This window comes from Marmota flaviventris, chromosome 3 (genome assembly GCF_047511675.1).
Source record: "Marmota flaviventris isolate mMarFla1 chromosome 3, mMarFla1.hap1, whole genome shotgun sequence".
Classification (NCBI taxonomy): Eukaryota; Metazoa; Chordata; class Mammalia; order Rodentia; family Sciuridae; genus Marmota; species Marmota flaviventris.
This window is the reverse complement of record NC_092500.1, coordinates 94,857,726-95,001,904: the sequence shown is the minus strand read 5'-3', so window position 1 is coordinate 95,001,904 and position 144,179 is coordinate 94,857,726. Positions and strand designations below refer to the sequence as shown.

The window sequence follows — 144,179 nt, the reverse complement described above, 5'->3', positions numbered from 1 at the left end:
AAAGGCTACATTCCACATGTTCTCTGTTGAAATTGTAATTCGCTTGTTAATATGGGAGATAATCATTTCTGAGATCTTCTGGTGCCATCCCCAAGTCTGAATTACTTTGATCCTGTGGTGGTATGCTCAAAGACAGATAATTCTGCCTAGGATGGGGAAGAAAGGTAGTCCTGTTTCCCCCCGAGATTAGGCAGGGGAAGAGATATGGGAGGAAGAGAGAGAGAGAGAGAGAGAGAGAGAGAGAGAGAGAAACATTTTCATTTTGAAAATAAGTTGCAGTGGCATAGCATCGAGGGCTATACCCAAAGCATAAAGTAGACCACTGTTACATCATAATTGGTATATTAGCTACACATAGGTGTGTTTAATAGAGCCCTGGGATCTTGAAACCAGAACAAAAGGAGTTAGCAGCTTTCTGGTTCAGACAAGGATCTGAGCAACAGAGGCTCAATTTCCTGCTGTGATTCTTCAAAAATCTCAATCTATATGATTTTAGAAGCTTCAGAATTCTCATTATTGTGGTTAACTGAAAGATGAGATCTGAAATCAAGGGTAGGTCTTAGGCTAATAAGCATCTAATGAGAATACGTTCTGGAATAGATACAAGTAATACTTGCTGAGGCAGCTAAGACCGTGTTAAGTCATCTGGGGAAAGAAATTAGCGTGAGAATATGCAACTGCCAAAATGCTAACGCAGCACATGCTGTGGAGGCGGGATAACTCTGGAGGTTTGAGAGCTAGTTTCATTAAGATAAATTAAGAGTATTATGTATGTTATTCATTTGTGTAAAATAGTCCCATGTATATACATAGGAAAAGCTATGAAATTGTATACAAAATATCCAGTGGTTTTTCCTCTTAAGGAGAGCACAGGTGTTTCTGATTTTTTTTTCTTTTCTCTCTCTCTCTCTCTCTCTCTCTTTAACTGGGGATTGAACCCCAGCAGTGCTTAATCACTGAGCTACATCCCCACCACTGAGCTACATCCCCAGCCCTTTTTATATTTTACTTAGAGACAGGGTCTTGCTAAATTGCTTAGGGCCTTGCTAAATTGCTGAGGCTGGCTTTGAACTCTCAATTCTCCTGCCTCAGCCTGCCGAGCTGCTGGGATTACAGTAGTGAGCCACTGCACCTGGCCTGATTTTTTTTTGCTCCATCTGTGACTTCAAATTTTAATGTAATTAAGATGTGCCAGTTATATAATTAAGATAAAGTTAGGGAAAATTAACATCAGAGGAAAAAAGTCTAAATGCTACCCACATTCACTAGTATAATAATAAACTATTATCAATTTAGTCTGAATGATTGTTGGACATGAAAAGTTAAGATTGGTAGGAAATAGCAGACGAAGGGACAGTTTAGGGGAGTATAGGAAGAGCAAAAATACTTTACAAAAAAATTTATTTTCAGTTTGTACTTAAAATAGGAAGAAGCTATTTTTAATAGTTTAAATGCCCCTCCCTTTGCTATTGCCAGCCTTGGAAATATTTATACTAGAAAAATCTTTATGAAAATTGAGCATGTTCTAGGTTATAAATGATATCTACTACTCCAGAGATCGACTACATGTAGATCATAATGCGATTAAATCAGAATAAATAGCAAAAATGTAACTAATTCCTCCCCCAAACATTTTAAAATAAAAAGTCTGCACATCTAAATAATTCATAGATGATAGAAGAAATCAAAAGCAAACTTAACATACTTAGAACTCAGTGATACTGAAAATACTGCTTCTCAAATACTTACAGAATTTGGCCATTGTCTATCCATAAGAATTTGGCCATTGTCTATCCATAAGTTTCCCTCAGGGAAGTTGTACAGAGGATCTGCCAAGGTGTGTTTATTTTATTTAGACCGTATCATTTGTATTTTCTACATTATTTATAGAAATATATAATAGTATGCACTATTATAATTTTGTTAAATGAAAAATGAAGTTGCATTGGCTAATTAAAGAAAGATAGTTTTGAATTTCTGTAGAAGTTCTATAACAATTGTGTGACTAATAGGTTTTCATTGGATCACAGAATGAGATAAATGAATCCTGTCTTAGGACTCACTTTTTTTTTGGTGGGTGTGGGGGGTAACTGGAGGTTAAACTCGACCAGTGAACCACATTCTTCCCAGCCCTATTTTGTATTTTATTTAGAGACAGGGTCTCCTTGAATTGCTTAGCATCTCGCTTTTGCTGAGGCTGGCTTTGAACTCCTGATCCTCCTTCCTCAGCCTCTGGGATTATAGGCATGCACCACCATGCCAGGCCAGGACTCACTTTTAATGAGTTTAAAAGTTGCTATGGTTCAAATATTTTTGTCTCTTCCAATACTTGTGAACTTAATCCCTAAAGCAACAGTGTTGGGAGATGGGGTTTTTTAAGTCTTCAACTCCTTAAATGAATTAATGCCACTATAAAAGGGGCTTGTAGGATTTATTCCACTGTCAGGGAGTGAATTCTCTTTCTTCTATTTTTCTGCCATGTAAGGAGAAAGAATAGTATTTCTCCACTCTGGAAAATGCAGCATTTAGGCCATATTGGAAGCAGAGATCTGTCCATTATCAAACACCAAAACCTGCCAATACCTTGATCTTGTTTTTTTTTTTTTCAGCCTCCAGGACTATGAGAAATAAATTTCTGTTCTTTATAATTATTACTCAGTTTCAGCCAGGCACGGTGATCCCAGTGCCTAGGGAGGCTGAGGCAGGAGGATCATGAGTTCAAAGCAAGCCTCAGCTTCAGTAACTTAGCAGGATCATAAGCAACTCAGTGAGACCCTGTCTCTAAATAAAATGCAAAAAGGGCTGGGGATGTGGCTTGATGGTTAAGTGCCCCTAGGTTCAACCCCCAGTACAAAAATAAATAAATAAATAAATAACTCGGTTTCTGGTATTCTGTTATAGCAGCATAAGATGGACTAAGACAGAAATCTATCTAGTAGGAGTAAGGCTTGTGTCCTGGATATATTCCAGTCTTTCTTAACTAGGTTTCTTGCTGGGTTTCTGTTTGCAACTAAAAGGCTCAGGGGTTACTCCAGTTGAACTGGGCTGACTGGGCTGCGAAAAATAACCACACAAAAGAGACACAAATACCTTTTTCTTTGGGGTCGCTGTGATGGCTCCTATGACCTTAAGGGTCCGCAGAAAGAGAGAGAGCAAGAGTACACTGACCCCTTTTATTGAGGAGAAGCTATTCAAATGAGGCAAGGGGTCAGGTTTCAGGGGGCTGAGTCTATCTTCATGATGTCCACTGTCAGCAGGTTGACGCCACACCCAAGGGTACAGTAAGAGAAGGGGACACACACAAGGCACTTCCATGGAAGATTCTATCCTAACAGGGCAAGGGGTTATATTACAAAGGAACAGGTGAGTATAGCTTCACCCATGGGGCTGTAGGAAGACACAGCCATGCACAAGACACCGACCCTCGAACCCAATAAGGATGGGGAAAGCTCTGCCATATTTCTGTGCCTGAGCGCCTCAGCACCCAGCCGGGGAGTGTGACTCAGTCACGTGTAAGGTTGGTCTCCCACAGTTTCTTATGAAGATTACACTCCAATGCCTCAAAGCATCCTTTCTATGTAATGAGTTCTCTTTCATTCATCAAAAACGGGTTAGATGGGGAGTTTGAGAAAATAGTCACTCAAATAATTTGCTGCATTCTGTGGTTTAGATGAGGCACCCAAGTTTTAAAAAGTTGTGAGACACTCCCTGACAGTGGAATAGATCCTGTGCAGACCCTTCTGGGTCCCATATCTGAGCTCAGCCCAAAGGGATCCTTATCTCTGTAAAGTAGGTGACCATGTGATCAGGAACAGAACTATGTGAGAAGCCCAGCTTCTGGGCTGATGGGGCATGTGCTTGAGAGACACAGCCTTACGTGCATGTATTAGTTCTAAATCTACATTAAGAGTCTTGATATCATTTCTATCTGTCAAACACTTTTGTGTGTGTATTCAACCATTGCTAATTCATTTATTCATCCTTCAAAAAATATTTAACAAAACTTTGGTTTCCTACCATGTGATCAGGGTACCACATGATACCAAAAAGCTTCTTCCAAAAGCTCATAGTCATGTTCAATGTCATCTCTGCAGAGGTAGTTCCACTCGTGACTTCTCTGTTCCACTAGGTGTATCACATTCTTTCACTTATGTAAATGCAAAACCTTTGAGTTTTATTTGACTTTACCCATTTCCTTATACCCTAGTTATAGTCAGTCACTAAATTCTATTTCCTATTTGGATTTTCAAATATACATTGCTGCCATAATACGTTTGAAGCTTCTCATACCTGGCTTCCTTCTAATTGGTGTTAAAATGAGAAGAAACTTTTATTCTCTAACCATTTTATTTGAATGCTGTTTTCAGATTATCTTCCTAAATGACAGACTTCAGTGTGTGACTTGGATTAAGACCTATCATGACTTCATAATAAACAGACCAAATCCATGAATCTGGAATTGAAGACCTCCCCAAATTTGACCTCAACTTTCCCTTTCATTATCAAGCGCCACTATGCACCTCTATTCATTCCGTCCCAGTTTCCAACCTGCTCCTTCTTCAGTCTTCCTCATAGTAAATGGTAGCTCCTTTGGTCCAGCTGTCTGAGCCAAATACCTGAGGGTAGTCTTGGCATCTTTCATGTCCACATCTTAACTGTCAGGTCTAATCAATCTGCCTTCAAAACACCCAGAATCTGACCACTGTTATCACAATAATGGGCTGACACTGGGCTAAATCCCAATGGCTCTCGCTTGAATCACTGTTAAGAGTGTCCTAAGTGATGTCACACTCTCTGCTCTCGTCTGCCACACAATCTGTATTTAAGTATCCTTAAATAAGAAAACAAATTAGATAATATCAGTTTTATATTCTTTATTTTTCTACTATAGTCATAAAGGTCTTCACTCCTCTACTTTTGGCTTATTGCTTTAAATACAAATTCAATCATAACTGGCAGCTCAGCTCTTTCCCAGCTCAGCTGAGCTTCTAACGAATCTCAGTTCACACTAACTGAGAGGATAGTTTAAAAAAATCAATTAAACCATAGTCTCATTTAAATAAACATATGTGAAGTGTCTACTATATTTTACTCACCTTTCTAGCTCAGTTTGATATAGAGATGAGTGAATTATAGTTCCTGTCTTTGAGAAGTTCAGGGTCTGGAGGGGCCTAAAGGTAAATAGCTCATTTCAACATGCATGGCCCTGCTAATAGAGATAAGTGAGCTTGCTTTAGGGATTGGGGGTCACAGGGGATGGACCCTAAGCATAGATGGGAAATGAGAGGTCATAGAAGTCCTGCAAGAAGAGATGATGAGTGAGCTGAATCTCAAAATGTAAGAAGGAACACGGGAGCAAGTCTGTAGCATAAGAAGAGCCACCGTCAGTATCAGAATCAGAATTATCAACCTATATTATGACATGAGATGCAGGGTTATTATTATTATTGGTTTGGGTTTGGTTTTTCCTTTCTTTCTTTTAGAACTATATGGCTTCTTTCTTCCCTGGGAACTCAGACTACTTGGTGGCATATGGCATGAACACACAAAAACATGCTTCAACGGATGGTTGGCAAGATAAGTGCCCAATGAGTGGTTCACAACAATAAGAAAGGTGCCCCAGGAGTCAGGGGAGGAAGACATCAGTTTCAGTCTAGAGAGGCTCTTAGAGGAAGTGGAATCTACACTGAACCCCAAACAGGGACCATCCATATAGTTGGGAGGAAGGGAGGGAGGCATAGGAGTATGCACAAAATAGTTCAAACCAAAAGAGGAATGTGCTGGAGATGCAAGAGGGGCATCACCCTGCTCAACCCCCACCTTGGCCTAGGACTCTAGCATGTCCCAGTCCATCCCAGGTACGCAGTCTCTAGCTTCTCACCAATGCTGTATGACAGCAGTAGGTTCCAAACAGTGGCCTCCACAATCTTTAGGCATGGGACCAGGCAAGAACCCAACAGCAGAGCAGAGCCTCCAGGTTCGATAGTCCAGCCACCGTGCTGGCACTGGTGTTAAGCCATCTCAAAGAAATCTTCCCCTCTCCCCACCTGCCCTGGCAACAACCTGCAGACAGCATCTTACTAGTTGCAAGGTATTAGGATAGGTGTTTTAGTCAGCTTTTTCACCACTGTGATGAAAGAATAGGGAGGAAAAGTTTAGGCACTCATGGTTTCAAAGGTCTCAGTCCCTAGATGGCCAACTCCATTGCTCTGGGCCTTAGGTGAGGCAGAACATCAAGGTAGAAAGGTGGCAGAGGAAAACAGCTCAGGGCATAGCAAGGAGGAAGAAGGAGACATAGGGGGAGAGAGAGAAGGAGGAAGCAGGAAGAGGGAGGGAGGGAGAAAGGAAAAAAGAGAATGTGTGTGCATTCTATTCAGCAGGGACAAAATATAAGCCCCTAGTGACCTGCCTCCTCCAGCCACACCCTACCTACCTACAGCTACCACCCAGTTAATCCATTCAAGTGGATTAATGCAATGATTGGATTAAGAATCCGATAACCCGATTGTTTCTCCTCTGAACTCTCTCGCATATATAAGCCATAACAATAGGGTTCTGAGTTCCATGTTTATCAACCTAGAGATGACGTTGTTTTCCTTCCTTGGTTTCCTGCCATCCTTCTCAACCTGTCCCTTCTTATATTCAAGCCCCTTGAGAGAAAATACTTTCATATCTCATTGATGCTTTCCTCCCAAGAGGATTTTAAAATAGAATTTCTTTGCAGGGTGGGGGTAGGGGCAGGTAAGATAGCATATTGTGAAGAGGCAGTCATGTTTGGGCATGGGGCTGAAACATTTGGTTCTTCCAGGACAAATTTCTGGCATACAGACCCTAATGACATAGATGTCAAGCAGTGGCCACTGTGGTGTTTGCTGAAAAGTTTACTGTTATGAATACATACTGTTTGTGGATTGGGCTGCCTTTGTGAGAATAAGCATTTGGAAATTTTTATGGAAGTCGGGAATTGCTACAATATCCAAGCATATGATTTTCTGGTTTATAAAAATATCATTCTCGATTTGAAATGGGTAGGGGTGGGGCAAGGAGAAGAAAGGTCCCTTCCTCAGAGTTTGAGAACCACTGCTCCACACTGTTCTTGTTCCTGAGCTGTGTAAGTGATGGGGTCGTCTGGGTTCTCTGGAGAAGCTGCAGGAGGCTCTGGTGCAATTCCCACTTTTATGTCTGTACTTCTATAAGCCACAAGATATTATTAATAGAGAAATGAAGAACTGAAAGGGATAGCTTATGGTTTTTGTAGCAAAAGGAAACAGCAAGTCACAAGTGTGTCTAAACAGTAAACACATCTGAGTCAGGACACTGATTTCTTCATCATGAACTCCATCTACCCTAGAGTTGGGTTAATATGTTACATGACCCGACATTGGCATAATCTACACAGTGGCCAACTGCTATTGTTTAAAGGTGAAAGATAAAATGTTTTTAAAACTGGAGTTAGATTGTGTGGTATCTGTGTATATGTAAGAACCTGCATATTTTATAAAAGAACAGAAAAAAGATAACAGCATTTTTAGCAAACATGAAAACATTAATGCTATTGCTACAAACAAATACAAAACCATTCTCAAGGAGAATTCTCTACTGGAAAATATTCATCACCACTTAATTCATCACCACTATGAGAACAAGGACGTTTTCAGAACACATCACTCAAAAGTAGGCCTGCCATGTGCTGGTCGAATAAAAATGCATGGGACTGAGGCACAAAAAGAACAACTCCCTCGTCACTTTTGTCATTGTTGTTCTTTTTTTAGTCACAAAAATAAAACCTGTATGATCATTGAAAAGATGCTGCCAGGAAGACAGGAATACTTCACTTGTGCAATAGGTAGAGTTCTGAAAAAAAATTATATGATTTAGTTTTTATTTCTATAATTATTTTGTACACATAGGAAATATTTAATATTTAAAGATTTTTTTTTACTTGGACATTTTACAAAATACAGTCATCACTAACTTTATGGAAAATCTATTTTATTTTTTCTGTAATAATAAGCTGCATAATAAATGCATCTGGTAAAAAAAATATACAATTAGCATTTATAATGAGAAGCAAGTCACCTGACCTAATCACTTCTCTTTCCCATTCCTCTGGGGTGGTCCCTTTCTTTTATTCATGCTTTGAGTGCTTTGCCATGAATTGAAACAATATGCTTCTATTATTTTTTCTTGTTGTATCGGCATAGAAATTATCTGACCTATTTTCTGCTATTAGATGAAGAGTAAGCTCACTTGCAATACATTCCATCTTATTCTCTCTCCTCTTCCATTATGCATGGTATCCCTGCTATTTAATGAAGAATGAGTGTACGCGTAAATAAAAAGTGGTTCTCTCTTTTCTTTTTTTTTTTGGTATTGGGAATTGAACCCAATAGTGCTCTATGACCAGCCTTTTTAGTTTTTGAAACAGAGTCTCACTAAGTTGCTAAGGCTGGTATCAATACATCCCATTTTATTCTCTTTCCTCTTCCATTATCAATGGTATCAGTCCTTCCTTTTGTCATTTCCATAACTTCAAACACATTTCATTTCTTACTCCTATCTTCTCAGCAAGTGGTGTGTGCACACAAAAAGGTTTTTCTCTCTTTCTCAAAAATCAACATGATTCATAGTGATATTTCTGATCTCATCCAGTTTTATAGTTAATTCCAGCATTCCCTCTTTGCTTATTTATAACTGTTTCTCTTTAATAATAAATCTGTTGCTTATATCTAAAATATATTTACTTTATCAACCTGTAATTTCAGAATTTTAAACTCATGCTTTTCTGTGGAACATTAGATTAGAGCTTGTACTATGCTTTTTTCTTTTTCTTTTTTGGTACTGGGGATTGAATCCAATGGTGTTCTACCACCAGCCTTTGTAGTTTTTGAGACAGAGTTTCACTAAATTGCTAAGGCTGGTATCAAGCTTGTGATTCTCCTGCCTCGGCCTCCTGAGTTGCTGGGATTACAGGTGTATACCACCATACCCCGCTTGTACATGTTTTTTTTTTTTAAATAAACAAATAAACAAAACCTTATAATACCCAAATATTATTTTGGAATAATATTATTTTGGAAAATATTATTTTCCAAAGTTAGTCAGCTCCTTTTTCCATCACTTTCTTCATATAATAAAGCTACATTCATTCACCACAGTCTGCATTCCATCTTATGTTCCATCCACATTTGGTTGTTTTTCGCTTACAGTAAAAGTCTTCCTTTGTGGTATATACTTTGAAGGGAGAGACTTTTGTAACCCTTTACACAGATCAGATTCTAGAAGATAAGGATAATTTCTCCTAGCCACAAAACCTGAAAAATGATTAAGAATCCAGTTAGAACTGGCCACCCTGGGCCAACGTTATATAGAGTTGTCATGTCAGTGAGGACTTGAAAATATGATGTCACCTTTCTGTCAGTCAAAAGTCAAGAGGTAGACCTGGGAGGGACTCTCCGGAAACTTCTCTGGGGTCCCCAGTAAAATTGAAGGTGGGGCTGGAGATGTAGCTCAGTTGGTAGGGTGCTTGCCTCACATGCAAAAGGCCTGGGGTTCAATATCCAGCACTGGGCACTCGCACACGCGCACACACACACACATATACACACACACACACACACACACACACCAAAAAAAAAAAAAAAAGATTGGCATGCAGGAGAGGCACATTGTTCCTCTCTCCTCTGAGGGGACCCACTCTCTCCCTTGATATATTGTCCCCTTTCCCTTTTCCTATCCCTTCAATAAACTCATTCCTGACATGTCTCTAAAATCTTTCAGACTTGATTGCAAGAATTGGGGTTTGAAGGGGCAAGGGCTTTTCAGAAGGCCCCAGCTTTGAAACACATTCACCCGTTAAAAAAATCTCAGTTGTTTACAGTTTTGGTTCTTATTTTTATTTTATTTTTTTTATTGTTGGTTGTTCAAAACATTACAAATTTCTTGATATATCATATTTCACACTTTGATTCAAGTGGGTTATGAACTCCCATTTTTACCCCATATACAGATTGCAGAATTACATCTGTTACACATCCATTGATTTACATATTGCCATACTAGTGTCTGTTGTGTTCTGCTGCCTTTCCTATCCTCTACTATCCCCCCTCCCCTCCCCTCCCCTCCCCTCTTCTCTCTCTACCCCCTCTACTGTCATTCATTTCTCCCCCTTGTATTATTTTCCCCTTTCCCCTCACTTCCTCTTGTATGTACTTTTGTATAACCCTGAGGGTCTCCTTCCATTTCCATGCAATTTCCCCTTCTCTCTCCCTTTCCCTCCCACCTCTCATCCCTGTTTAATGTTAATCTTCTTCTCCTGCTCTTCGTCCCTACTCTGTTCTTAGTTACTCTCCTTATATCAAAGAAGACATTTGGCATTTGTTTTTTAGGGATTGGCTAGCTTCACTTAGCATAATCTGCTCTAATGCCATCCATTTCCCTGCAAATTCTATGATTTTGTCATTTTTTAATGCAGAGTAATACTCCATTGTGTATAAATGCCACATTTTTTTATCCATTCGTCTATTGAAGGGCATCTAGGTTGGTTCCACAGTCTTGCTATTGTGAATTGTGCTGCTATGAACATCAATGTAGCAGTGTCCCTATAGCATGCTCTTTTTATGTCTTTAGGGAACAGACCAAGAAGGGGAATAGCTGCGTCAAATGGTGGCTCCATTCCCAGCTTTCCAAGAAATCTCCATACTGCTTTCCAAATTGGCTGCACCAATTTGCAGTCCCACCAGCAATGTACAAGTGTACCCTTTTCCCCACATCCTCGCCAGCACTTGTTGTTGTTTGACTTCATAATGGCTGCCAATCTTACTGGAGTGAGATGGTATCTTAGGGTGGTTTTGATTTGCATTTCTCTGACTGCTAGAGATGGTGAGCATTTTTTCATGTACTTGTTGATTGACTGTATGTCCTCCTCTGAGAAGTGTCTGTTCAGGTCCTTGGCCCATTTGTTGATTGGGTTGTTTGTTTTCTTATTGTCTAATTTTTTGAGTTCTTTGTATACTCTGAATATTAGGGCTCTATCTGAAGTGTGAGGAGTAAAGATTTGTTCCCATGGTGTAGGCTCCCTATTTACCGCTCTTATTATTTCTTTTGCTGAGAAAAAACTTTTTAGTTTGAGTAAGTCCCATTTGTTGATTCTAGTTATTAACTTTTGTGCTATGGGTGTCCTATTGAGGAATTTGGAGCCCGACCCCACCGTATGTAGATCGTAGCCAACTTTTTCTTCTATCAGACGGCATGTCTCTGATTTGATATCAAGCTCCTTGATCCATTTTGAATTAACTTTTGTGCATGGTGAGAGAAAGGGATTCAGTTTCATTTTGTTGCATATGGATTTCCAGTTTTCCCAGCACCATTTGTTGAAGATGCTGTCCTTCCTCCATTGCATGCTTTTAGCCCCTTTATCAAATATAAGATAGTTGTAGTTTTGTGGATTGGTTTCTGTGTCCTCTATTCTGTACCATTGGTCCACCCGCCTGTTTTGGTACGAGTACCATGCTGTTTTTGTTACTATTGCTCTGTAGTATAGTTTGAAGTCTGGTATTGCTATACCGCCTGATTCACACTTCCTGCTTAGCATTGTTTTTGCTATTCTGGGTCTTTTATTTTTCCATATGAATTTCATGATTGCTTTCTCTATTTCTACAAGAAATGCCGTTGGGATTTTGATTGGCATTGCATTAAACCTATAGAGAAATTTTGGTAATATCGCCATTTTGATGATGTTAGTTCTGCCTATCCATGAACAGGGTATATTTTTCCATCTTCTAAGATCTTCCTCTATTTCTCTCTTTAGGGTTCTGTAGTTTTCATTGTATAAGTCTTTCACCTCTTTTGTTAGGTTGATTCCCAAGTATTTTATTTTTTTTGAAGATATTGTGAATGGAGTGGTTGTCCTCATTTCCATTTCAGAGGATTTGTCGCTGATATACAGGAATGCCTTTGATTTATGCGTGTTGATTTTATATCCTGCCACTTTGCTGAATTCATTTATTAGCTCTAATAGTTTCTTTGTAGACCCTTTTGGGTCTTCTAGGTATAGAATCATGTCATCTACAAATAGTGATAATTTAAGTTCTTCTTTTTCTATTTTTATGCCTTTAATTTCTTTCGTCTGTCTAATTGCTCTGGCCAGTGTTTCGAGAACTATGTTGAACAGAAGTGGTGAGAGAGGGCATCCCTGTCTTGTTCCAGATTATAGAGGGAATGCCTTCAATTTTTCTCCATTCAGAATGATGCTAGCCTGAGGCTTAGCATAGATTGCTTTTACAATATTGAGGTATGTTTCTGTTATCCCCAGTGTTTCTAGAGTTTTGAACATAAAGGGATGCTGTACTTTGTAAATGCTTTTTCCACATCTATCGAGATGATCATATGGTTCTTATTTTTAAGTCTATTGATGTGGTGAATAACATTTATTGATTTCCGTATATTGAAGCAGCCTTGCATCCCAGGGATGAATCCTACTTGATCATGGTGCACAATTTTTTTGATATGTTTTGTATCCGATTCGCCAGAATTTTATTGAGGATTTTTGCATCTAGGTTCATTAGAGATATTGGTCTGTAGTTTTCTTTCTTTGAAGTGTCTTTGTCTGGTTTAGGTATCAGGGTGATGTTGGCCTCGTAGAATGAATTTGGAAGTTCTCCCTCTTTTTCTATTTCCTGAAGTAGCTTGAAAAGTATTGGTATTAGTTCCTCTTTAAAGGTTTTGTAAAACTCTGCTGTATACCCATCCGGTCCTGGGCTTTTCTTAGTTGGTAGTCTTTTGATGGTTTCTTCTATTTCCTCAATTGATATTGGTCTGTTTAGGTTGTCTATATCCTCCTGACTCAATCTGGGCAGATCATATGACTTAAGAAATTTATCGATGCCTTCACTATCTTCTAATTTATTGGAGTATAAGGATTCAAAATAATTTTTGATTATCTTCTGTATTTCTGAAGTGTCTGTTGTGATATTGCCTTTTTCATCCCGTATGCTAGTAATTTGAGTTCTCTCTCTTCTTCTCTTCGCTAGCATGGCTAAGGGTCTGTCGATTTTGTTTATTTTTTCAAAGAACCAACTTTTAGTTTTGTCAATTTTTTCAATTGTTTCTTTTGTTTCGATTTCATTAATTTCAGCTCTGATTTTAATGATTTCTTGCCTTCTACTTCTTTTGCTGTTGTTTTGCTCTTCTTTTTCTAGGATTTTGAGATGAAGTATGAGATCATTTATTTGTTGGTTTTTTCTTTTTTTAAGGAATGAACTCCAAGCAATGAATTTTCCTCTTAGAACTGCTTTCAATGTGTCCCATAGATTCCGATATGTTGTGTCTGTGTTTTCATTTATCTCTAAGAATTTTTTAATTTCCTCCTTGATGTCTTCTATAACCCATTGATCATTCAGTAACCTATTGTTCATTCTCCAAGTGATGTATGCTTTTTCCTTCCTTATTTTATCGTTGATTTTCAGTTCCATTCCATTATGATCAGATAAGATGCATGGTATTATCTCTACTCCTTTATATATTCTAAGAGTTGCCCTGTGACATAATATATGATCTATTTTTGAGAAGGATCCATGTGCTGCTGAGAAAAAAGTGTAACTGCTTGATGTTGGGTGGTATATTCTATATATGTCAATTAAGTCTAGGTTATTAATTGTGTTATTGAGTTCTATAGTTTCCTTATTCAACTTTTGTTTGGAAGATCTGTCCAGTGGCGAGAGAGGTGTGTTGAAGTCTCCCATGATTATTGTATGGTGGTCTATCAGACTCTTGAACTTGAGAAGAGTTTGTTTGATGAACATAGCTGCACCATGGTTTGGGGCATATATATTTATGACTGTTATGTCTTGTTGGTGTATGGTTCCCTTAAGCAGTATGTAGTGTCCCTCTTTATCCCTTTTGATTAACTTTGGCTTGAAATCTATTTTATTTGATATGAGTATGGACACTCCTGCTTGTTTCCGAAGCCCATATGTGTGATATGATTTTTCCCAACCTTTCACCTTCAGCCTATGTATGTCTTTTCCTATCAAATGCGTCTCCTGTAGGCAGCATATTGTTGGGTCTTGTTTTGTGATCCATTCTACTAGCCTGTGTCTCTTAATTGGTGAGTTTAAGCCATTAACATTTAGGGTTATTATTGAGATATGGGTTGTTCTTCCAGCCATATTTGTTTATTTATGTTACTAAACATGGTTTGTTTTCCTCTTTGATTATTTTTCCCCCCTTTACTGTCCTACCTCCCACTGTTGGTTTTCATTGTTATTTTCCATTTCCTCTTCCTGTAATGTTTTGCCGAGGATGTTTTGAAGAGATGGTTTTCTAGCTGCAAATTCTTTTAACTTTTTTTTATCGTGGAAGGTTTTAATTTCATCTTCCATCCTGAAGCTCAATTTCGCTGGAAACACAATTCTTGGTTGGAACCCATTTTCTTTCAGTGTTTGAAATATGTTATTCCAGGATCTTCTAGCTTTCAGAGTCTGTGTTGAAAGATCAGCTGTTATCCTGATTGGCTTACCCCTAAATGTGATCTGCTTCCTTTCTCTTGTAGCTTTTAAAATTCTCTCCTTATTCTGTATGTTGCGCATCTTCATTATAACGTGTCTAGGTGTGGATCTCTTATGATTTTGCACATTCGGCGTCCTGTAGGCTTCTAGGATTTGGGATTCTGTCTCATTCTTCAAGTCTGGGAAGTTTTCTCGTATTATTTCATTGAATAGATTGCTCATTCCTTTGGTTTGGAGTTCTGTACCTTCCTGTATCCCAATGACTCTTAAGTTTGGTCTCTAATGTTATCCCATATTTCTTGGATGTTCTGCTCATGGTTTCTTAACAGTCTTGCTGAGCTGTCTATGTTCTTTTCAAGTTGAAATACTTTGTCTTCATTGTCTGATGTTCTATCTTCTAAGTGTTCTACTCTGCTGGTAGTATTCTCCATTGAGTTTTTAAGTTGGTTTATTGCTTCCTGCATTTCTAGGATTTCTGTTTGTTTGTTTTTTATAACCTCTATCTCCCTGTATAGTTGATCCTTTGCTTCCTGGATTTGTTTGTGTAAATCATTGTCGAAGTGATCTTTCATTGTCTGATTTTGCTGTCTAATGTCTTCCTTGATACTCCAGATCATCTGAAGCATGTATATCCTGAATTCTTTATCTGACATTCCATCTGCTGCAGCTGTTACCTCTTCTAAAGTTGAGTTGACCTGCATTGCTTGTGGTCCTTTCTTTCCTTGTCTTTTCATACTGCTTGCGTTTCTTTCTGCTTGGTGAAACTGTTGTGTTTTTGAAATGTTTTTTTCCCCTATATATTTATATTGCTCTTGTATAGTTGAAAAGTCTCCCTTGCAGGGTCGGGCGGCGGTCTGCCTACCTTGCATGCGCGGGCGGCGGCTCTGCTCTCTCCTTACTCCAATTGGAGTGTCGTGACTACCACGCCGGCAGGTCACTGGGCCTGTTCCGGGCGCGGGCGGCAGCTCTGTTCTGCCCCTACTCCAATTGGGGTGACGAGTGTACCACGCCGGCAGGCCACCGGGCCTGATCTGCTGGTCGGTTGCAGGTCTGCCTACCCTGCAGGCGCGGACGGCGGCTCTGCTCTGCCCCCCCTCCAATTGGTGTGACTTGTCTACCACACCCGCGGACCGCTGAGCCTGTTCCGGGCACGGGCGAAGGCTCTGTTCTGTTCCTACTCCAATTGGTGTGACGTGCCTACCACCCCTGCCGGCCACTGGGTGTGTTCCACCGGTCGGTCGCAGATCTGCCTACCTTGCGGGCATGGGTGGCGGCTCTGCTCTGCCCCTACTCCAAATGGGGTGACATGTCTGTCGCACCGGCAGGCCACTGGGCCTGTCCCGCTGGTTGGTCTCAGGTCTGCCCACCTTTCGGGCATGGGTGGCGGCTCTGCTCTGCCCCTACTCCAATTGGGGTGACATGTGTACCACGCCGGTAGGCTCCTGGGCCTGATCCACCGGTCTGTCGCAGGTCTGCCTACGTTGCAGGCGCGGGCGGCGGCTCTGCCCTGCCCCTCCTACCACGCCTACGGACCGCTGGGCCTGATCTGCAGGTTGGTCGCAGGTCTGCTCACCCTGCGGGCACGGGTGGTGGTTCCGCTCCGCCCCCACTCCAATTGGGGTCACGTGACCACCACACCGACGGGGCCTGATCCGGGCGCGGGCGGCGGCTCTGTTCTGCCCCTACTTCAGTTGGGATGACGTGTGTACCACGCTGGCAGGCCGCTGGGCCTGACCCGCCAGTCTGTCGCAGGTCTGCTTACCTTGCAGGCACGGGCGGCGGCTCTGCCCTGCCCCTCCTACCACGCCCGTGTACCACTGGGTCGCAGGTCTGCCCACCTTGTGGGCGCGGGTGGTGGCTCCGCTCCGCCCCCTCTCCAATTGGGGTCACGCGGTCACCACGCCGGCGAGCCGCTGGGCCTGCTCCGAGCGCGGGCGGCGGCCCGGCTCCTCCCCTCTGGCTCGACGACAAATCGAGAGAGACTCGGGTGTCTGTGCCTCACCCTCCCTACCAGGAGACCAACTTTTTCTGTCACCGCTGGTATTGATGAAGTTCTCTCCTCCGCCGCTTTCTGATGACATCAGATCTCTGCCATGTTGGTATCCTATGTGAATGGCAGCATTTAGTTCCCTTTGCCGGGTAACCAAAGCAACGGGAGATTCCTGACCGGTCCTCAGCAGGACCCGGACCGAGAAGCAGTTTCCGCGGGCTCCTTAGCCCTGGGCCAGGGCAGCTCCAGGAGCCGGAACTCGGCCGCTCCGTGCTCGGTGTATGCTCTGATAAGAGCAGGCTCCAAGAAGCACTCAGGCACTGAGCCTGAGTAATCTGTCTGCAAGCCGCAGGCGAATGGCAGCCTGAAATTACCTGTTCTATGGCTGAATGAGCTGTGGTCAGTCGAAAACAGGGATGGTGACGTCAGCTCTCCAAGATGGTGTCCGCTGGCCTCCTCTGTGGTCTGACCGGTGTGGAGAACCGAAATGGACCGCTTCCTTCCCCCGTCTCGAACCCAGAATTCAGCACTGAGTACGGTGCTTGCACGGCTGGCAGAAACTGCAGAGCTGTATCCCTGCGCCGCTATGTCCTCGTTTCCCAGCGCATGCTGCAGACTCTAGCCGCGGGGCGATTTGCTGAATAAGCAGTGTTACCCTCCGTGCAACAAATCTCTTGCGTTTGAGTCCCCGTAGCCGATCCTCGTGCGATGGAAATCCTTCCTCCAGGTTCCGGAGCACCCCACTATTGCTGGAAATTCCTAACAAGATAGCCTTTAGCAGTCCTGACTCGTCATACTCCCACACAGTGACGCGGCAATGCACTCCCCTCGCCGCCATCTTCAGTTTTGGTTCTTATGAATGAAGATGATATAAACATTCAAGAACATGAATTATATTTGTATAACCATAGTTTCCAACTTACTTGGTAATTAGATAGGAGTGATCTTATTGGGTCCTGTGGCAACCGTATGTTTAACTTACTATTTTTAATCCTGCCAAACTAGTTTCCAAAGTTTTTGTAGCATTTTAAATGCCTGTCAACAATCTATGCTCTGTATCCTTATCAGCACTTGATACTGTTAATTTTGTATTGTACCTCTTTTAAGAAATGTGCATTGTTATCTCATTGTGACTTTCTTTAACAATATCTTACTACTGACTGATGGTATTGAATGTTTTTACCTAAGCCGGTTTGCATTTATGTATCTCCTTTGGTGAAGCATCAAAAAACAAAAATAAAAATTTATGGTTTCTAAGTCTGTACTATTCAATAGATAATCCAAATCAAGGAGGTAAACCCAGAAGTAATTTTAGAATAGATGTTTGTTTTACCTTTACACATTCTCATTTCTTTGTATAGATCCAGGTTTCTGTCTAGTATTAAATTCCTTCTGCCTGAAGATCATCATTTAACATTTATTGTACAGTAGATCCACTAGCAATAAATTCTCACTTCTTTTTTTTTCTTCATTTTGAAATATATGTTTTGCTGGGCATAGAATTCCAAGTCCTCCTGCCTCAGCTCCAGAGTAGCTGGGATCACAGGTATGCACCGCCATACCCATGGATTCTCAATATTTGTTCTTCATGTACAATGTGTCTTTTCATCAACCTCTGACTGCTTTCATAACTTTTTCTTTGTTTTATTCCCCCAGCACTTTGAATATAATGTGCTTGACAGTGGTTTTGTGTACTTATCCTGCCTGGAGTTCTCTGAGGTTCTTGGGTCTGTGGTTCGGCATCATTACATTAGGCAAATTATCAGCCATTATTTCTTCAAATATTTTTTTCTGCATTGTTCTGTCTTCTGGGATTCTGACTACATACATGTGACACCTTTTGATATTGTCCCACAGCCCTCAGCAGCCTTGCTTGGCTTTATTCACTTTTTTATCTCTTGTTAGCTTGCATAATTTCTTTAGTCTTATCTTCATGTGCATTGATCCTTTCATTAACTGTGTGAAGTCTGCTGATAAGCCTATTAAAATTATCCTTCATCTCTGGTTAGTATGTTTTTATTTGTAGGAATTTCATTTGTTTTTTTTTTCCTATTGTTTTCAATTCTATGCTAAAATTGCCCATTTTAACTTGTACAATGTTTACTTTTTTCTTTACAGCTTTTGACAATAGTTATCTAAAATTTGCTATCAGATAATTTCGATATTCATGTTTTATCTGTGTCTGGTTTGAGAGTGTAAATAGGGGGCTGGAGTTGTAGCTCAGTGGTAGAGGGTTTGCCTAGCCTGTGTGAGACACTGGGTTTGATCCTTAGCACCACATAAAAATAAATAAATAAAATAAAGGCATTGTGTCCATCTACTATATATATATATATGAAAAATTTTTAAATAGATCCTCTTACTTTCTCACTCAATCCATAGTTTTCTTTTCCTTCCCTGAAAAAGGAGTGTTTCCCAATTTGGGGGCAGAGCTCTAGAGCAGAGCTGTCCAATAATTAGTCATGACTAGTGATAAGTGACCTCAAGCACTTTTAATGTGGCTAGTTTGAATTAAGTGTAAAATATACACTGCTTTTAAAGACACCATAAAAAGAATAATGGTATCTAATTAATAATTCTATACCGAGATGATAATATTTTAAACACACTGGTTTAATGAGATACCTTATTAGAATAATTTACCTATTTATTTTGACTTTTTAAAAGTACGAGAGTTAACATTTGAATCACACATGTGTAAGAAAACCTGAACAAATGGTGAGACATACCATGCTCATGGACTGGATGACTCAGCATAGAGATGCCAGTTCTCTCCACACTGATACATTGGTTTGATACAAATGGTATCAATCTCCTAGCAATTTATTATAGCCATAGACAAGCTTATTCTAAAAATTTATATAGAAAGAAAACGAAACTCTACTAGCTAAAAATTTTGGGAAAAGAAACAATAATATGGGGAAAAGCACTCCACCTAATTTTAAGATTTATTATAGAGCAACAAGTAATTAAAATTATGTGGCATTAGAGAAGACATAGACATGTAAGTCAATGGCATAAAAAGTATCATCACTGTTGTAGGGCCAACTGATTTTGATAAAGTTCCCAAAATGATTCATTCTGTGGATTTGTTGGACATCATGCAGGTTTCCCTTCTTTTGCTGGGTGGAACAAAGTGAAACCCTCTGTTGTAATGTTGTGCCAGTCTGGAGTCCCTAACCAGTTTGCCTTCCTCTCCACCTTTTTGAATTCTACCTTGATTGTTTCTACATTTCATCACGGGTCTCTAGTTGTAGTTAGAGGGGAAGAGAAGGGAGAAATTAATGTACATCATCTCATCTGGACCAGAAACTTTTCATCTTTCTATAAATGTATTAGCCTTCCAGAATTATAAGATAAGAAATGGTTCACATTATTTTTCCAGTGGACTACACTGAATGGCTCCACTGAATGGTTAATGTAACTCATAGCTGAGCCCTTTAAAATGCAGTATCTCTGTTGCTATGGTGACCACAGCCTTCTCACCCTTCCTTTCTTTGCTTTATGCTGGCATCTCCTTCCAGTAGAATGTTATGTTGTAGACCTAAAAATGATATGTCATCATAGTTTTTCTTCTGCATGGCCTAGATCTGGTCACCTCAATTCAGAGATTAACAGACAAACCTTTCAGAATAATTAACTTTTGAAGGATTTTTTTTTTTTTTTTGCTCTGAGGTCTGGGGAGGTAATAGCGGATCTGAGGTTCCTCTCTTGTTTTATTCCAAAGGTCAGTTTTTGAACAGGTATGCATTAGATTTTATAGTTGAAATTCCTGAGTATTTTTTGGTGGTTATTTCTTTGGAGTTTTCTCTTTTATAGTTTGTTATTTCCAATGATTTTCAAAGTATTACAAGGAAGGAAAATAGGACAAAACTTATTTTTCTCATTTTGTTTCCAGGTTAGTGGTTCTTTTAGCTCTTGCAGGACAGAAATCAAACATGGTTAACAAAGAGAGGGTTGATGAGAATTATTTACTGCACTGATTAATATAGCATGATGGCAATCCCGTAGTCAGAGAACCAAGGAGATAAGGGGTAAACAACATATAAATGTTTGGGGGTTATAAAATAATATATTCATAAACTATGTTGCATTTTGTCATTGTGCCTGTGCTAATTTGCACACAAAAATGTGTCTAAAATTATGTTAAGTCTTCCCGCTGGGCATTGTGAGAAACATGCTTACCTGTCCAAACCCAAAAAATAGACTAAGAGGTGTGGAAAAAGCGAGGACTTTTACTTTAATGACGGTCTTGTAAGAGCATGTGTCTAGGGGAGCAGGCACCCTCATATGGGGTACAACCAACATGCTATCCTCTAGAGCATAAGATCCTTCCCCTGTATCCTCATTGACTGAGTACTATGAGGTGTACAGTCTTCCTGAATGAATGTCTCCTAAGTTGTACTGTTTCCTATCTGGTTAAAGTTGTCCCCAACTCTCTTTGTTCTCTTGGGGCAGGGGAGTCCCCTGGGATCGATTGCTTTTGGATTGAGTGCCTTTGGGCACATATACAATTTATTTCTGTTGGTCAGGTTGGTCCTCTTCCTTCACAGTCAAGGGGATGTGAATTTTTACACCCTGTGTTAACTGCTTGTAACTTTTCATTCTGTTCTCCCCTCCAGCTGTCTTTTTAACATCCCAAGTCATTTTACATTTAAAGCTAAATATTGCATTTTGAAAATACACAGCATGTCTTTTAGCATTTAAATGCGTTTCAATGAACATCAGTTGCTTTGGGGTAAATGGCTGTGGTTGTTGTTAGATCTGCTTAGTCAGGGACTGGGGTTGTGGCTCAGCAGTAGAGCACTCGCCCGTGTGATGCTCTGGGTTCCATCCTAGCCCCACATAAAAATAAATAAATAAAATAAAGATATTGTGTCCAATTACAATTAGAAAATAAATATTTTTTTTAAAAACCTGCTTAGGCAGTTTCCGTGCTTTCCCTTCTTTTGTCCTAAACAATAGCTGTAGTTGGGGAAGGACTTCCTGCCACTTATCTCAAGCACAGAGCATGCCATTTTTTTTTTTTTTTTTAGCAGTCACCAACTTAAACTTTAACCCTTTACTCCTGTCTCAATATACACTCTTTATTTACTTTTTTGATACTGGATATCTGGCATTAAACAAATGAAACACATGTCTAATTGATTTAGTATCATTATTACTTTAATATTTTAAAGTCAGACCTTGCATGTTTTTAAGAATAGCATATATAACCAAATATACGAAGATTGATTGTAGTATTCATGCCTTCCTCTTGAATTAATTTCTTGTATTCACAGAGTACTTCTTTTACTCTTCTTTCTTTTTTTGCAATTTTTTAAAAATATATTTTTAAAAGATGGGAACCCTTTTTTTAATACATTTATTTATTTTTATGCAGTGCTGAAAATCAAACCCAGGGCCTCACACATGCTAGGTAAGTGCTCTTACCACTGAGCTACAACCCCAGCCCTTCTTCTTCTTTCAGGTAGAGTTTATGCATGATAAACTTTCTGAGCTCTTGCATATGTGAAGAGAATTCTGAATTAGTAACTATGTTTCTTCAGAAATATGAAGCTATTGATCAATTTTCTTTTAACATCTAGTATTCTTGCTGAAACATCTAGTGCTGATCTAATTCTTATTGCTTTGAAATATTTTTCTTTGTCTAGAAACCCTTAGGATCTTCTGTAGTTTCTCCATAAGTACTTATGTCTGTTTTGTTTTTAAATCCACCTCTAGGTGGTGTATTTTTTTTTCACTTCTGAGCATTTTCCCCCTATAATTTGTCCATTCCTTCTGTTTATAATCTCTGCTTTCCCTCCTAGAACTCCAGGTATTCAACACTGAAACATCCTGATCTACCTTACATATCTTATAACTAAAACACACACACACACACACATACACTCATCATGCCTCACTTAATGAAGGGATTACATTTTGAAAAACATCAGGTGCTTCAGAGATTATTACTTTTTTTTTTTTTTTTTTTAGAAAAAAGCAGTGTAGGAATTGGACCCCTGCCTGGGTGCCGTTCTTAGGTCACTGGCATTACTTGTATTACATGTCCATGTTGCTAAATGGGACAACCCAAGGCAAGGTCTCTGTTTAAAGGTTAAAATCCCCTTGAATGCAGCAGGTGAAACTTCCCTGGCAGGTTTTCACCCTTGAGCAACAGCTAGCTTTGTCATGCTTCATTGAGGGAGCATTTAGTCAGTTTTCAGCAAGCAGAAGATAATAGGTGGTACGTTCCAGGAAAACAGGTAGAAACCCATACCTAGACTCAGGAACTTCAAACTTTTATTCTTACCTAACATCTAGCATATTTTCTGCAAAAATTTTGAGATAAGGGGATTAAATGGAGATAAGATATCTAAATGGAGATGAGATAGCTCAAATGTAGTTGGGACCAGTTTTAAAAATCCACAAACAAAACAATAAAACAAACATGAAATACATAAAATAAGAACAAAATCTCAAGTTTTAGATAGTATATGTCTTCCTCTTTTCCAGATGGATGCTCCTTGGAACAACTGTTGGGATAAGTCCAGAGTAAAATGCAGTGATTTCACTGAGAGCACACATCTGATTCATGGAAGAAAGTCTATGCTCCAGCCAGGACCAGGCTAAGTATTTTCAGTGTCACTGAGGTCTCAGGAAAATGCAAGCCTCAGGACACTCGAGGCTGCTGCCTAAGTGCAGCTGGATTTGGTGTGTGTAAGTCCTTAAACTTTCATTGGTCTAAAAATAGGTGTTCTCCTGGTCCGTGGTGTTCAGTTGCAGGTATTCCAGAGTGCCTTTCTTATAGCTGGCTACCCGTGTTGGTTTTCGGCTTTTTATTCCTGCAGCCTGTCTTTTCTGTAAAGAGTTGAGGATCATGTCTGAAAATTCTTCTTGCAAACGCTGTTGATTCTCCCTGGAAAGAGGGTGGGGAGAGAAAAATGAAACATCTTAGCAATTCACAGAGAATATTCCCCAGCTCCAGAATCATCAGTTCAGTTCCCCAATTACTCCGTGAATGTCTATTCTGTGCCAGATGTAGAAAGCTCCAAGAATGCAGAATGATCCTTACCTTTAGTGAGCTTGAAGGACTGCCATCCCTGCAATGCTTATAGAATAAGCAGAATATATTCTACAGCAGGCAGGGTATTCTACTGCAATTTCAAAATGAATCAACAAGCTGCTAGAATTTGGAAGAATAGTCAGAAGATCTAGGTTTTCAAATACCACTGTATGCTACTGAGGAAGGGGAAAGGAGGCCACCCAACCCTCAAAATACATTGGTCCCACATATACCTGTGGATATGGGTATTGTTTGGGGAGAGCTCAGGATGGTAGAGGGCTTCAAGAATGGACCTGGGGCGCTGCTAGTAAGGAACCAGGTTTCCTATGTTCTGGGGAAGATCTGGGTTATCTTGGTATCTCTAGCCATGCACCATCTCTCTGATGGCATCTAGACATCTGCAAGACAGGGATTATTCTCTGCTCTAGCAAAAGCCATGGCAATAACCACACGACGGATTGCTGCAATGTCTACCAATATGCAACTGAACTTGAATCACCTTTTAGAGAACTGAAACCTGCTATTTAGACCTTTGGCTTTGTCATCTCAGGGTGAACACAGACTCCATGTGAAGATGCAGAACCATGGTTGTGGGGCAGAGGAAGGTCCTGTTTTCATCAGATGACTAGCAGAAAGATGAGACAGGAGGAGAAATGCTGAGAGCTTCTTGTCTCCAGCATGTTCTACTCTTGTAAGAGCCAGACATGCATGAAGTGAGCTCCAAACTGCTTTTTGTTCTTTCAAGCAAGTCTGGAACACAGCACTAGCTTTGCCATACCTCATGGCAGGGACATTTAGTCAATTTTTCAGCAAGCATGAAATGATGGCTGGCACATTTCAGGAAAATGATGTAATAGGTAGAAACACATACCCATACTAAAGAAACTTCTATTTTTTATTCTTACCTAATATATGGCATGTTTTCTGCAAATATTATGAGCTGAGTATACTCTAATGGGGACAGGTATTTAAAATACAATTGGGACAGTTAAAAAAAAAAAACAAAAAACCTCTCATTTGTACAGAAGGAAAAAAGAGCCAGTAAACAAAATCTCAAGTTTTAGATAGTACATCCCTTCCTCCTCTTTTCCAGGTGGACACTCCCTGGAACAACTGTTGGGATAAGTCCAGAGTAAAATGCAGTGATTTCACTGAGAATACACATCTGATTCATGGAAGAAAGCCTATGCTCCAGCCAGGGCAGCCAGGCTAAGTATTTTTCAGTGTTGTTGAGGTCTCAGGAAAATGCAGGTCTCAGGACACTCAGTTCTAGAAGCTGGAGAAGGGAGGGTTCTCATGTGTATAGCCCCCTGCCTCATACTCAACACATCATTGCCACTTGCTAGGCACTTGCCCCAACTTACTTGAATGGCTGTAAGGAGCATAGCTTACAAGGCCAAAACCTCCAACTCCCCTATCCCTCCCGGTCACACCCAGAAACTTACACAGTTGGTGGGGTTGGCAGGTTGTATTTATGGTCCTTCATCCCAGTCAGCCAGTAGGTGATCTCTGTTCCTTTTCCCTAGGGAGACAGAAGAGGTGAGTCCAATGGATGCCAATGAGACAGTTCTGCTCTAGCCCACTGTTCTACAGGGATCTGTTTCCAAGAGGCATCTCACCTCCACATTTCTCATCAATGCCTATATTTAAGCGCATAGCACATGCCTTTATGATTTGTGTTATCTCTAGATAAATTTTTATTTCCAAATTCCTTTAAAAAAATAAATCTCTGACTAAATAGGTTTTTTCCCATAAGATATTTGAAAATATCACTATAGCTACATTTCAACAACTCTAATTTTAAAAAAATCATCTGTAATTCTGCTGCACCAACAAACCCAACCAGTTTTCATTGCCTACATTTTCTTCTTTTCCTTTTTTTTTTTGGGGGGGGGGGACGTGCTGGAGATTGAACCCAGTGGTGCTCTACCTCTGAGTTTCAGCCCTTTTTATTTTGAGATAGGGTTTCACTAAGTTACTGAGGCTAGCCTCAAACTTAAAATCTCATGCCTGAGCCTCCCAAGTAGCTGGGATTACAAGCATATGCCACCATGCCCAGCTGTCTACATTTTTATTTTAGCACCTTTTGCAACAAAATTTTGTCACAAGACTTTTGTTACTTTACCTACATTAAATGTGTAAATTATCAACACATATTCACCATAATAAGCACTCCTTGAGTGACATTTGTTTGGCTCATCTGGGGACTATGAAATAAACATAACTGTATCAGAAACTGTTTTTGCTAAAGCTTATACTTAAAAAGGAGATTAGATGGCTGTGTGTGTGTGTGTGTGTGTGTTCACTTTTAAAAATAGTGGCTGGTTGACTGTGTTTAGACTGCAGTAATCTATAATTTATAAGTCACTTCTATTTTCAGAGGAATGCTCTTATGTAGAAAATATATTGTCCATTTATGGGCTGGAAATGTAGCCAAGTAGCAAATGCCAAGCATTTGCAAGGCCATGGGTTCAATTCTCCACACCAAAAAACAAAACAAAAAACCTGTAAAATGTGTTTATGGAGGACTCAAAAACTGAGTGTGATGTTAGGACACCTTTACATACAAGGAGGCTTTTCTAAGTGAAGCCTGGAGATCAGGGCATTATGGCTACTGGAGACAGAAAACTGTTGATAGCTGGCTTTAGACCAGTTGTGAAAAGACTGTAATTTTCAAAGAGCAGACTGAGAGCCAGTTGGAGACAGTTGGTGGCTTTGGAGGGCAGCTGTTTTGTTTGTTTTTTTTTTTTTGTTTTGTTTTTGGTAGCAAGGATTGAACTCAGGGGCACTCAGCTGCAGAGCTACATCTCTAACCCTATTTTGTATTTTATTTAGAGACAGGGTCTCACTGAGTTGCTTAGCGTCTGGCTTTTGCTGAGGCTGGCTTTGAACTCGTGATCCTCCATGCTCATCCCCTCCCCCCCAGCCTCTGGGATTACTGGGGTGCACCACCGCACTGGCAAGGGTAGCTGTTTTTGATGTGAGGAACAGCATGGGGAATTTAAAGCTGTAATTGTCAAACTTCAGTGTGATCACAAACATTTGCAATACTTGTTAGTAAGATTTCTGATCTATACCATGGAGTCTCAGTAGGCCTGGTGGGTGTACAAGTCGGGAGTAATGGGCCATACTTTTCAATCTGTTGGTCCAGAGTTTCAGAATAATAAAAGCAACTGACAAGAGGGGTGACCTGAGACATAGCATCTTGCCATTAGAGTAGGAAATTGGGGCTTTTGACTTAAACAAGTCTTGAACAGAACAAGCTCTTGTGTTTGGAGGAATAACTGAGGACAAACCTTGTACATATATAGAGGAAATCGCGGTGTTGTACAACATATTGGTCATAGACCTAAGGGCCTTCCTGAACAAAGGGAAGTTCTGATGCTCACATGTAGGTTCCTCCTACAGGGATGGTGGAAGATCTTTGTGAGGCATATAGAAAAGGAGTCTTCATCCCTGTGCTTCTTGACTTTCTTGGCTAAGTCTCCAGGAGATGGCCCAGATGTGTGTGACAAATTGTCTCTGTGGATTCCTTACCTTTAAGTAGGTCTCTCCTCTTACTTCATACAGGAACTGACAATCGGTTCTCTTCAAGGTGGCTATAGTGGAGCCACTCATGTGAATCCTATAGGCTGGAAATGCAAAAGAGACAAATGAAAGCTCCTCGGTTTTGACAGCTATGATATGCCACATTTGTTTCCCCTTGATTTATGCTATCACAAACACCTGAAGCAAATATCCTAAATTGAGGAGAAACAAATATAGCTTTTTAAATGAAAGTACCCTTAAAAATAACGCCAGTGAGCTGGGCACTTATAATCCCAGCTGCTCAGAAGCATGGGCTCAGGAGTTTCACATGTTCAAGCCAGGTAAGCAATTTAGTGAGGCCCTAAGGCAACCAGCAAGACACTGTCTCAAAGTAAAATGTAAAAAGTGATCGGGGTGTGGCTTAAGCACCCTGGGTTCAATCCCTGGTACCAATAAATAAATAAATAACATCAGTGAGATAAGAAATATTATCACACATGATAAGGAAAAAAGGGTTCTGGTTTTCAGGATCCTGAGTGATGGCACTCCTTGGGTTTTGTCCTCTGATCCTGGCTCAGGGTGGTAGCCTCTAGGACCAGGTTTTGGATCAGACTTTCAGTGCCAAGCTTAGGAGTTAGAATTTGCTTTGGGTTCCTGTGAAAAAATTCTAACGCACAGCTAAAGGGCTGGTGGCAAGATGAAAATCCAGAGTCTTGATTTTCTCAAATTTTCTTCTTCTGTACAACAGTTATCCTCTGAAAAACAAGCAGGGGGCACTCCGTGCTCCATTATTGACTACGGTCTTTCTCACTATGGTGCCTAACAGCCACACCACAAACAGTGTCAGTAGGAAGAATGATGGAAAGCCCGGGTGTACACCTACCACAGGCCAGAGCACTACTAAATGCTTAACATACATCATTCCGAGTTCTCCCAGCAAGGTTAGGGTATTATCCTCAATTTACATCTTCATCTTTCAGAGTCCTAGAAAGATCGGGTACATTTACCTCCAACTTACTCTAATAGTAATTAGCATAGTTATGATTTTAACCCAAGTCTGTATGACTCTTATTCTTTTCTTTATACTCTTGATTTTTCCAGCATATACTAGTATCAGATTGTCAGTTGACTACCAAACTACTATCCTGCCTCCTGTGTTTTTGTCAGCTCTTATCTACCAGTGCTTTTTTCTTCTACTATATATTTCCATTATTATCATTATCTCCAATATTATTGAGCAACTACAGCATGCAGCACCCTGTGCCTTTATCTTGGCAGGGCAAATATAATATATATCTTTGCATATAACAAACACCAATACTCTTTCCTTTACTAAAATGAATTCCTAGAAAAACCAGATAAAAGAGAAATGGGAATTTGAAGCAGTGTGTATAGTCCATATATAGCCCATAGGAGTTTTTTTTTAACTTCCATAGATCTATGATAAATTTCATGACTATTCCAGGTAGAGCATGGTTGAATTAATTGAAGGTGGATGAAAAATATAGAAAATTAAAAACTGAGCAATAATAGAAGAATAAGATAATTATCAGTAAATGACAACAACAAAAGCAAATACAGCAAGGACCAGATTGACACAGGCTCACATTCTGCTGCTGTGCAGCATCATCCTGCATCTCCCCGGTACTTTGTGTCTGCTTATTGTGCATGTAATCCCACAATTGCCCTCCTCTGCAAGAAAGCATCTTTGTCCTCTAAGAAAAACAATCTCCATCCTTACGAAGGCCAGTGGATTCCATCCTAGAGGCTGTGTTGACGGTGTCCCCGAACAGGCAATAACGAGGCATCTTGATTCCCACAACTCCAGCGGCACAAGGACCTGAAAGGAAGAACAGGAAGCTAGAGGTGGAGGCAATGGAAACTGCAGAGTGGAGTTGAGATGAAGGAGCCTCTTTTCAGGGTCACAATGTCAAACACATCATGTTGTGGGGAAATGGCAGAGAGTGTGATGTGCTTGGTGATTTTTGCTTTAAATGGATACACCCAGCAAGGACATGCTTTCAGAAAATATTTTGCTCTGTGAAGAATGTTGCATTGACTCAGAACAAGAAGGCACCCAGAGATCCAGGTCACAAAAGCGGCAAGTCTTTCTTAATATTTTAAATAGAAGAGTGAGGGTGATCCCATGGCTTGCTTACTGTGCCAAACCACTCACTCAATCCTGCACCCTGGACTGCTGGAGGGCACTGTGGACTTGGTGGTTCAATGGCCCAAGTTAGTTTTATTTTTATTTTAGGGTGGTATTTCTGGGATTGGAGGTATAGTGATGGAAGACCAGAAGACAAGGATTGGGAATAATTTTCCCTAAGTAATTCAGGTTTGATGCAAAACAAAACAAAAACCAATTTAAAAAAAACAAAACAAAACAATAATGGAAAATGTACAGCAGGAAAGATTTATGATCTGGCCGATGCCCAGGAGTTCCCTCATATAAATATGGAAACATGATATTTGGCTCTGGTCATGATGGGGAAACCACAGCTATATTCCTGAATACCACTGGATAGGGGAAGCCTGTGGAGGAAGGACACTAACAAGCAGAACAAAAGCCAAGGCAAGGCAGCGTTGAGGCATATTAATCATGTATTTGTGTGGGCTGCCTGAAAGCAAGGAGTTAAAGACTTTAGAAGCTAAAGATTAACTTGAAAACTGCAAAGCTGGGTTTTTGGTAGAGGTAATCATTAATTTTCTAGTTGACAGTAGTTTTTGATCTATTTGAGTTTCCTTATAGATTTATTTTACCCCTGTGTTTATGAACACAGAAAGAAAGAAAGACAGAAAGACAGAAAGAAAGAAAGAGAGAGAGAAAGAAAGACAGAAAGAAAAAGAAAGAAGAAGAAAAATCCTCAAAATACCACATCTTCCCCAGGATCCTTAGCCTTCACTGTCAGGTTTGATGTAAAACAAAAGAAAAACCGATTAAAAAAAAAAATAACGAAAAATGTGTGGCAAGAAAGGTTTAGCAGAGGCAGTTTTTGATCAGATCTCTGAGTTCCCCAGCCGCACCAGGCTGTGCACTAGGACTGGTAGGTCTATTTGCAAGTGACTTCTTACTTCAACAACAGACTGATAAGGCTGTGGAAGGCCTAAAATAGCAAAATTCCTGCTGATACTGTTTCTTATTCTCAGTTATTAATACTTAACTTTGCAACTGTTCAATTTCCTGAGCCTAAACCCTTCCAGGCATATGTGCCTAATAGCTACTCTCATGCCAGCCCAGTATGGCAGTACCCCGGTGTTTAGCTCAGACATGGAGCAGGTCACAGGTAAGGCCTCCACCCTCCTTGATGTCAATAAATCAAGCCTGCTGCTAACCCCTCCTCCAGGTTTGACTATTTGTGATGGGACAGAAAGGAGATAGTTCACTCACTGCCTGGGTGGTCTGGCAGATGCCAGGAGTTCCCTCATATAAATATGGAAACATGACATTTGGCTCTGGACATGATTGGGGAAACCACAGCTATATTCCTGGCTGTCAAAGATTTGGCAGCAGTTTTTAAGTTCTATTTACTGTCACTTTGAGAAAATCATTCATTCATATCAACAAATATTTACTGTCAGGCTCTATAGATATAAGAGGACTTCAGGAAATGCAGTTGTTTGGTCCTTGCCACAAAGCCTAGGGGCATCTTTTAAGTTTTCTGTACTCTGGGTCTCCTGTAAGCCTTGGACCAGGAGCAATGCCAGGAAATTTATAGAGATGTGATTTAACATGAGGAAAAACTGTCTTAATAATTAACCATTTCAACAGTGGAGTGAGTTGGAAAACTATGAGTTTTCAAGGAGTCTTGGGGTTATTCTAAATGTGCCATACTATTATTGATCTTGGGACCTATAAAGACAATTGTACCTTGCAAAGGATTAATCCAGATGACTTTTGAGTTCCTTTCCAACTATGTTTTTCTGTATCCATAACTCATCTTCTCAAATCATTATGTTCAAGACTGTTAAATAAAACTAAATTTAGCCTGAGGCTGCTTCCTACCTGGCATGCCTATGGAACAAGCACAACCTCCTTACAAATTGAAAGCCTAATTTAGAAAGATACTTTTGGAATAAATGGCTAAATCTCAGGTAATCACAGCAGCTGAGAGTCAGCCAATCACAGGCTGCTAACTGATCATATCAGGCCTACAAATGGCAAACATGGAGCTGTAAAACCAAGTGGTTTCTGTACCTTACTTCTATTTTCTGTCTGTATAGACTGCCAGCCCGTATTACCCACTGGAGCTCTCTAAACCTCCTCTGGTTCTGATGGTCACGGTTTGTCAGTTGTTCTTTCTTAATTAAGTTCTGTTGAATTTGCCTAAAGTGTTTCTTTTCAACACAGCTATGAAGTTTTTCATGGTCTTTTAAGTGACCTATGTAATTTCAGTACAACTGCAGGGGAGCGGGGTATACCTGTTACAGGAATTTGACCAGTTATTTTTTCCCCTGTAGATAATCAAATCCACTTAGGTACTATTATATTTTAATGGGAAAATGTACAGAAGTTGAGATTGAGAAGAAGGAAGGGATGAGGAGGAGATAAGTGCAATAGTAGATACAGTGACTTAAATGGGAAGTCCTTCTTGTTTTCATATGTGGTTGGTGTTATCCATCCAAGAGTGAAAACTGCTGTCAAATGTGTTGTTCCAATCACTCTCTATAGACTGGGTCTAAATATGTCAGGATGTGTAATGGTATATTTGATCCACAGAATTCAACAGTAAATCTCTTGTGAAAATCAATCATGTTTGAGGTCCCTCTATTTTTTCTGATATAGTTGGTTAACAGAGGTACAAATGGTCTTAAGAAGCTTATCTCCATACCAGAGTGAACTCCAATGCGAATCCATACTGGGAGGCCGGGAAGATGCTCCAGTTCAAAGGTCCCTATGAAGCTGAGGATATCTAAGGCCATCTTGGAAATATCTACTGCATGCCGATTGCCATTTCTCTTAGGCAAACCACTAGCCACCACGTAGGCATCACCAATGGTTTCTACCTGTGGAAATACTTTCTCATCAGTGGCTCTGTTCCTTCAAAAGGCACAGATTTTAAACAGAAGCAGTTAATCACAAAACAAACACAAAAGGTTTTTTGGGAACTCAGAGGCACATCCTATACACTTTTTCTGGGCCAGTTCAACACCAGTTTTATGCTAATTTCTTCAGAGTAATTTTTTTTTTTTTGGTACCAGGGATTAAACTCAGGGGCACTCAACCCACTGAACCACATCCCCAGTCCTATTTTGTATTTTATTTAGAGACAGGATTTCACGGAGTTGCTTAGCACCTTGCCATTGCTGAGGTGGCTTTAAACTCGTGATTCTCCTGCCTCAGCCTCCCCAGCCACTGGGATTACAGGTGAGCACCACCGTACCCAGCTTTTTCAGAGTTTTTATAGTCTAGTTAAATGAATGATAAAACAAAGTGTTTTATCTAAAAGTGTTTCATAATTACATAAATTGTACAGATGCGGTGACAATTCTTAAAATGTTTAAATAATCTGATTGGGTTTAAGTCATTTTAGGAATACTCTTAATTTCCAGAAAAGTAATCTATAGTTGTCTTTGTCATTTTCTACATGCAATTTGAGCAAAAATAATTGTAGTTTCCTCTAAGTTATAAGATATATTCTATTTATTTAAACTCTAGTGTATTCTCTGCTTCATTTGCACTCAATCTAAATATCATCCATTTTTTGAAGGTAATTTGAGAGGGATGACATTTTCTCTAAATTTAGTTTCCAAAATTCATTCCTGTGGAAATTTTCTTCTTTTGTGCTATTTCTTAAAAGTTAAATGGTAATTTTGATATGTCACCCTTCCAATTCTTCCACTTCTCTTCCCTATTAGCTCAGTTTCAACCATCAATTCATTAAAGGTTAAATTACAGAGGACAAGAGAAATAATAGGAAGAGCCATGTCAGGCTTTGATGCCCTTGGTCTGTTCAAGCATGAGGGAAGCAGTTACCTTGTAGACATCATGGTGATCCACGATTTGGTCAAAACTCTTATAGATGTCATTAAGCATGTCCACCACTTCCATGGGGGTGCTGTATTTGCAGATAGTAGTGAAACCTACAATGTCGCTGAAGTAGATTGTAACTTCCTCAAATAGTTCTGGCTCCACAATGCCTTTCTCCTTCAGTGACTTTACCACTAGCCTAGATGATGAAGGGAAAATCATGCCTTCAACTTCAGTAAATTTTTCTTGTCTAACATAAACATTTAAGATAGTAGTAATTGTTTACCAAGAACTTAAGAATTCTAGATTTCTGGTGAATGATTATCTAGGAAGCAAAGTTAGCTTGTATCCATTGTATATATAAACACATCACACACACACACACACACACACACACACACAATGTGTGTATTAGAACCCAGATGAATCTATGCAGGTTAAACATTCACTTAATTTTAGGGTCCGTAAACAAGTCAAGATGGCACCTGGCATTTTGCCAGAGGGAGTGGTTTGAGAAGTAACGCCAGCGAGCCATTAAGATGATAGATTCCTTAATGACTGACTGCTGTGTCTAGATTATGTCAATTAAATTAAGCTGTGTGTAATCATTAAGATGATGATTCCTTATTGGTTGACTGCTATACCTAGTTTATGTTAATTAAGTTAAGCTGTGTATTCAGTTATGTATATATACCCCTACTGTCCTACAATACACGGCTCCCACTGCATCAATCTTCACAAGTTCCTCGTCACCGCCCCCCGCCCCCCGTTAGTTTGCTGCAGCCAGACTGCAGCAACTTAGTATTTGATTATTAACCATAAAACACATACATACATAACCTTAATAGCTATTTACCCTTAAGGCATATAAGTCCTTGCCCACTTTTTACTTCTGTACTGATAATCAATTTCTTACAGACATAGTTCTTTATCCAGAAGCAGAGATGGCAAATGTTATAGATATAAGAGCTTGACTCACCATAGTTATCATCTGACTCTCTCATCAAAGTTGATTGTTTTATTTCCCTGCCATATTTAAAATGATGTTGTTTAATATCATTATGAAGGAATAATGCATTTAACATTAATTTTGATATATTCTAAACCAGAGTTCATTTGGTATATTTTGAACTGGATTTGAGTCAATCACTATGTAAACAAGTTAAAACTATGGTAGATTAGCAGAAGTCAAAGAGAAACAACATAGAATAGCTTTGAAGAAACATAACCAGCTGCATTTCAGACCAAGAATTGAAAGAGAAGAAGTACAAGAATGGACTCCATATTTTCTTCATGTACCCAGTGGCTTTCCACTGAACAGAAGGGATGGGGGCTGACATGATAAATGCTGTCTGACCTTGGGATCACTTTGGAGTGGATCCAAGTATAGAACTACCAGAATTAGAATCTGGAAGTTGGGAGGTACCACAGAAGTCATTGAAAATAAACCCCTTATGTTTATAGACGAGAAAGTGAAGACCTGAAAAGGAAGTATGAATTTCATACAATCCCAGAGTCCATTAAGGACAGAGCTGGTATTAGGACTTGGCAACATTTTGTCTTTCAGTCTTATTAATGTACCACGATTCTTCCACCATTCAGTCCTTGGATATTTGGGGAGATGGGGAAGATTGGGAGGTGTGCTGATTATGTAGCAAAGGAAGGATGCCCATGTCTCTCCCAGAAAACAAATCAACCATAAGCATTTGTAGTACTCATTTGGAGAAAATTCAATGCACTGAGGGAAGTCTTTTTAACTGGTGCAGTGACACAACTTGGGACCTTTGAAAAACACCCCATTGTGTGGCTGGGCAGGCTCTCAGAGGTACTCCTGGGCTGGTTACTCTAGGCATGCCAGATATAAAGGGCAGAGCATTTTGGAGGTTACATAGATATAATGATTACATAAAATTTTCTGCCATTGTTGCCCTTCTTTCTACTGCTTATAAAAAGTCACTTGAGCTTGGAAAATAGTGTATTATCCAGAAAAAGAAACTACTCTGTTGGTAGAAAAATAAAGGAAGGAAAGTAACTTAGCTTTGATAATAGGGTGTTATTGATGCAATTAGTATGCAGACTAGATGTCTTAGAAAGGCTTCCTACAAGAAGAAAAACATCTATTCTGTTTCAAAACCCCAAGGGGTAATATTCAAAGAAGTGTTTAAATGCTTTTTGGTTCCTACATAGAGTCTTAAATGTATTTACCCTTTTTATATAAATATTTCTTCTTAATTCTTCTAGCAATCATTCATGCATGATTTAATTTTACTTTTCAAATATGAAGAATTTTTGCTGCAGTCATGGTGTACTGTAGCTTCAACATATCCGAATAGATGTGTTGCATGACTTTGGCAATCTGATGAAAACATCTACCACCTAGTGGTCAAAGTTGCATACTGAGCCAGGGCTTGGAAAAAGGCTGAGGTGGTCAGCCAGCTGTTCCAAACCATTTGGTTGACATTATTGGTTAAAATAACCAATAATAAAACCTAAAAAGGTAGCCATATAATCAGGATATTGTTTTGTCAACTAGGCATTAAAGGCCAGGCAAGGAACTATGCATTATATAATTAAATTTTATAGAGCTCCAACAGAAACTGCCATCCCTGAGATAAGCGTGGAGGGTACTATTCCTAGCCTTCTCCTACGTGCTCTGAGGGCGGGTAGGTTCTGTATTAAATTCTCTTCAGGCCTAGAGACCAGACAGAGCATGCATGCGACTCCTAACTCTTCTCATAGCACTCAGGCTTGTAGAAGAGATGCTGTTTTTTAATTGAGAAAACAGCTAATTTGATCTTGAAATCTTTCCTTTACCTGTGTGGAGCTGATATTCTAAATGAAGCAGGTGTTCAAATTAAATAATATGACTAATATAGAAAAGTCATAGTTGCCATATGTATGATATGCTAATTATTTCTATCCTGCACATGATCTCAGGGAACTCAGAGCCAACCTGGAATGTGGATGGGAGACTGGGGCTTGAAGCATTTGAACACCTGCCCAAGATTGCTCATCAGCAGTGGTTGATGGAACCATGTGTTGAAATCAGGCCCAGCTGACCTCAAGTTCCATGATTTTACCTAAAACTGGACTGGCTCATTCATCCTTCATCTGATGGAACAGTTGGTTACACCTGAAGAATGCTACGTCTCACTGAAGCACAGTGGCAGGCCAAACCTATTTCCTCACTCTTCACATTTCAATTCCCTGCTTAACATCCTACCTGACTGTCAACACTTAGGAAACTTTAAGCTGTTTGGGAATTTCATTCTTCTGTCATGGCTGTCATGTTGCTTCACAAGACAGAGGTCAGCCTGTACATGCCTCTGATACACCCAATGCATTTCCCCTGCCCTCTCTACCAGGGATGGCTCCTAGTTCTTGTAAGTTGGATTCTACTTGCAGTCAGAAGAAATCAAAGAAAAAACTAAGAGTGCCTGGAAGCATCCTATAGTTTCTATATTCTGCAGGCAAATTTTAATTTCCATTTTGCAGTTGAGAGATTAGGCAATTTGTCTTAAGTGGTAGACTTAATAAAAGTGGCAAAGAGGTGCTGACACCCAGGTGTCTGCACAGTGCATGCTACTCCTGTGTCACCATGCATATGTTGGAAAGTAATCTCTCTCTTTTAGGTATTTAAAGAATGTATGGTACATGCATTTTTAAGCCCTATAATCTGTTGAAGAATATGCAAAAGGAAACAATCCTGTATAGATCTGGGAAAACAAAAGAAAAGCATCAGCAATGCTAGTCAGATATGCCAAAGGTTTCAGCCACAGGCTGTGAGGCTTGGCTGTGGAATCAGGGAACTATGTCAGCAGGAGGGCTGCCTCACCTGGGGAGCAGCATGAAGTTCAGTCTGTCCGCCCTGTCCCTCTCTGCCTTGTACAGCTGCGTCCTTTCCTCTACCAGATGTTCCAAGTTCCGAGAATATAGCTGCAGGCGTCGAATCAAGGTGTCCATATAAGTTTCATTTTTTTGATCATGAAAAAGTCTGTAGGTAGTAGTAGATAAAGAGATCTTACCCATTAATTAAGAAAACACTCAGTAAAACAATGGAAAACCACATGGAATAGGAAATTAAAGAAAAATAAAAAGGGCCAACAACAACAAAAAATTTAACCTGAAAAGAAACCAAAGAAAGAAAAAGGAAAAACAAAATCATGAATGTTTAAAATTATCTACAAAGAAAGCCACAGAATTATTTATAATAGCAAAAACTGGAAAATAATCTAAATATATACCAAAAACATAGTCTAAATATTGTGTGTAATGGAATACCAATGTACCATAAAATAGAAATTAGAATAATTAAAGACAACATAAAGAAGAACCCTTTATCACTAAGTGAAAAAAGTCAGTTTATAAAATAGTAAAACTATAATCTCAATTTTACTGGAGAATAGGTGCTTTTACTTTCTTGCTGGCTTATTCCTCTTTCCTAAAATTTTAATAATACACGATTTATAATAAAGGAGAATCATTTTAAAAATGGCCTAGAAGTGATCAATGGAAGCATAAGAGAAAGACCAAGAAAGTCCACTCCAAGCCACAGAGCATCTCCTCAGGATAATATTCTAATTCTGGATTATGTTGTTAGACCAAGAAGGCACAAGATGAGAGGCCAGCTTTCTGTGACATTGGGACACATGATACCCGGTGCAGAACTCAGGGAAGAGACACATTGAGTTCTTGTGGTGTCATGTATCAGAGATGACGCTCCTAACACAGGAAAGCACCGTGGGTGGTGCTGAATAAATCACGGCCACTTGGTCACTACAACTATGACAAACACAGGCCACCACTTCTGCTCTCAGGAGGAGATGGCCTACATCATGATCCCCTGGGGTGAGGAGGGATGTTTGTTAAAAAGTCAATATATTTCTGAATCCTACCCCAGACCTCTGTAAGTAAAACTGCTAGGCTTGCAGCAGAATTTTTTTTTAACAAGCTCTCAAGGGACTCTTACTTGCCCCACTTAGAGACTAGCTGGGTAGAATGGGTGAGGGAGCAGGTATAAGGGACAAAGATGGATTGTTTTATTCCACCATTAATTAATTCAATTAACATAGTTTTCCCAGCCTTGACTGCATATCTTAATCACCCGGGGAGCTATTAACACTTCTGATGCCAGCCTGCACCCCAGACCAATTACGTTAGACTCTCTGGGGCAGGACCCAGGCATCAGCAGTTCTGAAAGCTGCTCAGGTGACTCCAATGTGCAGCCAACTTTGAGAACCACCACTGAAGGCTACAGTCTTCACAAGTCTACATGTTATCTGTCATTGTACAATCTCAATTGCTCTCAGTAACAGGCCTATGAAAGAGTGAAAAGGTGGCAAGAATTAAATCCCTTATTACTTTCGGCTCCATTCTAACAGCTGACAGCTTAGTTCTACCTATCAAGGGCCACACACTCATTAACTTCACTGCACCTCATCTCCAGCCCTGGGCTTTTAGCCTCCTTAATTATCTGAATCTTTTGACCTAATGAGAACTGCAGAAAGTTAGAGCTGGGAGGGATTGAAGAAATTATCTTGTCCAATCCAATTTTACTAACAAGACAACTGACACCCGGTAAGGGTGAGAATTTTGTCCTACGTCTCATAGCAAATAATATCAGATCCTAGCATGGAAACTGGATCTCCCAACTCTTCATTCAATGTTTTTTTTAATATTTTTTTCTCATCTGTAATGTATTAGCTGAAAACATGGGTCATCTAGAATTCAATCTCACTGGATAAATGTGTGCTGCTGTTTTTTCTTTGTTGTTCAATTGTACCTGATTCATAAGACAAATCTTAAGTACCTAGGGCCAGAAATGGTGATTTTAACATTTAAGAAACTTGCTGATCTTAAGAATTATCAAGAGGCTTTGCAGATTCTCAAGACCTATGTCTTAATTACCTGCACAAGGATCTGGTACTATATTTTTAACAGAAAATGCTATGATCAGTTAGAAGTTGTTTTCAACCAGACAATTTGTCTGACATTTTTAAATTTTCAAGTGAGTGTGTCCCTGAGAAAATGGCCTGTTAGTCTTCATATCATTTTAATTTTTATGAGACAGGTGTTTGCAGTCTGGGATTTTTTTCACTGGAATAGGCAGACTCATTCTTGGATACCACTGAATGTCAGCTGTCACTGAAAAACCCAAAATTTGTGAAAAGTAAACATTTCATCAGTACCCAAATATCTTGGCCAGTGTGTTTTCAATTTTCTTGAAATCTGGTCTCTTTTCTGGATCTTCCTCCCAGCAGCTTTTTACAAGTAAATACACCTGGAAGAAGGAAGTGGGGTGAATTAGTTCAGACGATGGTACATTCAGACAAGGTCGCCTCCTCTTCTCCTCTTTGATGGGAGTAATTAAGAAGACATATTTCTCCCTCACCGTCCCCCAAAAAGCCAAACCTCACCTCTGACATTGAGGATAAAGCTAGTTCTGCATTTTCCATCTCGGGTATTACCACCTAAACTACCTTACCCAGTAGTTCCTGTGGGTGAAATTAATGAAAAACGTGATACCAGTTTGGATGAGACCGGGTTGATGCGAGAAACTAAATGCTTTACTGTAGTTTGCAGGGTTTGTGCTGGTGAGGGCAAAAATTAATGGGACTTGATGAGTAAGTGGCTCTAAATAAGAATAAGAGCTGGACGACGATTCAGTGGTTTTCCATTGGGGCTAAAAGAATTGCCTGGGGAGCATGTATATTTCTTATAGCCAGGCCCCACCTCAAAAGCTTTGGGTGTAACTGTAAGATAAACAATGACTAATTCATTAGAATAAGTATGTCCCCAATTTTGCATGAGGAAAGGACAGTTTTATATTTTTTTTAAAGTTCCTCATGTAATCCTAATACACAGTTGCACTAGAACAGCAACATAGAGAAAAGGAGAGGTGAGGAGGAAGAGGGGAGGCAGAAGGAGCCCATGGAATCTTTATTTTATGAAAAAGAGAGGTGAAAAACTTTTTTTTAAAAAATTTGTTTTTCACTCTGACTAAAAACAGGCAATATTAAATCCCTGTTCTTGTACTTTGCTTGGGAAGGAAATGGAGCCCTGGTGTAGCCTCTGGCTGTCTATAACTCACCATGAGATGATGTCCTTGCTTGATAAATGGCCTGCTGACTACCTTATAGGAGATTGGATAGAAACAACTAGAAATGTTCTGGAACAGCACCACAAAGGAAAATCCTGAGTAGCTTTTGGCATCGCTCAGTGATCAGACCTGTATTCCATTGGAACCAGCTACTAGATATGAAATCTCATTCCTTATTTTCAATTCCAGAACCATCCAACTATGCACAAATGAATTGAGGATGAAAATGCTTTGGTGAAAAAGGTTTTAATCTGAATATACTCTTGGCCCTCTGTATCCCTATCTGCTTCTGCATCCATGGATTCAATCAATAGCAGATTTAAAAAAAAAAAATCAGGTCTGTACTGAACACATATAGATTTTTTTCCTCATCTATATTCCCTAAGCAATATAGTATAAGAAGTATTTACATAGCATTTACACTATATTTAGATATCATAAATAACCTGGAGATGACTTATAATACATGGGAAGATGGGTATAGACTATATGCAAATGCTATGCCATTTTATATGAGGGACTTGAGCAGACAAGGAATCAATTTCCTGCAGATCCTGAGGATAACTATGCTCAGGTGAGAGAGTTTGAGAAGGGATGGGTGATATGTGGGGAGGTATAGAAAGCAGAGGAAAAGAAGGAACAAGGAGCAGTTGTACCTCAGAACCCTGGGCTACAACATGCCTGTGCTATTGAAAAGGAGCAGACGAAAAGGAGAGGGAAGAGTGGCCCATTTTTCCTGGGTGGATTCTGGCTAGAAAACTCCTCTGGCATGGACTTGTAAACGGAAGGACAACATTTCTGCTTTTATCCCACAAGGAACAAAAAGTATATATGTGTGTGTAAAGCACCAGAAAGGTTTTTAAAATACTTGACTATCTCTTGTATTAAGGTTCAGGTAAAATTCTTAAAAAAAAAAAAAAAAAGTAGAATTTTTATCCCCAGCAGTAAAGCCTTTTCTGAAGGATTGTTAGAAAAATAAATAAATAAATAAGCAAATATGGAGAGAAAAACTCCATTTCTTCCTGGGGAAGAGTAAAAATACACTTAAGTTTTTCTAGATATTGGAATATTTCTTTTTAAATCATTAGATAATACTCTATAAATATAGGGTATATATTTTTATAAGGTTAACAAGGATATCACATTGACATCTTGTTCTTTTAGCTGATAAAAACTGAGAAGGTGATGTGTGTTTTAGGAGCCAGCTGGTGTTTTCTGATTTGGCAGCAGAGGAGGGCATGTGGAATAGCTCATCCCTAGAATGTGTGAGTATTACCTTTCTGTAGTCCACCTTTATCTGCGGGGGATAATTTTAAGATTCCCAGTGAATAACTATGGGGTGCACTGAACCCTGTACATACCCATGATAAAGTTTAATTTATAAATTAGGCATAGTAAGAGAATAACAACAATAACTATGATAAAACAATTACAATAACATACTGGAATAAAATTTCCAGCTTCATTACCTTTGCATTTGGGGGCCATTATTAAGCAAAATAAGAATTACTTAAATAAAAGCACTTTATCCCTCAACAGTCAATCTGATAACCTAGGTGGCTACTGAATGAACAGTGGGAGGGTAGTATATACCACATGGATATGTGAGCAAAGGAATGATTGATATCTCAGGTGGGACAGAGTAAGATCTTGTCACACTACTTAGGATACACACTGTCAGGTGTCACACTATCTCTGATACACAACACCACCTGAACTCAATGTGTCACACTACTCAGAACAATATGCAATTTATAACTTATGAATTGTTTATTTATGGAAATTTCCATATAGTAGTTTCAGACTACAATTGACCATGGATAACTGAAACCACAAAAAGCAAAACTGCTGATAAGGGAACCATTATATTTGGAGAAAGAGTCTTTGCAGATGTAGGTAAGTTAAAAATCTTGAGGTGAGGCCATTATGCTGGAATTGGGTGGGTCCAAATGCAGTGACATGTGTCCTAATAGGAAGAAGATTGAGGGAAAACAGACAGAAAAGGAGGAGAGAATGTGACCAAGAGACAGAGGTTGGAATGTGGGCCCACAAGCCAAGGAATGTCAACAGCTACCAGAAGCTTCTGGAAAAGGCAAGGAATGAATCATCCCCTTAGAGCTTGTGGAGGGAGTGCAGCCTTGTCAACAACTTGATTTTAGAACTGTAACTGAATAAGTCTTTGTTGTTTTCACCACCACATTTGTGGTGAATTTTTAGAGCCAGCCAAAGAAATGAATATAGGGGAAGATGTACTCACTTCCAGCTCTTTTTCATCTGCTGTTTCCAGGAAGAGATCTGGGCGGAAGGGTTTCATTCCATTGGAATTTTCCACTCTGAAAATCTTCTCTGATTGGTGAAAATAGTCAAGTTAGAAGAAAGAATACAGCACCATCACCTTCAGAAGGCTTCTTGTGTCCAATACTTTGGCCCCACCCTCCCTAAATCCCTTAGTTATCTTACTTCCCTAGATAGTTCAGAGTTGGCACATAATAAATGCTCAGTAAAGACTGAATGGATGTTTAGAACATAATAAAAAATAGCATGCTATCCTGATTCATGGATTTGTACTCACTACAGTGACAGTGTTCACCTTTTGAGTAAAAATAAGTTGTGTATGTAAAAAAAAAAAATTGGAGAATGGAATGAAATATTTTCCTCTGAGAGGATGTGACAAAAAAACTGTAGCTCTTCTCATAGTAAAAACTGAAATATTTGTGTTATCTTGCTAGAGTGATCAGCTCTTTCAGAATCAGAAGGAAAAGTGGAAATTGTAAGGGAAGATTCTATGACCACAACACTGACAGCAGTGACGCCTGGCAGGGCACGTTATCCTGTGCTTTTCGGGGACTCTAACTCTTAATCCTTCCAATAACCTTGTAAAATGTGTAGTGCAGATGCGCAATCACTACTTTTGCAGATGAGATATGGTTACAAGGAGATTAGGGCCTCACTGAGCCCAGAATGCAGGTTGGCTGGCTCCCAGCTGGGGCAGGTGAGGGGGTTCAGACTTACCTTTCTGGTCCCGGCAGCTCAAGGTGTAGAAGGTTTCTCTCCGCAGGATGATCTCCTGGGCGATGATTCCAAAGCTGTACACATCTCCCTTCTGAGAGATGTTGGCTTGGCGGAGGTGCTCTGGAGAGGTCCACAGGTCTGTGCATTCAGATATTGAGAGTGCAAAGTTGGGGTGAGCAGCCTCTGGGTCTCCAACCTGCTTTTGCTTTTTAAGTTCTATGCCATCCACCCAGAATACTGTTGGTTTTGGAATGGTGTGGTCCCAAACTTTTAAGGAGTGTAGGTTCATACCAGTGATAGAAGGTAGAATAACACACTTAGCTTTAAAGCTGACTTTGAAAAGTCAGAATTTGGGTGAGCTCATATGGGTTCTCTAAAACAGCTAGGATAATAGTTCTGAAAACCCTTGAAGTCTACCCAGAACAGGGTCTGGTGTGTAGTAAGTGCTCAGTAAATATGTTGAATGAATGCAATAGAATATGAGAGGCTGAGGGATTTAATAACTTATGGTACATATGGAATGAATTTTTGAAAACTTTTATAAGCAAATAAATAAAAATTTATATATTTAAACATTTTATTATTTAAATTATTAGAATTTACTCTCTCTCTCTCTCTCTCTATATATATATATATATATATATATTTTTTTTTTTTTTTTTTTTTCTGATACTGAGGATTGAACCCAGGGCATTTAACCATTGAGCCACATTTTTTTTTTCTTTTCTGATACTGAGGATTGAACCCAGGGCATTTAACCATTGAGCCACATCCCAGCCCTTTTAATTTTTGAGGCAGGCTATCACTGAGTTGCTTAGGGCCTTGCTAAGTTGCTGAGGCTGGCTTTGAACTTGCGATTCTCCTGCCTCAGCTTCCTGAGCTGCTGGGATTACAGGCGTGCGCCATTGCGACTGGCTTTATATTATATATATATTTAAATATGTAGTTACTGAAAGAAGATAAAAATATTTTCCAAGCATAATATACTGGTGGCCTCCAAGCCAGTTCATGCCCACAGAGGCAGTTTCTTTAGTGTTCCCACAGTATTCTTAAAAAATATGATGTATGTAATTTAATCACATTTTATTATGTTCACACCACTGTAATAATTTACATAGAGTCCATTTCACATGAATAAAATGCCTGTGTCTTAGCACCTAGAGACACCTGTGTTCTGGACACACATTATGTATCTGATTTAGCAATGACAGGAGCATAGAATTAATTCATTTTTCTTCAGCACTCTCTGGAAAGTTTTTGAAATCACCCCACTTCTTATAAATGCTTTGAGATTTTGATATTCAGTAGTTTTAATAAAAACAATACATAGATTCATGTTGCTGGGCACAGTGATGTATTTATGTATTGTTTTAGATTCATGTTTCTGGGCACAGTGATGTATTTATGATGTATTTCCTCATTTGGTTCTCCGACCAAAGTTACATCACCTTTTCGAATTCCAGTCTTATAAATATTTGTGACTTGTGATTCACTCACAGTGGATTCTAAAGGTTTGAGGTTGTTGAAAAGGTATGTAATCTACTAATACTGACACTGCAGTCATCTGATGAAGGAGATTTGCTCCATTACATCATGAGCCATGTTTGGCACACAGTAGGGCTTCAACAAGAATTTACCGGATTGAGTCCAATATCATTTTATACTTGACAAGACTGTGGAAGTCAGGGAAGAACTGTATTTTTTACTAAGGAAAAACTAAAGAATTGTGAAATTAGAATTAGACACAGAGTTAATTTTTGGATTTAGTAGTAATTTTAGGCAACATGAATACTAAATTTCTAAGGCTGCTTAACTATGAGTTATAGTAAAGAAAGGATAAATATTTAACATGAAAAACCCCTCACACTCTACAAATCAAGTTACCTTTTTTGACCCACCACATTCTGAAAATGATGAGAATATATTTCATTGAGAAGAGGTTTTTTTTTCTTATGCTTATTACCATAGAAGAATGAAAGATGTGTAGCTTTGAAAATGCTTTATATTTTATCTTCTAGGGAAATCTTGTAACTTCTCTGAGTCTCAATTCTGATTTTTTTTAAAAGAAGAGGATTAAACCAGATAATTTCTAAGGTTTCTGCCTGCACTAAACTTCTATATTTTTTCATCCTATTTTGTTTCACAAATCAATAAATTCTTCATGATCTCTCACTGATATCAGGGGACACTCAGCTGAGCATTGAGGATAAGGTCCATAAAGAATATTTGTTTAACTCAGATGGAGAATGAGCCTCTGGTCGCTCCAAGTGTTTGTTTTCTGATCAATATCACTGTTTTCTAACCACTTTATCTGGGCTTGAGAGAAAAAAAAATTTAAAGTAAGAAGAGAGAAAAAGAAATGCCAAATGGGAAGCTAGTGAAAAATTTCATTCATTACAAACCTTTCTTTGGAAGTAAAATGGAATTGCAGCCGAAATCGGTGATCTTCACCACCATTCGACTGTCCACTACGCAGTTGGTGGATTTCAGACGACCATGGACCTCTATTTTACTGGAGTGCAGATATGACATCCCCTGCAATTTTTCGGATGACAGGAAAACAAAGAGATGAGACACACTTCAGCTGCTTGATTATTTTAAAGGAAGAAGTGACATTTTGACACTATTTCAGCATAAAAGATAGTCACACTGTCAGATTTTAAATTTAGTACCATTACTTTTGGTTTATACATTTTATTAAAACCTTAATATTTTCCTACATATTCTATATCATTTTGAAGTCTATTTAGGCTACAGAGTAGATAACAGAGTAAAAGACCATTGTGTAAAAACTCTGGTTAAGTAATTTTGTAGGAGGCACATGGTTGAGATAAATATAAATGTGTGTTAATATATGATTTAATTGTTTTACTTGCCCGTGATTTGGTTTGTGACCCTGTGTATGTCTCTGGTTCTTTGCTACCTCAATTTTTCAAATATGAATTATAAGTCCTTGTTTTTTGAAGGGGAGGAGCTGGCCTGGATTATTCCTTAAAATTGAATTGGTTTCATTCTATTTTGAAACAGAAGCGTTTCATTCCTTCTGTTTGAAAGGGGAAGTACAATTTTAGCTCTTGTACCACCCTCTGGTGGCCAGAGGTGTCATAGCCAGAACTGGTTTTCAACCTTTGTAGGAGTGAAATTGTACAAGCAAAAAGGTCATGGTGACATTTTTTGGAACCATACAAAACGGTTTACTCTTGGGACAACTTCATTCTCGAATAAGGCCATGGTTACTGTGTCCGCTTCCTTTTTCATGTCATGTCTGGAAATAGTCATGTCCAAATTTATTATTGCTTCATGTAAGACAGCTGCTTGTACTTCGTGTTTTTTCTTAGAAAGTTGAAAAACTTCAGTGGTCTTCCGTGAAGTTTAATATGATTTTGATTTCTGACAAATCTATTAAAATTTATGCCCCACGCCCAGAATACCAAAAAAAAATACGACAACAAAAATAATGTAACCAATGTATATGGAATATTTATTTGTACTGGGCCTTGTGGTAAGCATGTGCATGATTTCATATTTTATATTTCATATATGACATAGCTACCATTATCATTCTACAAATGAAGAAATCAATGCACGCTGAGGTTGAATATAGCCAAATCTGTTTTATATTTAATTTTCATAAATGTTTCTTATTTTCATAGGTCTCTTACCTTAGCAATGTCATACAAGACAGAGATCTTAAACTCCCAATCCATGAATGTGCCATCAGGGTAGGAAATTGTGTCATTCAAAACTTCCTGAATAGGAGAAAAGAAAAGAAAGAAAGAAGGTGAGCTATTGTATGGAAGAATGGTTTGGAGAGACTATTATGAGCCAAACAATAATCTCCTAATCATGAGAGCTTGGGATCATGATTGAGTGAGGGTACTTACACAAACATAGAGGGTTTAGCTTAGTACCCACATAGGCAATGCGGTATGTATTTTACATGGTACAGTCTATTGCTCCTATAGGGCCATGATGATTAAGAGGGAACAGACAGATGTGAGGTGTGGGAATATGAGGTTAAGGGAATAATAATTCTATAAACTGGGCCCACTGTGCTGACTCCCACTTGCTTTTTTCTTTTAAAAAACAATTTACCTGCAGCCCTACCTGTCTGAAGCCAACCAGGATATATGACATTCCTCAGCAAACTACCTATTATCTTCAAATGAAATGCAGGCCCCAAATGCTGATAAGAACTTACCCTGAAGTAGGGGTCGGGAACTTTTGTGATCCTCACATAGACCAGATTCCAGAACTCAATGAGATAAAGATAATTCCCCCTAACCATAAAACCTGTAAGAACAGGTTCCAATGAGAACCTGTTGGCCAGCATGGGCCAAAGTGACCTAGAGCTGTCATGCACAGTGGGGACTTGGAAGTCTGATGTTATCATGCTGTTGGTCAAAAGTTAAGAGGTAAACCTGGGTGGGACTCTCTGGAAACTTCCCTGAGACCCCCACTAAAACTAGAGGCAGGAGAGAAGACACCGTGTACCCTCTCCTTTCTGAGAGGACCCATTGTGTCCCTGGAGAGTGTCATCTTTTCCCATTTCCTGTCCCTTTTAATAAGCTTATGCCTGTTACTCTGAGTAACATCTGAAATCTTTCTGGCATGATTGCAAGAACTGGGATGAAGGGGGTGCCTCAGCTATACGGTGGGTCTCTGCCCTGTAACAATGATCAAAACAACAACAGTAAATACAGCACAAGATGGAATGATGTCATGAAGAGCGCGGGAAACACGACGTTTAAGGGGCAGCTGCCTGCACAACACCACACATTGTCTACAGTACGACTTCTTTTAAAAGGAGTACACTCTAAAATAGTGATTAAAAAACATACTGTGGTGATACCTAAATCAATCACATGATCATTTATTATCATCTTCAAATATTATGTACTGTATATAATTCTGTGTGCCCTCTGACTGGCAGCACAGTAGGTTTGGTGACACCAGCATCACTACAAACCCATGAGGGGTGCACTGGGCTGTGCTCTTACAGTGGCTACAATGCCACTGGGTGATAGAAGTTTTTCAGCTCTGTTACGGGACAGCTGTCAGATCTAGGGCCAATGCATGGCTGAGCAAAGTGTCATTAGTACATGACTATTTCTTTCCTTCAATGAGAAGCATTGAGTGGCTTTCACCATTAGGGGCCAAGAAATGGGCACACCCCACCTGGAAGGAGAGCTGGGAGCTTGATTAAAACATGATTGCCCTGCATGCTCCATCTTTCAAAAGTTGGATCAGTACTTTTCTCAATAGCTTAATAGTGCTAAGTTTTTTCTTAGGTTTGCTAAGCCCTCTGTCAAAAAGAGAGTTCTTGGATTTTTGTGTGAATTGTAAGAGCTAGACTTTTGACCTATATTAACACGATGGAGGCTCTATCAAGACACATCTTTGTGTGTGTGTGTGTGTGTGTGTGTGTGTGTGTATGTGCACACGCTCCTGCTTGCACCAGGGGTTGAACCCAGGGGCACTTAACCACTGAGTCACATCCCCAGACCATTTTATATTTTATTTTGAGACAAAGTCTCACTAAGTTGCTTAGGGTCTTGCTAAGTTTCTGAGGCTAGCTTTGAACCCACAATCCTCCTGCCTCAGCCTCTTAAGCTGCTGGGATTACAAGTGTGCACCCCTGCATCTAGCAAGACACATCTTTTTAATAAAGTCAATAAGTAATTGTCATTCACAGTATATACAGGATCCTAAGTGATAACCTAACAATACTTTCTTATTTTAGGAAAAAGCTCAATTTGACCTTTAGTTTTAATTTAGGCACTGTAGCCATAATTTCTAAGAAAGTGTCTGAAGTCATTGACCATTTCAGATGAGACCGGCTGAACTGTGGGTACCAGGGAGTTAAGAGAGGAGAGCCATGAGCACACAGCTCTCTACAGTAATTATTTCCCTTTCTATCCATTCTTTACCTTTATCTCACCATTCACCCATCCTATCTTGCTCTCATCGGACAAATTATAAAAAGTGTATTATTCTGTTTGACTATGAAGGGAATATATACATAGTATAGAAAATATGAACAAAATTTACAAAGTATAAAAAAGGAGAAAATAAGAATCACAGCTAGTTGCATCATCTAACTTGTTCTCATTCTGGTATTTCCTTCTATTCCTCTCAATGTGCATTTACATAAGGTATATGTACTATGTCTTACAAAATTGGGACCATAATATATATGTAGGTTTATGTGCTGTTTTCTCATCAATTTTATTAGGTGATCTACTTATTTCCTTAGAGATAATTGAGTGTATACAGCAGGCCCTGAGTTTGGTGCTAAGATTACAGTGGGCCCTCTTAGAGCATTCATGATCTGGTGGGGGAAACTGACACTCGTAAAATAACTGTAATAAATGTGAAATTATAAATATGATAAGTACTATAAAAAGGGGCTACAAATCTGAGGATTGACCCCAACACTCTGGGAATTTGTTATGTAAGTCAAAGATGTTTCCTTCAGAAAGTGTGAGTAAAGCTGAGATCTGGACACAGTAGGGAAGCAAGTTCTATGGAGAGAGAACCGCTCGGGCAAAGTCTCTCATGTGGATGAGAGATGAAAAGTCTGAGGGTCCTATTAGCTCAGCACCATTTACTAAATTACCCTTTCACCAAACTTGACAATATACTAATGCTATTTTTGGACCATGTATTTTTCTTCCATAAATCATGTCTTTATTCATGAGCTATTGCTAGACTGCTTTTATTATAACTTTCTGGCAAGTAGCCTCTCATTATTCTTCTTTGTTAAAATGTTTTGTTTATTATTGCTCTTTTATATTTTTTCCTGATGATCTTTGTTAACTAAAAAACAAAAAGGAAAAAAAAAGTCTGCCTTTGATTGGAAATTCTTTGTTTTTAGAATTTATATATTTCCATATAAATTACAATCTGTGGTAGGCGAATAAACTGGCTCTATGAAAATAGCCCTGATTTAAGTACTTGCAGACTCTATGGTGAAATGCTCCCATTTGAAATATTTTCAGCCACCAAGAATTCAACACTGACTAGTTAACAAATTCCTAAATATTTAACAATCAGCTTTGAGCTAGCACATGTTGAATGTCTCTTATGTGAAATGCTTGGGACCAGATGTGTTTCATATTGTGGATTTTTTCCCCCAATTTTAGAACATTTGTATATACATAATGAAATATCTTGGGCATAGAACCAGCTTGCTATGTAAATTTATTTATCTTCCATGTATATCTAACACCAAAGCAGCAATGTTCAGAGGTGAGTCTTTTGAGAAGCGATGGGATCTTGGGGGCTCTGACCTTATCAATGGATTAATCCTCACTAGTGGATTACTTGGAGTTGGTGGAAACTGGAGTGGGGGGGGCATGACTGGAAGAAGTAGGTTACGGGGGTCATGCTCTAGAAGGGTATTTCTTGTCCCTACCCCATTCCTTACTTTCTTTTTGCTTCCTGGCTGCCATGAGGTGAGCACCTTTGCTCTGCCACACCAGTGATTCCACCATGATATCTGCCCTTACCACAGGCCGAAAGCAATGGAGCCAGCGACCATGGACTGCTACCTCTGAGATCATGAATCAAAATAAATCTTCCCTCTTTAAATTGATTTTCTCAGATATTCTGTCTCAGTGATGAAAAGCTAACATGGTGAGCCTCTTCACCACTTCAAGATAGGGACTAATTGCTGGAAAGAATCAGCTACATGATTACAGGGTGGATATTTTGGCCCTGTCCCTCCCCTTTCACTAACAGGGAGGGGAAAGGGCTGGAAATAGAGTTAACTGTCAATGGTGGATGGTTTAATCAATTGTGGCTAAGTGATGGAACTTCCCCCAAGTCCCCTGAGTGAAGGGGTTTGAAAGCTTCCAAGTAGGTCAACACATCTACAGTCCAGGAGGGTGGCACAACCCAAGTCTCTAGGGACAGAAGTGCCTGTGCTTGGGATCTTTGGGAAGTTGCCCTAGGTATTTCTTATGAGAAATTGCTGTGACTCCATTTTTGAGAAACCGGCCTCTACCTCAGAGCAAAGCCTGTCCAAGGAAGGGGGCGTGACCCTTGTCCTTGGAAAAACCCACAGAGCACTCCTAGGCACATACCCACCCTGCTGAGTTGTTTGTCTGCAAATAACAGAAGAGATCTGTGGCGCCAGGTGTCCCTGACTCAGTTAGGCTAGGGGAGGACCCGTAGCAACCCCCTAACAACCTCCAATCAGCATGAGACAGGGAAAATACCTGGGATGCCGGATGATCCCCAGTAGTTTATGGTGGTTGATAACATGTTGGGAAACCATGAAGTTTAGCACATATACCCCTCATGGCCTAAACCAATCAGTTCAAAGGAATCCCTCTCTTGTACTAACCAATCACCCCTACCCAACTTGTTCCTGCCAGTGAATGTGCTAATCAATGTTAAAAGTTGTTGTTTGAGTTTCTCTCAGTGTGGAATGATTTTCTGTGTGATGTTGTGACACATAGAGTATCCCCCCAAAACCTATAAAATCTCACTGAACAAAGGACCAGGACTCACTCCCTGGGACCCGCTGCGTTGGGAACGGTTGTGAGTCCAGGTTCCAGCTTGCAATAAAGACTCTTGTGTGATTGCATCGGATTCGGTTCCTAGAGGTCTATTGGGGTCCCATGAATCTGGCATTACACTTCATCTGGCTGCTTGTCTGTGGTCTTTATAATATACTTTATAATAAACCAGTAATAGTAAATAACTATGAGTTCTGAGTCATTCTAGCAAATTATCAAACTCAAGAAGGGAGTCATAGGAATGCCTAATTTTCAGCTGGTTGGTCAGAGTACAAGAGGCCTGGGACTTGCAACTGGGGTCTGAGATAGGGACAGTTGTGGGACTGAGCCCTTAACCTGTAGAGTTTGATGCTAACTCCAGGAGTTCATTGAAGAAAACTGAACTGAACACCTAGTTAGCATCCAAAGAGTAGAAGAACTAAGTGGCTTTTAGGATGAAAAAACTTTATGTATCTTATGTCAGAAGTGTAAGTGAAACTGGTTCAGAATTGGCCTACTTAAAATTTTACTTTTTGAGTCAGATCTTCATGATTTTATTACTTCTGAAGTTTTTATTTTCAAAGATATTATAATTTAGTAGCAAAGAAGTGTTTTCCACAATTATAAGCATGTTTTCACTGCTTTTATTATTCCTACTTTTAGGTATTTGTATGTTTGTTTTTAAAACCACAATTAGAAGTAAGAGGCTTGTGTGTTTTCATAGTTTAAAAAAAAAAAAACTCAGTGCATTTTTGAATTTTATTTTGTTTTATAATGATTGATATTGATATTGATATTCTTCCCCTTAGGCCATAGTTGTTAGAATCTAAGTTTTGAATAACTACATTATTTACTATTGTTTAAGAAAGAGTCACATTTAGAGTTACAGTTTTTTTCTTTGAGGATAGATTTTGGTTTATGCCACATATTTGGAAAGCTAGTGTTCTTGCTTTTTTGTTTTGTTTTTTGTCTTGTTTTGTTTAAGTGAAGCCCATTAAAAAATTCATAATTTCCAAATTATTAGTTTTGACAAAAAATTATTTTTTAATTTCATTGAGTTATGAATATCTGGACCTCTTTGAAGTTACCAAAGCTTCTTAGGAATTTGGCTTAGGAATTTAGCTTTGTTATGAGGACATGAGGTTCCTAAGAGGTACTGAATATAATCCAAAGGCAGGGCTACCCACACATCTTGATTTTCTTGGTCCAGTTACACTTTGTGTCTGTTATTCCAGGATCATTATTATAACACCCCTTCACTGTCAAAGTATCCTGATAAATCATTGGGTCACCCTACCTTTGGGCCCTCATGGCACATGCCCATAGACCGTTCAGTCTGGTTCAGGTGTATCAGTGTCCCTTGAAGTCATTGTCCCACAGTCCTTCCTGCTCTTGCCCCTTTCAATCCCTGTTTCTGTTTGACACCTGACTCTTGTGTTTTGCAAATCAACTGTGCTTGCCCTTCAGAACTATGTGATGATTTGACACTCTTTGCTTAGTGCTTGGTTCTTCCTATGAACTTTACTCAGTCCTGTCGTATTCTTCTTTTTGCTTTGGACCCGCTCAGCCAGAATACCTGACCAAGGCAACTCCTGGTTATCTTCAGTCCCCTCACAAGGAAGAGCAGGTAGGAATTTAGACCAGAGCAGACCAGGACTTATGAACAAGTCCTCTTGTGCTTATTTGGTACTCTGATAACAACTATCCATTGATCTTTCAATACAAAAACAAGTGTAAAATATAATGTATTTGAGTAAAATTCAAGTAAAATATAATGTATTTGATCCAGGTGTGATAGCACACACCTGTAATCCCAGCTACTCAGGAGGCTAAGGCAGGAGAATCAAAAGTTCAAGACCAGCCTCAGCAACTTAGCAAGACCCTGTATCAAAATAAAAATTAAAAGGGCTGGAGATATAGCTCAGTGATAGAACACCTCTGGGCTCAGTCCCCAGTAACTGCCCAACCTGCCCAACACACACCACAAATTGTATTTTGAAGTAACCACTCACTTTCCTACTTCTGTTCTCTGTTCCTTTTTCTCCCATCTACATTTCTTTTCCAAATATCTTTTGGCTTCTTTGTAAAGAGATTATAGGATTGATTGATAAAATCTGAGGAATCTAGTTTGAAAAGTATGTGGGTCTACCAACTTTTCCTGATAACTCTACAGTATTATCCCCCTGGGAAAATATTTTTTTAAAGATCTGCTGATTTTTTTTTTAATATGGTTGACTTCTTAGGAAATTGAAAATGATGCTGGTTTCTTACCCGGAGGGATCCTCTCTCACAGTATTCGATCACCCCAAAGATCCTGGAGTCAAGCTTCACTGTGCCATAGAACTTGGTCAGGTTGTAATAGTCAGTCTGAAGAAGCTAGGAGAATATGTGTGTTTATAAAGCATATCAACCAGAAAACGGAACCAGAGAAAATATTCATATGCTAGCAAAATGTGTTTCTTTTGGGAAGATGCATTGCTCTTAATAAATTGAATGTCAGTACCCGTTTGTTACTACATATTGTGTTACATCTTATTCAGCAGTCTTTCCTTTGCTAGCAAGGTGACTTGAATACAAATGTCACTACTTTCAAATAATATTAAGGATGTATTTTAGAACATACCAGCATATTTCCAGAATTTTTACAATGTAAAATCTCACCCTCCAACATCTCTAGGCAGAGTTTTCAAAAAGTAGCTAAGTCATTCATTTCTTTCTCATAAGACATTTCTCCACAGGGGACCTCTGTGTTCAGGGAAAATGGAATGAGGTTAATTCTCAAGGGGTTGAAGTATAGGACACATACCTTGTTCAGGTCTATCTTCTGTTTCTCATTGAAATTGCCATCACTGTGCTTGAGATCTTTGAGGATCACTCGCTGCAAAGATCAATTGAATTAAGGAGTTACTATTGCAATGTAATTCCTCATATAAATGGGTATTATAATAATTTGTTCCTATGTCCTATTAGACTGTAAGTTTTTTTGAGCAGTGACATTTGATTGTTGTTTGTATCCCTGGTGTTTAGGACCTGGTGTTTAGGTTTGTTTGTTTCTTGCAAAATGACTAGGGGAAACATGAAGATGGGAGGAAGACGGGCAAGAAGATACAAAACTCCCAGATGGGATTCTCAAGAATGAGCCAAAATACAATATTAGGGTTGCCCTCAGTGCTCTGAATCTATTTCATATTTATGTTTCCCTCCAAATAGTTAACTTATCCTTTGGCTCCCCCAGGATGTTGAGTTTTGTAACCTTCAAGCAGAACCCTGCCTATCCTATGAAGCTCTACAAACGGCCCTTTGAAGCAACCTGGGAAACATCCCCCCCAAACCCCTCACCCACTATCCCCCTAGCAAAGTCAGGGCTGGGACAGTGATGACTCAGAACCTACTCCCAGTTAGAGTTCAGAGAAGTGGGGGAGACTGGAGTCACCTTTTTGTCATACTTGCATTGTCGAAGTCTCTGGATTGTATCTCGTCTCTTGTCGTCATCAATCTGGCACAAGAAAAGGCTAATTATTCCAGAACTTCTTATTTGTCCCATTCACTGCCAGTCAAAGGCTGAGAGGCTCTTCCAGCTGGGCTGTATCTGCTGTTTGCTCAACAGCTTGCTGGGCAGGATCCCAGAAACACTGTGGTAACTGACTTGTCTTTCCCTCCCACTACTCACTCCGACCTCTTCTTCCCAGTATTGATTATATCCTCCTTAACACTGGGTTCTCCTGGCTTTCTCTCCTCAGCCATGGATTTTCTTTATTCCTTCTTCCCTTACCCTCCTCCTACGGTGAATTATTGCCCATAGTATAGACAAATGCTCTTAGGGAATGGTGCTAAAGGAAGATGCTATGCATTTATTTCAGTTGCAAATTAATGCTTGAAAGTCCAAGTAGCAGTGCGCATGAGGCACATGGGCCAGGTGTGTCTAAAGAGATGCAGTCCCAACAATTCTGGGTTCTGCGCAGAATTGTCAGATCATCTGATTTGTCAAAAGAAGCTGGATTTTTACATGCTATACCATGATATTTATATGCTGGCAATTGATTTTTAAAATGTTAAATACTGAACAACACACATACAAACACTGATACCTGTGGGCTAGATATGGCTGTTGGCTTGCCAGTTAAAGATTTCCAGTCTCAAGACAGAGGAAAGGTTGGGAACGAGTGAATATTTTAGTTTGGTTCTTAAATCTGGTATGTATGTTTATCTTTGTTAAAATTTACCTTACAAGGACATCTTGAAACTTGAGTGAAATATATCAAGGTCCAGTCATGATTCCTAACACCGTGCAGATGAATAAATATTGAATCTGCTAAGGCCTAGACATGCCCAGACTAGGGATTGAACCCAGGGCTTCATGCATGCTAGGCAAACACTTTCCCACTGAGCTACACCCCAGCACAAACTTTTTAAATAACAAAGTTCTTAATTGTCTTTTAGGCAGTCTCTGGAATCCACTGAAGGACAGTTTGAAACCAGCTTTTCAAGAATGCACTGGTGCAGAAGTAGCCAGCTCATCAGGTCAATGACCTCAAAATCCCCCACAGAATGTGATAATCACCCCCCCCAAAGAAATACATGGCCTGTGAAGAGGCAGGTTGACTGTTTTGTTTATAGCTGCCAAGACTCTCTCTTCTCAGCAGCTCTCTCCTCTCTCTTCTTAAAAATTGTCCTGTTACTCATAAAGATCTGGGAGGCAGATCTGAGCTGATATCTCCTGGTCGCCCTGTCAGTCTGCAGCAGAATAAAGCCTTTTACTTTTGCATATACCCAGTGCCTTCTTATTTGGTTTCTTTGCGTATTGGGCAGCAAGCCTGTGCTAGGTGCCAACATCAGTTGTTGTTATTTTTTATTTTACAAATGAGGCATAGAAGGGTTAAATGACATTAAATGCTACATTAGAAGACCAGCAGAGGCTAGGCTGCTTGTCTTCTTGTCTAGTGTTCTTTTTACTGTTTCTGACCTCAATGAGGTCATTTAAACTACTTGAACTTCATTTCCTAACTCTGCAATCCTTATTCAGAAGGGTACTTGGTGATCAAATTAGACATCATTGGTGAAATTTTTCTTGCAAGCTAGAGGATCCCAACTCCTCTTTCACTGGGGATTGAATCCAGGGGCACTTAACCACTGAGCCACCCCCAGCCTCTTTTTATTTTGAGAGAGGGGTTCACTAAGTTGCTAAGGCTGGCTTTGAACTTGTGATCTTCCTGCCTCAGCCTCCCAAACCACTGGGATTACAGGTTATGGGCATGTGCCTCTATGCCCAGTAAGGATTTCTCTTTTTATTCTAAAATGAGATATCATCATCTTTATCATTCTTTTCTTTTTTTTTTTTTTTAATCATTCTTTTTCTGTTTTTCCTGACTTCTCTTTGTCTGATTCTCTGGTCTGGCTTTCTATGTTAGTACTGGGATATTTGACTATTATCTCATCCTTTAGACTGACTTCCTTTTTACTGTCTTCAGAGAGTATCCCAAACTTGAACTATTACCTGTCTGGTTGTATTTTCCTCTCATGCTGACCTTGAGTTTTCTCCCTGTTCTGTCTGATTCACAGCATCTGATGAACTCTCTATATAGCCCTTTCCCAGTCTTCCTTCTCCCTAGGCTATCTAAACTCAGGGCAAGAATGATACCTCCATGCTAGGAACCATTTCTGACTTCCCTCCTTTGAATTTACTGTCCCAAAATTTTATTGGGTATTCCTGTGAGTGACTAACCTGATAAATTAACTATTAAATATTCTGTACTCAAAAATTCTGCAAGAAACTGGCAATGGATGATGCCTTCTACTGCTGGAAATGTTTAGATTTTAAGAAAACACACAAAGATACAGTGTTTAAAGGTTAAACCAAAGGATCAAAGTGGGGTTTTGAGGCAGTAGAGATTGTTTCCTAGGTAGGGTTTTGCAGAGGTGGAACATGCAGGAGCCTATCCAGGTGTCATCTCAGAAACAGGAGCACTCACTTAAAAATCTCCTCACCTACTCCTAGTGTTAAACAAAATAAGCAGGAGGTAATTGACCTGAGGCTGCCTGAGCATTTTGAGTTCCTATGTAACAAACCACAATCTAACTTACATCATCATACATAAATAAACAGAAACCTTATTTAAGAAAACGTTTTGGTAACAAGTAGCTGAGTTTCAGCCAATCACAGGCAGCCAACTGATCAGACCATGCTCAGATCAGGCAAACTTCTAGCAATAACCAATGAATTTATTTCTTTGTATAACCTGTGAAAGCTCACTGCCCACACTGCAGAGTGCTCTCTGACTTTCTTTTGGTTTTGAGTGTTTCCCAATTGATGAATCATTTTTTGCTCAAATAATAATCTGCAAAATTGAATCTGGCTAAAATGTTTCTTCTACCAGCAGGTACTTCTAGTCAGTCATTTCTGTCAGCAAATTCTCTCTTTGGAAGTCAATTAGTCTTGTGGTTCTTTGCACCTTACTGTGAATTACTGCAAGCTTGATTCCTCCATGACACTTGTATGAGATACTTGGTCCTTGGGAACACAGTGTTTAGGAGTGAGGTTCAGAATGCAGCAGAAGGGTCACTTTGGAGCAAGGAGCATTTCTGAAGGAAGGAAGACCTCATCCATGTTCAGTTGTGAGGGGATATGAGCTCTTAGAAGGCCAAGTGCAGTACTTGGGGTAGGGTGTCAGGGGCTGGTAGAAAGGGGTCAAAGATAAACCTGGCTGAACTTGCTGCTTCAAGTTCTCCTCTGCTGATTTTGGGCAGGGAGGCATTTCAAATAGCACTACCTTATCAGGTTGGTCCTACTATGAGAAAGTCTACAAATGCCCTTATGTGAAGGTCCTGGGTCTCCATTCCTTCTTAGTATACTTTGATATAAAGACCCTTGTAATTGCAGTATATAGGTGTTAGGATCTTAGACTTCACAGACACACTGGGTTCAAACTGTAATTGTTTCTGAAATTCCATCTGTTACCTCAAGGGCTCAGGGAAGATGGGTTAAAGTATCTGCAATGTAATAGTGTTCAGTTAAGTGTTAGCTATCATTATTTGTAGTAATCTTACTCACTCGCTATAGGTGACCCTGCACTGTTTCTTAATACTTTGGTCTTCAATTTCCTTATCAGCAAAGTTATGATTATAAAGCTCAACTCACTGGTTCATTGTGAGGAGAAGATGAGAAACACAGGTCTAGCATCAACTGCAGTAAATGGGGTGAGTTGTTAATAATGGCTACTGATTATACTTCCTGGTTGGGGACGAATTTGAACAAATATCAACAGAGGTCTCTTTCTTCAGCAATGAGCAAGGTAAGTGATAGGTCCTTAGTAGAAGTAGATTAGGTTTGGGGGAATTCAAATGCCTTTCCCATTCCTATACCCCTTCCATGACAAATTCCCAGCAAGTGCATGTCTTGTTTCTCGTGGGTCAGATGCAAAAACCCAATAACACTCTGTAACTCAGCCTCCACTGAAGTGTTCACTGGACGACATTAGATCAATGAAGAACAAGAGAAATGGGAGGTGGAAAAGTAGAAAGCATCTAACTTTTAGATTCTAGCACAAACTAAGATTGGACCATTTCCTACCATGCTGCCAAAGTCTTGTCAAACACCTGGCAAACTGCACCATTGTCCAACAGGTAAGGCAGGCCTTACCTTCAGGCTGATTTGGTTGGTTTCATTGTTTTCCAGAGGAAAGATATTTTCAGAAGGAATGTGGGACCATTTTTTCTGACGAAGTTGATTATCTCTTTTATATTTTCTGTGGAAGGAACAGAATCAGTTGATAGGTTTTATTAGTGTCCATGCTGTTCAGTTTCTGAACACCAGGAGAAATTTAGGACCCTGGTTTTCTCAGGCAGACATGTGTTGAGGAAGACTAGCTCAGTGGTGAGACTCTCCATGCCCCAAACTGGCCAGTGCTGGCCATTAGTGGACCCAGAGGAGGTTTCATGGACTTCTATGTTCTTTTGTGTTTGTTTCATTTTACTTTCCTTGATCCTTCACTATAATAAGGGGTCTGAACCGATGACATGGAAACATGAGGGAACAAAACAGAAAAAAAAAATCAAAACTGATAGCCTTACATGGCAGAAATGTTCATTTTTAAACCACCAATGAAACACACCAGATTCTAAGTAAGCCAGTTCCTTTTACACATCTGTGCCTGATGTTTAGAGAAAATGGAAGAGCACAGAGACAATGCAACAACATGTGTCCTAATTTATAAAATGTTAGAATCTTGTCTGCACATGAGGAAGAATTCTTGAGTTTTGAGGAAGGCTCACTTTCAGCTTTACAGATATTGCCAAATTGTTTCCCACAGTGGTAGCACCAATTTACCTTCCCATGTTGTTAAGAATATTTAGTATTGTTAATTTTTCCCCTTCTCTTTATGATGTATGTTAATGGTGTGTTAGTTTTGCTTTAGTTTGCATTTCCTTGATTACTAGAGAGATAATCTTTTCTAGTATTTGCTACATATTTTATAGAATATATAGAATTATAGAATTATGTAGAATCATTTACTTATAATTTCTCTAATATTTTTTATTGTGCAATTTTTTCTTTTCTTTTTCTTACTAACTTTTGTGAGTTCTTTATGTCTTCTGAAAAACAAGAAAATACCTTCTCACAGTTTATTTTTTTAACATTGCTTTATGGAAAATTTTTATTTTACTAGGGCCATATTTGTAGAGTTTTCTTCTTCGACTTTTTTTTAATCTATGACTGAATCACACTTTCCCAACCTGACTTCATAAAGTCATTTCCTAAATTTCTTCTATGTTCTGAAATTATTTTTTCACATGCAGATCTTTTTTTCTTTTAGTTTTGCTACCAGGGATTAAACACAGGGGTGCTGAACCACTGAGCCACATCCCCAGCCCTTTTTTTACTGTTTATCTTGAGACAAGTTCTCACGAAGTTGCTTAGGGCCTTGCTAAATTGCTGAGGCTGGCTCTGAACTCATGATCCTCTTGCTTCAGCGTCCCAAGTCACTGGGATTACAGGCGTGCACCACCACACCCAACCTATTTTATGTAGTTTTAATTTCATTTTTTACTTGTGGGATGCCTACTGTAATATTTCCTCTGTAATATAAGCAAGTCCCTATACTTGCTTGAGTCTCTGTAATCAATCGTCTTTTCCATTGACCTATTTGTCCCTGAATACCTTTTTGTTTTTTAGTCATTTGACAAACTGCACCTCATCTTTTCAAGTTCATTTATAATGCCTTTCTCATACTTTCCTAAGCAGAAATCATTATTTTCCTCCTACTTCCATCCAATTCTATTAAATACACATAAATAGCATAATATTAACCAATTATTTTTACAGTAAGACTGGGAGCATGGAGAATGACTCTTGAGACATCAAAGGCAGCCAGGCTTCCATCTCTGCACCCATGGAGACTCTTGGAGCTCAACGAGCTAACTGTCATTCATATTGAATTAGGGATTCTATAGGCCATTTACTACTTTTCTTGTTATATTGGAAGAATACATGAATGACAACCATTTGCCTGGTCTCCTAGAGGAGACTCTGGCCATGAGGAAGTCTTCTTTCTGCCTCCCATGCTTAGAAACAATGGGAATTACTTGTTACTTTTGTCTTGCAATTTGCTCCTCTCTTAAGCTGACTCTCATTTGGACTTGGTTTCTGAAGGAAATTTTGGCTTCTGCTCATTCTTGATTAAATGGTCACACTGTCTATTGTGTATATTTCTAAGCAATACGGTTACAGGAGCCCAGCTCTGCCTCTGGATTGAAGAAAACAGCCCACTTCCTTCCTGCTAAAATAGGAAATTTGGAATAGATGATTTCTAAATCCTCTAGCAACCTAAATATCATGTAGTACAATGATTTTAAAATCTCCCACAATATGCCAATAAAACAGTGAGAATAGCTAGTTTCATTTACATAATGCTTATTATATTGCACTCTGTATACATGACCCATTTCTAATTCTCATGGCAGCTCAGAGAAAGAACCTGAAGCAAAGTAACTTGTTTAAGTTGTTAAGTAATGTGCTTGAGACCTCATAATTGGTAAATCACAGAACTGGGTCTGAGTTCAGGCATTTGACTCCAGAGCTCTAATCTGCCCCCCAGGTAATATTCTGTCCTTATGTAGTCTTTGATGCAGAATGCCTTCATGATCTTAGGTCTGTCTAGAGATCTCCTTGTGAGCATGTGTGAACAGCAGAGTCAGATCTCTGCCTCCTTCCTCCTCTGAATGAGAAGCATTCTGTGGCAAGGAGGGGAGATACCTCAGCACCAGGAGAGCAATGATCAGGACCAGCACCACTGTCCCTGTGAGCGTGAAGACAGCAATCATCAGGATCTGAGGGCCTATGGCAGGAAAGAGTAGAAAATGCATTAGCAGGATCTTTGAGAAGAGAATGAAAACATTTCAAAGATTCTAGTTGGGGAAGGGACAGAGAAAGCCCTTTTGAAAAACATTATTTTTTTATTAATTGTTTCTTTTTTTAAAAAAAATTTTTATTGTTGGTTGTTCAAAACATTACATAGTTCTTGATATATCATATTTCACACTTTGATTCAAGTGGGTTATGAGCTCCCATTTTTACCCCATATACAGATTGCAGAATCACATCAGTTACACATCCATTGATTTATATATTGCCATACTAGTGTCTGTTGTGTTCTGCTGCCTTGCCTATCCTCTACTATCCCCCTCCCCTCCCCTCCCCTCCCCTCCCCTCTTCTCTCTCTGCCCCCTCTACTGACATTCATTTGTCCCCCTTGTATTATTTTTCCCTTTCCCCTCACTTCCTCTTGTATGTTCTTTTGTATAACTCTGAGGGTCTCCTTCCATTTCCATGCAATTTCCCTTCTCTCTCCCTTTCCCTCCCACCTCTCATCCCTGTTTAATGTTAATCTTCTTCTCCTGCTCTTCGACCCTACTCTGTTCTTAGTTACTCTCCTTATATCAAAGAAGACATTTGGCATTTGTTTTTTAGGGATTGGCTAGCTTCACTTAGCATAATCTGCTCTAATGCCATCCATTTCCCTGTAAATTCTATGATTTTGTCATTTTTTAATGCAGAGTAATACTCCATTGTGTATAAATGCCACATTTTTTTATCCATTCATCTATTGAAGGGCATCTAGGTTGGTTCCACAGTCTTGCTATTGTGAATTGTGCTGCTATGAACATCGATGTAGCAGTGTCCCTGTAGCATGCTCTTTTTAGGTCTTTAAGGAATAGACCGAGAAGGGGAATAGCTGGGTCAAATGGTGGCTCCATTCCCAGCTTTCCAAGAAATCTCCATACTGCTTTCCAAATTGGCTGCACCAATTTGCAGTCCCACCAGCAATGTACAAGTGTACCCTTTTCCCCACATCCTCGCCAGCACTTGTTGTTGTTTGACTTCATAATGGCTGCCAATCTAACTGGAGTGAGATGGTATCTTAGGGTGGTTTTGATTTGCATTTCTCTGACTGCTAGAGATGGTGAGCATTTTTTCATGTACTTGTTGATTGACTGTATGTCCTCCTCTGAGAAGTGTCTGTTCAGGTCCTTGGCCCATTTGTTGATTGGGTTGTTTGTTCTCTTATTGTCTAATTTTTTGAGTTCTTTGTATACTCTGGATATTAGGGCTCTATCTGAAGTGTGAGGAGTAAAGATTTGTTCCCAGGATGTAGGCTCTCTACTTACCTCTCTTATTGTTTCTTTTGCTGAGAAAAAACTTTTTAGTTTGAGTAAGTCCCATTTGTTGATTCTAGTTATTAACTTTTGTGCTATGGGTGTCCTATTGAGGAATTTGGAGCCCGACCCCACAGTATGTAGATCGTAGCCAACTTTTTCTTCTATCAGACGGCGTGTCTCTGATTTGATATCAAGCTCCTTGATCCATTTTGAATTAACTTTTGTGCATGGCGAGAGAAAGGGATTCAGTTTCATTTTGTTGCATATGGATTTCCAGTTTTCCCAGCACCATTTGTTGAAGATGCTATCCTTCCTCCATTGCATGCTTTTAGCCCCTTTATCAAATATAAGATAGTTGTAGTTTTGTGGATTGGTTTCTGTGTCCTCTATTCTGTACCATTGGTCCACCCACCTGTTTTGGTACGAGTACCATGCTGTTTTTGTTACTATTGCTCTGTAGTATAGTTTGAAGTCTGGTATCGCTATACCGCCTGATTCACATTTCCTGCTTAGCATTGTTTTTGCTATTCTGGGTCGTTTATTTTTCCATATGAATTTCATGATTGCTTTCTCTATTTCTACAAGAAATGCCATTGGGATTTTGATTGGCATTGCATTAAACCTATAGAGAACTTTTGGTAATATCGCCATTTTGATGATGTTAGTTCTGCCTATCCATGAACAGGGTATATTTTTCCATCTTCTAAGATCTTCTTCTATTTCTCTCTTTAGGGTTCTGTAGTTTTCATTGTATAAGTCTTTCACCTCTTTTGTTAGGTTGATTCCCAAGTATTTTATTTTTTTTGAAGATATTGTGAATGGAGTGGTTGTCCTCATTTCCATTTCAGAGGATTTGTCGCTGATATACAGGAATGCCTTTGATTTATGCGTGTTGATTTTATATCCTGCCACTTTGCTGAATTCATTTATTAGCTCTAATAGTTTCTTTGTAGACCCTTTTGGGTCTGCTAGGTATAGAATCATGTCATCTGCAAATAGTGATAATTTAAGTTCTTCTTTTCTTATTTTGATGCCTTTAATTTCTTTCGTCTGTCTAATGCTCTGGCCAGTGTTTCGAGAACTATGTTGAACAGAAGTGGTGAGAGAGGGCATCCCTGTCTTGTTCCAGATTTTAGAGGGAATGCCTTCAATTTTTCTCCATTCAGAATGATGCTAGCCTGAGGCTTAGCATAGATTGCTTTTACAATATTGAGGTATGTTCCTGTTATCCCTAGTTTTTCTAGAGTTTTGAACATAAAGGGATGCTGTACTTTGTTGAATGCTTTTTCCGCATCTATCGAGATGATCATATGGTTCTTATTTTTAAGTCTATTGATGTGGTGAATAACATTTATTGATTTCCGTATATTGAACCAGCCTTGCATCCCAGGGATCAATCCTACTTGATCATGGTGCACAATTTTTTGATATGTTTTTGTATCCGATTCGCCAGAATTTTATTGAGGATTTTTGCATCTAGGTTCATTAGAGATATTGGTCTGTAGTTTTCTTTCTTTGAAGTGTCTTTGTCTGGTTTAGGTATCAGGGTGATGTTGGCCTCGTAGAATGAATTTGGAAGTTCTCCCTCTTTTTCTATTTCCTGAAGTAGCTTGAAAAGTATTGGTATTAGTTCCTCTTTAAAGGTTTTGTAAAACTCTGCTGTATACCCATCCGGTACTGGGCTTTTCTTAGTTGGTAGTCTTTTGATGGTTTCTTCTATTTCCTCAATTGATATTGGTCTGTTTAGGTTGTCTATATCCTCCTGACTCAATCTGGGCAGATCATATGACTTAAGAAATTTATCTATGCCTTCACTATCTTCTAATTTATTGGAGTATAAGGATTCAAAATAATTTTTGATTATCTTCTGTATATCTGAAGTGTCTGTTGTGATATTGCCTTTTTCATCCCGTATGCTAGTAATTTGAGTTCTCTCTCTTCTTCTCTTTGCTAGCATGGCTAAGGGTCTGTCGATTTTGTTTATTTTTTCAAAGAACCAACTTTTAGTTTTGTCAATTTTTTCAATTGTTTCTTTTGTTTCGATTTCATTAATTTCAGCTCTGATTTTAATGATTTCTTGCCTTCTACTTCTTTTGCTGTTGTTTTGCTCTTCTTTTTCTAGGATTTTGAGATGAAGTATGAGATCATTTATTTGTTGCTTTTTTCTTTTTTTAAGGAATGAACTCCAAGCAATGAATTTTCCTCTTAGAACTGCTTTCAATGTGTCCCATAGATTCCGATATGATGTGTCTGTGTTTTCATTAATCTCTAAGAATTTTTTAATTTCCTCCTTGATGTCTTCTATAACCCATTGATCATTCAGTAACCTATTGTTCATTCTCCAAGTGATGTATGCTTTTTCCTTCCTTCTTTTATCGTTGATTTTCAGTTCCATTCCATTATGATCAGATAGGATGCATGGTATTATCTCTACTCCTTTATATTGTCTAAGAGTTGCCCTGTGACATAATATATGATCTATTTTTGAGAAGGATCCATGTGCTGCTGAGAAAAAAGTGTAACTGCTTGATGTTGGGTGGTATATTCTATATATGTCAATTAAGTCTAGGTTATTAATTGTGTTATTGAGTTCTATAGTTTCCTTATTCAACTTTTGTTTGGAAGATCTGTCCAGTGGTGAGAGAGGTGTGTTGAAGTCTCCCATGATTATTGTATGGTGGTCTATCAGACTCTTGAACTTGAGAAGAGTTTGTTTGATGAACATAGCTGCACCATTGTTTGGGGCATATATATTTATGATTGTTATGTCTTGTTGGTGTATGGTTCCCTTAAGCAGTATGTAGTGTCCCTCTTTATCCCTTTTGATTAACTTTTGCTTGAAATCTATTTTATTTGATATGAGTATGGACACTCCTGCTTGTTTCCGAAGTCCATATGAGTGATATGATTTTTCCCAACCTTTCACCTTCAGCCTATGTATGTCTTTTCCTATCAAATGCGTCTCCTGTAGGCAGCATATTGTTGGGTCTTGTTTTGTGATCCATTCTACTAGCCTGTGTCTCTTAATTGGTGAGTTTAAGCCATTAACATTTAGGGTTATTATTGAAATATGGGTTGTTCTTCCAGCCATATTTGTTTATTTATGTTACTAAACATGGTTTGTTTTCCTCTTTGATTATTTTTCCCCCCTTTACTGTCCTACCTCCCACTGTTGGTTTTCATTGTTATTTTCCATTTCCTCTTCCTGTAATGTTTTGCCGAGGATGTTTTGAAGAGATGGTTTTCTAGCTGCAAATTCTTTTAACTTTTTTTTATCGTGGAAGGTTTTAATTTCATCTTCCATCCTGAAGCTTAATTTCGCTGGGTACACAATTCTTGGTTGGAACCCATTTTCTTTCAGTGTTTGAAATATGTTATTCCAGGATCTTCTAGCTTTCAGAGTCTGTGTTGAAAGATCAGCTGTTATCCTGATTGGCTTACCCCTAAATGTGATCTGCTTCCTTTCTCTTGTAGCTTTTAAAATTCTCTCCTTTTTCTGTATGTTGGGCATCTTCATTATAATGTGTCTAGGTGTGGGTCTCTTATTATTTTGCACATTCGGCGTCCTGTAGGCTTCTAGGATTTGGAATTCTGTCTCATTCTTCAAGTCTGGGAAGTTTTCTCGTATTATTTCATTGAATAGATTGCTCATTCCTTTGGTTTGAAACTCTGTCCCTTCCTGTATCCCAATGACTCTTAAATTTGGTCTCTTGATGTTATCCCATATTTCTTGGATGTTCTGCTCATGGTTTCTTAACAGTCTTGCTGAGCTTTCTATGTTCTTTTCAAGTTGAAATACTTTATCTTCATTGTCTGATGTTCTATCTTCTAAGTGTTCTACTCTGCTGGTAGTATTCTCCATTGAGTTTTTAAGTTGGTTTATTGCTTCCTGCATTTCTAGGATTTCTGTTTGTTTGTTTTTTATAACCTCTATCTCCCTGTATAGTTGATCTTTTGCTTCTTGGATTTGTTTATGTAATTCATTGTTGAAGTGATCTTTCATTGTCTGATTTTGCTGTCTGATGTCTTCCTTGAGACTCCAGATCATCTGAAGCATGTATATCCTGAATTCTTTATCTGACATTCCATCTGCTGCAGCTATTACCTCTTCTAACGTTGAGTTGACCTGCATTGCTTGTGGTCCTTTCTTTCCTTGTCTCTTCATACTGTTCGCGTTCCTTTCTACTTGGTGAAACTGTTGTGCTATTGAATTTTCCCCCTATATATTTATATTGGTCTTGTATAGTTGCAGAGTGTCCCTTGCAGGCGCGGGCGGCGGCTCTGCCCCTCCTCCAATTGGGGCAATGTGCCTACCACGCCGGCAGGCCGCTGGGCCTGCTCTGCCGGTCGGTAGCAGGTCCGCCTACCTTGCAGGCGCGGGCGGCGGCTCTGTCCCTCTGCGGGCCGCTAGGCTTGTTCTGTTGGTGGTCGCAGTTCTGCCTACTTTGCAGGCGCAGGCAGCGGCACTGCCCCTCTGCAGGCCTCTGGGGCTGTTCTGCCTGTGGGTCGCAGGTCCGCCTACCTTGCAGGCGTGGGGGGGTGCGGCTCTACCCTTCCTCAGGCCACTGGGCCTGTTCTGTCTGTCGGTTGCAGGTCTGGCCTGTTCTGTTGGTGGTCACAGTTCTGTCTACCTTGCCGGCGCAGGGGGAGGGGGCGGCTCTGCCTCTCAGCAGGCCGCTGCTCCTCTTCTGCCGGTGGGTCGCAAGCCCGCCTACCTTGCAGGAGTGATTGGAAGCTCTGCCCCTCTGCGGGCCACTGGGCCTTTTCTGTCGGTGGTCACAGTTCCGCCTACCTGGCAGGCGCGGGGGGTGGGGGGCGGCTCTGTCCCTCAGCAGGCCGCTGGGCCTGCTCTGTGGGTGGTCACAGTTCCGTCTACCTTGCCGGCGCCGGGGGAGGGGGCGGCTCTATTAATTGTTTCTTGGTAATATATGTCCTGTGTTCCAGTCCTGAAAAAAGCAGTCTGGCATGTGTCCAGGGAAAGCAGTTTAATTTCAGCTCTCATTGAAGTCTATATTTCTCTTTTATCTCTAACAGGAATCACCAAATGGTTATAAGAACATAAAGTGGTTTCCAGCACACAAATAATTGTGGGAGTAGAAGCCTACCTGCTATCCTTGAAACCAATATACCCCAGGAGGTTTCACAGAGAAGAAACAGACAGTTATTTTTTAAATTCAGAACACATGTTGGAAGAAGAGTCAGTGTAGACTGTTAAATGACAGCATTGCATGCTGGTTCTTTCCAACCTCTCTGGGTTATTGAGGTAGTCAGTGAGGAATGTGATTTTTGTTATTAGAACACTAGTGTATGGGTGGATGTATTGTATTAAGTAGATGGAGTTAAGTTGAGAGATTCTCAGAAAAGTTAGTGGGAAAATGTGGCTCCAACCCCAGGAAGCATTGAAGCAGAGTCTGAGAATGTGAAGGCCTATGCCTGGGAGGAGAAGGCCCACCATCATAAAACCATACAGAGAAATCATGGCTCACACAGCCCACAGTGATTCCTGTTGGGAAAGGAAATCCGTGGGTTCAAAATGGAATGGATTCCAAGAAATAGAATGTGTAAGAAGCTAAAAAACAATAGAAATATGGTTAAGACACAATTCTTTCTACATAAAGAGAGAGAAAAATGAAGGGAAGAAGGAAAGAAAGGAGGGAGAGAAGGGGTGCCCCAAAGAGAAACTCTCAGGGAAAAATGTTCAAGAAAGGCATAATCCAAAAATGAAACAAAGTAAAATGAGGCCTGATTTTGTGTATTTTAAAAAGGAGAGACAATTCTTTTTCTTTTGTGTGGTATAAAAGAGAAGCTTTGGAATCATATATAAAGAAATGTTATCACAGCATAATATTTAGCTTTGTATAAATATTTACATCATGATAATGATGAAAATGTTTACTTACTTCAATTTATAGAATCAACTTATAGGTAAAGACTAAAGAACTATGATATGATTGCCAAATAAATATTAACAATCTTGATAAATTAAAGAAAAATAAAGGAGAGAATGGGAGATGGAAAGAGGGTAGAAGGAATGATTGGGGAACTTTTAGCTTCATCTCACGAAATAGGGGAGCAAGAAATTTTTATAAACAGTTGATTGAACAACACTAGAAGCTCATGTATATTAGTTAAATACCTAATAAATATATTGACAAAAAAAGGTGATATTGAGAAGTAAGGAGGACTAGTGAAGAACTAAATCTTAATTCATAACACAAAAGATAGATAACATCTAGAGCTTTTAAATCAAGAAACATTACTTAGAAATATACTGAAGAGATTGAGAGTCTGGGGACACACAGAGGTGGGACCAGGCATGCTCACCTTCCATTGTGAACATTTCTACTACTGGACTGAAAAATCACATATAAGAATTTTTCTTTGCTAAAAATATAATTAATGAAGGTTCCCTGAAGAGGAAACACCAAGATCTCTCTATTAAAGTAGCGCCCTTCTTTCCTATCTTCCCTGTCATGGCACCATGACACCGAATCCTTGAGACTATGGTCCATGATCTACTTGTTTGTTCCTGTACCTTTAGCACATATCAGGCCTGAGACCTGGTAAAATATCAATTGAAAATGACTAAATGAAAAAAAAAAAAAGAAGAAAGAAAATGACTGAATGAAAAAATAATTGAATAAAAGTTTGGCCTTGCTCATCTTACTAACTGAAAGAGGCTAGGGAAAGGAATCCAAATATTAAGACACATAAATTCATGTCAAAAACTGGTATGCCGTTAGACTTAGGTTACACATTACATGCATTTTAGAATAATTTTTGTGTCATCACATCATATTCTAATGAAGTAATCCTTTTTTTTTTTCTGAAGTGGGGTGCTTTTTGTGGGGTTAAATGTTGCAGCACTCTTTTAAGGGTGTATGGTACATTTGAAAGTTTAAGCTTTGCAACCATACAGCTGCCTCTAACTACCTGTTTTGTGCTAAAAGGAAATTTTCAACAGTGAAAATGTGAGTTGTGGATTTATCTCATCTGGGCAGAAATAAATTCATACCTTGGAGATGAGGTAACATTGTGGGCATGTTTGTCTTTGGTGATGGCCGGCCGTATGTCACTACAATCACCACTTCCATCATTACTATTACTACTCCCACTTCTATCACACCAGACAAATAACAAGAGTGAGAACAAGAAGTGCAGTTTCAACAGTGCAGATGATTGCACTCAACGGCCTACTAAAATTGCACATTCCCTGGACTAGCACAAGAATTAGAGAATGTGGTAGTCTCAGCCCATCTCAAGCCCCATCTGCCTCTTGCAGTATACACATCTCACTGTGCTAGGTGTAATTATGACATTTACACATAGTATTTACATATGCCATGTACAATTTAATATAGTTTTAAATTCAACATGCTTTTTAGTTCTGCTTGTTAGGTTGTCTGGGTCACAGTAGTTCTAAGGCTAAGCTTTGGCTGCCTCCTGGTGGTCACTGTGATTATTACATCCTATTTATCTCTTCCCAAGGAATGCAGAATGACCTTATAACTGCAAGGTCATATGACACTATGATTAAAAGGAACCCTAAGTCTCCTGTTGTAGCAGAGGAAGAAACTCACACTCAGAGAAAAGAAGGAAAATGACTAAAATTAACACAGTGTAAATTAGTGCTGGAGTTCAGTGTAGAAATACAGTTATCGCATGTCATCATTCATTGATTTCAAGGCATATGTTGAGGGGTGGAGAGGATAGGAATAAATAATGGACTGTACCTTTAAAAATATAAAAAGACATGTAAACAAATATAAATGCTAGGAGTCAGGTAGGGTAAGAGCAAGATAAATAAGATTAATAACCTCCTGGGTTGTTAAAATAAGTTAGGACAAATGAAATAAAGTTAAATCTTGAAATGAGTGTATGTTTGCAAGTTGAATGGGGGAGGGTAATAAATTCTAGACAGAGGGAGTAGCATGAACAAGGACACAGGGGCACAAATTTGTATGCCCTTCCTTTAAAGAGGTAGGAGGAAGTTGAGAGTGGGGAAGGGATTTTTCAAGAGAAAAGATATGGCTGGAAAAATAGGAAGGTCATGAGCATATTGTACTCTATTCAGTCATTTGGACTTTGTTCTGCAGGTAGAGAGAGCTGCCAGTAGAAGTGTTGGCAACAGTGTGGTGATGTGAGGGGTTGCCTTGGAGGTGGGAGCACTGGAGCAGGAAGGCTGCTGGATGTTGCTATAATCCAGGAAGCAGATGATGAGGGCTCTGAGGAGGATACAACCAGATCTGCATTATCCACATTGTTGTATCCCAGATGCTTAGCACATCTTGGGGCACTAACTCACTCTTCCTTAAATGAATGAATAGACAGTGAGGGTGTGATAGCCAGATGAAATATTCTGATTAGTTAGCAAGTGTGTACACAGAAAAAAAAAGGCCAAGCATGCATTCCTTATTTCTATACTATTAGATTATTTGTATACTTTACTTGTAAAGTATAAAACTATAGTAACAGGGAAGTAATGGAAAGTTCTGGCTCAGTTTTGTAGTTAACTGAAAATGGGGTGAAGTTGCCCAGGATAATATAATGCCTCTGTGCTACAAAATATAAATATTTCATGTGATATCTTTTAAGTAAATAATGAGAGTGCTCAAAAATTACTTTTTGAGAAGTTTAGCACTTTAAAAATCACAGCCTTCTATTAAGTAACGAAAAACTTAAACACTGATAAAAACCATACTAAAATTACAAACAACATTGTCACTGAGAGCTGTAATTAGGAGAAAGAAAATAATATTTTAATTCAAGAAGTTACAAAAAGAAGAAGTAGAGAGTTTCAGAAGCCCATGGTAAAAGAAAGAGCTATTTAGAAAGTCAGGTTTGGTTTAGAACTAGGAAGCTTGAAGTTCATTCTAGGGATAATAAAGAAAGCTGATTAAAGAAAAACCAACTTCCAAAAGGAATGCCAACAGTTCCAAATTGCTTGTTGTTTAAAAGACTATGATCCCCAGCCCCACCTCCTTTTGTGCTTTAGTTAACTGCTAATGTCTTTTGAATAAAAGCACGGGAATAATTTTGAACCAAAAGTGACTGATGCAGTGAAAGAGAACTAGGACATTACAGCTTTGGCACAAGCAAGCCCACTAAAGCAGAAATGTGCCCCCTAAGGCACATCAAAATTCCAGAATTTCTGGCTGCAGAGCAGGGCTGGGTTAGAAATATTTTTAGCTTATAATTTTTAAATGCTTTTTAAAAGTGATAAACAAATATAATCAGTAGAAAATATTGAAAATTCTGAAATATACTAATAAAGAAAAATGTATATCTTCCAGAATTATTCTACTCAGTAGCTACCACTGTTAAAATTTTAGCCTGTTTCTTTAGAATCTTCCTTCTTTCTTTCTTTCTTTGTACCTGGGATTGAAAGCAGGGGCAGTTAACCAATGAGCCAAAAATCCCCAGCCCTTTTTTTTTTTTTTTTTTAGGTGCAGATAGACACAACACAATGCCTAGACGAGCACTCCACTGCTGAGCCACAATCCCAGGCCCTTCATGTTTTATTTTGAGACAGGGTCTCACTAAGTTGCTTAAAGCCTCGCTAAATTGCTGAGGCTGGCTTTGAACTTGAGATCCTCCTGCCTCAGACTTCCAAGTCACTGGGATCACAGGTGTGAGCCACCACACCTAGTTTACAATCTTATTTCTGCACAATGTTTAACGAAGTTAGCATCCCAGCATCTTAAGTTTCCTATCATTTAAAATTCTCTGCAAATAATTATTTTAATTGGTTGCATGATGCTCCACTTAAGAATGTCTCATAATTTTCTTTAAAAATGTATTAATGGTATTTACATTTTTTTTTTTTTTGCATCTTTGGGTGTATTTGTCCAAATGTAAAATTTTTTCCCTAAAGACAGTTTAACAATATGGAATTACTGATCATCATTTTAAGTCCTGGCCAAAGCCAGTCATGGATGGAATATTCTAACACTTTATGGCTGAGGAGATACCTGTTCTGCCCAACCTGCTGATGATCAATGTCACAGAGTTGCCTCGCATCTTGCCTGGGTGACAACCTAGCCATGTTGGGCTTTTTATGATGGAGAGACTCTCATCTGATTTGGGTGGGAAACCTTCACTGTAACTGAAATATATGTCCGAGGAAGGAATGGGGGACATGATAGGGGAACATAATCACCAGCCACACCTCAGCTTGATAAAGCATGTATTCATTGCTGAAATAGGTGTCCTTTGAACTTTTCCCAGTAAAATATAAATGGAGAAAAAGTACATGTCTCCCTCTCATTTTTGTCAGTTGCCAAACTTTAGACTTCTATGGAATAATTTATGTCCAAGGGTACAACACATTTTTTAAAGATGGGTCTGGCAAAATTAGAATAGGGGTATTTTCCGTGTTTAATCAGAACTTTAATGTAATTCATGGTTCAGGGAAATAAAGTCCACATTTACAAACCTGGAAAATTTAGTTGGAGGACCAAACCAAACAATAATAATCATAAATTAACTTCATAAACCATATAGTTTACTCTTCTTACCAGAAAAACAATTTTAGGGAAAGGAAATTCACTCAGAATATCTTACCCCGGCCTGGGATATCATTAGGAAGTTTACGGTTCCTCCAGACGAATGTGGGGTACATGTCCTCTGTAGTGGTACTATTTGTGTGGGTGTCATAAGTCAAAAGAATCTTGTACTGTGTCAGGGCACAAAAAAGAAATGGATGAACAGGTGAGGTCTCCTGTCTTGCCCAGTGATATTTGCATTTAAATAACACTTCTCACTGGAACAAGGTAATTGTAAAAAAGCTTGGAACTAGTTAGGATCTGTTTATTGGTTCATGGCATGAACATGGATTTATTTTTTTTCTTGTGAACAAAATTTTTATTTACACACTGTATCTAGGAGCACATAAACTCTTAAACAATTAATTTCCAAAAATGTGCAAGAAATTACTATAATTTGTTTACAAACCAAAACACATATTAAAATCAATGGACTTTAGATAGTGCGTTCTGTGGTGTACGAACATGGATTTAATTTCCATGTGGGCCAATTAGTTTTATATATCTTTATGGCCATGTACAATACCATTAGTCTCTGCCCAACACAGTTACTTTAATTCTTTAGAGAACTAGTCCACGTCGTTCATTTTTACCAATGTTAAAACAGAGTCCAAGAAAAATTTAAAAGCCAACTCCAATTCTCGCCATACATGGTCACCAGTGTTTTCCACAATATTAAGCTGCTTTTGGAAACCATCATGAGTAAAGATATCACAGGTAAAATCCATTATAACATTTTTTTAATACATGCCAAGGGATCCTGAGATAATTCTACATTCCTTAAATTCTATCAATTTCATAATTTTCTAATCTCTTCTATCCCATTAGGTCCCTACACATGACACTAATTAGTTACTACAATAAAAGATTTATTTTTCAAGTAATCTGCTAAAGGAAACATAAAAGGTATATTCTTAAATTATTATTGCAAATATTGAGACATTTTCTAAGAGACATTGGAAAAATAACCATCCTTCTAAATTTACCACCATTTCTTCAATATACTCTGGACAGATAGTTAACATTTTCAAAATTTTACACTTAAGAACAGAATATATAATTGCATACATTGAGGATAGGAAATATCTTATGTATTAGGACATGGCATATTGAATCTCTACTGAAAACTACCTTGGATATGGACTACCATCTCTGTAGCTGTCTTGAGAAGTAATCTCTGGTTTTCCCAAATATACATAATACAATTGATAGCATTAGATTATTGAAAAATTCAACCAAATTTGCTTTTAGAGCGGATAAATGCAGAGAGCAAAGTTTTTCACTTTGAGGAGTTGTCTGAGGCTGAGATAAGATATCATACATGTCTGCCTCTCTCCATGGGACATGAGGGCATCATCCGAGGAGCAAATACTTGGAGGAGGGTGTAGGTATATTTGTAGTTCCTATTAGTGGTTGAAACATTGAGGAGATCCAATTTTAAGGTATTCCCATGGATTTTATTCCAAAAATAGCATTATATTAAAGGTTCATTATAGTAACTAAAAACTATAGATTACTTCTCTGAGATGTTGCCCCCAAATTTCCAGTGTACCTTTCCAAACTGCACATCTTTTCTCTAGTTTTTCACATTTGTCATTGTGGATGTCTTTTGCAAAGCTAGGTCAATATATATATATATACACTCAATATAAGGCAGGTCATAACATTCACTCTGGAAAATGAAAAAATGCATGACTTTTTCTCTTAGATTCCCCAGATATATCAGAATCTGATCTGTTGAAGGAAAAAGCATTTTATTGACCATTTGGTTGGCTGGAACAGTGGCTTTCATAGTTTGGATGAACACAACTTTGAATGACAAAGTGGGGTGTTTTCTTTTTAAATTAAATGTTGATCAGTTGTCACCTAGGTGCTGAATAAAAAGCAAAACACCGGAGACATGGAGAGATGAGTTTAACCCACTCCCTTTCTTTACAGGAACTTCTATATAGGTAAGGAAAAAAGAGATATACATTGTAGATAAAAGCAAAACATTATGGGTCTGACTGTGTGCCTGAAGGATTGCACAGGTCATGATTTTCTTGGGAGGTTTTTTTTAATATTTATTTTTTAGTTGTAGTTGGACACAATACCTTTATTTATTTATTTATTTTTATGTGATGCTGAGGATCGAACCCAGGGCCTTGCACGTTGCTAGGCGAGAGTTCTACCGCTGAGCCACAACCCCAGCCCATTTCCCTGGGAGTTCTGATGGAGAGAACAGAGACTATCTCATAGAAATCTTGAGTAGAGAAAATGAATAAGCAATTCTGAGGAGAGACTTGTTATCTTCTCATTGATATTCCATGAATATTCTGATCCTTATATTAATCTATTTTGGATATATATATATGTGTGTGTGTGTTTGTGTGTGTGTGTGTGTGTGTTTTCCCACACACATATGTATGGAGAGTAAATATAATTGATAATCTGGGTAATAAGTTCTATGGTCTAAAATGCTTAAGGAATACTACCCCAAGTAGGGTATACTTATAAAACGGAAATGAACTGCCTTCAGATTCTAAGCATAACTTTTCCAATTGCTTCGCTATCGACCCTCATCAGGTAACTTCAGGTTATCCTCCTCACCCAGTTGTATCACCCCTATGTTTCCTGATAAGCCATCAGACGTACCTTCTGGGTGTCCATGGAGGCATACAGAAGCACCATAGTATTGTCAATATCCCCACAGTCATCCAAAGTCACAGGACCCGTATAGCCTAGGGCAAAATCAGAGAGCTTTATAGGCCACTATTGACTTCTTGCCTGAAACCACTTGGAACCTGACAGAAAGGTTTCAAATAGCTCTATTTCAAATTTGCTGAAAAGTCGTTAAGCTTAATGTTCTTGTCAGAGGACACTTGAATTGGCTCTTGACCCTGAGATTTCTGAAGGATATTTTTGTGGGAGATGTTGTTTGAGGTAAAAATATTTTTCATTGCATTTAGGATGACACTAAATGTAATCAGTTAATAAATTCCTCAATTATTAGTGACAAACTTTTGCTGAAAATATTTACTAACCTAGTTGCGTAGTGTATAAGTCTAACTTAGACCATAAAAAGAACAAAATCTCTTCACTATCATTTATCTATGAAATAATAGCAGTGTAAGATGAACCTATTAAATGGCTGTTTGGATTTTAAAAGGATCAAATCAGCAATTTCACATGGTTCAACATGATATCTAACACTTATCTCACATTTACGACAAATCATCTCTGTGCTAAGTATTTTCTATGAAGTTATCATTTCATTCTCCCTAGACTACCATGATATGGAAACTATTATCATTTCTATGTTATTCATAAGAAATAATTTATTGATTACATTCAGAAATATTAAGTAATCTGCTCAGGATTGTAAAGCTGATAGGTTATTAAACTAAGACTGAAATAAATGTCTCCTGTCTGAGCCTGGGCCAGGGGCTATTAGGATGCTTGACCATGATCATGGAGGTAAGAAGATTAAGAATGCACTGAAGTGCCTGGGAGAACTTGGGACACAAGGAAGGGTCAATGATTCTCTCTCCCTCCCTGCTTCTTCAGGGGACTGAAATGATCTCTTCTTATCATTGTCATAAGCCACAGCTCCTGGTACAGCCCCTAGATCTACTGCCAGGCAGCTTCTGCCCACTGAAGCTGACAGAAGACTCTCTGTGCAGTTGGACAAAGGTTTTCCAGAGTAAGACTTTAAAGGCAAGTTAGAGAAAAAAAAAAAAAGCTTAACAGGAAAATTTCTTTATAATCTCTGGATAAGATCTGGGAAGTGAAAGGTGAGAATGTGGATAGAGACTTGTGAATAAAGGCGAAGTCAATCCAGCAGTTTGGAGGGACATGTGTTGTTTTGGATGGTATTGTTATGAGGGGTTTGGGCAGTTATAGGTTTAATGGAGTCCTGGATCTTTGAAGGATAGAAAGGGAGGTATAAAGAACCAAAATCAAACTACAAATATTTCTCTTCTTGCTAGTCTCTGAGCATAGCCAGGATGCCACTTGTCTAACTGCATTGTGAGAGCTCATGCTTTCTGAGCCACATGCTTACTCTATGATACCCAAAGGTTCTGAAAGTCTGAGGTATAAACTACTGGGCAGTTATCCAGAGTGGCATTCCTAAAATTGATGCAATGATGTTTGCCCCCAATTGAATTCAAAGGTCTTAGATCTTGAACCATCAATTGCCACCACCCCCATACCATGCCCCATTTCCCAAAGCCCACATCTCTTCAGCTGTGCTGTTTGCTTACAGGAGACCAGTACCTTGAAATGTGAGGTTCCTGAAAGCGTGCGCAAATTTGGAAGTGGCAATAGCTTCTCCATTCTCAAGAAATATCTTCAGCATGTGCCCAAACAGCAAGGTTCCATCCAAGTAAGCAAGAGCAAAGTCATTTTTTTCCTGAATAAGAAAGGAAAATCTTAAAAAGGGTCCCCCCGAAAAAGAGATTCTGGTCTTGAGACTGCAGCAAAATGTTCTTGGGATCAGCAGTTCATTGGAAAGGTAAAGGAATATTTGACCCTTCCCTGGGTCAATGTTCTTTGTTATTCAGTGGCACAATTCTGCTTTCTCTTGGGATCAATAAAATAAGAATACTCCTTTAGGGAAGTACCTACAGGCAGTTATACTTCTTTCCCATGGTGACAAAAGAAATAACTGCAGCCAAGAAAGTCAACATAAAGCATTTTCATGATTCTTATAAGATTTTATACAGAAATACTTGCTCATAGTTTAATGTTTTATTAAAGCGAAAAAGAAGAACACACATGCATGCACACGGGCACACACACAAAAAAAACCTTGTCTTTAAGAATCCTGAATGTGACATGAACAGTTTTGGTGACAGAATACTACCAAGCCTACTTTGAGGACTGGGTATTACTTCAGGCCTCAAATGTCTGCCCTGGGGAGAATAATGGGCAGATCAGAACTCCTCTGTCTCTGTGGCTGTTGCGTGGTGATCCTCACAGAACTGGGCAATGAATTAACACTCTTGCCCCAGTGAGACCAAGTGGTTCTTTTACCTTACGCATTTTGGTCTGCCTGTCTGTGAAGAATCATGTTTGCCAGAGATAGGAAGCAATGCACCTGGGCTGGGGATACAGCTCAGTGTGAGTGCCTGCCTCACATGCACAAGGCCCTGGGTTCAATCCCCAGTAGCGCGTGCACACACACACACACACACACACACACACACACAGACAGCTTACCGGTAAATTACTCCTGGAGAAAGAGGTATTTATCATGGAATTTCCAGGAGGCAGTGTCAGAACAAGGACATTTTTCATATAATCAGGGGCTATGGCATTGTCCTCAAAGTAGTAGTCACTATAATCAAAAACATATGTTCCTCATAAAATTAAGTTCCTCCCAAAACTGAGCTGCATCTTCCACAATTCATAGAAAATATAACATTGGCCTGGAAAATACTTTAAAACTTTTTTTTTTTTTTAGTAATCTACAAAATTTTCTACCTCCCCCAGATAGAAGTGTTTCCCTCTACATTTGCTAAGATGCATGAGAGAACTTAGGCTGTTGTGATTAACATAGGAAAATGGAAAAGAAAATCAGAATACAGGAACATCTTTGAGGGAAATTTTTGGGCTCTGGACATGTGAACCAATACTTGCTCCAAAGGCTTAATGACCCTGGGTGCTCTTAACAACTTAGAGATATTGGGATATGGTACAGAGAAATATTATCATTAAACTTACTTTCCAGATGGTAAAGCATAAGCATAAAAAGTAAACGTTTTCTCTAGCACTGTAAGCTACTTGACACTTGGGACAGTAGCTCATTGACCCTCATTTCATAAGCTCCTCGATGACGCTTGACACACTGCAGACTCTTGATACTGTCTGAGATTGCTCTGAAAATTATGGGGTTTTTATGCTTCCTAATCATTTGGATGTTTCAAAATGCAAAGAATCTAACATGATCAAACTGCTATCACTAGAGTGATCATCATTTAATGTTTAAACACATCTGTGTGCTAAGGACTGTGTTGACTCTTGCTCATATTATCACATCTAATCCTAAATGGACACGCACAAAATGGACATTTTAATTCTCATTTTACAAACGAGATTTCGTCTCAATATGCTAAGACTCAAAGAGTCAAAAGGACCAGAAGTGTCAGAATTAGAATTTGAACACAAATTGGTCTATTTTTGAATCTCATGATGTTCTTGAAACTTAGCCATGAGTCCTTGGGGAGTACTCACAAAGGAAAACTAGCATTTTAGCAGTTGATGGAGGGTTTGCTGAAAGTAAAATTATACCAACTTGACTACATTGAAGACAAAGCAGTCACTAGAATTAATGTGTTGGTGGAAGTGAAATGTTGATAACTTCCTATACTTCTATAGCTATAGTTTCATCTAGCTGTGAAACAGGCCTGCATTCATTTCCCTTCACACTAGGAAAAGTACTCTTAGTGTGGGAGTAAAGACCAGGCTAATATCGGGGAGATGGAGAGCAGCAATCACCTCAGGTCTGAATGCAGACAGGTAATGATTAATGGTCCAGTCAGATAAGTAAAGTCACATGATTCAACTCATGGAACAAGGGGCACAGGCACACCAGCAACACCTCCTTTATGCTTAGAATAACTCATATTACTTTGGCACTTGTTAGTGGGTCTCCAGACATATTATCAGATGAGTGCTAAAAATATGTATAGGCTGTGATAAAAGATGGTTTCTACTCTGCAGAATTCATAGTGCAGAAAAAGTGCAGAGAAGTCACTTGGTAGCAATCTTTTCTTCTGCACATCTCTGGGACTGAGAATAGAAAGCATCCAACAAATTTAATCACATTAAGGTACAATGACTAAGTCCAATGTGTTCTGCATTATAATAAGGAGACCATGATTTAATGTCCAAGTGGAAGCCCTTTTCCTCAGACAAATGCTCCAACCATATAGGATACTAGGACAATGTTAGTCTGTAAACAAGTCAAAATAACACCTGGCATTTTGCCAGGGGAATATTAGAGTTCGTAAACAAGTCTGGATGGTGCCTGGCAAAATGCCAGAGGGAGTGGTTTGAGAAGTAACAAAAGCGAGCCATTAAGTGTGGAGATTCCTTATTGGTTGACTGATGTATCTAGTTTATGCTAATTAGATAAGCTGTGTGGAATGTATAAATACTGCTCCTGTCCTACAATAAACGGCTCCCACTCCTGCTGTATCAACATACACAAGTTGTTCGTCACCCCCCAGTTATTTTGCTGCAGCCGGGCTGCGGCAGGACAACAGGAATAAACTAGGACTCCTCTGGGCTAATATGGACAACAGTCAACTTGATATAATGGACTATAATGTCTTATTGAGATACTATAGTCCCAAAGAAGTGCAAAGAAAATATTACCACCAAGTGATTAGGTCTTAGAAAGCAAGGAATAATTTTACAAATCAAATCTACATAGCTAAAGCTTTACTCTTAACAAATAGACCAGAAAGAAAAGTAAAAGAGGGTCAAATGCCATTAGCAACTGAAGAAAACAAAATGAGGCCCATATTCACAGGAATAATATTATTGAACGGTTAATTGATTTATCTTTTCCTAGACAAAGACCTTAAAATCAGCGTGGGAATCAGGATCCTAGGTTGATGAGTAGGTCTCATGGATGAATGAACATGGATTTAATGGACCTTTAATAAAATTTTGCATTCAGCAATGATGAAGGTGTCAAAGGACTCTATTCCTGGGAAGCTCACAATTGATTATATGAGAATGAGGGTGAGAAGGAAACTTTAATTCAAACACTACTGTCAAACTGAACCCCTTAAGAGGCTGTGCAAAGACCATGTATCTGTTGGAAGCCCTTGGAGTACTTCCTTTCTGAAAGGCGGTCAGTCCCTCCAGGTATGATACCTACTTGAATAGATCCACTAAGATAATGACAGTGTCTTCAGCCACTTCCTGGTCACCCTTCAGGCTGTTGAAAGTTTCTGGTGTACCACACATAACAATTACTGGAGGAGAGAAAGCAAGACAAGGAGAGAAATAAATGGTTGTCTGCACAAGATTGGGAGAAAAACCAGTTTTCTGGATTTGAATACAATATGTCCATATTATATTTTTTAAAATTAATACCAATTCCCTAAATCTCACTCCCTTTTTCACTTATGGTTATGAAGTCAGAATAGGACTGCATGGAGTCTTTAAAAATCTTTTGGTCTTGGGCTGGGGATGTGGCTCAAGCGGTAACGCGCTCGCCTGGCATGCGCGAGGCACTGGGTTCGATCCTCAGCACCATATAAAAATAAAATAAAGATGTTGTGTCCATCGAAAACTAAAAATAAATATTAAAAAAATTCTCTCTTTCTCTTTTAAAAAAAATCTTTTGGTCTGTTCCCTTAATTTCATAGATTTAGGGAGACTGACGCCAAAAGCCAAAGGGGTCCTTTGATTGGTAGATGACTGAGACAACTGAGACAGCTCTGAGCAGAACTCAAGTTGTGAATGCTTATTCCATTACACTAAGGTGGAGTTATTATAGAAGTCATTTTCAGATAAGGGAAGTGCACCCTACCATTTCGAAAATGATTGAAAAGATACAGTAAAAGTGAATATGAAAAGAATTTATAAAGTCCTTCTAAGCAACTTTCCTTGGGCTTTGCCTGTACCTTTTTAACTTGGAACTCAGTCTTAGAAATTTGAGTGACAGAATCCAATCGGAAGCTCTACCAGAAACCATAGCTAACTATTTCCTAAATGCATGGTTTTGTGAGAAAGATGAGTTGGGGGAACTTCATTAAACATTTTTTTATTTGCCGTTTTTGTCCAGTTGAATTGTAAAGAATTTAAGGGCATGAATAATGTTATACTTCTTTTATCCTCAGATCTTGGTTAATGTTTTGCAACTGGTAGGTTTTAATATAGCAAATTCTTAATCACAACAGTTTATTTGAGTGAATTCAGACAATCTGCCAAGAAAGCATCTTTTCTTCAAGGAAATTCTCACAATTGATTCCTTTGTTCCTGATATGTTCTGGTTTATAAAAAGAATTTTATGGAAAGTGCAATAAATCACCTAATGATTTATGAGGTTGCTTTTATTCCATTAGTTTTTCACACTTGGCTTCTAACTCATGGGGCAGGTGAGATATAGATTAGGAACGTGAGATGATCTTTGCTGCCTTGTAATTTTTCCTGAGCCTGTATATCAATAAACTTATCTTCTTGGTTAGCAGGAGGATCAGGGTTCAGAACATGTGAGTATTAGTCACAAATCTAATAATATGTTGGATTAAAGTGCACTTAGCAGTTTACCAATGATAGTTTTTGATATCATTTTAGTTTCTAAAAGCTGGATGTTAGCATAATTATCTATATTCATTATGTGAATATATTTATTCAATCCTACTTTTGTGTTTTTTTTTCCAGAGGATAAAAGATACAGTAAAAGTGAAACAATGAAGTAACTAATTAACTAATCAATGAAGGAAACAAAATAATAAAGTTGCAAGCAATTATAGATCTATAGATCTCCTAAATATACAGAATATATACAGGTAATGACGATAACTATTCAGTGGTAAGTTTGTCAAAATGACTCTGAAGGAGGTGGTAGTCATGAGGAAAGGTCTTGCAAAAAGATTGTTTTCCTATATTTTTACCATTGCTTTTCCTTTTATGATTCACTATGATATCCCGAAACTGGTCATCTCGTCTCAAGGTATCCTTGAAGCTGAGTACCTGAGAAAAATAGGAAACTCCAGCCTCTAGAGCATTAAGGTACCTGGAACAGGAAAAGGAGAAAGTAAGAAGACAATTTTGTTTCCTCATGGCCTTCCCATGACTTTCACTTGTTATTTGCAAATCTGTCCTGGGACTTTATTTAAAATTAATTTCTGCTATTAACACAATAGGTAGTACACACCATTATACCACTGATTTAAATTGTGGACAGCTAACTTAGTGAAAGTATAGAGGAAGTTTTAGGGGATCTTCATGCATATATAGAAATAATAGGCATTTGATGGGTCCCTTCTACTTGCTTCCTGCTACTTATAGAAGGGAGGGTCTACTCTGCTCTATGAACCAGAAGCCATTGAAGGTACAGTTCAAAAACTCAGAGTTGATAAGAATAACTTCTGCTCCTATATGAAATGGGATTTTTTGGTGTTCTCCTTCACCCCAAAGTTTCTAGGGTGAGGTCTTAGGGCTGATTCCTATATTTTCCCAGAGGTACATCCCTGTGGTATCCAGTCTTATACTTCTGCAAACCTAGGGGGACAGAGACTGCAGAACTACGCAGCATTCTGGAAGCACCACCTGTAACCCAACCAAAAGACTCTCTCTGCCACTTTTGCTACAGTTGATAAGTACATGTAGCGTGGGCAGAACATACTTTCTCTGGTCTTATAATACCAGTTATTTTTTTTTCTTCAGAGAACTTACTGTGGAGAATCAATAAAACTAATGTGAACATACTTTCAAAACTAGAAGATATGTCATGAATGATCTATGCTGATTATTTTTATGATACTTTATTTGCTTTGACACCTTTGCTTTTATCTCTCTCTCTCTCTCTCTCTCTCTCTCTCTCTCTGTGTGTGTGTGTGTGTGTGTGTGTGTGTGTGTGTGTGTCCATTACTGCTCTATAGATGAAAGGCACATCTGATAATAACCAGGTATCTGCTATGAGTTTATGGCTTACTTTATGGTAAGTGCCCCACAATGTTAATGATCCTCCTTACCAGAAGCAGTCCTCAGTCTCGTTACCATCCTTATAAACATATGAAGTGTTCCAGGAAAAAGGTTTGAATGGCAGATCATTGATCTTCCAAAAGTCAACCAAGAAGTACATCAGTTTTCTAGCTGGAGACATCAGCCTGGTTAAGGTTTCTTTATAGTCACATGACAATCCAAAACTTCCAGCTGAAATCATGGGGTAGTTCAACTGGGTGTCAAGGCTATGCCGAGAGGTGAGAAAGAAACCAATGTTAAGGTTAACTTAAGTAGCACAGATAAGATCCCTCTTTCACCTTTTCTAGCATGTGCATATAAATAGCACAAATGAACTAGGGTCATTGGAGCAAGGTCCTCATGTATATAGATAACCCTCCAGCACAGGTGAATTTAAAAACATGTATTGGCCATGTGCTATGTTCCCAGCACACTGTAGATGGTTTCAGCATTATGCAGATTGGTTACTTTGATTTATTCCTAAATGAGTTACATGCTTTCTGGGCTGGGAAAGGAATAGGACTGAGAAATAGAGATTTGGGCTACCAAGTTCATCATAATTATTTTAAAGCCAGAAAGATGCTTTTTCTCATTTCCCTCCACATATTCCCTTCTTTCCAGCTCTACTAGGGACCACTTTTGAAATGGATGGTAGCAAACGACTTTTCCTTCCTTGCTTAGCACAAGGAACCCTTCTTGTAATTCTTTAAACATATCAAGCTCCATTCTCCATCAAGACAGATGCTAGGATAATGCTCCCTGCCTCTTTTCCTGGAGAACTTTTATTCACCTCTCGGGACCTAATTAAGATATCTCTTTAAGAGGGAAACTTTCACTGATAGCTAAGGACAGGTAATGATTTCGGAGGGTATATGTTAACTATTTGTCATCCCTGCTGGACCGCCAGTTCCCTGAAGGCAGCAGCCATGCCTGACGGCTCACCTCAGTCTGCTGGGCTCACAGGTCAGTGCTCGGTACGTATTTAATGATGGAAGGAAAGCAACATCCCTTTCCATCCTCTGTGCTGGTTGAAAGGATTATTGGGTGTCCTGCTTGCACCTCAAACTCACCATGTTCATGGTCGAATTTATCTTTTATTTTAACTCCTCCAAAATACCTTACCTTGATTTTTTCCCCCATTTCTTTCAGTGTTTTGAGATCTCAAAGTCTATTCCATGCCCTACTTCAATATCCAGTCAATTATGGAGTATGATTGATTCTACCTTCAACTATCTTTAAAGCTGTCCTCCGTTTCTTGCCTGCTGGCTTTTGCTAACTCAGGCCCTTCTTCTCCCTGTGGACTTTCCTGTCATCAGTCTTTGCCCTGTCTTACCTATATGCGGTCATCAATTATTCCTTTCAAAGTTGAGGTTCTTTTCATGGCTCTCCCATGCTCAAAACTCTGGAGATTTCTATGCAAATCTCAACAGATACAACTTCTTTCACCTGGACTGCCCTCACACAGACTTCTAACTATGGTCCTACTTAACGTTTCTAGTCTTTGTCATTCTTCCATACAGTTCCTGAACTCCAATTAATAAACACTTTCACAGATTTTCATCACTGCCCTCTTTACTTGCTTTTACATCTGCCTGGATGGGAAGATTACTCCCTGATCTTTGCCCATTAAAAATTGGTACCGTTCTTCAACACAAAACTCAGATTCCATTTCCTTCAAGAGGTCTTTTCCTTTTTGAAGCTTAACCTCCTGAACCAGAGGTGACCATTTTCTTCCATGTATTCTGCACCTTCTTGTTTGCTCTTCTCTGATGGAAACTGTCTCTCCTTGTATTAGTCACTAGTGTCCCTGTCACCTTCTCTACTTGGCTGTAAAGGGGTGTGTTTTACTTAATTTTCTCCTCACTAACAAAAATAAAATGCTCCATTGCATACAGAAGGTCCTCACAAGTGGAAAATAAATTTTTCTGGTGCCTCTTTCCTTCTCAGTAACAACATTATAAGAGATCAGATAAGACAAATAGTGGGAATGAGTGCAAGGAGTAGGAAGAGTGTGAAAATATCTGAATTTTGGTATGGAGGATGGAATCAGAAAGTGCTCCTGTGGTGTGTCTATGGTATGTGGTGGCCTGGATCTGGGTCTGTTTTACTGCTGGGCAAAGGTATCACAAGCAGACTTACCAATAGAAATTTTGGAAGTCTAATGCTTACCCTCCAAAACTATTGCACAGTGTCCCTTAGCACAGTTTTCTTTGTGCAGACAAAGTGTGGTCCTTGATTCAGGAGAACACTGCACAGATGAAAGAAGTGCACAGGAGAGCTGGGTGCAGTGCTGCATGCCTGTAATCCCAGCAGCTCAGGAGGCTGAGGCAGGAGGATTGCAAGTTCAAAGCCAGCCTCAGCAATTTAGCAAGGCACTTGGCAACTCAGTGAGACCCTGTCTCTAATAAAATATTAAAAAGAGGGTGGGGATATGGCTCAGTGGTTGAGTACCCTTGGGTTCAATCCCCAGTACCGAAAGAAAGGAAGGAAGGAAGGAAGGAAGGAAGGAAGGAAGGAAGGAAGAAAGAGAAATGTACATGTGAAGGATTTTGATTGGAGAAGGTGTGATGAGACAGAACAAAAACATTTTGTGGTGATGTGAATTACACTGAACAAAATTAATGAAAGGGATGGGGGCAATTTTCCTAAAGCCAGATAAATTTTTTCATTCTATAATGTATTATAGGCTTTTTTTCTAAGAGGATACGTGTAGTATGAAAACACTTAAATATGCTATTTTTTTCATCTTCAAATAAGTCTATAAAATAAGTATCTTGCTATTTATTCACTTTTATAAACCTGCATATAAAACAGAGCCCCACTAATACCCTTGGGTGTAGCATTGCCCTTTGTATTTTCCCCTCTGCCCATGCTTTTGTGAATATTACCTTTATTAAACTCCTCAGGCTCTCCGAGGTTTGATGTCCCTGTTTTTTGCTAGGTCCCTGATTTTCTACTCATAATGTGTTGCCTCTTATGCTCCTACGTTAGTGACTCAAACTGAACAACTACTGTGGTCACCCCACTGAGCAAAAGTAGAGCTACCTGGGGAAGGAAATAGCAATTATAGAGAAGAGACAAAATATTAGGGTCCCAAAGCCCTTCACTGTACTGCCTTGACTACACTATTGGTTATTAAATCATTTAGCTTGCAATATCATGTTCTGACTTCAGTTCACAATGATAAAAACAAAAAAACAACAGCAAACCAAACTACTTACTACATCTGGAAGGTGGAGTATGTGCATGAGGGTCCCATGAGAGCACAGCCCAGCTGACCTTTCCTCTGTAGGAGACAACAATACCACTAATGACTAAAATGAAATAAATTAACAAGTGAACAGAAAAGATGTGACAAGGGAAAGGCTTATGGAAAGTTGGGACGTGGCCTGTCAAGAGTTTGAATGTGCAGCAGAAAGGAGTTGCATATTGTGCTTGGGCCAGGCCAGGGACAACTTAAGGGTAGGAAGGTATGAGGGAGAGGAGATGCTGTGGGTGGAGGGGAATGCTATTCCACCAAGGTGAGGTGGATCTCTTATGAGGAGGGGCGGGAAGAGATGAAGGAGGGGCTGTCAGGGCAGATTGGAGATATGGAAGACTTGGGAGTGAAGTTTTAGTTTCAGGGAGAGCTACAAAGAAGGGCTCCTTTGAATCAAATGCAATGTGATCAATTGAGCAATTATCGAACTTATCTCTACTATTTCTCCAAGGGAACCTGGTTGGGAACATCCCATTCCTGGTTTGGAGAACCATGCCTCCACAGAGAAGAGGGAAGAATTGCATACTTCTCTGCAACTGTGAAGGAGAGTTTACCAAACTACCCGGACCACCTTGCGCCCTCCCAAGACAGACCCAGCCAAGCATCCTGACTTGAGTGCCACCTCTCTGGTCAATGTGAGGTTACTGATTAAAGTTCTAGAGTCATGGCTCTACTCCCCACGTTCTTAAATGTCATTTCCCTACTTTCTAGTGGTTGGGCATCTTGAACACCTATGTGTCACTAAAGAGTTTGTGCTATTCTTCAGCTCCTTAAAGTTCTCGTTAGGGTTGAGATTGGAATTGGGAGGAGGAACTGGGCAAGAACCTTCCTCTTCCCATTTCTATTCTTAGATATTACCATTATCACTTGAAGTCAGGTTTCAGATTCAACCCTCAAGCAACCAGCCTGTGACCTGATATGTGGCAATGGCTTGAAACAGATTTCTCATGTGGGGCTGGGAAATGTGTTTTTTTTTTCAATTGTTCTTTTTAGATAGACATATTATCTGTGTATTTTAACACATTATATATTCATGGAGTGTAACTTATTCTACTTAGGATCCCATCCTGTGGGAACTTGATGTAGAGTTTCACTGGTGGTGTATTGACATATGAACATAGGAAAGTTATGTCCGATAATGTGTTTTTAGATATGGCTCCTCGGATATTTCTTGAGGGAAACAAAGGCAAACCAGATTCATATCAACATGTACATTTTTAAAAAAGTTTATCATCAGTTGAAAACAAAATAATTCCTCTCTATATTCCTGAAAGTGTGCAGATAGTACGTAGCTATGTTTCTCCCCACATTCCTGGATTCCTGGAGGGCATTTGGAGAATCCATAGGACACAGGCCAGAAAACCGGCCTCCAAAGCAGTCCACTGCATGGCTGCAAAGGATGGGGAGATGCTTCATGGACATATGCACAGGTTTCGCACTGTGACCATCCCAAGCCAAGGGGGTGGGGTGAAAGCTACATCTATAGAAGAAAACACTTACTGTAATTTCCCTGAGGAGATCCAAGCCTTCGCATGTGCTGCTCCGGCAGTCACCTGACTTGTGAATCAGACCATCGGAATATATAAAGGTAGCATTCACAGTCACATTTAAGCCTGTTATCCAGAAGGGAGGGAAAAAAGAAAACTAGTTTTTTTGTTTGTTTGTTTTTGTAATTTATATCACCTATAGATCTATCTCTTTTTACTGATTCTGAGGGGGAAAAAGGAAGATCCATTTGCAGGCCTGGGAATATTTGAATTCTGAATTTTTAATTCTATTCCTCAGTCATTCCCCCCTCTCCTGCCCCATCTTTCTGTATGTTTCTTTCTGTTCATTTCCCTCTCTCCACAGTATGAGGTATGATTTACCCACCATAAAAGTCATCCATTATAAGAGTAAAATGCCATAATTTTTAGTAAATAAATGGAATTGTGCAGCCATCATCACAGTGCAGCTCATTAAGTCCCAAGTTTTCAATTCTGTGAATATTTCAATGAAACTGACACAGGTGCATTAAAACAGGTTGGAAACCATAGTCTAGGACTTATATATTATTATATCAATTAATTTGAGCTAATAATAATTAATAGTATTCATTAATAATTATAATTATATAGTTAATATTACAAAGATTATATTATGATTATATTCTTATATAATTTGGTTACATAAAATATAATTGCATTATATATTTTATGCTATATTTAAGTTTTTTGGGTTTTTTTATTGGCACCAAGGATTGAACCCAGGGGTGCTTAGCCACGGAGCCACATCCCCATTCCTATATTTAAGTTTTTATAAGTGTTCCACATCTGGGACAATGGGACAAAATGACATTTTTCATATGTCTGATGTTCTTGTCAACTTTTCAAAACTCCAGGTTCAGCAAATTTCTTACACAGAGTTGGACAGTGTGAGGAAAGCAGAAACAGATTCTATGATATCCTGCTCATTCGTATTCCCAAGATGCTGGTTCTGTTTGCTGCTAAATGCATACACAGTTATAATCTTCCTTGGTCTTCGGTCTTTGTTCATTCAGCCAACAAATACTTGTTAAGTTTCTGTTATGTGCCAGGCACTCTTCTTTGTGCTCAGGAGACAGCATTGATCAAAATAAGTCCCTGCTTTCGTGAAGCTTACATTTTCTTTGGGGGAATCACCCAGAATTGTGCTATTTCTCATAGAGTGGTTGTGGAAACCCCTAGGGGGAGCCAGAATCTGAGTGCCACAAGAAGATGAGGCATGCAGATAACGGGTTTCCTGTTGGAGATAGAGCAAGGGCAAAAGTCTTGGGCAGGGTGGTTTTAGAAGCAGTAAGGAAGCCCCTGCAGTTGTGGCAGAGCTAGTAAGGAGTAGAATGGCAAGAGAAAAGGTGGAGGGAGGTCATATCACTCAGGACCTTGTAGGCCTTAGTAAAGACTTTCAATTTATTCTGGGATGGGATGTCTGGGGTGGGAGTGGAGGGTTAAGTAGAGAAATGATATTGTCTGACCGTCATTTAAAAAATATTTCTCTGGAATCTTATATGGAGAATAGATTATAGAGAACAACAACAACAAAAAAAAAGCAGAGAGGTTAGTTAGAAGTCTATGATTAACCTAGGTTAGCTTGAACTAAAGTACTAGTAGCAAAAGTAGAGGAAAATTGCTGAATTTTTTGTTGTTGTTCTTATTAGTTACACATGTCAGAAGAATGTATTTTCACATACATATATGGAGTATAACTTCCCATTCTTCTGGTTGTACATGATATGAAATGACATTGGTCATGCATTCATATATGAACACAGAAAAGTAATGTTTGATTCATTCTACTATCTTTCCTATTCCCACCCCCCTCCCTTCCCTTCATTCCCCTTTGTCTAATCCAAAGTACTTCTATTCTTCCCTGATCCTCTACCCCCTTATTATGAGTTAGCATCCGCATATCAGAGAGACTATTCAGCCTTTGGTTTGTTGGGATTGGCTTATTTCACTTAGCATGATCAAATGGTTGTATTTTGGATGAATCTTGGAGGAAGGGCTGGCAAGAAATTGCTGACAGATGGCATAAAAAGTATGAGAAAATGAGGACTCAGGATAACGTCAATATTTCTGACCTAAGCACGGGGTAAAGGGAATTGCTATTGACCAAAGTAAGAAAGAATGTGGGAGGAGCAAGTTTGTGTATTCCAGGGAGGAATCAGAGTTCAGGTGGACATGTCAGGTGTGGGATGCAGATTAGACTTCCCAACAGACTTAAGTGAGCAGTTGAATATACCAGTGAGGGATAATTATCAGAGTAGTTATACTTACTGATAAAAACTGTCACCTGTGTCTCTCAGATTTATAATTTTAGCACAAAAGGGATGTCTTAGTTTTCTAGAAAACAGCTTGAGACAAAAGTTTCACTGGGCTAGGAGCTGTGGCGCATACCTGTAATCCCAACGGCTCAGGAGACAGAGACAGGAGGTCTGTTGAGTTCAAAGCCAGCCTCAGCAATTTATCGAGACCCTAAGCAACTCAGCAAGACCCTTTCTCTAAATAAAATATTTTAAAAAGGGCTGGGGATGTTGCTCAATGGTTAAGCCCCCCCTGGGTTCAATTCCTGGTAGCAAAAAAAAAAAAAAAATTTTTTTTCAATGGGGTTGTCCCATGTAATAGATGATGGGATCTGAAGTCATGATTATCTCATCCCTAACCCATTGTGCATTTTTGATATCTCAGACCCAAACTCATGCATGAGAGAATAATTTTTGCCAGGTTCACTTAGAGGTTAACAAAATGTATCAATGAACACATGAGTACTCTCACAAAGTTCCCAGGCCAAGACACTCCTTCTCAGATAAAATGAATATAGTTAACAGTCTGTCACCTGTTTTTTTATAAAGAAGATGCTGCCAGATTCTGTTTGCTTTCTTGGTAGACAGGGAAAGAGATTGTATACCATTGCAAAATCTCCAGAAAGGACTTTCTTTATCTTGAAAAATACTCTCTTGCTTTAAATGTTTCTCATCAAGGGTATGGAAGGAAAATATCGCCATTAGTGCCCTAAATGGTGTAAGAGTTTTGATTGGATTTCACTGTAACTTACAAATTTCTCTCTTAGAAATATAAGAATTCAAAACAAGTTTCTCTTTGAAATATCTGCTTGGTCATAGGAGTATCTAGTCTTACTGAACAGTTACCACTCCCGATGTTAGGCATTTCCTGTGTGGTCCACTCCCAAAGACAGAGTGAAGGGTTCTCATTCTGGCCTGAAATCTTTGGATAATAGCTTTAGGTGAAGGCTAAGGCATTGATTGAAGGATATGGGAAATGTCAACCCCCAAGACAAGGAAATGATAATCCCTGGGAAGAAAGTGAAGCATTGATTCTTTCCCAATAAATCCTTTCCCAGTGACAAGACAATCCCTGGGAAAGAGATATCCATCAATCTTAAAATGGCAGTCTCTGGAAAGAGGACAAGGATTGATCCTTTCCCAATAAATCCTTTCCCAGTCTACAGTACAATAGACCCTGGAGGGAAAGAGATAAGCACTGAATGCTGAACCCCATCCTTGTCTAGCAAAAACATTACCCAGTAAAAACAAGTTTCAGATTCTCACAACATGTTTCTTGAATGCCCAAACTGACTCATTCTGTTAAAGAGATTAAGTCATCTCTCAGTGTCCCCTATAAAAACCCAAACCCCTTCTGTAACAAGGGGCCATTTTCTACCCAGAAAATGAGCCCCTCTGATGCCCAAGTCTTTTGCTGAATAAAAGGCATAGCTGACCCATGAAGTCTGCTCCCATCCTGGTTATTTGTGCTTTCATTATGGTGCCAAAACCGTTTTGGGTTTGTTTGTTTGTTTGTTTACACCGATGACAATATTCCTGGGTATTCTAGGCACCACATTTTGAAAGATAAAAATGAGGTATCAGAACATATCAAGCTCTGTCTCTTATGCTATTGTGTCCTTTCAATAGAAAAATAATCTGGACAAATGTCTGATTGCTAAGCCAGAGACATTCTTAATTTGCCAAGACTACCTGGAGACTGGAAAACTCGGTCGTTAGTCTGTCATTGTGAGTGACTTTCTATGTGTTCTTTTTAGAGGCTATTTTAATTTCCCTGACATGGTATCCTCATATGTAAAGAGAGGTCTATACCTAAATTGTCCAGTGGGATAATTTTTAAATAATACCTCTAAAAGTGTAAAGAATATCTATAATAGAAGTTCTTCTGAATATCCAAATAATGCTTTTAAAAGTAGAGACCTGTTATTCCTCGTGATGGAAGTATCTTTGCACACATTCCTACAGCCACCTAAGAAATATGATTATGGGAAATGACAATCCTACCAACTATGGAGCACTTTCTTTTATTTTTGGTTAATTCAAGAAAGCATACACTGGTATTTTGTTCAGTAAGAGGTCCAAATAAGAGGTGTCAGTTCTTTGCTAGGACTTGCATAAGAGAAGAGGTCAATAAAATTAGACTTGTCAGAGAAAATCAGTGGAAGAGGTGAGGTTAGTGATGGGTTTAATAATAATTAACACTTGAGTGTGGCCATGAACCAACCACAGGACTAAGCATTTTATAATGTTTATTTCAGCTAATTCTCACAATAGGGAGAATATAGGGCGTTGAAGCCAGGAGAACAGGAGGCTGGGGTGCTGGGAGGGTGCAGGTGAGGAATGGTAGAAAAGAGGACAGGAGAAGGTCTTGGGAAACAGCAGGAGTCATCAGGCTGACCAGGAGGCAGTGCGCAGGCGCCTGATAGAACCTGGGCTTCAGGAAGATGGCAGTCCTAACCCCTATTAATGTGAAAGCTAATTCCTCCCTTGACTTTTCCTGTCTCTATGAGACTTCTGCTCTCTCCTACCTCCATGAGGTACATTGAAAATGACCCATTTAAAAATCGTAGGTTCCAGGCAGTTCATGAGTGGCACAATAAAACACAAGTGTTAAACCCTGAACAGAGCTTGGGAAAAAGGAACCATTGTGAGTTGAGTGTGACCTTGGACAAGTGACTTCACCACAGGGGCCCCAGTTCCTCTTCCACTTGTGTTATAATAGACTGAAGCATCTCTATCGCAATATGCCTGGCATTGGGATATGAATTTTTACATGCATCATTTTACTTAATTCTTTTCTGAAAACTGCAAGAGAACTAATATTTACCCTAATTTTTAAATGAGAAAATGATGTCATAGAGAAAGTTGATTTCCTTAACATTACAGAGCTAGTAAGTAGTGGAACTGGGATGTGAGCCTAGGGCAGTCTGATTCTAGAATTTATCCTGAGTCCCTTTCAGGAGGTCCATGAAGTCAAAGCTATTTTCATAATTGCACTAAGACATTCTTTGCTTTTTCTACTCTCTTTCATGAGCATATCATGGAATTTTCTGGAGGTACATGATATATGTTATATTGTAACAGATTGAATATAGAGCCAGTATGAGAATTTAGTTCTTTCATTAAATTGAATATTAAAGACATTCTCAATATGCGAATCAATACCACTCTTCTCACCTGCTTTGTTTTGGCTTGAGAAATATAGATTTTTCTTAGAAACATTAATAGATAAAAAGTTTGTTATTTTTAGTGAACTTATAAGCAAATGTTTTAAACATTTCTCAGCTTTAATTTCCAATCTAATAAATATCAATATATATTACCACAATAAACAAAACTCTTCAAGACCATCAATTTTTCCCTTAATTCTTTTTAAGAATGTAAGAGGTCTTGAGACCAGAATGTTTTAACATTTTAGATTCACTCCAGTGGAATATACTATAATATGCTACCTTTGCCTATTTTATCTCTCCACATGATTTCTCAAAAAAAAAAAAAAAAAAAAAGACTGAACATTTTTCAAACAACAAACAAGTATGAACTTTAAACTCTTAATTTTATTCAATTTAACTCTCAGATATATTGTTTTAAATTTTTTCCAAATAGCAATGCTCAGTATATGTAGAACACAAAGTATCTTCTCTCTAAAACCTGCTTCTCTTTTGTTTACTTTTCATGAATATCTATCCAACAAAATGCACTATTGAAGGGGGAAAAAAACAATCTGAGTGAGAGTTCTATAGAACTCTCCTCTCCACTTACTTAATCCATTCAACAACCTCACCATTAGTAACTCTGTATTACCAATCAGATGAGTGAAATTTCAAAACAATAATTCATCCACTCCGATTCAAGTAATAAATGGTGGAGCAGGAATTCAAATCCAGGCTGTATGAATTTAGAGATTAAGATTTTAACCTGTACCCTGCACTATTTATTTTATATGCCAGACATGTTTTTCTCCAAATAGAAATAACGGCCCAGCAACAGCAACAACAACTGCCATTTATTGAGTACTTACCAATAAAGGGACTTACATGCATTTCCTCAGCGAGTCCACACTCTACCCATAAACTATAACTACCACTTATCCTGATTTTAGGGATAAGGAAACTGAAGTTCAGAAAATGTAAGTAATTTGCTTGAGGTTATACTGGCAGTAAGTGGTTGGTCAAGAATATGAACCAAGATCTGTCAGATTCCAAGTCTCCGCTTCTAATAAAGATCTTAGTTCATCCTGCGTAAAGATCTTACAGTAGCAATATGATACACTCATCAGAACCAGACAGAAATGGATCTGGATCCATTTGAAACAGACAACCTGTAGGGCCTTAACAAAGTTATTACTTCTGCTCTGAAACCAGTGTCAATTATACAACCCCACAGAGCTGTGGCAATTAAAGAAATTATGTAATGAAAGTACTTAGAACTTATGTAACACATGACCAGTACATAATGAACAAGGAAACCAGGGCTCAGAGAGTCTGAGGGACCTCACTCACCCAGGGTCACAGAAAAATAGGAGAGTTGTGGGCAGAGACCTCAATTCAGATTCTCAGACCTCAAATCCAGTGTTCTTTTCACTATCTCACACTGTCTCAGTAAAAAAGGGGATTTTATTAAATAACCTCTTAATTCCAGTGTAGCTCTAGATCAAATCCATTCATTTACATCTGAATATAGTTTCAGAAAGAATTGAGAAATATTGTAAATACACAGAAGTAAGTTATACATATCTGAACTGTTGCTCTAATTTCTATAAGATTTTTTTCCCATAGGATTTTAAGTAGAGAAGATCAAGATGTATCATTCCTAAAACGGATAACTATTAATATGTATCAAATTCTCATCAACTCATTAATTCTACTTCTGTTAACCTAATCTCAGGGAATAGAGAAAAATTGTATACAAGAAAACATTTATTGTAGTATTATAAAAACAATCACAAGAAATTAAATAGAATAAAATATTCTACCATAGGAAAATTTCAGAAAACTTGGGTAATATTTATTCTAAGGGATATTGTATATGTGTTCACATGATAACTAGGAAGAACACACAGCAATAGGAAAATTGTCACTTATGGAATAATGTGAAGTGACACAGAAGTATGCAGAATTGTTTCTATGCCATATGGATCACCAACCACGTTCTTAAAAGAGGCATGTGAAAATAGACTGAAAACTTCCAGTGAACAGAAATTTTCCTGAACAATTTATTTTATATTTTACATATTTTATGTAATAAAGTTTATTTTTATAATTAAAAGATACAGTGAGGAACTGTAATAATGAATTTGATTACAAGTTTATTCTGCCTACTACATATGATAATTGCAGCCAGGGGTGATGTAAAGAATCCACAAGTCCAGAGAATAATATCATTCTCTGGATAGAGATAGATTTGGTGCCTGAATGAATTTTACTCCCTTATTTCATCTTCTTGACTGGTAACCCTGTGGGTAATATTTATTCTAAGGGATAAATATTACCCAGGACTTGAGATTGAGCTGCTCTTGAGCTGCTATAGAAGAAAGCACAATGCCTCCCTGAACTGGGCAATAAACCCAGTTTTAACTGGGGTATTTTACTGCTGTGAACGTTTTACATTTTCCTGGCTTGAAGCTATCCCCAGAAAAGGTGCATGGTAAGTGAGTACAACGTGGTCAGGTTCAAATTCTCCCCACTGAAGATCTACTGCCTGGAAACAGAAAGGGGTTTAGAGATGGACCTTGGGGAAGGTTGAGCGATCAGGCAAAGTACAGAAGGTCCATGCTTAGCCAGAGGTGGTAGCAGAGGAGGATTCTATTACCCTGTTCTTACCAGCTTCGTGCAGACGCATTCTCACTATGTCCAATCCCTCATTCACAGCTTCTCTCAACTTATCCAGGGGCTCTGGGAAGGCCGAGTTGTTCATCATCAGGACGCTGATCTCATAGGTGTCATTATGGCAGTTTTGACTGAACTGGGAGGCCCACAACATCAGCCAAGGCTGGAACAACAGTGAACACAAAGCCAAACCCAGCAGTGGGGTCTTCATGACTTCAAACCCGTACTCCCCACACTCACTTGCTTTGTTCTGGCTTCCAGGGACGTGGGAACTCTGGCTGGATAGCCTCTAGCTGACTTGCTGTGTCCACTCCTCTCCACACTCCTTTCTGGTCATGCCCCACTGGTCACATGGGCCATGGGACACAGCCTGCCTACCAGCAATTAGCAGCTGCATTATGGTAGGAGATGAACCAAAGTTCACTATATGTTTGCACACAGAAAGGTTAGAGCTATAAACAGGGAAATTGCCTGGGCCTCACCCAGTAAAATACATCAACTTGTGACACAACACTGAGAAGAGAAAGAAGAGGATGAGTGTCATATATTATACATAATAATCCTTGTGGAATGGAAAATAAAGGTCAAAGGACTTACAGAAAGCATAGATACAATGGACAATTAGTTCTTAGGCTTTTGCTGTACATCAAACAGGAACACTCAACCAGGAAGAGCTGTGATTCAGTTATCTAGTCAAAAGCTATTTACTGAGACTTGACTATGTGTCAGGCATTGGCAAGGTGCTGAATATCCAGTCACAGGAGATGTAGGTACATTAAAATTCTCATGGAACATGCATTCTAATGAAGAAGACAACATTAAACAAATAAATAACTATGAATAATTAAATTCAGTAGTGAAAAAAAGTACAGGGTGCTATGGGAGCACACAGAAGGTTAACATCACCTATTCTAGAAAACCAAGGAAGCTTCCCTGGGACAGTGTCCTCTAAAGTTGAGCACTGATGGATGAACAGGTATTAGCGGAATGAAGAGATAAGAAGGGCATTCTAGGCGGGGGGATAGCTTATGTAAAGACATAGAGGTAGGATGGGGCATGGAATGTTTGAGTAACTGAAAGAGGTCTAGCATGGTTGGGGTGCAGGCAGCTGGGAGTGAAGAGTCAGCAGAGAATGCTAGAAGACCAGGCTGTAGAGTTTCCATCAAGCTATTAAGGATTTGGGACTCTATCATAAGAGTTGAGAAATTAACTGAATCAGGTGAATTTTGAAAAGACCACTTAGGCCAATATGGAAGGGATGTCCTGGAGAGAAGCAGGTTCTGGAACAAAGGAGGCATAAATGAATTCTAAATTAGGGCTGTGGCAGCAGAGTTGGGATGAAGAAATATCTTAAAAAAAAATTTGAATGGAACTTGATGTTTGATTAGATAAGTCATTAAGGAGAGAGAGGAAAAAGGGCAACCCTGATAGTCTCAGCTGGGTGACAAGCTGTTTACTGAGCTCTGGATTTAAATGGAGATTGGAGATGATCATGACCCTGATCTGCCACAAAGAAGGAGGAGGAACATATGACCATGATCCTGGAATACCACGTGGTAGGAGGAGAGTGACCCTGGCCCACACAGTAGGGGGAGAGCAACCATGCTGCAGCCCCATCTACCAACACGTGAGGTGGCTTTCCCTGCTGGGTTCCATATAGTGACAACAGCCAGGGCCTACAAGATCATCACCCAGATTCCTGCAGGCAAGGTATTGGTAACCTGCAGGGACACTATAAGATTTTAAGGTAGAAACTGTAATACCTCAAATTCACATTGCTAGAGAGGAAGACACATGGGCAACATGAAGAAACAAGGGAAGAAAGTGCCCCAAACAAACCAAGCTGATACAATAATAGATTCCATTGACAGCACAGTAGATGAAATATCAGAGAAAGAGTTCAGAATGTACATAATTAAAATGATCTCTGGAGCAAATAATGAATTAAGAGAGCAAATAGAGGCAACAATTGATCACTTCAAAGAGATACGAGAGGAAATACAGATAGCAAAAGATTACTGCAAGAAAGAGATAAAGACTCTGAAAAATAAACATACATAAATCCTTAAAATGAAGGAAACAATAAATCAAATAAAAAAATTCAATAGAAAGCATCACCAACAGACTAGATCACTTGGAAGACAGAACCTCAGACAATGAAGACAAAACATATAATCTTGAAAATAAAGTTGCTCACACAGTGAAGATGGTGAGAAACCATGAACAGAACCTCCAAGAATTATGGGATAATATGAAAAGACCAAAATCTAAGAATTATCAGGATAGAGGAAGGCACAGAGATACAAACCAAAGGAATGCACAATCTCTTCAATGAAATAATATCAGAAAATTTCTCAAACATGAAGAATGAACTGGGAAATCAAATATAAGAGGCTTACAGGACACCAAATATACAAAATTACAACAGATCCACACCAAAGCACATTATAATGAAAATGCCTAGTATACAGAATAAAGATAGAATTTTTAAAGCCGCAAGAGAAAGGTTTCAGATTACATATGGGGGAAAACAATTCAGATCTCAGCAGATTTCTCAACCCAAGCCATCAAGCCAGGAGATCCCGGAAAAATGTATACCAAGCTCTGAATAAAACTGGATGCCAACCAAGAATCTTTTTTAAAAATATATATATTTTCTTAATTGTAGATGGACACAACACCTTTATTTTATTTATTTATCTTTATGTGGTGCTGAGGATTGAACCCAGGGCCTCACACATGCTAAGCAAGTGTTCTACCACTAAGCTACAACCCAACCAAGAATCTTATATCCAGCAAAATTAAGCTTCAGATTTGATGACGAAATAAAAGCCTTCCATGGTAAACAAAAATTAAAAGAATATATGAGAAAGCCTGCACTACAGAATATTTTCGGAAAATTTTCCATGAGGAGGAAATGAAAAACAACAATGAAAAGAAGCAAAGGGAGGAACTACACTAAAGGAAAATCCAATCCAATGAGAAACCAAGTCAAGTTAAAAACCAAAGTAAACCCAAATGACCAGGAATATAAACCATGTCTCAATTATAACCCTGAATGTTAATGGTCTAAACTCATCAATTAAAAGATAGACTGGCAGATTGGATTAAAAAAATCCAACACTATGCTGCTTTTCAAGAGACTCATCTCATAGGAAAAGTGAAAGGTTGAAGGTGAAAGGTTGGGAAAAAACATATTACTCACATGGCCATATAAAGAAGCAGGGATTTCCATCCTAATATCAGATAAAGTGGACTTCAAATCAAGTTAGTCAGAAGAGATAAAGAAGGACATTTAATACTGCTTAAGGGAACCATACATCAATAAGACATAACAATCATTATATCTATGCCCCAAACAATGGAGCATCTACGTATATCAAACCATTCTCAATTCCAAGAAGCAAAAAGATCACAACACAATAATACAGGATGACTTTAGCACACCTCTTTCACCACTGGATAGATCTTCCAAACAAAAACTAAACAAAGAAAATATAGAACTCAATAATACAATCAATGATTTAGACTTAACAGACATATATGGAGTATTTCATCCATCATTAAGCAAATACACCTTCTTCTCAGCAGCATATGGACCTTTCTCTAAAATAGACCATATATTGTACCACAAAGCAACTCTCAGCAATTACAAAAAATAGAGATACTACTCTGTATTCTATTAGATCATAATGGAATGAAACTAGAAATCAATGCTAAAATAAAAAAATAGAAGGTACTCCAACACCTGGAGACTAAATAATATGATGTTGAATGAGCAACAGATAGCAGAAGACATCAGGGAGGAGATAAAAAATTCTTAGAGGTAAATGGAGAACACTGATACAACATACCAAAATCTCTGGGACACTATGAAGGCAGTGCTAAGAGGAAAGCTCTTTGCATTGACTTTCATTAAAAGAATTAAAAGTCAACAAGTAAACAACCTGACATTACAACTCAAAGTCCTAGAAAAAAGAAGAAATCAACACCAAAAGTAGTAGAAGACAAGAAATAATTAAAATCAGAGCTGAAATCAATGAAATTGAAACAAAAGAAAAAATTCAAAACATTGACCAAATGAAAAGTTGCTCCAGGATAAGGCAGAGTTAGTATTATCAAAATGGCATACTACCAAAAGCACTATACAGATCTAATACAATTCCTATTAAAATCCCAACGACATTCTTCATAGAACTAGAAAAAGCATTCATGAAATTCATTTAGAACAATAAGAGACCCAGAATAGCCAAAGCAAGAAAAGTAAAGTAGGAATCATCATAATACCAGACTTTAAACTATACTACAGAGCAACAGTAAAAAACAAAACAACAACAACAAAAAAAACACAACTGCATGATATTGGCACCAAAATAGACACGTAGACCAATGGCACAAAATAGAAGGCACAGAGACCAACCCACATAAACACACATACTGGACAAAGGTGCCAAAAACACAAATTGGAGAAAAGATAGCATGTTCAACAAATGGTGCTGGGAAAACTGAAAATCCATATGCAGCAAAATGAAATTAAACCCTTATCTCTCACCGTGCACAAAACTCAACTCAAAATGGATCAAGGACCTAGGAATTAGACCAGAGATCCTACACGAAATAGAAAAAAAAGTAGGCCCTAATCTTCATCATGTCAGACTAGGCCCCGACTTCTTTAACAAGACTCCTAAAGCACAAGAAATAAAATCAAGAAAAAATAAATAGGATGGATTTAAACTAAGGCTGTTCTAGAGGAGTGAGGAGCCTCTAAATCTAGCACCATTTCCTCGGGTGCTTCAGGTAGATGGGTTTGTCTCTTCTCCTTGGTGTTCCTGCTTCCTGGATTCCCTTCCTCCCCTATCCTGAGAACAACTCTAATTTAATGTACCAGCAATGTCTTTCCTCCCTTCTTCCCAAGCCCATTTCTTATTCTGCTATGCCAGAGCTAGCTGAAAAATTTTTTAAATTTCCTGTTGACTCTTGGATTTGCTCTTCTGTCCAGGTGGCTATGTTTATACCCTCTGTGAAGGTCTGTGTTGGAGATGTAGTGATGTATCTCAGCTGTAATAAAGTTCTCTGGATCCTGGAAATGGCTCTGTTTTCTCTTGCCTTAACACAATAAAAGGAAACAGAGGCACCTTACTCTCTAGCTGCCAGAGAGTGGTTAGTTGGGCTGATATTTCAATCCTGATAATGTATCTCTGCATAAAAGCCAGGTATTACCCTTATTTTTGTCCCCGGGAATGGCTGGAGGATTACTTCTCAAAATCATATGGGTTAAAATGATAGCTTGGGAAAGAGGAAAGAAGACAGTGATCTATTTCCTGAAGTACTGATTTTGTATTGATCATGCCTAGCAGATGCTTGGAAAGGTATGTTGTGAGGAGCCACTCTGAATGATTTATGCCTTCCATCTTGAAGCGAGAGGCTTTGACTGGTCACTACATTTCATAGTGACCTGGACTGTTGTCCTGGTCTAGGAAATTGAGGGTGTGTCATCAGATGTAGGCGTGTCACCCATGGAGTTGAATTACACTCACCTATTCCTTTGTAATATTACCCCTTTGCCCTGTTTGGGATAAAAAGTTCCATGGAAACTCCCTTTGTGTGTCCCTTTCTCTTGCTGTGTCTTTGGGTGTGGCCTTCCTAGATGTCAGTCAACTTGCTGACAGCAGACATCATGAAGCTAGACTCAACACCCTGAAACCTGACCCGTTGTCTCATTTGAATGGCTTCTCCTCAATAAAATGCTTCAACACATGCTCTTGCCTCTTTCTGCGAACCCTTAAGGTCAGAGGAGCCGTCACAGGACCCCAAGAAAAAGGTATCTCTGTCTCTTGGTACTGCATCCCTGGAGTGACTCTGAGTATTTTAGTCACAAGGAATGTGACAGTGTGTAAGCATTTAAAAGATGGTATGTTGTGAGACAAGGAGGGGCTTCTTTGAGTTCCAGGAGATAGTTTGATATCTTTAGCAAACAAACATTAAATTTCAAGCTGAATTTGAACCTATTTTAGCTGTTTGCTAAGCATATGAACTTAAAAGGTGACCTAAATTTGCCAACCCTAAGTTTTCTCATTTTAAAAACAACTTTTATTTTGAACAAAGAATTGAAATACATTCTGCTGTGGTGTATAACAAAGTATTACAAATAAAAAAAATAACAAATTTTATTTCTATTCTAACACATTTCTCAGGTTAAGTCTAAGCCATGACCCCTGTTGGAGTTTGGACATGGATAAGTATGCCAGGTAATTGATGGGATTTGGCCAAGTGCACTTACTCAAGTTTGAAGAGCCATCTTGGAGGTAATTCTCCCCAAGATCAACTTCAACACTGAACTGTAGAGTTTAGTTGCCATATTATTCAAATCAGTCTTTTGTTCAACCCATAGATACATGTCTTAATTCAAGGGAGAAAAAGTCTTGCAAGAAAAAACTGTAAGAACAGCTTGACAAAGTCATAGATACCATTGTTTAAGAGCTCCTTTAACTGGCTCTGTCACATATAGAACAGGATGTTTTTCCCCACTGTGGTTAAGAATGCCAGCCAGCCTTGCTTGGCACCTTAAGGGCCAAACCCTAAGGTGCCAGGAGCTGGTGGAGCCATTGCAGCACCCATTGGGCAAGAGCAGTGTACTAACAACTGGCACCTGCCTAGGCAGATACCTGCCGGAGACTCACATGCTTAGGCTCAAGCAGTATCCAGCACAAGTAGTATTTTTGGACAACATTCAAGATATGCCCCAGGGCTTCTAGAAATGCTCACAGGGGTAGCAAGTAGAAAAAAATTACTGCTGTCTTCAAACATTGCAGATTCCAGTGTGTAGAATTGTGGATTAATAAAATTAGAAAATGGTGTTATACAGTTCCTACTACCTAGTAGGCACTCAACAAATGTTCATTATTGTTATTCTTTGATGCCCTTCTCTAGGAAGCAGCATCCATTACCCCTTCTTTTGTTCTACTTTGTGTACTTCCTTTCTAATTTTAATTGAAAATATGTTTAGATGGGTGCAGTGATGCATGCCTATAATCCCAGCGGCTTGGGAGACTGAGACAGGAGGATCAGGAGTACAAAACCAGCCTCAGCAATGTCAAGGCGTTAATCAACTCAGTGAGACCCTGTCTCTAAAATACAAAATAGGGTTGGGGATATGGCTCCGTGGTCAAGTGCCCCTGAATTCAATCCCTGGTACCCCCTGCCCTGGAAAAAAAAAAGAAGAAAAATGTATGTAATGAAACTAATTTAATTGATACGTTTAAAATATACCATCTTTTTTATATTATAAAAGAATGCTAGTGGGAAGAAATTTCAGTTTTATTCAAGTAATGCTGATATAACCAGATGTCAGTAAAAATTATCCTAAAACAAGTATTTGGAATCAACCATAGGAACAGAAGGTTAAGCTACCTTTGTTTAGATATACTTCTTTATTATCTGAAACATGTTTTAGTAACCAACAGAACACATTTTGAAGAAAGAGTTTTGAAATGCAGGGTGGTATATAGTCCTTTTCACGTTATAGATGTGATTAGGAAAGATAATTTCTCTAATGCTTAAAAGTTCACAAAATTATTGGAAGGATGAACAAATATCTGATGGAATAAAACCATATTTAAAGAAAATAAGAAGATAAGAAGATCAAGGGCAAGAAAAATCTTAATCCTTCAAGATTGCAAAAACCAGTTCCTGGAAGACATGGAATAAACTGTATTATGTGCATCTGCATTCCACACACATTATTCTTCTGTTAAAAACTGCCAAGATTTGTACAGTTTCACTATTGAAATGATATATCAATTTGACTTTGCAGTTATCTTTTTGTATTATGGAGCTAAGATATTCCCTCCAGGTCTCAAACATCTTTATAAGCTCTCTAAACGTTCATCGATCTTGATGATAATGGAATGACCCTAGTGACTAAAGATGGAAAGTAGTAAGAGAAATGGAGCCCATTTACATTGGCACCCACAACATCCTGGTGAAATAAAAGGAGAGTATTTAAATTCAGGTGTTTGCCCAAGAAGTGGAAGCTTAGAGTCCACAAAACATAATCTAAAGCTATTATCAAAGTTATAAATTTGACAGGAAAGAAAATACAATTATAGTGAAGATGTAAATATGAGAATTCTTGACAAAAAAATTAGAGCGCTGCAAGGGCAGATGGAAACATTAACATAGAGTTAGCAGGAGTGAGGACAGTAATGCCAGAGATTTGGTTTTAATCTTAAGAAATGGAGACAGTCAGGTCATGAAGTTTCCAGTGTCTGCTTTCTCAAGTATTTTTGCTGTGTGATTGCAAGCTAGAGAGTATGTGATGCTGCTAGGACATTCTGCAAGACCCCCACAGAACTGGAGAGAAAAGAAAAAAAAAAGGTCATGTGTGTTCTTGATGAAGGATGGTTGGGAATAACACAACAGTGTTGAGTTTAGTGCTTTTGAGTTTAACTTTAAAAACAGAGGAAGAGATCAAAGCAATTGAGATACACATTTCCAATTCACTGTGCCCTAGTGGAAAGGTCCCTAGAAATGGGATATTCAGAAAAAAGAGAAAAAGTTCCAATCCATACATGTAAAGAGCCTGTTGAAGAAGACTGTTGAGAAGATGAAAGGAGCTGAGGACCCAGTGTGGAAGCTGGGGGAAGGTTTGAGACAGAAGAGTATGCAATTGTGGAGGCCCCATTGGAGGACAGAGAGTATGATCTCATCAGGCTGACTCTGTCTCCTCTGCTAAGTGTTTGCTTAATGATTGTGTGCATTTGAGGCAGACGACAAACAAGATATCTAGACTAAAATAGAAACAACTGGGTTTGAAGGTAAGAGCTTGAAAAATCATGAAAGGGCCAGTGAAGTGAAAGTGAGAGAAAGTTTAAATGCCATAAAAATTAACATCTTCCATTTAATGAGCACCTATTAGAAACCTGATAAGAGCTTGAAAAATCATGAGAAAAAAAAAAAAAAAAAAAAAAAAACACCGAAGTGAAAGTGAGAAAAAGTTCAAACGCCGTAAGAATTAACCACAGCTATTTATGGAGCACCTACTGGAAACTTACCCCTCAAACTGTTTTCCTTAGATATTATTTTTTTTAATCTTCCCAAATGTATTTTGGAAGGCTTTGTTATCCTCATTTTGTGGAGGAAGGAAACTCTTTGGGTCTAAGATTACATGAATGATGGAGTAGAGACAAATTTGGTCAGTTCTGCCATATTCTAGGATCAGTGGTCTTTCTTCTCAGTCTTTTAACTGAGTCTGGAGCTGGGGCTGGCTAGAAGGGCCTGTAGTAAGGTCCTAGGAGACCAACATAGATAACAAAGCAAGAGCTTATAGAAAGGGAATAAGAAAATATGAGACATAAAGGGAATAAGAAAATATGTCTTTCTTATTCCCTTTCTATAAGAATAACATATGTTGTATAAGAATAACATAGAAGAAAGCAAAGTAGATGAAGAGAAAACGGCAAAAACTTGAGTGCTAAATGTATAAGGGTGCTATTATGTACCACATAAGGTGTCTTTAGTTAGCTTTTATTTTTAAAATGTAAATAAAAATAGTAAAAAAAAAAAAAAAAACCTATTTGGATTGTGCCAGTAGCTGTCTATTCTTTCTTCCTGGTTGATCTCATCTTTATATGGTTAATGAACTTAAGTTGACCTTGTGAGCCCTGATCCCTTTCTAAACTTCAGATCCAAATTCCAGTGTCTCTTGACACATCTCCTGGGATGTGGAATGGAGGTCCCAAGCCCAGCAGGTCTGGAACAAAGTCCTGGAGCCTCTCCCTGGACCTTGCTTTCAGCCTTCCCCAGCCAGGAAATGGAATCCTTGCCCCACCCTATTGATGGGGATATGGAGTTGTCCTTCATTCTTTTTCTTTCCCTCACTCCCACCTCCACCAGGGAGGCAGCTCTGCTGCCACATTTCTAGATAAAGGTCCACTCTTTGCTTCTCTAGTCCGTGCCATCAGCTTTTGCCTGGGATGCTGTCTGAGGCTCCTAACTGGTTTCCCTACTTTTCAGCTTCTTTCAATTGATTTCCTACACAATAGTGTGTGTGTGTGTGTGTGTGTGTATAATTTTATTATTTATTTATTTATTGTATCGGGGATTGAACTCAAGGGCACTCTACCACTGAGCCACATCCCCAGCCCTATTTTGTATTTTATTTAGAGACAGGGTCTCTTTGAATTGCTTAGCACCTCTCCATTGCTGAAGCTGGCTTTGAACTTGCAATCTGATCTTCCTGCCTCAGCCTCCTCAGCAGCTGGGATTACAAGCATGGCCACCACACCCAGCTGCCAATTGATTATGTACCATGCCTTCCAACAGTTTGACAGTTTATTTAATATGACATCGTGAACATAACAGATTTACCAAGGGTTGAACATTCATTCTGTCTTTTCTCTTTACCTTTTAAGTCTTCTCTTTTTCCCCCATTTCATTTTGATACAATGTCTCACTAAGTTGCCCAGGCTGGCCTCAACCTGACTTCCTCCTGCCTCAGGCTCTCAAATAACTGGGATTACAGGTGTGTGCCACCATGCCTGGCTCTCTGTGACTCTTTTGAGGCTTATATTTTAAGCATATTAATCAGAGAAGATTTTGCATTGGCTTCTGCCAGTGCCTAAAGGAACTACCAGTTGGAACATGTTAAAATTTGTTCTTACTTAACTTTTAAATTAGACTTTTTATTTTAAGATAATTGAAAATTAACATGGAGATAATTGAGAATTAATATGGATTACTGAAGATTAACATCTATTCTGTCTTTAACAAGTGATTTTTATTACTGTAGTTATACAATAAGTCTTGAAATAAGTAGACTCATTGCTCCTACTTTTCTGTTATTAGTAAAACAGAGAAATCCCATAAATCTTTACCCAGTTTATCCAACAGTAAAATTTTGCAAAATCATAGTACAATATTATAACCATCAATTGATATTGATACATTTAATTCTTGTAAAAGAAGTGACGTGGATTAAGGTTCACAATTTATAAATTTAATTTAATTTTGGTTCTGAAGGCTCAAATACTTTCTATTTGTTGAAAACTTCTTTTCTCCCTTGCATTCTCTTTACATCTTCATTGAAAATCTGCTTATTTATGAGTCCTTTGTTCTGTTGTAGGAATGGATAGATCTATCTTTCTGACTTTAACAAATGTTTTATTACTGTATCTATAAAATCAATCTTGAAATCAGGAAGGTTTATTTTTTCTACTTCTTTTTCAAAGCTGCTTTCTCTATCCTAATTTCTTTGTTGTTCTACATAAATTTTAGAATAATATTGTCTATGCCTTCAAAAAAAATCTTACTGACATTTGTCAGAAATTACATCCAACTTGTACATTAGTTTGGTAAAAATTTGATCTCTTTACTATATTGTATCTTTCAACCCATGAACATGGAATGTCTCTCCATTTGTTTAGATCTTATTTGATTTTTAAATTATAGTCTTATGGTTTTCAGCATACAAAGAACCTACATATTTTGTTAAACATATATACCTCATTTGTGTTTTTTTTCGAGTAATCATAAATGATATTGTATTTTAATTTTGGTGTATACATACATATTGCTGGAATATAGAAATACGATAGATTTTCATGTGTTGATCGTGAATTATGTAACCTTGTTAAACTCAGTTACTAGTTTTAGGATAAAAAAATAGATTCTTTCAAATTTTCTGTATATATAATCCTGTTGTTTGTAAATAGGGGCAATTTAATATCTTTCTGATATATGCATGTTTTTTCTTTCCTTATTGCACTGATTAGAATTTACAGGTGAAAGCAGTCTTACTTTTCATCTAAATTGTCAAATTTGTGTGCACAGAGTTGGTCCCTTATTATCTTTGAATGTGTACAGGGTCTGGAGTGCTATCCCCTATTTTATTCTTGATATTGGTAACTTGTGTGTCTTCTCTGTTTATCAGTTTTGCTGGAGGTTTATCAATTCTGTTGATCTTTTCAAAAAACCATATTTACACTGATTTTTGTCTTTTTTGTTTTCAACTTCATTGATTTCTGTTCTGATTGTTTCTTTCCCTCTGTCAGTTTTAGGCTTACTTGGCTCCTTTTTATGTTTCTGATGAGAGAGGGTTTTTGGGTTACAATAAAGTAGCCCTGTTTTAGTGTCCTAGGACACCACTCTGGCAGGGACAGGGCTGGGGCTCTGCCTCATTGTGACCAGTTGGAGGTTGAAGTCTAGTCTGAACACCTGGTCTCTGTTGAATCCAGTATGGGAGTTCCTCATTTCCTGTGTGCAAGTGTAAAATTCCAGCAGGACACTAGTAATTCCTGGGGTAGGAGGAATTGGAGAATCTGTTACTAATCCCTGATCCCAAGGGAGAACCTGTTCTTGTAGCTTCATCACTATTGGGTGCTTGCAAAAGTCCTGATTCTCCAGAAGGGCTCCTTTGTCCCCACCCCAGGGGGTAACAGTAGGGGAGCCTGATGACTGACACATAGTGGTGCAATTTAGGTTCCCATCTGGTCTCCACTGACACCCTGGCAGGAGGTGGTGATAATATCAGTGAAGATAACATTTCTGGCTTCCTATGTGGCCTTCTCTAATACCACCCTGGGATGGTGGGTTTGGGTTTCTCCTTATAGCTTCACACGAGTGGAAATTTGGGCTTTTCACTCAGCCTTTGCTGGTGCTGGGGGTGGGGGTGGGGGTTGACAGTTTTTGTTTGGTTGGTTTTTCTGTAATATTTAACTGCAGTAGAGCTGTTATTATCTACAAGGTTTGTCTTGTTAAGCTGTCCTTCCTGATCCTCTTTATTAAAAAGAGCAGGTTTGTGTTGGGGGCTTGTTTTGTCTGCACTGGTTAGTGTTTCCAGATTGTCCGCTTTTCAGTTACAAATCTGGGACTTAGGAAGCAAAAGAAAACAAAAGGACCTTACCACCTTGTTGTTTTCTGGATTCTGAGTCCCCCTCATAGATCTGTCCTTTTTCTCTCCACCTTTCAGACTCTTCTTATTTTCATGTTCTATAAAATGTCCAGGAGTTTTGAAGGAGGAATAGGCAAAAACTTCTTCGAAGTGGAAGTCAACCATTGAATTCTGTCTTCGTCTTCCTTCATGACTAGCGGGCCTCCAGATCTTTAGCCCATAGCTTGTTTAGATGGGGCAATCAGACAATTTTCATATGGCATTCAAATTATGGAGAAATAAATGACTTTTGACCCAAGGTGGCAGGATCTGGTGGGCAATTTTTAACCTTAGGTATTAATGGCTCAGTGCAAAGCTATTCCTCAAGTGTGAAGGTTAAAGAGGTGGGGAGGCTGTAATAAGGAAAACATGCAAATATTCATCTGTTTGCCTTCTCTGTAATAGTGGAGGAGTAATTATAAAAAATGAACTATAAATAATGGAATAAACTTCTTATTTTTCTAGAATTTTTGTTTTCTAGTTTATATATGGCTCAGAAATTTATTTTGACATACAAGATGAATTTTGTATCAAATTAAGTTAAATAATAAAAGTCTTGATGTCATGACAAATTATTTTGTGGGAAATTCAATAATTTTTTATGATGATATAAATGATACTATTACGATGGAAACTACTCTTACCTTATTTTGATTAAATGTGACATGTTACAATGAAAAATAAGATACTTCCTACTTGTGTAGCAGTTTATTCTGTATTAGATATTTTTCACTGGCTAACCTCTAATAGAAATCTCCTTGCAGTATTGTAAGCTTCATTAACTATAATTTGATCAGTGCCAACATAAACTCAATGAGGCTTATCCTTGCCTTGACTGATGTGTTGTGATACTTAACAATAATGACAGTAATAATAATATATATTGAGACTAATAGCAGACCATGTAAACACTGCAGGTGAGATGGGCATCTTTCTCTGGGGTGTGACTTGATGGGAGTGGGAAGCCCACTCTTCCAAAACATGGCCTTAAGTATTTCTTTGAGTCAAAGAACATTTTCTGGGATCCTATATATCTCATCGTGCAATTCTTAATTAGGAGGAGTAAGCCATTAGTAGGCAGAAAATTTTCATTCCAATAGATAGTTTAATTAATTAAGGATCCCCGAGGAAGGGACACAGCTGGGCAAGCTTTGATGGGGAACAAAGCTTCCCTTTCCATTGCCATAGCTGAGCGTTCTGAGCAGCTTTTGCCCATCAGTGAATGAGGTGTGGGGGGGGGCAGACCCTCCCTGAGCTACTCTTTCGCTTTCTGTTGGCAGCAGGAGAAAGCTACAGGGGAGGCAGTAACAGTAAAAACCTCGGAGGATGTACAAGAAAGAGGAAGTTTGCCAGAATTTTAAAAGCAGCCATTCAAATTTGATTTCTTTATTGCTAAAGATATCTATACTAACCGTAAGGCCCACCACTCCTTTTTCCTGGCAGCCCCACAGTTTGTTCAAGTATCTGCCAATTCCTGAAGAGGAGCTTCTCAGTGAGACCTGGCCTCTCCCCAGCTCTAAAAGGTGGCTCCTGATGGACTGAGCCTGCTGTGGTGGCTCCATCCCCTTTGTCATTGTCAGTTTAGGCATGGTCATGTGACAGTTATGCTCAATGAGATATAAAGGGAGATCTTTTAGAGACTTCTGGAAAAGGTTTCTTTGCTGTTAAAATAGTTATAAGGAAAGAGACTATTTCTTTCTGCCTCTGGATGTAACTTTCTCTAGATGGAATGTCTGGAACTGCAGCATGTCAGCTTACCACCAACCTGAGATGAAGCCAGAGCTGGAAAAGTCTCTGAGCCATCCAGTTTATTGATCCAAACAAAGCATCACGTTACTCTTTTAAACATGTTTTGAAATATGTATTTATTGTGGATTGGCTAAACAGAACTGACAAACATGCATTATCTCACATACATATGATTTAATTTTATTTTTGTGTATGTGATGAAAACACCTAAGCTCTACTCTCAGTGATTTTCAAGAAAGTGATTGAGTAAAGTCACAATGATGAACAATTGGTCCCTTGAACTCATTCCTCTGAACTGAAATCTTTGACCAACTTCTCATCTCAATAACACCCCCGCTCTGCTGATCCTTTTGAGTTCAGTTTTTTAGATTCTACATGTAACTGGAATCACTCGGTATTTGTCCTTTATTTTGCTTACATAATGTCCTCCAAATTCACCCATGTTATTGTAAATGATAGGGTTTCCTTCTTTTGGGGGGGGCCAAATAATATTCCGTTGTATACTTACACTGCACTTTCTTTCCTTTTTTGATATGGTGGATTACATTACTTTCTCTTTTTATTAATATATATTAGCTGTACAAATTAACATGTTCACTGTGACATTTCCATGTAGACTGCATTTTCTTTATCCATTCGTCTGTTGATGGACTTTCAGGTCAATCCCATATCTTGGCTAGTGTGGATAATGTTACAGTGTATATAAGAACACAGATATCTTTGATATACTGATTTTGTTTCCTTTGGATATATGACCAGTAGTGGGACTGGTATTCTGTTTTTAACTTTTTGAGAAATCTTCATACTGCTTTCCATACGGCTATACTGACCTATGTTCCTGACAGTGTGCAAGAGTTCCTTTTTCTCTGCATTTTTGGAAACACTTTCCACCTCTTCCCTAACAGCCATCCTAACAGGTGTGATGTGAAATTTCATTGTGGCTTTCATTTGCATTTCCTTGATGATTATTGATGTCCAGCGCTTTTATGAAGCTATTGGTCAATTATATGTCTTCTTATGAGATGTGTTTATTAAAGTCCTCTGCCCACTTAAAAAATAGGATTATTTGTTTTCTTGTTATTGAGTTGTTTCAGTTACTTATACAATTTATTTTGGCTATTAACCCCTTATCAGATTTGTGGTTTGCAAATATTTTCTCCCACTCTGGAGGTTGTCTGTTCACTTGTTGATTGTTTCCTTTGCTGTGCAGAAGTTTTTTAGTTGGATGTAATCCCATTTGTCTGTTTTTATTGCCTTGTGTTTTGGGGTCATATCCAAAAAGCCATTGCCCAAAACAAGGGTGCTTTCCTCCTGTGTTTTCTTCCAGTGGTTTTATAGTTTTAGGTTTTACATTTATGTCTTTAATCCATTTTGATTTTTGTATTTTGTGTGAGATAAGGTTTTAATTTCACTGTTCTGTAATGTAAAGATCCCACCATACCCTTACGTGTTATATTATATAAAGGTGGATATTTCCTTATTGTTCAAGATACTTTGAATTGGGTTTTCTTTAATTACTGACTAATTCAGTCCCCAATCCACTGTTTAAATACAGGAAGCTGCTGCTTTTGTATCTGAGGGACTGGTAAGTCTAGAAGCAGGCAGTTTGTTATTGCTCAACAGCATTCACTGGGAAACTTCTTTTCTTCCTTTTTGACCTAAGTTTTTGTTTTTCTAGAATTCCCTCTTCACTCATGAATTCACTCACTCATACATTCACTCAATGCAATGTTAGCACTCAGAAAGATCTTGGTGGTCATTTCCATATCTGAATTTGTAGAATATTCAAGCTCTTATTTTCCAAGGGCAGGAAAAACTGATGATGACATACATGTCATCTTAAAAAATGATTTCTCCATATTTTTCTTCATATCAGAAAGGATATATTTTCTTAAAAATTAATCTTTGCCAGGCACACTGGCACATGCTTATAATCCCAGTAAATGGGGAGGTTGAAGCAAGAGGATCACAAGTTTGAGATCAGCCTCCAAAACTTAGACCCTGTCTTAAAATGAAAAATAAAAGGAGATGCGGTTGTGGCTCAGTGATAGAGCAACACTGGATTCAATTCTCAGTGCTGGAATCCTGGAATCCTGAGAATTTCAAAACCTGTTGTTTTTTTTTTTTTCACTTAGTAAATTACAAACATTAAAAAACAAATATATATATGTATATATATACACATACATATATATGTATATATATACATACATATATTCATTTAAATTTTATAAATTAATGTAGTATTAAATTATATTGTTTGCAATTATGCTTTCTATATATGTATGTGTATGTTTGTATATACATACATGTATCAGTTTTATAATTCTTGGTGACTGAATAATGTTCATTTAATCAATCCCTATCATCAGAAACTTAGGTTGCTTCCAATTTTTTCCCATTATATAAATTCAGATTGTATTTGTTCTTCTGACTTCATTTGTGCCGTTTTCCTCCTTTGCTCTGTATTACCAGTCACATTGCCCTTTTTATCAATTTCTTCAATAAAATGGAGAATAAAATGTTGATTCTAGGATTGCAGAAACAATGTTGTTCTCTTAGTGCATCCCAGCCTCTCTGTATTTACTTGTCATACATAGTAAACACTTATTTAACTCTAATACTTTTGGTTTTCTACCTGGATACATTTTTTCTTTTTCTATTATATATGTGATATCAGTTTTTGTCGGAGTACGGCTGCAGCAAAATAATCAGGGGGGTGACGAATAACTTGTGTACGTTGATACAGCAGGAGTGGGAGCCGTTTATTGCAGGACAGGAGCGGTATTTATACATTCCGCACAGCTTATCTTAATTAGCATAAACTAGATACATCAGTCAACCAATAAGGAATCTCCACACTTAATGGCTTGTTTTTGTTACTTCTCAAACCACTCCCTCTGGCATTTTGCCAGGCACCATCCAGACTTGTTTATGAACTCTAACATTCCCCTGGCAAAATGCCAGGTGTTAAATTTTTGACTTGTTTACAGACTCTAACATTTCCCCCTTTTGTTTAATTTAAATAACGACCATAGTGGTTTTTACAGAAACACCATAAATAACCTGTTACAAACAGAAAGGAAGGATACAAAATGTCACAATACCAAGCCATTTGATGGCTCCATGTAAGAAGCCCTTGGAAAAATTATACCAGCAATGACACCTTTAGCAAAGATACCGAGTTACAATTTGTTATAGATTACAGTTTGTTGTCTCAGTCCAGGTAAAGCAGTGTCTCAATAGATTAACTCACAGTCCAGGTAAATCACAGTCCAGGTAAATTCTGCAGGCAGCTAGCTTAAATCACAGTCCAGGTAAGTTCTGCAGGCAGCTAGCTTAAGCTGTAGCAGCAGAAACAGCAACAGCTCTGAAGTCTCGTCCGTTTTTCAGCCAAAGTTTCATCCGGTTTTCAGCAACACTGGAAATTCTTCCACCTTGGTCTTTACCGGCACTGGAACGAAGACAGGAACTCCCGGATGGATAAAGAAAATCCTGTAGTATTCCAGCAGGTGCTAAGAAAACAACCTTCTGAACAATTTAGTACATTATCTCAAGGTTTTTTTGCATTTGAAATAAGCATTAATAGTGCTCATTACTCATCAGCTTCCAGGTGTGGGAGAACCATTGTAGCTTAGTTATTGGCATTGAAAATGACCAAACATCAGGGACACCAGTAGCGTCTTCTGCTGGCTGTAGTGCCTGGGCAGCCCCAGATGGCCCTGGGGAGTGTCCCGGACTCAAACTGCTACTGGGCACAGGGAGCAAGAGCCTGCGAGACTGTGCCTCCAGGTCAGGTCTAGATTTGGGGTCAGCGCAGTGGCGTCCCGCTCCCCGGGCGGGAGGCGGGGAAGGGCCAGTCGCAGCCGCCTCTTGGAAAATCCTTGCTGCGCTGTGACGGGCTTGCACACTCGGCAGCCGCCTCTCCGCTTCACACACCCTCCGGTAACGAAAAGTATTTAGTAATAGCCTTTTGCTGCAACTTTTTTCCTGATAATCTTTCTTCTTCTGAACTTTCTTTTTCTTTCTGACTAGAGTTCCTGGGCTTCCATCAACACATGCCCTAACTATTCTTGGTTCCACTGGGGTGCCTTCTTCCCTTAGTAATTTACTTCTCACCCCTTCCATATTTTCATCACAAAGACAATACAATACACTGAGACAAAACAAGACACAAACATACTGTATCAATCTTCTCCATTTTCTTGAAATGACCATTTTTCCTCTCGCCCTATCTGCCTAGGGACGAGCAGATTTGCTCCCGTCCTATCTATGGACGGGCAGCTTTTTTTTTTTTTCACTTACCCCCGAGAGTCCCGGGGCTCCCCGTAACGGGCCACCATCTGCCGCAGTCCGGCTGCAGCAGAATAATCAGGGGGGTGACGAATAACTTGTGTACGTTGATACAGCAGGAGTGGGAGCCGTTTATTGCAGGACAGGAGCGGTATTTATACATTCCGCACAGCTTATCTTAATTAGCATAAACTAGATACATCAGTCAACCAATAAGGAATCTCCACACTTAATGGCTTGTTTTTGTTACTTCTCAAACCACTCCCTCTGGCATTTTGCCAGGCACCATCCAGACTTGTTTATGAACTCTAACATTCCCCTGGCAAAATGCCAGGTGTTATTTTTGACTTGTTTACAGACTCTAACAAGTTTTCTTATTTCCTTAAGCCCATACTAATGCTTTCCCTCTTTCTCTCTCTCTCTACCTCTATCTCAACCTCGCTCCTCCCAGAAGTCTATGGCAGATCCAACTGGAAATGTAATGACATTCCTGGTTTGGGGTCATTTAGCATTTGCTGACTCTTCTATGCCCTGCCATTTCATGACAGTTAGTACATCTGAAATATAGTCATCTAAAAGCCCTGTTACTCCACTGAGCACAACTTGGACCCTATTGCATGAAATTATAATTGCCCTGACTAATAATCGCAGACACTAGTTACTATCATCACCCACACTGTAGTTGCTTTTTTTTTTTCATGTATTTTGGTCAAATTTATTTAAATCTCATCTATAGCACTAATAAACTTCCCTTTTAGATCCCCTATTACTTCTGGGGGAAGTATAAGTGTTATTTTTATTGATGTCAGTACAGTATTAGCTTATGTGTTTCTTGGTTGCACCTAAACTAGCTATCGATTTTTTTGAGGACATCCTTTGTTTCTTGACTGAAAGCACAATGCATGTCCACAAAGAAGGGGGAAGCAAGGCACATAATAGTTTGAATTTCATAACAAATAATTTTGCATTAAATATTGAGACAACTAAGGTAAGAAATGGACATTAGGAAGGCAATTACTACAAATTGTCCATTTTAATTATTTTGGATAGAAATGTCTTCAAAATCTTACAAGGAAAAAATGTTATATTAAAATATGAAATTTTTACTTGGGATTTAGTGTGCCCTTAGAAAGTCTCTGATAAGAGTTACAGCTCCATTTAGATTTTCATGGCGACAGTCTGCTCTCTTGTTGATTGAAATATTATGGAGAACAAATCTACCATCCACTGAGATCATCTCCCAACTCTGGATGCAGGAGTTTTTACTGACATCACCTATACCAGGGTTGAAAGACAAAATGTGCCATGTGAAGCAATAAGGAGGAGACCATGCAAGCACTTTTAGGAGATGAGCAGTGTGACTTACCTACAGACACAATGAATGTTCTTTATTCTTGAACTGAATTGAAGAAGGACATTGCAAATCACATCAAAGAGCATTTATTAAATATGCAGTATTGGTGGAACCAAGTTTTATACATGTTACTTCATATATTTTATCTCAATTTTCTAGATTCCCACAATAACTCAACTAAATGCTCTGCCAGTAAATGCATAGGAAGGAAGAAGTTCACACCATGGTCAATATATTTATTCTAGATGTTCAGCACATCCTTTTTCTTATATTCATTTGCTTTGGGTACATATATTGAAACCCAATTTTAACTCCAACATGCTCTGATACATATCATGCCTGACAGGTGAAGCAGTTAACTGGACTCAGCAAATTCTCATTGAGCTCCCTGGGTATGGGACACCTCTAGCTCTCTAAGTGGTCAAGGAGACAAAACTCTCAACTGAAGTTCATTTCTTTTGGGACCTTCAATAATATAAGTGGAACAAATTTTTTAAATTTTTGAAGGTAAAGTCAAACATACTGTTTTATAAGATGTCCAAACAATGTGAGATTCAAGAAAGAAAAGGTGAAAATGAACATTTTGGACACTCATGTACCATGTTCTTGTGTAAATTTGAGCACTAATTGAGTGCAACTCAGACTAGAACTCTTGAAATATAAAGCTGAACAAAATACATACAGGATAAAGTTCAAATTATATCACTTGGATAACATTGTGGTAAACATCAATAACTTTGAAGACAGAAATAAGCTGAAAATATTTCTACAAAAAAGAAAGAAAACACAATGACCAAAGAGACTTCCTTCCCCAGCATCTCTCTGGGAAAAAGTAGCCTCCTTACAATCGGTTCTGAAGGGCTTTCAGCACCTTTGCTGGCCTGCAATCATTGACATGCACTCAGAGAATAATCATGCACATCTTCCTTAGTGGTCAGAGCTACATAACTTTTCTTCCTTTCTTTCACAGTTTAAAGCTTCTGTTTTCCCAGGATCCACAGAAAAAAACATGGTCTTACATCTGAGAGAAACTACATTCTTGCCAGAGTTAAGCCCCGGGGGATTAGTTTCACCAGAGTTATGAATCTTTGCTGCTGTCGATGTTAATAATTGCTTCCCCACTGCTAATTCAAGCATTATTCTGTTTATTTTCAATTTGCTCAACAGGCACATTGAAAATATTCTAGACCACCCATCAAAAATACTGTTTAATTCAGAACATTCTTCTAAAATAGTTATTGATTCAATTTTTCTATTAAGTCCTTACTTAAACTGTCACATATTTTGACAAAGAAAATTCTATTCATCGTTAGTTCTTCTTTACTTGCAAATCTATAAAGCTTTGCTGTGAAATACCCAATAAATGGTCAAGTAATTAAGAACTTTTTGCACTTTTAGTCTTAATTATGAATTCCAAATACATTCTAATTTCTCTTTTATTCCTTAAAAGTTTAATTTTTAAAGCCAAGCACACATTTCAAGCTCCCCTTAAAAAAAAAAAAGCAATAACTGATATCATCAAATGCAATTGTTGCCAAATCTTTCTACTCTATGCTACTATGACAGTTCTTACATTTTTATTTTCTTTATTTTTTTATACTTCAGTCATTGACTAAAATTCAGAAAAAAAACCACAATGTTTTATTCGGTTTTATGGCTTTGGCTACTAGCATAGTCTCTTACATAAAAGGGTTTAATAATATTTTAGAGAAAATTATTATCTACATTAATGAAAGAAAATATAAAAACTGATATAAAACACAACTTGAATAAATGTTTCTATTAATACTCTACAATTCATGTTTTGGTAAAGACTCATGAAAGTTTAAGTTATTTGTTTTCATTAATTTCAAGGTGAAAATCTAGATCTCTCTCTTGAGATTTTCCTTTCCTCTGGGGTACCAGGCGTTCTCTAGCTAGAATCAGCTCCCCTGCACTTTTCATGACCATGGCTAATAATGAACACCATTTCCATAGTCTCTTTGGTTCTTATCTATCATCTACCAAGGATGCAATCTTTCTTCATATTTGAACTGTCAAAGTTAGTTTCTGGAGACCCATCTACTGCCTTCTTAGGAAATTCTAAGGGACTCTCAGTTTTATCCTGGGTAACTGGCTTTGATTTTTACAGAACTGGACCCGAGTATATAAAAGATGACAAAAATAAGTTATAATCAAAAATGTTCGATTAAGCAATACAATTAATGAATAACCATGGTCACTATAGTCATAGTGTAGGAACAACATATTCTGATACTCTGGAAACTGTCAAGAGTTGAATAGTAAGAGGTATTTAAGATACTTAATTTGTGTGGGGAAAAAAAATGGAAGCTTGAGCTCATATCTCTGTTCAAATATGTTTATTTATTTTTTCAGTAGAAGTATAGGAAGTCAGTGTGGCAGAATTAGAAAAAAATGTGTTCATTATGCAGATTTTAAAGCGTAGGGTTCCAAAAAGAAAAATAAATAAATAAACAAATAATGAAAACTATCGCATACTGATGCATGATGCTTCAAAACTTTGCAAATTAACCTCCCTTGAAAGTATTCAAATTTCTTAGAAATAGGATAGAAAATATAAGTATGTTGGAAAGTCTTTTGAGCTAAGAGAACTATAAGTGACCAGAAGACTTTAAAATTTGAAGGTTACACTGTAAGAAAAAAAAGAGAGAGGAAACAAATTAATAATAGCAGAAATGAATGAGAAAACATCGTATACATCCCACAGGCATCAAAATGATAATAAAGGAATAGTATAAGTAACTCTATACTCACAGTTTGATAACTTAGATAAAATAGACCAATGCTTTGAAAGACAATCTTCCAAAACTCACACAAGAAAGAGATAATCTGAAAGGCCTATATCTCCTGACAAAATTGAATCAATAATTCACAACCTTCCAAACAGAAAGCACTAGGCCAAAAGGGGTTCATTGGTGAATTTTCTTTTGTGTGTGTGTGTGTGGGGATTGAACCCAGGGCCTTGTGCATGCAGGTCAAGCACTCTACCAACTGAGCTATATCCCAGCCCCTTCATTGGTGAATTCTATCAAACATTTAAGAAAGAAATTGTAGTAATTCTCTGTAATCTCTTTCAGAGAATATAAATAGAGGGAATACTTCTAACTCATTTTTTAAGGCCAAAAATACCCTACTATCAGATCAACATAAAGACAGTCCCTCTAAAATCTGGAACAAGACAGGGATGCCCTCTCTCACCACTTCTATTCAACATAGTTCTTGAAACACTGGCCAGAGCAATTAGACAGACAAAAGAAATTAAAGGAATAACTATAGGAAAAGAAGAAGTTAAACTAGCACTATTTGCTAATGATATGATTCTATACCTAGAAGACCCAAAAAAAACTCTACCAAAAAACTTCTAGAACTAGTAAATGAATTCAGCAAAGTGGCAGGATATAAAATCAACACCCATAAATCAAAGGCATTTCTGTGTATCAGTGTCAAATCCTCTGAAAAGGAAATGATGAAAACTACACAATTCACAATATCCTAAAACAAAACAAAAAAAAACCTTGAGAATCAACCTAACAAAAGAGGTGAAAGATCTTTACAATGAAAACTATAGAACTCTAAAGAGAGAAATAGAAGACGACCTTAGAAGACGGAAAGATCTACCTTGCTCATGGTTAGGCAGAATTAATATTATCAAAATGACCATACTACCAAAAGCACTATGCAGGTTTAATGCAATTATGATCAAAATCCCAATGTCATTCCTCATAGAAATAGAAAAAGCAATCATGAAATTTATCTGGAAAAATAAGAGACCCAGAATAGCTAAAGCAATTTTTTAAGCAGGAAGAGTGAAACAGGTGGTATCGCTACACCAGACCTTAAACTATACTACAAAGCAATAGTAACAAAAACAGCATGGTACTGGCACCAAAACAGGCTAGTAGACCAATGGTACGACAGAGACTAACCCACAAAATTACAGCTACCTTATATTAGACAAAGGTTCCAAAACCATGCACTGCAGAAAGGATAGCATCTTCAACAAATGGTGCTGGGAAAACTGGAAATCCATATGCAACAAAATGAAATGGAATCCCTATTTCTCACCTTGCACAAAAGTTAACTCAAATGGATCAAGGATCTAGGGATTAAACTAGAGACTCTGCGGCTAATAGAAGAAAAAGTAGGCCCTAATCTCCATCATGTGGGGCTAGGTCGCAACTTCCTTAATAAGATGCCTATAGCACAAGAATTAAAACCAAGAATCAACACATGGGATGGATTCAAACTAAAAAGTTTTTTCTCACAAAATAAATAATATGTGAAGTGAATAGGGAGCCTACATCCTGGGAACAATTTTTTACCCCTCACACATGAGAAAGAGCACTAATCTCTAGGGTATATAAAGAGCTGAACAAGATAAGCACCAAAAAAACCAAATAATCCAATCAATAAATGGGCCAAGGACCTAAACAGACACTTCTCAGAAGAGGATATACAATCAACTAACAAATATATGAAAAAATGCTCATCATCTCTAGCAATCAGAGAAATGCAAATTAAAACTACTCTAAAATACCATCATCTCACTCCAGTAAGAATGTGGCAGCCATGATAAAGACAAACAACAACAAGTGCTGGCAAGGATGTGGGGAAAAAGGTACACTCACATACTGCTGGTGGGACTGCAAATTGGTGCAGCCAATTTGGAAAGCAATATGGAGATTCCTTGGAAAACTGGGAATGGAACCACCATTTGACCAAACTATTCCTCTTCTCAGACTATACCCAAAGGACCTAAAAACAGCATATTACAGGGACATAGCCACATCAATGTTTTTAGCAGCACAAATCACAATAGCTAAACTGTGGAGCCAACCTAGATGTCATTCAGTGGATGAATGGATAAAAAAAAAATGTGGCATTTATACAATGGAATATTATTCAGCAATAAAAAAGAATAAGATCATGGCATTTGCAGGGGAATAGATGGCATTAGAGAAGATTATGCTAAGTGAAGTTAGCCAATCCCAAAAAACAAATGTCGAATGTCTTCTCTGATATAAGGGGGGTGACTCAAAATGGGGTTGGGAGGGAGATTACCTCTAGATAGGGAATAGGGGTGGGAGGGAAAGGGAGGGAGAAGGGGAATAGCATGGATGGTGAAAGCATAACCTCATCATTATACAAAATACATGTATGAAGATGTGAAAAAAAAATAAAGTGAATAAAATCACTACAGTTTAAAAAAAAGATAAAGACAGTACAAGTAAAGAAAACTACAGATCAGTGTTTTTCATGAATATAGATATAAAAATCCCCAACAAAAATGTATAAAATGAATAACGATGTATAAAAATTATTATTCCCGATTTAAAAATGGGCAAAAGGTATGAACAGACACCTCACCAAAGGAGATATAGAGATGGAAAACAAGTACATGAAAAGATGCTTAATGTCATGTCATAAAAGAAATGGAAATTAAAATCAACAATGAAATCCTACTACACTTCTACTAGCCAAGATCCACAACACCAAAAACATCAGACACGGAGAAATAGGAATTCTCATTCATGCTGGTGGGAATACAGAATGATACAACCACTTTCATTTATTTTATTTTGCATTTTTTTAGATCTTTAGAAAATTTTTTTTTTTTTAGAGAATAGGTACAGCCGGGTGTCGTGGCACACACCTAAAATCCAAGCAGCTCAGAAGGCTAAGGCAGGAAGATCGGAAGTTCAAGGCCAGCCTTAGGAACTTAGCAAGGCCCTAAACAACTAAGTGAGACCATGTCTCAAAATTTTAAAAAATTTTAAGAAGCACTGGGTTGTTGCTCAATGGTTAAGCACCCCTGGGTTCAATCTCTGGTACCCGCCCCCCCCCAAAAAAATGTACAAACTCTTACATTTATAATAAAGAAATAATATTGATAATAGGACAGAGTGGAGATGCAAAAGCTGAAATAACTGGAGAAGTAAAGAATAAAGGATACTGGAAAAAATATAGCACACATTTCATGAAGAATGGCAATTACATTTTGCTGTGGCAGAACATAATAAAAAATGTTTATTATGTTAAAAAATTAAAGATAATTATAGTAGACAATATTGAAAGGCATTTTCAGCAAATACGTAGAGAATGTGAAAACATTCTCTCAAAAGTAAAAAGAAAATTAATAAATCTGTCAGCTGAAATCATGTCTACAAAAATATTTTAAATAATTACGAGCAATCTGAGTTTTTAAGGTTAGCCAAGTATAAAATAGCCTGTCTTGTCTTCCAAAAAAAGATAATTTTTAGATGGAAAGATGGGAAAATAAATTATGCATTATCTCAATTGTGGAAATTTTATTAGAAACTTATGAGACTTTCACTTAAGTATCTTTAATCAAGTCATCAAACAATTACCCATAATATGCAAGACCTTTTTATTAGATCACAGATCAATTAATTCAAACTTTGAGGGCTTGTTAGTACTTTTCTTCAGCTTCTTTAGATAAGTCATGTGATACAAAGCCACTGCCAAATTGTCATTCGAGTATATATTTTCTCAAAGGACATCCACATGTACAAAGAAATTTAGCAAGTAAATAGACTAAAAAATGGGACATGTAGTATAGGTAATTTTGAATTTTGTATACCTGAAAAATATTAGTTTCAATAATAGAAGAGGGTGTTAAAGGTCAGATTTATTGATTTTAAAGCATGAAACATGGTTCTCCTTTGTTCCTCTCTCATATATATCGAAACCATGAATGCCCAGTTTTCTTTTAAAAAAATAAATAAATAAATAAACAAACAAAAAACAACTATAAAAACTGTCACAAGTGAAGTTAAAATCCTTTAGGGATCATGCACAAATGCTATGCATCATGGAAACTGTTCTGAAATTGCTGAAAGAATTAGAAGACAACTAATCTACTTAACTGCATGTTTTTGCTGATATTTGTTAATTGAGTTGTGGAAGACCTATATAAAAATTTACCATACAGTTCATTTGAAATCAATGTTTCCTTCAAAGAAAAGGAATGCTTGGCAAAAGATATTCACAATTCAGAGATGAAAATTGGCCATCTTATTCATGTTTTCTTACTGTTATACTATATATGAATGAGCTAAATTTGAAGCTACCAAGAATAAGCTTGTTTGTGACCTAGCTACATAGATACAAGAACTCATGTTGAAATTAATCTTTGCATAATGCAAGTCAATAAAGATAATTTCTTATGTTATTTAATATAAAGAAGCTTTTAATTATGATTCACAACATTACTGAAATTGGCTATAAAATTACAAGAAAAATATGAAGACTGCTTTGTTGATATGGATAAATTTATTGATTTTTATGCATTATCCCCTCAAAAATTTCACATTGATGAGTTAACACAAGTTAGTGAATTTTCTTAACTTGGATGGACATAGTTTTATTTCTGATATGCTTTTACTTCAAGCTAAATAAATTCTTTAAAGATAAACAAGTTTTATCAATTTAGATGCATATAATCAAAGAAAATAATTTTTGATCATTTATTCAGCTATTGAACACTTTTAAGTTTGTTTGGAACAACTTGGACGTGCAAAACTATTTTTAAATTATAAATTTTGTGAAACCTAAGTGTATCAAATAAACTGAAAAGAGTACTGATTGAGATGTGCTATAAGTGTAAAATACACATCAGATTTCAAAAATTTAGTGCAAAAGAGGAATGTAAAATACAGCACCTCAATAATTTTTATATCGATGAGTTGTTGAAATGTTAATATTTGGGACATATAAGGTTAAATAAAACATTATTAAAGTAAGTATCACTCATTTTTTACTTATCTTTTTATAGCTTTATTTGTTTCTATTTTTATATGGTGCCAGGGATCGAACCCAGGGCCTCACGCATGCTAGGCAAGCGTCTACCACTGAGCCACAACCCCAGCCCTATCTTTTCACTTTTTAAACATCATACTAGAAAGTTTTAAGTTACATGTTGGCTTATATAATAGCATTTTATTTCTATCAAGCAGCCCTGTTCTAGATTATTTTATGGTTGGGGTCACACAAAACAGTTGGTTAATTTAATTTAATAATTGGTTGCTTTGCAAACACCATTTTCTTTTGTTATAGAGAGGAGCTAATTTAGTTAAGAAATAAAACTAATGAGTTTAAATAGAGGCTCCTATAACTTACTAGCTTTATGTCTTTTGTCAATTTATTGACGTCTTTGGGGTAAATGGGGATAATAATTTTATTATTTTGTAAGGCCATTGTGAGGATAAACCAAAGTAAAGTACTTAGCACAGTGCTGGGTACAGAGTTGTCCCTAAATTTGTGGTTAATAATTACACCTATAAGTCAACGAGGAGAGAAAGCAAGAAGTTATTAGAGGAAAAAAAGGGAAGGGATGAATTATTAGCAGGTTGAAAGTGTCAGGTAGTCAACAGGAAGGAATAAGGATGCCATACGCCCATTTTTACCTTTCAGGAGGAAAGCAGTAAGATTAAATCTGTGGGAGAAATTATGAATTCAATTTTAAATATGCTGAGCACTGGGTGACTGTGGGAACGGAAGAGATGATACTAGGGAAAAAAATACAGGTTTGGAGCTAAGGTCAGTCTGAATTGTCAATAAAGACTTGGAATCCACAGGTGAGAGCTGGAAAGGAGAACCATTAAGAGGTGTGTGGGGAAGCATTGAGGCAGCAACAGAACAAAAGACAGGCGAGGAAAGAAATCTGGGTACCCTGACATCTACAGGGAAAGAGAATGTGGAGGAAGACAGAATAGGAATAGCCTCAGAAGGCAAAACAGAAATGATACACAAAAAAAAAAAAAACAAGAAAGGAAAAATTCCTTAGCAAGCCCTTAGATTTCTGGAAGAAATGAAAAAATAAAGGATATATGCACCAAGATTTCCTACCCAGATGCAAAGGCAGAGGGATCAAGAGCTCCTAACAGTGAGTTACCTGGTAACATTTTACTAAAGTCTGACTCTCACAATACTAAAATGCATTATGCCCAGGAGATGTGATGGCTGCATATCTCCCTTTTATTGTTGACATGGAAAAGCATACAGAAACCAAATTATCAGTTAAGAGGATAAAGCAAGGTATCAGAGTCCACAGTGAAGCATCAGGGTTTATAGCTTTTAAAATGGTCATTTCTTTTACAGACACATTTTAGTCAAGTGAAATACATAAGTTATCCATTATTTAATGTCAGATAATAAATTAATACACAATTTATGTACTGCATTGGGAAAAAAAACCGTTATTTTGCAAAAATATTATGTAAAATTCCTTCCCTATTTTTAAATATGATACAAACATCCTTCGTATCCTGTCTATTCTTTAATGCATGTTGCTCTTCTGCTTTTTGATATATGCCATCAATGTATCTTTTTTCCTATATGCTATTTTGGTTTAGATCTTTATCACTATGTAGTTTTAAATAATAGTCTTTTATCTGGTTTGCCCAAAACAAAACAAAACAAAAAAAAACCAACCTCATTTTGTTTTGTATATAGCTACCACTTTTCACAAATATAAGTAGATTAATCAAACCTAAACCTAAATATTTTGATACAATATAGCCATTAATTTGATAATACCTGGTTATCAGAATCTTATTACCTAATATAAAGAAGTATAGTATAGAAAATCTAAAGGCAAGGAGCTTTGAAAACATAAAGTCCCTGTCATATATTATGTAGTAGGCTTTGGTTTCCTTATTTAGGCTTCAGTTTTCTCATTTGGAAATCAAAGCAGTTTGAAGAGAAGAGCTTGGAAACTTGTAAATTCTGATTCTGAATACAGTTTGGCACAGGGATACTCAGGTCTTTGCAATGGTTCCCCCGTTATACTTCTCAAGGCACTTTGTTATTTAACAAAGTTTAAGGAACATCAATCAGTAGCTGGCACAGCCCTGGATTCTGGGTGCAGGTAAACAAGAGAAAGTTGCCTGCCCAAGCATGTGTACTACATCAGTATGTAATCATGGCAGTAATCAAGGCATTGAGCTCAGTGCAATGGAAGGGAATGATAAAAACATTCAGCTTTGCCAGAAGATGTTAAATTAAGATCACAGGGATGTCAAAGGGTGGAAAATAAAATGTAAAATAACTAACTATAGATGCAGTGGGGTTAAATGCATAAGTTTACCTCTGTTCCTTCTTTTTATTTCTCTTAACCAATAGTGCATGGAGTAAAAAGCCAAACACAAGCAAGCAAACAAAACAAATCATAAGCATGAAACTGAAGAAGAAAGGAGATCACAACAGACCAGAGAAATCAACAAAATTGAGGAGAACTGGAAAAAAAAAATGGACCTAGAAAATTCACTTAGAGTGTTGGATAAAGATGAAAGGTATGCACACTGAAAGATCAGAGACAAGCCAAACACACACACACACACACACACACACACACACAAATACACACACAATTCCAATTTATATTGAAGAACAACTCCAAAAGTGTCAGGAATTGGAAGTACAAGGTCTCTCTGAAGGTAGAGGTATAGGAGGGCTGAAAAAAAGGGGTTCCCTTTAAAGTTGGTTTGAGAAGCAGCAGTCAGAGGCTGCAAGGCCCCTCCCACCCCTCACTTCAACCAGATTCTGCAGATTTGCTTTGCAGAGAGGTTGAATTAAAGGCCTCCAGACTCAAAAGGTAGGGATAGGGATCAAAAGTCTACATGTTGAAATCCAGAGCTCAAGCTGCATTCCACAGCTCAGTCTGGGTTTGTTCACATGTACCTTATTATTCTACAGACGGAAAATTGGAGTAGTCTCTTCAAAGGAGACAGATATATTGAAAACAAAGCAAATCTACAGATACCATTATTCCCTGAGAAAACAGGTCCCTGCTGCTCACCCTACAAAGAGACTCATTGGTTAATAAGTAGCACTTGAGAACCAAGCTCACAATAAGTTTTCATGAAAGTGCCTTATGAGCAGGAAACTTAATTATTACCTGGCATGGGAGGGAAGCCTCCATTATGAAAAACACTGACTGAAACAGAAAAAGGACTGAGAAAAAAACAAAAATGTAGGGAATAAAATAAAACACTTAAAAATTTTAGAGGCGTAAAGATATAATATTGCAACCCCAAAGCAAGAAAAAAAGTTTTTATTTAAAAAGTAATACTAAAAGACCAAAATAATAACTCTTAAAATTGGAAGAGAGATAAAATTTAAGAAATTTACATTAGTATAGGAAAAAGACAGAGAAAAAAGATAAAAATATAATAATAATAGATTTCTATTAACAGGAAAGAGAAAATTATCAGATACATAATATGAAATAATAGGCCTACCAAGTACTCCACACAATAAAGACTCACACCAAATCATTAAGAAATTTCAAAGCATAGCTAGAAAAATACAATCCTTAAGTTTTCAGGCAAATAAAATCATATGGAAAGGATTAGAAATAAGAATGTCTTTGAATTTCTCAATAGCTTCATGGAATCTAACAAACAATAGAAAAATGCTTTCCAATTCTAAGAGAAAATAATTTTTCTATATTCAGTAAAATTGTCAGTCAACAATGAGGAGAGAAAACAAAACAAAACAAAACCAACCTTTTCAAATATGCAAATTCTTAAAGATATACAGATTAACCTATCCACATTGAATCAGGAGCCTTGTGAGCTTCAGGGAAATAATAATAATAATAACAACAACAGTAATAATAAAATATGGTATGTTTAAATATATCAGGACAGATTCTTACTTCTTTGGGGGAATTTAGAGACCAATAACAATAAGTAATTTTAAACTTCAGGGAAAGCAAAAATTGGTACAAGAATTTTAACCATACAATAGCACAGTTATGAATAATTATAATGAGATAAATACTTGAGTACAGATTTAACTAAAATATTCGAAATAATTGTGCTGATGGATGAGGCTGGAAAAGTTTATGAGCATGTAGAAGTGAGTGCTATGTAAGAGAGGTAAATTCTCTTCCTCTATGGTAGGAAGTTAACAGATAATATCTAAAACTAAAAGGGTTAGAGATAGCTAGCCTAGCATTGCTATTTAGAAATATAAAGATACAGGAGTCAAGACTCATTGCTTTCTGGGGAGAATAAGCTGAGGTATGGAGAAATGCAACAAAGAATTTCTGGTTTTCATTATACACTTTGTAGAACAATTGAATTTTTATGATGAAATAACTCTTATTTTGATAAAAAAATTAAAATTAAATTACAAAAAGAAACACTAAGAGTAAATGGAGAATTTCTAGTGCAAGTGTGCTTTGAGTTCATTCGTGTATTTCCACTACCAATCTCCAAGACTCCAAACAAGTATAAACAATAAAAATAAAAATAAACACCAGGAACAAGGATAAACAACAAAAACAAACAGAAAAGAGCTAAAAGGGCTGGGGATGTAGTTCAGTGGCCGAACACTTGCCCAGAATGTGCAAAGTCCTGGATTCAATCCTCAGTATCACGGAAATAATAACAAAAAAACTACAAAAAGTTGTCATTCAATGTATGGTCTGGAACTTACAAAAGAGGTTGAAGTAGGAGACATAAACTTTGAGAGTCATCTTTTAATTGGTGATAAATTAATCCACTAAAGCGAATGAACTCATTTTATGGTGAGTGATGAGTGAGAAGGGATTGTGCCTTTCTGCTAGAAAAAGACTTCCCTGAACTGGGATGGGGCAGGTGAATGGGCAGGGACTATGATCTATCACAGGTCTCATCTGGTGAGAAACTAGAACTCCAAGGGGACCACTTAGATAGGGTTGCACCTCTGAAGTAGTGTTTAAAGCAAATTATAGTCTCTGTTGGAAGGTGGTCTGTGTCAAACTGCTGCTTACAGGAGGGAGACAAGATACAGCCACCTCCATACAAGGTCCAGGCCCAGTGTCCTCTGCAAGATCTACAAAAACTATCAGTTAAGACCTGGTACTGAACTGAATAGTCATGTGAATCCAACAATCAGAGATACAGTAAAATTGAAGAGCATATACAGTCTCCAACCCATAATGCCACAGGATTAGAAGATGCTACAACTTCTCCCCTCATATAAAATATGCCTCAAGGTCGACCACCCCAGCCTGTAATTCCACGGGGATTCAGTCTCTTTTTGTCTTCTTCTTCTACTATTAATATTCTACTTCCATCTTTAATGTTGTCCTATGAGTGCTATATGGCCATTATTTCTGCCAAGCAGAGAAAAGGAGAGAGAACTATGAAGTTTCTCTCATCAAGAGTTATCCTCTTCTGGGCTGGGGATGTGGCTCAAGTGGTAGTGTGCTCACCTAGCATGCGTGAGGCACTGGGTTTGATTCTCAGCACCACATAAAAATAAAATATTGTGTCCACCTAAAACTAAAAAATAAATATTTTTTAAAAGAGTTATCCTCTTTTTAAGGTTTTTCAGAGGCCTCTTCTAGCAACTTCCACTCAAGTACACAGAACTCGGCCACATGGGCATTCTTCTCAGCCCAGGACCACAACTTTTCTACTGAGTACTTTACTACTCCCAACAAAACTTAGGTGCTGATATTGAGAACAAAGGAGGGAATGAATAAGTGGGCCATCAGCAGTGTCTGTCACAAATAGTATCTTGATAAACCAGTAAAAATGAGAAAATGAAACAATGGAAAAACAGAAAAGATAAAAGGGAAAATCATGTTTATAAGTGCTAAACTAAACTGAATTCTGCTATTAAAAGATAACCTCGTAGCTACTCAGGCATGAGATTGAAAATTCAAGGCCAGCCTGAGGAACCTTTCTCAAAATGAAATAAACTCATTTAAAATGAAATTAAAAGAGCTGGGTGTGTAGCTCAGTGGTAGAGCCCTTGGAAAGCATATGCTGGGTCCTGGGGCTTAATTTCAGTATCCTGCTACACACACACACTGTTGGACTAATTAAATGAAAAATTAAAACCACTGTAAAACACAGTTCAATAGAAATTATTTAAAATGCTGAACTCAAGCAACACCTGTCCTTTCCCCAGTTTCTTCATCTTATTCTTCAATGGTAAACAGAGTTCAGAGCCAATGATGATGGTGGTACTGCCTGTCCTCTGTCCAGGTGGTTGGCCCCACCCAGTGGGCCCTTGTAGACCTGCCTAGCACCAGGCAGGGTCAGAAGACCAGTTACAATTTGGGGAGCCTGAGTTTGTGACAGTGACCAAACTCCTGAGCAAAAAGGAGCAGGACCTGAGGGAGATCCAGCACTTGCTGCAGGATGAGAACGAAGATTTCAAAGAAACTTGCAGAGAATGAAAATAACATGTCAAAAAGAATAAAACATTAGATTATCTTACTTTGGGTTCCCTCAGAAGAAACAGATGAAAATGATTTGATCCTGGAGGAACTGAGGAGTTGGGGGGTCAGGAGGAAATGTTCTTTACCTCAGAGATGTTTGTTATGTATCATCAATATGCTGCATTGGAAAGATGTCATTCTGAAATCCTAGAATACTTTCCAAGTGAAACAGGCACCCTTACAACTGCCAGCACTGGAGTTTCAGAAGTCTATAAATACATGAAATTTCAAAGAGTGCTGCACAGAGTACAGGGTGCCAAAGACAGCACCATGACAGCAGCAATACTGCCCTGACCTACTAAAATTAACCTGGTGATTAATCCTAAAGATATGAGGACTGATACTAAGTGAGTCAATGGAGCTGGGATCAGCAAGGAAATATAATGGACAATGCTGTCTGGACAGTTCCTTTTCTAAAAGGTGTTGTTTTTGATGTCAACAAGGAATCGTAACAGAAAAAAATAGAGATGGCTATGAAAGTTACATGCAAAACAGTACATCATGCTTCTGGAGGAAGAAATAGGTAAAAGGAAGAACCCTAGGAAGATTCAGGTTGAAACTTAAGACAGGTCAGAGAAAATAATGTAATTTTCCACAGAATCATAGAATAAACAAATCACTGCAGTCTTGGAAGTTTTTATGCAAAGAGATTATATACTGCATGAATTTATACAGTCATCAAAGGACTATCTGATAATGATTCTTTAGTAGAAGTTATTTCCAAAACAGTTTAGGTTGATTTGTTATTAAAGCATTTTATTAGCTTATAAAAATTCTATAGCAAATCACATTGTGCAAGTATTCACCAGTATTCTCTTGAAAAATTAGTCAACACATTTGGAAGTAATATGCATATTCTTAAGATTGTAGATTATTACTGTAAATATCTTGCTGAGAGCCACGGCTGAGTCTGTATGGCCCCTGGCATTTTGCCAACAGTATTGATTGACAGGCGAGGCATTACTATCCGCCTCTGCCGCAACTTTTGAGTTCTCGCACTATTTTGGAGTTCTCGTACTATTTTGGAGTTCTCGTGGGGATTTCCGGGGATTCCCGGAGAGTTCCCATTGGTTGGGGAAGTGCAGGAGGAGGGATTTCCGGGAGAGAGATTTCCGGCTGGGGGTTCCTGGACAAGCCTCGTGGCGCGTTCGGGAGGATTCCCCGGGAGCTGTGTGAAGTGTTTTCCTGCAGTTTAAAAATAAAGTTTGTTCCTGCTTCAGTGGCTCGTGATTTGTGCCCAGCCAGACTGCGGCAATATCTCAGTGTATTAGTAAAACATACAATATAATCATGACTGATGTCATAAATTTGGACTCCTCTGTACAAGAACTAGACAAAGAAAAATAGTCATTTGTTTTTATGTAAAACATATAATGGGTGATCAAAAACTTGTATAACTCTTTTAAAAACCTTCAAATAGAAAATAGTAGAAATGACATTAACTCTCATATTAGTCAGAAGACACAAGCATATTATTAATTTGAGTGATAATGGAATTAAATAAGAGAGGATAACAGAGAATTCTATTATACTGAAAGACAGTACCCTAGGACTGAGAATGAGTACTCAAAGAAAGAACATCCTTGTAAAAGGTTCTCCTTCCTTATGATGAAGTCAGGTCTATCAGATGGTATGGCTGCAGCCCAATCAATGATGAAAACATCGGAGGTTTGCTCTGGACTAGGGCTGTATGTAGCTGGTGGATCAGGCCTTGGCACACAGGAACTGGTAAGCAAGAAGCCTCCTGTTGATGTATGAATGAAACTTGTTGGTTGGTAAGCTTCAGAGGGTTTCTCTCTTAAGAGTTGTTTAGAGGGGCTGGGGATGTGGCTCAAGCGGTAGCTCACTCACCTGGCATGAGTACGGCCCAGGTTCCATCCTCAGCTCCGCATACAAACAAAGATGTTGTGTCTGCCGAAAACTAAAAAAATATTAAAAAAGATTCTCTCTCACTCTTTCTTTAAAAAAAAAAAAAGAGTTCTTTAGAGAAGCAGAACCAATATGCTGTGTACATACAGATTTATTTTAAGGACTGGCTCACATGATTACTGAAGCCGATAGGCTGGAGACTCGGAAGAGCTGAGGGTGCAATCTTAGTCCTAAGGCAGTCTGCTGGAGAATTTTCTCTTGCCTGAAGAAAGCTGATCTTTTTATTCTATACAGATTTTCAACTGATTGGCTGCAACCCACTGACATTATGAAGGACAATCTGCTTTATACAATTCTATGGTTCAAGTGTCAACTTCATCCCAATAATGTCCTCATAGAAATATCCATAATAATGTGTGACCAAATATATAGGTACTTACGGCCAGTCTCATTGACACATAAAATTAACCACCATAGTGCCTAAGAGCGCCCTTAGCAGCTATGCCATAAAAGAGGAGAAATGAAACCCTCTCCTTGCAACATCCTTCCAACCCCCTCTACCCGCAGAGGTTAACATGGTGCTAGCTGGAGAAGGAGAAATGTACAGGTTGCTATGGTTTGAATGTGTTCCCCCCAAAACTGAGGCATTGCAATAAGATAGTATTAATAGTCTTATGATTGGGCCATGAGAGGTCTCCTTTATAAATGTGATTAGTGCTCTTACAAGAAAGAGGCTTCATGCCATGTGTGGCTATTTTGCCCTTCTGCCATATGAAAACACCAAATAGCCCTCACCAAAAAAGAAATACCAGCACCTTAGTCTCAGACTTCCCAGCTTCCAGAACTGAAAAATTTCTGTTCTTTATAAATTAAAATAATAAATGAGGGCTGGGGTTATGGCTCAGTGATAGAGCGCTTGCCTGGCACATGTGAAGTGCTGGGTTCCATCCTCAGCACCACATAAAAATAAACAAAGGTATTCTGTCCATCTACAATGAAAACAACAACAAACCCCCCAAAAAACAAATAATTAAAGTATCTCCTTTTTGTATATCTAGTATGGCTAGTTCAGTGGTTTATCAAATTTCAGGATTAAAACTTACCTCCAAGTTGTTTTATTCAAATTTCACATATCTGATTAAATCATGTATAAGAAAAGAAATACTTGCAGCAGATATGTTTTGATGCATTTTAACCTTCAAGATTGTAAAGTTGCTGTTTATACTCTGGGGCGTTATAATCTAAGTGAATCTGGGGGAACATTTTAGTGGAAGATAATCTCATAAATATGCATGATTTTAAATTTAATAAATTATCAGAATATGATCATTATAATAAATTTGATGCCAGTTGTTAAATAATTTTTTATGGGCAAGCATCAGTTTGTAAATTTTGCAAAGTGATGACAGGAAACACATAAAATCTACACTGAAAATGTGTAATGAGAGGCTTTGAGTTGTCAGAAGGAAGTGTGAAAGTGTTGGGTACTTGAATGATGGAAGAGTACAGGGGTCAAGGACACATGCATCATACTTTGAAACTTTACCAAGGGTCACTAAACCATGTTGCAAACTCTTGGTCTCCCTCTGCCACAGTTATTGTCAATTCTTTGTAACTCTGATGATGCTCTCCATAGTTCAGGTTTGAACTTTGCCTGTAAGAAACTACACATCCTGTACTGGTTTTGTAATGTAGCTTTAATCTTTAAAGAGATCAAAAAATAGACTCTATAGCTGAACACGGTGGCACATACCTGTAATCCCAGTGGCTTGGGAGGCTAAGGCAGGAGTTCAAAGCAAGCATCAGTAAAAGCAAGGCACTAAGCAACTCAGTGAGACCCTGTCTCTAAATAAAATACAAAAAATAGGGCTGGGGATGTGGCTCAGTGGTCCAGTGCCCCTGAGTTCAATCCCTGGTCCCCCATGCCCTCCCCTCATCCCCCCCTCAAAAAAAAAAAAAAAAAAAAAACCACCACAGAGCCTGTAGTAGCCAGTGTTCAGCTGACTTATAGTAATGATAAAACACAGACTAATAATCCAATTACACTAAAGGAAAAGTGTCAGTTCTATTAGAAAATCTTGACACACAAACTGTTACAGCTATATCTGTATTAGTTTCATGAAAGTAATGACAGGAAAAAGATCAGAATTTAGTTTTTCACTAATTATTTTTTTAAATTTTTTTAGTTGAACATGGACACAGTATCTTTGTTTTACTTATTTACTAATTTTATGTGGTGCTGAGGATCGAACCCAGTGCCTCACATATGCAAGGCAAGTGCTCTACCACTGAGCCACAACCTTAGCCCCTCACTAATTATTAATAAAGCATGAATAAGACAATTTAGTCCATTAGTAAAATTTTGCTTTTTAATTTTAAGAAGTTCTTTACTTGTACTACCTAATTGAATAGAACATCAATTCTGCTAAGCAGATGGCATTACCTTCACTTAGTAGAGGACATAACTAGAGAGAGGTTTCAGTGGTTTGTCAAAATTTACACCAGATACTATCAGAAGTTTCAAATGCAGATTTTCTAGCTCCAGGTCCAATTTTATTTATAACGCAGCAAACTGTAAATTAAACTAGCCAACTTTTCTTAACTTGAGGCCTATGAGTCCATTGAAAATGTGTACAACATTTTGGAGAGTGTGTGATGAAAGTAGTGGTGTGGAAATCTTTCTAATTATCAAAGGAATTCATGATCAAAAATGCTCAGAACCACTGACCAATTTCCTGTAAATTCTTGAAACAGAGATCATGTCTTATTCACAATTGTATCCCTAGCACTACTATAATGAAAGGTGGCAAGGACTCAATAAACGTGGTATGAATAACATGTCAAATAAATTACTTTTCTAATGTTATTTGTGTAACATTAAATCCTCAAATTTTCCTTTACATTAATAGCAGATATAGACATTCTATACATTATCCTAAATAATCAAAATAAACTTGCTAAAATTTTGATATAATAAGCATTTGAATTAGATCATCACTGTATTATATTAAGGGTTACAGGTGCCAAACAGCCCCTGAGGTAAAAAAAAAAAAACAAAAACAAATAAGCAAAAACAACTAATAGGAATTCAAGATAATTGATACCCAAGGGACAAAAAAAAAAAAAAAAAAAGGTTTTCACATTGATAAAAGGTACAACCTACAGTATAAGAATCATGAATTTTAGATATTAACAAATTCTATAAAACAATTGATTTTAAATGAGGATAAATAGAGATGAAAATAGCAGGAGACAACCCAATACTATCAGATACAATATAGGCCAAGTACACACAAAAATATATGGATTTTATTTAAAATATAATTAAAAATACTAGATTTGGTCATGAATCCAATGCCATATATTGAAGTATAACTGTGCTTCTTTGTCTAGGATTCATGAGATATTTTCAAATATCTGTAATAAATAAAATTTCAATAATATCCAAAAGGAAAAAATTGCATAGGTTAATATTCTCTACTGCAAATTTATGACTGGAAAATTAATGCTGACAAACTAGGAAGACGTTCCAACTACCTAAAAAATTAATCTCTTTAAATTGAGGTTAGGATTATATGGAAAGCAACTCTATATAACTCTACTGTCTTTTATAAGTAACTCAAAATTTCACTTAATGGAGCTTAATGGAGTATTAAAGAAACTTAAATTAACAACATCATGTATACATCTGAATCTTTATGCAGTATGAGAAAATACTTAGAAGTGAAATGTCAGCCAGCAAACATGGACTCTCTGGAAAGGGCACAAAAGTTAAGACAAGGGGCGAGAAATCCAAAAGGACTGGGTTCAAATCTGTCTCCAATGCTAACTGCCTTTAGTCATTTCATTTGTAAAATAGTAATTTAAACAAAAACTTTATAAATTTGTGATGGAATACAGCGTGTTCCAAAGTGCCTTGCTCACAATAAGCACTTAATACAGTGTACCCATCACTAGTAAAAACAGGATCCCGCTGGGGGAACACTAGTAATGTTTCCTTGATTAGATAACATCTGCTGCCCAAGAACTAGGACGTTCTTAACGTTAGACACAGACACTACTATGGCAGGGAAACTCTTTGAGCAACCGGCCATCCGCCTTCCGCGGAGCTAAGTGGCCCTTTCCACGTTTAGAAATGCTACAGCTGGAGGTGTTTAGTGTTGCTAAGCCCTCCTTTTGGGGGAAGAGAGCGGGACGAGTGTCCTGAGCCTCTTCACTAAACCGCACCGACTTCAGTTCCTGTCTCGCCTTACTAGCGGCCCCTGCTGGCCCTTACGTATGCAGTTCTCCCGGTGCCCAGCCCTTTCCTAGCCTAGATAGAGCGGCCTCAACAGGCCACCCCTTTACCGGCTACACTGCGTGGTCACTCGGCAGGATCACACCACTACATAGCTCTCGAAAGCTCTCTCGCCCACCTCCCCTTCTAGAGCACCGCGAGAGACTCTTAGCAAAGAGTTCAATCAAAATCCTGGGCTTATCTCCTATGGACAATGGGTCGCGTGTGACAATCTCCTGAGCGGTTCTGACCACTAGCACATGGTTGCCTCGGACTCCCGGCAACTTAAGTACAGGTGGAGAAGACCTGGATTTTCTTGCCCGCAGGAGACGTAGCGCCCGCCCGCTCTAGGACCCCCCACCCGCCGCCGTGTAGCTGACTTTAAAATGCAGCTAACCCACGGGAACTGCAGAGACTCCCGAACTTGGGCCGGGTCTTGGGTTTCGCCTCGCTTTGCCGCCTAACTTCCAACATCTAGCTGTGCTAGGTCACCTCTCACTCTAAACTTCAGCAAAGGAATAAAACATTCACACCCGGAAAGACTCTTAACGCGCCACACCTGAGTGGCACCTGGCGCTGAAAGGTTAGTGACGGCTTCTTCCCTTAACACACCGCGACCGCCTGCCTCTGCTCCTACCCGGTTGGTTACAACGCGAGGACCCGCCCCTGACGCCAGACGCTTCTATCCAATGGGAAGGGGCAAGTCGGCTCACCCTTATTTACATAGCAACCACTACATATACTCTGGGAGGGAGGATTGCGGCGCCAAGAGCTGAACTGCTCTTAAAACACAGCTCTGCTAACATAGACATCTACGCTCAAGTTGACTGTGGCCCCCCCAGGAGTCACTTCGCAGGCTGTCCAAGGCAGAGGGGACCCCAGCCCATAGACCTAATGCTTCTGGCCAACTTATGTCACACCTAACCCAGAGCAATTGCCTCCGTTGCAAACGTCGCATATCTAAGACACCGCTCTGCCGTACCCAACCAGATGCTTGCATGGTGGTGTTTACAGCTCTTTTCTTGACGTTTTGGGGCCCTGAAAAGGGCCTTTGAGTGGAGGGGGCGCTGTGGAGACAGCTCAACCGCCAAAGCCGTACAGAGTGCGGCCCTGGCGTTTCAGAGCGTAGACCACGTCCATGGCTGTCACTGTCTTGCGTTTAGCATGCTCCGTGTAAGTCACCGCATCGCGAATCACGTTCTCCAGAAAAACTTTGAGAACTCCTCGGGTCTCTTCGTATATCAGCCCAGAGATGCGCTTGACGCCCCCACGACGGGCCAGGCGGCGAATAGCTGGCTTGGTAATGCCTTGGATGTTATCTCGCAAGACCTTCCGGTGGCGCTTGGCGCCTCCTTTGCCAAGCCCTTTACCTCCTTTCCCGCGTCCAGACATCTTAAAAGCACTACTGCACGGTCAAACTAAAAGAGGAGCAGTGAGCAGGTCTGAGTCACGGTTGGAGTTTATATTTCCTTGTAGCGGACCTGTTTGAAGACCTCAGGGAAGTGGGAGGGGCTCCAGGCCCCGCCTTTGGAGCTTTCTTTTAATCACTGCCATTTTAGAAAAGTAGTTAGCAAAATAAAGCCGATTTCCTTTTGTTTGCTTTTTTTAATTTTAAAAAATATTTTTGAAAAATTTGCCATGAATTTGAAGACGGATTCACAGTCTTATATTTGAAGGTTTAAACAATATAAGATAATAGAATTTGTATTGCCCTTTCTCACCGCTTAGATAAAAAGCAGACGGAATTCTATGCTTGCTTGTTCTCTGACTGACTCTCCCTTCTTCTCAGCTCCGGCTAATTCTGTGGTTTATTTGTTTATTGTTTTCCAAACGGAATGCTTATGCTTATGATACCATAAGCTTATGCTTATGAACTAGTGAAAATAAGTAAAACTAGAAACACTTTACATCTTATAGCAATTACTTTACAGATACTCATGTTATCTTTTTAAAAATGCTACAGTGAAAATATTTTAATGGTTCTCTCTCTCTCTCTCTTTAAAAGATGAATTAAAAGAGACTTGAGAACACTCCTTGTATGATTGGGAAAAATCCTGAGTGGTCAAACTAAACAACGTGATTGTAAAGCCTTGACTCAAGTTAGAATTCTCTTACTAAAATAAAAGAAAAGGAATGTCCACAGTAATTTTTTAAAATTTTGTTAAAAATTTCCCATGATACAGGCAAAAATTTATGCTAGTTTACAGAATGCATTCCAGGAACATCTTGTTGAATCTGCATAGATGTGTATATGTTTTAATTTAGTACACAGTTATTGGATGCTCACTGATGTATTTAAACTTCGAAACACTTTGAGATGGGTATAGAGCTTAAATAACTATGAAAGCTAAGTAAGTGGTAAAACCAGGATTTGGAGGTGGCAGTCTGGTGCAGGATGACAGCCTCAACCTTGACAATATACTTGTTTCTCAGTTTCAAAAACATTGTGTCTGCCAATAAGGTACATATACATAAATACAAGTAAACATTATCTCAACGAAATAAAAATATTTAGTAGGACAATGAATAGTCAAATTTATTTCACTTTTAAATGGATGCTAAAATCCACATAAATTTTATTTTGATATACAAGTGTTTAATTTTACAAAGCCATGTAATTGTAAAATGTAACAAATGTTAAGGTAAATGAAAGTACCTTAATAATTAGTAGAAAGTAATTTGTAATGAAAACAAAAACAAAAACCCACCCTTACTTTGTTTCAAATGTTATTGTCTGAGATTGGGTAGATAAGAGTAAGTTATTGTCATTCTTTCTTTAGTCCCCGGAGTTCATCAAGACTTGAGCCCAGATGTTGTGACCTACAGAAAGCAAGCCAAGGCCAAGACTTGAAGCCTCGGCAACCGAACTGTGCTTGCAGTCTCTCGCATGGAATCCAGTGGCTCTTTTCCTATTCCACTAGTACAGAAAGCACTTCTGTCTTGTCTATCACTCTTGGTATCAGAGCCTCAGAAGGGTAAGACTGGCTGCCTGTGAGTGGCAGAACTTTGAGGGAAGACCAGTGTCCACTGGTTTAATTAGGAAGGTTCATGTGTCCAACTACTAACAAAGCCTCTTTTGGAGCCAGCCCCCCAGACTGTTGGGTAAAAGGAAGCAAGGTGCTGGTATAATGGAAGAGGCAACCTACCCTGTACTGGGCAGGCAGAATTCTGCTAGAGTCTGTGATTTCGCTGCAGGATTAGTGTTGTCACAAGCACGGGCTTTGGAGTCAGATGAAAACTTAAAATGCTGAATTATTACACGAGAAAATCCACCTAGAGAACACAGGAACTTGACATCTTTTGGATTCTTTTTGTTTCCAGTCGTATTATTTAGGTGATGGGAATTGAACCCAGGGCCTTGTGCATGCGAGGCAAACACTCTACTAACTAAGCTATATCCCCAGACTAAGTTATCTTATTTATTAAGGGTTTCTTTTCCTGGGAGCAAGCGTGAATGTTGAAAACTCAGCATCCACTGAGCATATTCAGGCCCGCTGCAGCGGTGCATTCAGGCCCCGGGGTATTCGTATGAGCGGCTATGTAAATGAGGACTAGAAGTTTGCGCTTCTGATTGGAGGGAATCGGCGCAGGCGTTTCCTTTGCTAGCGTTCTAGTTGGGCGCGGACTCGGTCCGTCACTGGCCAGCAGAGCCGCGGCGCCCAATAGGAAGGCGTTGCCTAGTGGCCACCGAGAGTTTCTAGAGGCAGTTCGGTGTGGTAGGCTGCATTCCCATACCGATCCTGCTGGTGTGATTTCCTTCACTGGAGTTTCAGGCGAGAAGTGAACATGTCCGGTCGTGGAAAGCAGGGTGGGAAAGTGCGGGCAAAAGCCAAATCCCGCTCCTCCCGCGCGGGCCTGCAGTTCCCGGTGGGCCGAGTGCATAGACTACTGCGCAAAGGTAACTACGCGGAGCGAGTAGGCGCTGGGGCGCCCGTGTACCTGGCGGCGGTGTTGGAGTACCTGACGGCCGAGATCCTGGAGTTGGCTGGCAACGCAGCGCGTGACAATAAGAAGACTAGGATAATCCCTCGCCACCTGCAGCTGGCCATCCGCAACGACGAGGAACTAAACAAGCTGCTGGGGAAAGTGACCATCGCTCAGGGCGGCGTCCTGCCCAACATCCAGGCTGTGTTGCTGCCCAAGAAGACCGAGAGTCAGAAGGTGAAGAGCAAGTGACCCTGACGCCACCATGGGAAAGCTGACTTCCCCAGCAAAGGCTCTTTCCAGAGCGGTCCCGCAGTGTTTTTGATTGTGCTGAATGTCATGGAGGGCCAGTACGATCTAGCGGGGAGAGGGGCAGTGAGGAGCCCGCCGGAGTCGGGAGCCAATAAAGTCGGTGAAAATCCAGTAGTCGAGAGAGCTGTGTAGTCGCGGGACCTACCGGATGGCCGGGGTAGGGGGTGGGGGCGCGACCGGAAACCTCTGGATCAGGTACTGGTCAGTCCGCTTGAGCCCCTCCGAAGGCTCTGATCCGCAGATAGATCCCCCTTGAGGCGTTGAGGGAGGATGAGGGAAACCAAGAGGGTTCCAGTGGTCTGGAGATGGCAGGGTTGGGATCGCCCCTACTTGCATGAAGGCAAAGGAGAGGCGGACTAGGTGCGGTGCGGCCTACTCTGGCATTTTACTTCCCGTTTCCAAGGCTTCAGCCGTTTGTGAGCGGTCAAGACTAAGCTATAAGGAGAATCATGGGGCTGAGCTGGTTTCGGTTAGGAAGTTGTTTCTGGACATAATTTTCAAAAGGTGGAGTAACTTCTCTTTGAAGTGTGGCCCTGGTGACACGGTATCAATTTAAGATTCTTTCTTAATAGCTCTTATGTTTTTCATGTTCTGGATGTCAAATATCACAACCTAGCACCCTTATGTTCTCGTTTCTTTAAAATGAAGGAAACATTCAGTAATTTGTGTAATACAGAAGTATGAGTCATGAGGGTGGTAATGTTTTCCTGACACGTTGCATAACAGTGGAATCTTTAATCTGGATTTAGAAATGCTTACAAGCTTTTAAAATTATTTTCTCAAATGTTGGCTTCTTAGTGGTCTTGTCTCCATGTTATGCTCTTTGGGAAATGACTTGACTTTGCTCAATTACAAAACAAAACAAAACCCTTGCTTTTAAGGATTACACTTACTCAACAAATAACTTACTTAAAATTCCTGTTCTCCATGAAGTAATGACCCCAGTCCAGTAACCCTGTAGGAATTGTGATTCTTACTGGCTCAGCATTACTTTAATAAATAAGCAAGGAAAGGTAAGGCCACAGGATTTAAATACAGGGAAAAACACATTGCAGGCTGAGACTCAACACTTAAAAGTTCAACATTAGTAATTCTCTTCTGTTCTTGGGTTGACCTTCCATTTCATCCTTCTGAGCAAGCTTCATACTGGCCCACAGGACTCACAAAAAAGATCCCACCTTAGATTTCACATTTATAGATTCATCTTTTCTGTGAGAGTTGAAGTAGTCCTGTGGGGAGGGTGGGTGGTAAGAAATGGGATAGCAGTGACTGGCCCATTTTCCCTCCTGGACTATTTCATCCCCAATCCTTATTGAACATCTGTGCCATTCTGTGTACTAAGTGATGAGGGTACAGCTATCAATGAGGTCAACCAGACTTATACTCTCTTGGAACTCCCTTCCTCCCCACCCTCCTTGGTACGAAGGACAAGATAAGAAACAAATAAATAATATTATAGATGAGCTTTGGTTAGTACTTGTGTCTTTTGCTGTTTGTTGAGTGGATATTGGAATTACTTTTCCCCTGTGGTCATCTTTGAGTTGTACAAAGATGTCACATGCACATTTTAGGAGGCAGTTATTGCCTCCTAATACCTGAGAAATAGATTCCAATGGCACCATGAGTTGTTCCAGGATTTCCAGCTGTTGACTCTACTCCTTACCTTCCTTTCAAAGGATTTCCTCATATGTAAAATAGTCATGATACCTGTTTTGAGGATCAAGACTGTCTACTTACTGTAATGTGCTATATATTAGTTA

At 38.6% G+C, this 144,179-nt stretch overlaps 3 protein-coding genes and 1 pseudogene across 4 annotated transcripts; 2 read left to right on the top strand and 2 right to left on the bottom strand.

The window, feature by feature from the left end:
- Positions 1–23,023: 23,023 nt before the first annotated feature.
- On the bottom strand, positions 23,024–97,662 carry Gucy2c (guanylate cyclase 2C). The gene is made up of 27 exons (XM_027955980.2): positions 97,446–97,662; positions 89,304–89,416; positions 87,766–87,830; positions 84,556–84,771; positions 83,473–83,594; positions 81,729–81,825; positions 79,058–79,175; positions 78,113–78,248; positions 76,490–76,575; positions 73,875–73,986; positions 61,909–61,990; positions 59,296–59,401; positions 55,093–55,155; positions 54,466–54,537; positions 53,931–54,035; positions 46,818–46,904; positions 45,558–45,690; positions 43,156–43,293; positions 42,401–42,489; positions 39,233–39,324; positions 36,880–37,038; positions 33,051–33,243; positions 31,906–32,080; positions 28,815–28,913; positions 27,083–27,177; positions 24,991–25,067; positions 23,024–23,398 (listed from the first exon to the last, which is right to left on the bottom strand). Exons 1-27 carry the CDS (start codon positions 97,660–97,662, stop codon positions 23,224–23,226), a joined length of 3,222 nt encoding a protein of 1,073 aa, XP_027811781.1. The 3' UTR covers positions 23,024–23,223.
- A 34,451-nt stretch (positions 97,663–132,113) lies between these two features.
- Positions 132,114–132,772, top strand: LOC114108341 (peptide chain release factor 1-like, mitochondrial pseudogene; annotated as a pseudogene).
- A 1-nt stretch (position 132,773) lies between these two features.
- H4c16 (H4 histone 16) lies at positions 132,774–139,575 on the bottom strand. Of its 2 annotated transcripts, none has more exons than XR_011707108.1 (3): positions 133,890–135,200; positions 133,584–133,782; positions 132,774–133,223 (listed from the first exon to the last, which is right to left on the bottom strand). XR_011707108.1 is itself a non-coding variant. In XM_071610124.1 (3 exons), the coding sequence occupies exon 1, from the start codon at positions 139,573–139,575 to the stop codon at positions 139,264–139,266; it is 312 nt and encodes a 103-aa protein (XP_071466225.1). In that variant the 3' UTR covers positions 132,774–133,782; positions 133,890–133,959; positions 139,166–139,263. The 2 variants fall into 2 exon arrangements, 1 of the variants encoding a protein (XP_071466225.1); XM_071610124.1 differs by adding an exon at positions 139,166–139,575 and having other exon boundaries at positions 132,774–133,782; positions 133,890–133,959.
- Positions 139,576–141,861: 2,286 nt separating this feature from the next.
- Positions 141,862–142,530, top strand: H2aj (H2A.J histone). The gene has a single exon (XM_027955963.3). It carries the CDS (start codon positions 141,970–141,972, stop codon positions 142,357–142,359), a length of 390 nt encoding a protein of 129 aa, XP_027811764.1. The 5' UTR covers positions 141,862–141,969; the 3' UTR covers positions 142,360–142,530.
- The last annotated feature ends 1,649 nt before the right edge of the window (positions 142,531–144,179 follow it).

Coding starts and splice junctions, on each gene's coding strand:
- Gucy2c (XM_027955980.2), bottom strand. CDS start 97,662: ATGAAGACCCCACTGCTGGGTTTGGCTTTGTGTTCACTGTTGTTCCAG. Junction 33,244..36,879: donor AACTTCATGCTGCTCCCCAG/GTGAGGCAGCCC, acceptor TTCATCATCTAG/GCTAGTGGTAAAGTCACTGA. Junction 23,399..24,990: donor CTGCCAACCCCACCAACTGT/GTAAGTTTCTGG, acceptor CCCTCTTTCCAG/GGAGAATCAACAGCGTTTGC.
- H2aj (XM_027955963.3), top strand. CDS start 141,970: ATGTCCGGTCGTGGAAAGCAGGGTGGGAAAGTGCGGGCAAAAGCCAAA.
- H4c16 (XM_071610124.1), bottom strand. CDS start 139,575: ATGTCTGGACGCGGGAAAGGAGGTAAAGGGCTTGGCAAAGGAGGCGCC.